Raw genomic sequence first — 144,179 nt, forward strand, 5'->3', positions numbered from 1 at the left:
ACTCTGTCAAGTCTCTCAGTCAAGCAAAATACTTCTCAGAATGGCATGCAGCCCCTTTGTTCTCTGCTCATGCACCTTCCCCATTATGTAGCTTTGAATACATAATCTGCAACTTTCTTCTTCCCCTTTCCGTTCTCAGAGCTACTCAGCAAACATGTGCTGTTAGGCACTGCAGACAGGATTCAAGGGGCCTTACTCTTCCTGCTGTGCACAGTCCGGCAGGCACAGCAGACACAGTGAACTTGGTGCTTTTATCAGTGTGGTAAACCTGTGATCGAGGTGCTTAACAAATGCAACAATCCGTTCTTCCCTAGATGCAAAGGTGGTGTTGGGAAAGACCCAGCCAAGTGGACTGGAAGCATGGGTAAGATGTGAGCAGTTTGAGAGAGGTTATTCTAGAAAGCAGAGGCACATTTACATAAAAATGCAGAGGATGTTTACAGAAAGGTGTGTGTACAGTGTCCTGGGGGAATGGTATCCCTCAACACTGACTTCATCTAATTGTTTTACTTTAGCTCACAAACCTTCTTTTAGAATGCATTTATTTATTACAACTCCTATTTAACACCTACTATAAGTGTTAGACTATGGGGAGCTACGTATATCCCATATATCGGAACTTTACAATTCTATTTTTTCCCCAATCCTTATAAACAGTCTGTTTATTACCTCCCATGTCATAGGCAAAGTTAGCAGCTCCAACCTTTAATGCCTATTAGAGTCACCAACAGAGCTTTTTAAGATACCCATACCCAGAGACCTCTTTGGACAAATGAAAGCGCATATTTCGGTGATTCTCATTGAGAGCCTCTGGTATAGGTGATCTAAGGGGGTCTGGTCTTATGTGTTATTTATAAGCAGGGCCCCTGAAAAGAATTAGCCACACAGACCCTTCTACTGCCTCAGGGCTATAAGTATGCAACAGATTAGCCTCCCTCAATCTCTTGAAGTCCTAGTGCTTCTATCTTTACTGAATACAATTCTTGGAATACCTTTCTTTGGGCCTCCATGGACTTCAGAATGAAGTTAAAATTCTTAACAGAGTATACAAGACCCTTCATTAATTGCTCATGAGATGCATGTTCAGTCTCATCTTCTGCCACGCACACATGCACACATGCACGCACACACGTATGTGCACACTCACGCACACGCACACAGAGACACACACACATCCCTTTTTGCCCAGTAATATGACACACTTGACATTCTCAGAATATGTCAAGATCCCTCACAACTTCCAGCTTTGAACATATTTTTCCTTCTTATCCCAGGGTTATTCCCTCTTCCGCTTCATACCTGTGCAAGACTAACATTCTTTTAGACTTCATAAGCAAGTGTTCTTTAACCATGCCCGCTTCACCAGGATGGATTAATTAGTCCTTTCTTCTCTCTACCCTCCATGCAGAGATCTGTTGCAGTACTTTTTTCACTATATTATAATTGCTAACTTTTCATTAGTCTTCTTACTAGAAGGCAAGCTCCTGCTGAGTAGGCAGGAGGTCATGTTTACTTCTGAAATCCTTAATGTGTATGCTTGGCACAAAAAAGAGGCTCAAGTGTGTATTGGGAAAAAAGAATTATATGACTTCATTGAGACATGTTTCTCTTCCAAAATATTTCAAAATTTCTGCATTCTCACTGAATGGTTTTTAAAGTCTTGGCGCATTGGAGAACCAAATTTGTGTAGCATATTTTAGCAAATGCTAGACATATGCATAACTTTCTGTGTATAAAACTCCTTAATTTAGGATTATGTTATTTGAAAGTTATTTGACACTTAAAAAAGACTGAAGGGGTCCTTGGGTGGCTCCATCATTTATGTGTCCAACTTCAGCTTAGGTCATAATCTCATGGTCCGTGAGTTTGAGCCCCCTGTCGGGCTCTGTGCTAACAGCTCAGCCTGCTTTGGATTCTGTGTCTCCCTCTTTCTCAAAATAAATAAAATATATTTAAAAAAAAAAACCCTGAAAATGCAGACTCAGGAAATGCTAAAGAGTGTTGTGATTTCTTCTTTATATTAATAGCAATTACCAGAATATCTTTTCTTTATTTGGAGCAAAATTGCAAGATAAGAAGTAAAGACCTTTTCTTTGCACTTAATTCACTGTTTCTATTTCAGGCTTAATAGGATAAAGGAAATGTGAAAAATAAATTTATTTAACTTGGATAAGCATTGACAGATTAGTAAGAAAGAACCTGTCCTATGAAGATCCCTTTCCTTCAGGTTTTCCCCCATTAAAAGGGCAAAAGAACATTGAAATTGCATAAATAATGATAATTAATATTTAATGAGTGATTGACCAAATGCCAGATGTAAACCTACCGTGACCAAACACAAGGAAATATCTTTTGATGGTTTCACAGCCAATGTCTTTTGGGAATCATTTTTGAAATAGGCTGTTAAAATACTCCTTGTTTTCGTAATTAGGCATTTAACCTCTGCTGCTATATTTAGGCGAAGAATAAGAATCTTTGGACTTGTATCAATGAACCAAAAATTGTGTCTCATGAAAATACAACATCGTGTGCTTCAAAACTGCTGGAAGCACAAAATAATTTAAATCCCACTATGCCACTTTGACTACTATAGAGAAATATTCCTGTAGTAGAATGACACTTTTTAATACACATCATTTCCTTTCTTACTATTTTATCAGCATCAGTTGCTACTTGCTTTCCTATTACCAGACTGATACTGCCAAGATGTTACAACTAAAATGTTCATTCTTAAGTGTTGCAAACCTTAATTATTCTGCTTCACACTCCCTCTCTTATCCTAAATTGTTTTTTTAGGTCTCTCCACACTAAGGTTTTCTCCATCCCTCTCCAACATCTTTATTTTACTTACTACATATTCCTAATTAGGCACTGTTGCATGTTGTGTTGTCCGGAAGCTGACTTTAAGATGAAAAATTCCATTTAGAAAGTTGATTAGAGAGTGGTCTTTGGAAAAACAACTATGGAAAAGAAAGGAGGAAAGCAGGGTTGAGGACAGGGAGGGATTGAACAGTAATATGATCAAAGCAAAGACTTCAGTTGAGACCGCTGGTCCCTCAGGGAGCACCAGGACTGAGGTGGCCTGTTAAAATCTCCTGCGTGTAAGTGAGTGGTTAGGCCTTTATATGTCCACTCAAACCAGTTATTAGTTCTGAGCTGCCCCTACACTGGCAGCCTCACCCTGGCCAAGGAGATTCTCTATGCCTGAGCCAATTCCAGGACCCACAGAGACAATGACCAGTGGCTATGGAAGAAGTCCTTCTTGAAGGAGAATCTTGGTGGCACATCATAGTGCCCACTGCAAGATCAAACTGGCTCAACTGTGCCTTTTGCCAAAGATAACTCAACCAAAGCTTCCTAAAGGAAGTTAAAGACTTTTTCTGACCAACAACTTTAGATAATACAGTGATGTACAACACGAGAGGCCTCCTTTAGAAAACAATTAGAGGGACTGAATTAAGAAAACAAAACAGAGAAAATGTTGTGGAATGAGAAGAACTGAGTGGGGTAGTTTATGTATAGTCATTCCCTGGAATACAGTGCCAGTGAAAGCCACAAGTAGCATGATAGCCAGAAGAATCTTAAAGAATATGGTTGTCAGCATCTATTTGGAAATGGTTGGTGTTGCTGCAGTGTAAATCTTCCTCCACTCCACCACTCCCACCAAAGTCTTTAATTAAGTTTACTTCAAGCATGGATCCTGAATGAATGATGGAATTTTAGTGAATATTAACATATAATCTTCAGATTCACAAATGGGTTGACATAGCATGTGTATAAATAAAATGCTGGAACTAGAACTGACCATTTAAATATAAACTCTTGAGAATTTTCTTAAATTGTAATAAATATTTTCAAATAAGTATTTCATAAATCTTAGAGGGGTGCCTGAGTGGCTCAGTTCGTTGAGCGGCTGACTTTGGCTCAAGTCATGATCTTGCTGTCCATGAGTTCGAGCCCCGTGTCGGGCTCTGTGCTGACAGCTCAGAGCCTGGAGCCTGTTTCAGATTCTGTGTCACCCTCTCTCTCTACCCCTCTCCCACTCATGCTCTCTCTCTCCCTCTCCCTCCCTCTCTCTCCCTCTCTCTCTCTCTCTCTCTCTCTCAAAAATAACCATTAACAAATTTTTTTAACTCTTAGAAAATTTTATATGTGCATAAAATGGGGTTCAAGTTTATCTTAATAGGTTTGAAGGGGTGATGGTATACCAGGTAATAAATGCATTACACTTATGAAAACATATCTAGTACATTTAACATAGTAAGTGAAATACTGATAATTCAGAATTTAGCAAAGAAACGGCTTTTGAATTCATCTAACTCTGAAATAGTGAAGACACACTAAATATATTAGTAAAGGACATTTTTATTAATTGTATGTTCAAGCCACACTTAGCCTGGAAGATGCTTTTCCCCACACAAGTTAGTACTGATAAAACCCCTACTGCAGCTACAGTAGAAGGTATTTTGTGGGAGAAATATGTACCCAGTACTTGTCAATTGTGTCTACACACCTCACAGACCCTTGCTGCCAGAATCCCTCTTCTTACATAGATGTTAGGATTAACAATTTATTTAAGAAATAGAGCAATAAAAATCAGATTAGTAAAATCTGTTTGAGAAAGAAAGTCATAGCAGGTTTGAGATTGAACCTAGAACAATTGGAGGGAGAAAAAAAATGAAAGAAAATAAATTTGCCATTTATCAAGTACTTATTCTGCACCAGACTCTGAGCAAGATGTCTCCAATCCTCAAGTGACTCTGAATGGTGAAGACCCATTTTGTACTGAGGGGTCCAAGGATTGGAGGGGTCATGTTACTTGTCCAAAGCCACAGAAATAAGATTTAAACTCAGGTTGGTCTGGCCAAAGATCCATGTTTTTCTCAATTGCTAAGTGGTTTTGGAATTTTCTTATCCATTCTGATGAAAGCAAACGACCAGTCTGACATTTTTCAGCAGAATCCTGTGTAGAATATAATTATCATGAATTCAAGGAACAAAAGCATCCTTACAGAACCGTCAATTGGGCTAAGGTGTCGTCAGGACTAAGTAAGAAGGTATTGGTGATTACCAAGAATTTAAATTGTAATTATACCTGCATAGTACTCAAATTTGTTATAAAACACTTATTCTGTTTAGTAAACTATAATCATCAATGAATGTCAACATTAGTTGACCTTAAGAGAGGTGTCTGAATTCATGGGCCAAACATATCTGTAGTCATAAAACTGGTGTACCATGGTGTGACCAGGCAAGGTGTGTTCTTTACCTAGTCTGAGTTGAATCTGTCTATGCTTAGTTCTGCTATACCTTAAATTCACAGAGGTCAGAAATACCTTATTTTGAAGGCATCTATTAATAGCTATAATAGAGTTAAAGTAACTTTATGTGAATAGCTAGTCACACTACATTTATGGAATTGTTGTGACTTCATTGTGGACACGTTTTGTTTAAACTGGTTTATAAACAATGAATCCATGTAGTGTATAAATATAGGGTTCTATTTAAATTCTAAGGAATTAATGGTGGAGTTTCTGGAATTAGAAGATACCTCTTCAATTCTCATAACATTATTTTTCTAAAGAGGCAGATTAAATAGCTATTTGACACTCCTCATGCAAACTTCTTTTGACTCTAACATATTAATCACAACCCCCACATTAGTACAACTCTACAATACTTTTCTACCCTCTCTTCAAAGAACTATTCAGTCATTTTTTTTTTCTGTGTGCCTGGACTTTCTGTCTTTGTGACTTTATCTTGTTCGTTCTGCACTCAAAAATGAGGTGAACAAGTGTAACACTAGAATAGCTTCCTCCCACAAAGCCAGCTTTAGTGTCTTCACCAAAAGAAGATATTACCATACAGTTTAATGAGAACAGATATTTACCAATCAAATCAGGGCTGTCCCCTGTAGGTTCTAGTTCACAAAAGCTTGAATCTCCAATTACCCAGTGTCTGGTCTCAAATATGTTTTCCTTCTAGGCAGGTTTTCAGTAACAGATCCCGTGCCCACAAGACTCTCCCTTGGGCAGAAGCAAGCACAAAGACACCATTGTCTTCTTCTTGAACGGGATTCAAGGCAACAGTCCCAGTTTCTTTGCTTGTGGGTTCTCCAAGCTGTTCAGTGTGACAGGAGGAAGCAGAGTGTGTCTGCGGTCTTCCCACCTGCCACACCACTCCAAGTCAAATGGGAACAAACCTTTGGGTGTCCACGTCATGCGTTTGAAGTCCAGCCCACAAGTCTTAACAGGACCCTTAAAGAAATAATCTTTCTTTTGGTTATGTTTATGATTTGCTTAGCACTATTTCTTCATAAGTACATCATAAAGACACATTATTCTGTCTCAGAGGAAGGACATATTTAAGAAATATCAATAAATACAAATTAATATGTTTTCCACAGGTTAGGAGAAAAAATAAATAATTTTTTACTTTATGTATTACATACGTAAAAGTTCTACATAACATGCCATTCTTTAAGAACCAAAACATATTGACTTTTCTTCCACAAGTGCACGGAAATGTGTAATGATGGGATGAAACCCCAAGCTTCACACAGGGAAGGCAGGTGTTCTATCAATGAACTACAGACTTTAGGAATTATTGCTTTGTTTGTATGCAACTTGGGTTTCCTTGCTTATTTCTGTTAAGTTAGACTTTATATCCTCTATCCTTCCAACTTAATTTGACAAAATTTGCCAAATGCTATGTTTTCCCCTCTGTTATTTTCTGCATTTCTGTTTGCCGTGCATTTAATTTACCTTGTTCATCATGCTGTATGATCTATTTAACTTCTCTTTCTAATTCTGAGGCCAACCCATAATCTGTTTCTCTCTGGTGTGTCTATTTTTTATAATCTTTCAACCCTTATTTCTAGTTTTTAAAGATTTTAACCTGTGCTTAGTCACCTTCCCTCTTTATTTCCCTCTTTTTTCATTCTTGCTTTTGGGTTTACATTCCTAGACTGTGATCCCGCTGGGCTACCGCCTGTTACAAAACAGCACAGGAATCTCCCGGGAATAGCCTGTCAAAATTGTCTACTTGGTGATCGTTTACAATGCTTGGCAGGTGGTGTGTGACTGATCACTGCTTGAGCAGAAATGTATTAAACTGATATGTGGCCACATTAGAGTCACCTAAACAACCAATTCTAGATGATAAAGTAGCCATGGAGCAGAAAAATAAAATTCTACGAACGAAAAGCAACATTACCAACAAAATCAAATAAAATAATGGTAAAATGCCAAAAATGGGCCAAAATATCCATGTTTCTATTGTTCTGAGCCTTACATTTTCTTATGCCATGAAATAATTCTGTACACATATGTGAAACAGCATATAGTATGGATATAGCTGTGTAAACTGTGATTTTTCAAAACATTTTCCAATTCACATCTTTGTGTTTGTTCCCTGTTTTTTTTTTTCTCAACATTCACTATAACTGACCTAGATACTCTACATGGAAAGCAGTTAGTAGAAAGGAAAACATATGGCATTATGGAAACGAAGGGGGAAGTGATAAAAACTACTAGGAATATTACCTGGGCCTCTAATGAATCCTGACATTCCATTTAAAGAAAGCAGGTCCCCACAGTATAATGATATGGTGTTCTACATTTGGGTCTTAATAAAGCCAGAAACTATTCTTTTATATACAGTGAATGCAGAGGAGTAAGGAGTTCAATTTTGGAAAAATAGCAAAGCAACTATGTGGAAAAGAAAATTCATTTTTGAGTAATTTCTTCCCCTATAAAACTAGTAATTGTATTTAATCACAGGAATGTTTGATTTAAAGACAGCCAGATGGAAAAATAACAGGTGTTGGTGAGGATATGGAGAAATTGGAACCCTCACACTTTGCTGGGGGGAATGTAAAATGGTGCAGCCACTGTGATAAACAGTTTGGTGGTTCCTCCAAAAATTAAAAATAGAAATACCATATGACCAAGCAATCCCATTTTAGATGTATACCCTGGAAAATTGGAAAGAGTATTCAATAAAATATTTGTATATGAATGTTCAGAGTGGTACTGTTTACAGTAACCCAAAGTGGAAACAGTCCAAATATTTCAACCAATGAACGGACAAACACATTGTGGTATACACATTCAGTGGTACATTTTTAGTAATAAAAAGGAATGAAGTATTGATACACGCTACAGCAAGGATGAGCCCCAAAACATTATAGTGAATGAAATAAGTCAGTTGCAAAAACTCACATATTACATGATCTCACTTATATGAAATATCCAGAATAGATAAATCCACAGAGACAGAAAACAAATTAGTGAATGCCAGGGGCTGAGGCAAGAGGGTACCAGAGAATGATGGCTTAGTGGGTACGGGTTTTCTTCTGGGATGATGAAAATATTTTGGAATTGGATACAGATAGGGATTACACAACATTGTGAATCTGGTAATAAATCCAACTGAATTATTCACTTTAAAGTATGTTTGCTGAATGTCACCTTAATTTAAAAAAAGAGAACCGAGTAAGTCTTTTTCTTCAGAACCAAGAGAAAGGTAAAAATTTTCCTAACAAAGTGTGGAAATATGTATTTTCACAAAATTTTAATAATCTTATATTTAAATGAATGCAATGATAGTTTTGTATTTTTTCTTGAGATTTTTCTCATCATTTATTTATTTAACAAATATTCATAGGGTCCTTAGTATGTTCTAGTTAATTTTAGTATTACTTGATTCCTCCTTCTAGGGAAATTTTCTTTTTTTAAAAGCAATGTTTTATTAGCTTTGTGAATAAAAAGAAATAATCACATGCCAGTTAAAATCAATTATCATGTTGTCCTAGACTTTAAGAATTGTCAATGAATATTTTACCTTGAAAAGGAATAAATTTGAGACTGGAATCCAGACGAACCTGTCTTCCTCCCTTCCTTTCATTTTTGCTTTCTTACTTCCTTTTTGTTTTAAAATGACTAAATTAGGGGCGCCTGGGTGGCTCAGTCGGTTAAGGGTCTGACTTCTGCTCAGGTCACCATCTCATGGTTCCTGGGTCTGAGCCCCGTGTGGGGCACTGTGCTGACAGCTTGGAGCCTGGAGCCTGGAGCCTGCTTTGGATTTTGGGTTTCCCTCTCTCTGCTCCTCTCCTGCTAACACTAGGTCTGTCTCTCTCTCTCTTTCAAAAATAAATAAACATTAAAAAACATGAAAAAATATAGTTACTAAATTAGACATATAAAAACAGTTTTTAAATTATAGCTATAGAGATTTAAAATATTATGTTTATTGATATGTTATGTAGTGTTTGAATGTAGCCATGTGGTATATTTTCAAGACATTTCATCTTTTCTATCATTAGAAGACCAATGATTTCCTAATTTACTGTAGAGCAGAATCCTGTTTTTTAAATTTAATACCATGTAGAAGCTGAATGTAAAAACCAGTTAAAAATGGAGCTGATCTTTTTGAACCTGCCTCTGCTTTGCTCTTCTGCGAGTGGCCTCTGACCTTGGAACACAGTTTGAAAACCACTACTTCAACCAGTTCAATACATTTAATGACATTTCTTCTTCCCCTATTTCTATATAATTTGTTGGGCCTCTTACTACAAGAAAGGAATAAATTGCTCATTTTCAGTGATACATGGACTCAGGGACTCCTCCAGAATACATTTAGTAAATTACTCCTAGTGAAGTAAATTGTACTTTAGTGGCCTGGAAGAGATCATGAAATTTAGAAGAAAACAAATATCTATGTCTCATTCAATTCATTCTATTAGGTTCCGGTCATTCTGGACAGTTTGGGTCTTTTAAGTTGTTTTGTTGTTTGTTTGTTTGTTTGTTTGTTTGTTTCCCATTAGGACAGGTCAAGGATCACAGTCTCAGTCTCTCTCTGGTTTTTCACTGTTAACCTCACAGATCATCTGCCCACTGTATCTTCGTCTAAACACATATGACTTCATGGGGTGCCTGGGTGGCGCAGTCAGTTAAGCGTCCGACTTCAACCAGGTCACGATCTCGCGGTCCGTGAGTTCGAGCCCCGCGTCAGGCTCTGGGCTGATGGCTCAGAGCCTGGAGCCTGTTTCCGATTCTGTGTCTCCCTCTCTCTCTGCCCCTCCCCCGTTCATGCTCTGTCTCTCTCTGTCCCAAAAATAAATAAACGTTGAAAAAAAAATTAATAAACACATATGACTTCAAAACTCATTCTTGGGAAATGACCAGACATAGTTAATTGCAGCAGGAAAAGACAGGGACTGTATTCATTGATCTAATTGCAGCCACCAGGAAGATTTAATTTTAGCAAGATTCATCTCTGTATGGGCTGGAGGAAGACAAAAAGTAAAGTTATCATAGCTGCTTACATTATAACATATTAAGGTATTCTACCAAGATAGCTATGTACTAATTAGCAATTCAGAAACTGACCAATGTTTACTCCTACAGAGTCCCAAGACATCTATCTTCCACAAGTATCAGAGACTGTTACTCTTTCCAAACTGTTTCTCTTTCCAAAACTTAGTAGAGGCCAGGATATTACAAATGACATTCTTTGCTGCCCACCTGTTCTATGGTATAACCATAAATCCAATTAGTCAATATAGAACATGTAATTTGGGAAAGATCTAAGTCCCTCTGCCTTCCAATCTCTTCTCCCTCACCCCCCACCCCCAGCAGCATACTGCTTCGACTAATAATTCTGGAAAGCTTGCATCCACATCATCCTTTGTGCTTCACATCCCCCGCTTCTGCTGCCCAGCTTTTTCTTGCCAACATTCATAGTCGTAATCTATTATCTTTTTGTTGTAGTCTTTTGGCAAAATGACAATCCTAGATCCACCTAACTCCACCTTTCTTCTCCCACACAGGAGATACTGAATTCTCACAATTGTATACATTGGTATGATAGCAAATTCACCGTGTCAAATCTTGATGGAACAGGCTCCCAATGCTGACTGTTGGTCACTCTATGGTCCATTCTTTAGATGCTTATTAACTCTTTATTATACGTCAGGAGTCATTCTATGCTGTGTAGGTATAAAGATAACAAGAGAGGAGTTTCTTCTCTCATGACACATTACAATTCAGGAGACAGATTATAATCAAGTAACCGATATAAAAGATAATTTTAGTTACTGTGGAGTAAAATAAATGGAGTCACCAGGATGATATGATAGAGATATAGGAAGAGTGTCACTTTTAGGTCAACGCTAGGAATGGCATCCTTCTTAGAGAAGGTGACATTTGAGTTGAGCCAACAAGACACAGAACACAAGAAGGCATCTCTATAGCAAATAACCAGATTTGCAATCGAACAAAGGCTTTCAAGCCAGGGAAGTAAAGCCAATGAGCTCAGAGCAGAGTATATAACAGCAAGAGTACAGCAAGCAGGACTTGTAACCCATGACAATAATATTATTGTGAGTATAAAGGAAGGTCCTTTAAAGGTTTTCAGTATGTTTTTCACTATTAGAAAAAGGGGTTACAAATAAACAAAATCTAGAATGAAGCCTGTGATGTTGAATTAGGTTAGTACCAGTAGCAACTAATTAAAAATACAAACCTACAAATAGATAGATGCATAAATAAATGGCAGTGTAGATGTGTGAGTAAGGGTTTAGTGTACATGCAAAAATTTCCCAACTCCAACACTGAAAGGAGAGGATTGAAGCAATCACTAGCTCAGTTGCCCAAGAGAACATCTAGTGTCCAGACATTGGTTTTTGAATGCATTCTCCAATAAGAGAAATAGAGAAACTGTCATTTCAGGGCTGTAGCAGAAAAAAATGCAGGAGGAGTTTAAAGCATTGTGTGGGACCAGAATGTACAAACATAGTAAAAGAAGAAAAAAAAATATGGAGATCAGATGAAAGGGATACCAGATCCAGCCTGAAAGAGTTCCTTGTGGTCATATCTGGATCTATTTGGGAAGCAATATTAATAACCATAGTACTGGATTTTAATCCATAAGGATCAGGACTGTATTTATCAGTACAAAGCAATCTAGCTTTGATGATTTTTTAGTCTGGCATGTGTTCAATGCTGATTTTCACTCCAGAACACTTTTGTGAAGACTTGAATGATACACATTTTATTTACATGGGTTATACATATCTGGCTGAGATCTTGTTACATCTTAACCCCACCTCTGTCCTTTTACGCCGATGACTCTTTGCCTTGGTTGGCCACCCTCTTGGGGAAGGTTCCTTCAAGATGACTCTGGCTCAGTGAAAATATTTATCCTCAGCCCTCACCAAAATTTGCATGCCTGTAGATGTAGTTTTGTTTTTGTTTTCTAATAGAGCCACCTCAACTTATACTGAGGTCAGAGAAGCTAGCCATCCATAATAGTATCTCATCTTTATACTTTCCAGATGTTAATGGCATTGACTAAATACCTCCTAAAAACTCTGGATGACACAAGTTAAACTTGCTGAGTAGTCCTCTTGAGTACTTACTCTATAGGCTCATGGTAAAAGACCAATAACCTTATCTTCTCTTCCTTTGGGAGAAGGAAGAAGGGAGTGGGGGGGGGATGTGAAAGTACTTTATTAGCTTTTCTCAAAGAAACTCTCTCTCCTGTTCATTCAACTTCAAACCTTTAGAACTCAAAGGGACGATGGTGTATGGGAAGATATACTCAATCAAGAATGAGGAAAGATATTTTAGTCACGTAGGGTAACAAAGAATTATGTCTCTTGCACTGTTTCCAAGAGGCTGGAGAAAGTGATCCATTAAAATGAAGCACTAAACCTTGAAAGAGGAAAACAGAACAATTTCAATTTGGAAAGACATGAAGGGAATCTCCACTATGAGAGTAAAAAGAGTTCCTGGCTAATAACTGACATCAGGCTGACAAGGCTATGAAAGTAGATTGGAGTAAAAAAAATGGAATTGATGAAATGATTCATGGATATGATCATTTAGGAGAATGATTTAGACAATTGGCAAAGGGTTTAGGACTGAATTAGTGATGAGTATAGAGAAAACTCAGCAAACAAAGATGATTATTAACTACAGAGAAAACTCATCTGTGACTAGCATTTGCAAAATAATCATAACGTACACATAAAGTGTTAATTAAATAATTGAGCTATGTTGGGAGGCTTGGTGGTGGGATGGATGTGTGTCTGTGGGGCTTAGGAGAAGAAAGTAAATGCTCATCTTCCACAGCAGCAAATAATCAAATGATTCCTAAACCTGAAATATCCAGAAGTAGGAATACAAACATGTTCTTGGGAGCCATGAAGTTAAGGACCACAGTCATCACTTAGAAGAGAATTTTTTTTTTTTTTTTTTTTTTTTTTTGTGACGGAGAAAGGGAATCAATTACAGCCAGTGCTGCTAGGGGGTGTGAAGTTAAAGAGAGGACAGAAATGCATCCCTTGTACTTGGCGGTAGGGAGGATATTAGTGACCTTAGAAAAATAGTTTTGTCAGAATGGTGGAGACAGCAGCCAGAGCTGAGCAGCTTGAAGAGTGAGAAGGAGGTGAAGAATTAGACAACAATGGAAAACAGAGAAAGAGTGAGTTCCTAAGAAGTATTTGTTGAGTGAATTGGGTATCCAAACAAACCAGCAGGTATCTCAGTAAAGGTGAAATGTTGAGCAGGCCACAGAATGAATGGTAGGGTAGGAAATGACAATCAGGAGGGGCCCATATCATAAGGATCTAGCGTGTCAGTATCACAAACTGGCCATTAGGTCAGTTCCAGACTAACAAGAAATGACTGGTTTTATTTTTCAAATAAAAAGCATTCGTGTAAAGCTAACAAAATTCAAAGCCAATCTCTCTACCCCTCAGAGTCACAGACGTCAAGGAAGCTCTTAACTCCTAGTTGTACTTTAGAATTTTAACTAGCAAAAGTAAGTTGCTCTGAATGCCTACTGACTTTCACATCTTCAGTTTGTTTTTTTGGTTTTTTTTTCAACGTTTATTTATTTTTGGGACAGAGAGAGACAGAGTATGAATGGGGGAGGGGCAGAGAGAGAGGGAGACACAGAATCAGAAACAGGCTCCAGGCTCCGAGCCATCAGCCCAGAGCCTGACGCGGGGCTCGAGCTCCCGGACCGCGAGATCGTGACCTGGCTGAAGTCGGACGCTTAACCGACTGCGCCACCCAGGCGCCCCTTCAGTTTGTTTTTGTCAGTCATACAATTTTAAAGGATCCTGTCTTCATAGAAGGATCCTGTATTTCTTATGACTGCTGTAAACAAATGAATCACAAACTTGGTGGCTTTAAACACAGAAATTTATTTTCTCACAGTTCTGGAGATCAGAGGTCTATAATCAATATCATTAGTCAAAATAAGGTGTCAGTAGCAGGGCCATACTCCCTCCAGAGGCACCAAAGAAGGATCTGTTCCTTACCTCTTCTATTTCTTGTCACTCTGGTATTCCTTGGGTATGGCTGCCTCACTCCACAGTCACCTTGCCTTTTCCTCTTTTTTCAAATGTCTTTCTTCTCTCTCTTATAAAGAATGGTGGCTGCATGTAGGGCCCACGAGATAATCCAGGATCATCCCCACATCTCAGGATCCTTACCTTCCGTATTAGATAAATGTTACAGGTTCCAGGAATTATGTTTGAGGGAGAAGGGCATTATTTGGCCTACTCAAGTCCTCAGAGATCACCTAATGTAACATTTCTGATGAAGGAAAAAGATGCAGAGTTGAAACAATCTATTCAGGCCCATACTTCGTAACAAAACAGGGCTGAAGCCAGATGCCAGCCTCTTTGCTGCAGAAACCTCACATTAAATTAGAAGCTGGTGACGTGTTGTCCCGTTTTCTGAAACTTTTCTTGGACAGTCAAATGATACACGGAGACTGGGGATGAAAAATTTAAAAAGAAATCATAAATTGTGTGGTTCCATTTCAATGATAGCCTTAAAAACCATTTTTAACAGTTATATAGATGAAACTTCTCACTTATAGTACCAATTCATAATTTAAAGTGTTTTGTTAAATTAAGAGCTTAGTGTCTTCAATTAATGTTTATGAACTGGGATTTGTGGACAATTTTCCTGAGGGTTCCGGAAAATTTTCTTCTAAAGAAACAGTCTTTGGAAGCAGGGTGTAGATCCGTGTTTTAATGTATTAGTCATTCAGATAATTAAATATTATTTCCCCTCAATTACCTGGAGAAATAGAATTAAGCATCGTGTGGCCAAAATCTTCCCTTAGTGAGGGAGCCTGGAGAGTTAGCAGGTTTTTCATGCTTCCCAAAGCATTTTTACAGCCAGATCAGGACACTTTTCCATTTTATTTGTTTACACTCCACACATCAGATTTAAATGTGATGATGTAGATGATTAAATCCTACCACTTGAGGGTATTGGTATGGTACAATTACTGTTGTCAGTCATCATTGCAAATGTTTCCAAGTTTCACATCAGTCCTATTAGGTGAGAAACCATAAAATAAGAAAAAAAAATTCAGATTGAAGTTGAATGTTCCAGTCACTCAAAGCTGTCATAGGGAAGGATGAGAAGATAAAATTGGCATATCTTGAAAATAATTGGGTCGGGCTTAATGCTATTTGAAACTGTCATATGTATCTCTTGAGGAAGCTTTTCCAAATAGTAGCATGTTCAGCCCTACCACGCCACATTTGAAAGATGAGCTTTGACAAATACCATGTTCTGATTCCTGTTTCTTGATTTTATACTCAGGAAAATTCTTAATTTCATTCCTTACCAATACTTGCTATATTTGATCATTTTATTTTTAGCAATCCAGTGGTGTGTGCACTTATCTCGTTGCTCCTTCTTCTGCTTCTCTTTGCATTTCCTGATGTTGTACCTCCTCTTAAATGTTCTCTGTGCATTTGAATATCTTTATTTTGTCAAGCTCCTGTGGAAGACTTATGTCCATTTCTCTTTTAAGCTGTTTTTTCCTTGTTGATTTATAAGAGTTCTTTGTATGTTCCAAATATAAGTCCTTAATTGGATATAGGTATTGAAAATGATCTGCCATTCTGTAGGTTGCATTTTAGTTTCTTAATGTCACTTTTGTATGTGGACCAATCGTTAATTTTTAGTGTCAGATGAAATACCTTTTTTTTTTCTATTTTGATAGGACGTACACAACCTTCTTTAATGCTTGATATTAACCATGTGATCAACCAGCTTGAATGCATTTATTTTTATTTTTTTTTCAACGTTTTTTAATTTATTTTTGGGACAGAGAGAGACAGAGCATGAACGGGGGAGGGACAGAGAGAGAGGGAGACACAGAATCGGAAACAAGCTCCAGGCCCTGAGCCATCAGCCCAGAGCCCGATGCGGGGCTCGAACTCACGGACCGCGAGATGGTGACCTGGCTGAAGTCGGACGCTTAACCGACTGCGCCACCCAGGCGCCCCTAGTGCATTTAAATAGCTATTTTGAAACACCTGGTTTATGGAATAACCTCAGCCTTAAAATAATGAATCTTTAGGTGCAGAACCCAATTAGGTTTCATTCCCAATTTTTTAAATGGGTATTATGTGTTAGTGTAGCCTAATAGAGAAGAGAGTGGATTTTGGCATCAGAAATGGTTCATATCCTCCCTCTAACATTCAGCACATAGTAGATAATCTAAACTTTATGAGTGTCTCAGTAACTTCTTTTCTAAAATAGGGATGACAGTGTCTACATGGTAGACTCATTTTTAGTTTTAAATGTTACATATAAGATATCTTAATATGATGCTATTTAGTTATTTATTTACTTTTTGTTTGAGAGAGCGAGTATGTGACGGGGAGATGGGCAGAGAGAGAGAATCTTAAGCAGGCTTCATGCTCAGCATGGAGTCCAATGTGGGGCTTAATCCCATGACCCTGGGACCATGACCTGAGCGAAAATCAAGAGTCATACACTTAACTGACTAGCCACTTAGGTGCCCAAATATGATGATATTCTAAGATGCCACTTTTGTAAGCATTTTAAAAAATTAAAGTACCAAAATATCTTCAACCTAAACAATAGTAGGATCCAGTAAAGTTTCTTACCGTCACTAAATATATGAATCAAAATGTCCCTGTAGCTGTGGAATAAATAAATAAAAGTGTCATTCAAGTGATGGATGGATGCTCACAATTTTACCTTACAAATGACACTCAGGCACTTAATCAATTTTTAAATTGCTTTTTGAGAGATGAAAAATAAACTCATATATCATAAACATAACAATGTCAATTGAAACTGCACTTCAGAATGATGGTCTTAAAAGGAGAATATGACTTAGATTCAACAATTCCAAAGCCACCTTAATTCAGCAATTAAATCCCACAGGTCTTAATGGTATGTTTAAAACAAATAGGAAAACGTTTAGCAATATGAGCAGTAAGGTGCTGTATATAATGCATGAGTAAAGAATCAGGCTTATTTGAGGCCGTAACATATGCTATATAGGAATGTGTGGACCCGTGATCAAGTATGTCAAATATAATAGACAGGTCCAACAATGTAGAAGTTGACAGCATGCTGTTATCAGCATACCTGAACAAATGATTGGTACAATACTCCAAGAGAGGCAGCCATCATGCTGTGGAAAGATCAAAACACAGATAGAAATTTCTCATTAAGGTTGTTAGGTTGGAGGCAATTGTATAAGTGTGTTGTCAGCACTTTTTAAAATGCTCTTGGCTGGAGAAGGCAAATCGCTTGGTGGCAAAGTAGAATTAAACTTCCCCTACAAGCTATCTATGAGAAATGATCTCTGCATTCTATTATTATTTTTTTAATTCACAGTTAGTGTTTTTCACTATAGACAAATACTTATAAAAATTTGCTTGCTGACATAAATAAGTCATATAGAATTTAATATCTCCTCCTAGTGAATTCATCCAATTTGAACACTTAAAGGTATAGGTGATATGGCATAGATACAATGCTACCAATTTATGTTAACATAAATTAATATTATATGTTAATATATGATATATATTACATGTTAATTTATGTGTCATTGCATATATTGTATATACTTAATACATGTATATATGTGATTATATATGATATTACATATAATTATTTTATAATTACATATTATATATGTATTTGCTTGCTAGGGCTGTCGTAACAAAATTCCTTAGCCTAAGTGGCTTAAACAACAGAAATTTATTTTGTCTGGAAGCAAGAAATCCCAGATCAAGATGTTAGCAGGTTTAATTTCTTCTGAGGCCTCTCTCTTTGGTTTAGAGATGGCCATACTTTCACTGTGCCTTTACATGGTCTTTCTTCTAAGAGTGCACCCTTCTAATTATAAGGACATAGGTCAAAGGATTAGGTCCACTCCAAAGACTAATTTTTAACTTAGTTACTCTTTTTTTTTTTTTATTTTTTTGAGAGAGAGAGAGAGAGATCCCAATTTTGATCCCACAATCCTGGGATCATGACCCGAGCTGAAGTCAAGAGTTGGATGTTCAACCGACTGAGCAACCCAGGCGTCCGTTCACTTAGTAACCTATTAAATACAGTCACATTCTGAGGTACTGGCAGTTAGGATTTTAACATATGAATTTTGGGTGCGGTGCACAGTTCAGCCCATAGCAGTATATTTTATATGAATTATGTGTACAATCTTATGATTCATAGAGTTTGATCATAGTGGCTAAATTTTACTATTAAGTTCAGTGTGTCATGTTCATTTATAGAAATACTCTAAATGATGTGAAATGGTTCTAGACTCATTTTAGATCTCAGCTGCCACACAAGTGGGGAAAGATGTCTATAGTCTTATCTCAAACAATCCTTGAGTGACACTTCCAGGGAAATTGGAAGTGTTGAGGGGTGGACATTGGCAATCTCAGTGTCAAGAGCCTGATAACCCTGATAATTCCTGTTCTGAGTTTCCTCCCACATGACATTTGAATTGTTCCTTGGAATACAGCATTGCCTTCTGATGTGACACTCTGAAAGAAGCATTGAGGAACAATAGCAAGACCATGGAAATTATCTTCTATGTGACTCTATGTGTCAGACCTAAACTCACTTGTGAAAATAATAGGAAATCTATTTTACCTTAATATTGAAAACAATATGTGTGCCTTAAAATAGAATGGACTTCTCATTATATAATAACCCCCACTGTCCAATAAAGTATTCAGAGGCAGGCTATCCCTAGACCGCCTTCCATGAAATACTCTTCTCTTTTAATTTCTACTGTTAGTGTAACTGGGTTATTCGCATGTTATCTAAATTCTGTATGTAATTACTGATTTGTCTCCACCCACAGAAAAGAAACCCATGGATATGTACAAAGCTGCATAACCTTTTAATATCTGAAGGCATTCAGGGTTTTTGGAAGGGCAAAGACTGAAATACAATAGGATAGTTATATTATTGTCCTTAATTTAATAACTTATTATTTATTTTTTAAGTTATTTATTCATTTTGAGAAAGAGAGAGAACACGAGCAGGGAGGGGACAGAGAGAGAGGGAGAGGGAGAATTCCAAGCAGACTCCGCACTGTCAGCACAGAGCCTGACGCGGGGCTTGAACTCACAAACCGTTAGAGACCAAGAACCAAGAGTCAGACACTTAACCAGCTGAGCCACCCAGGCACCCCTAATAATTTATTATAAAATTATTGTTTGAAATAATTGATTATTAAGTTTATTATTAATTTATTACTATTATTAGTTTAATAATTTAAAAATCAACACGAGAACTTCTTTTTAGTGACTTCTTTTTGCATGAAGAAGTTATGTTCTCTTCAATATAAAAGCCACTGTACACTGAGGCATTCTTTTTTTTCCTCAAAGAATTAAGTGTGCAGTCCATTGTGTGGCTTAAGAGCTATGATAAAAGAACTATTTTATTACTATAAAATGCAAATGGATTTTTTTGGAATAATTTCAAAAATGTTGACCGCCCCTGATTGTGTATCTACTCTCTGCATTGTCTCCTAATTCATGACAGATCAAATGACTAGACCAAATTGAGTGAAGAAATTTTTATTCTCAATGATTTAGAAAAGCCATTGTGTGGGGGAGCTGCTCTCCGAGAGAGAAGCAGGTGTAAGATATAAGAAGATGGGGGATGAGGGTTGAGAAGTGTGATTGGATTATATCCCCAAGGGTATTGTGTTCCCTGCGCAGGATCATGAAGTCAGGGGTTAGGTTTCACGTGGGGGTGGGGGGAGCCGGTACTAGGAGGAAGGGAAATGGATTTGAATCTGTTTGTGACAGATTGATACTTCTACACCTGAAGAGTAACTTTGTCCCTTTTTTCATACTGGATGTTCAGTTGAAATTTGTTCCCAATATTTTGTTATAGGCAAGTGAATACATATCATATCATAAAACGATAAAAAAATGTTACCATTGTGGTTTTTCTTAAAGTCAGGTATTTTTATATAATAAAAATAGTTTGAATCTATAATCATGTTGTAGTTAATGCCAGTGTTATTATTTTCAACTCCAAATGGAACAAAATATTTACTGTATACAACAGCATAAAGATAAGTGGGATTCTGAATTTTAGAAAATAATTTCCTATTACATTATTGTAATGTCTTGTCTGTGCTCTCATTTTAAATATCCAGCTTTTTCCTCCCAGACTGACTGTTTTACTAGAGATTAATGACACATATACATTTCAGAACTAGATGGGAAATCCAGACAACAAAATCGTTTTCTCTTGGTGTTTGTTTTCTCTTTCAGTATTTCAGTTTTTTTAGATGTACATGTATATATGTATTTATATATATGTGACCAAAAAAACCCCATAATATCTGTTTTACTATGTTGTCACTTTTCACCTTGTTGCTTTTCTTTCTCTCTGCCAAATCAGTAATCTGACAGCGCAACTGAGTCAGTCTTAACCTAGTTAATTTTAACCCCATTTTGGTCTACCTAACTGCATTCATTATCAGTGGGTGCAGGGTTGTTTTCATATGCTTATTCCTTCATCAAAGCTCCTTGACTCAGAATACATTTTTATAGTGGCCAATTACTATGATTTGTTTTTTATCTATACAGATACTTCTGACACCTAATGTGTGGGTTTTTCACACCAAGCAATTCTGTATTCTTTGAACACCAACTGGGACTCCTGCAACTTAATTCAATTCTGACACTAACTAATCAGGGTTAGTGTAGAGCGGCAGGGTAAGGGCTCAGTCCCACAAAACTGCCTTCCCACCTTTAGATGTCAATCACAAGTGATAGGTCCCCAGAATACCCACATTTCTATCCAACGGGGCTACAAACTGGGGGATCCCATGGCTTCCTCCTCAGGCTTGATAACTTGCGATAGTGGTTCACAGTACTCAGGAGAAAAACACCACTTGCTATTATCAGGTTATTATAAAGGATAGAGATGAATAGCCAGATTTTGAGTTATATAGGGTAAGGACTGGAATGGTCCCAAATGCAGGAGCTTCTGTTTCCATAAAGTTTGGGGTACACCATATTCCCACACGTAGATGTATTCATTACCCCCAGAAGCTCTTTGAACCACCTTTGTTTAAGTCTTTAATGGAGGTTTCCATTATCTAGACATGATTGATTTAATCACTGGCCTTTAATGATGAACTCAATCCTCAGCCCCTCTTCCTTCCTGGAGGTCCAGCAGGTGGAGCTGAAAGTTTCAACCCTTTAATCACATGGTTGGTGCCTCTGGCAACCAGCCCTCATCTTGAAGCTTTGTACAGTTCCAGCCACCAGTCATCTAATTAATATAAACTAGGCGTGGTTGAAATGGGTTGATGAATAACAAAAGACAATCCTCTCAACCGTATCACTCAAGAAATTACAAGGGTTTTAGGAACTCTGTGCCAGGAACCTGAGATAAAGACCAAATATATATTTCTTATTATATTTCCCACGTCACATGTGGATTTAACCACTCTGTGAAATACCTAATCAGAACATTTCTGACCTTCTGCTTGAGTGACACATAACTAAGTCAAGCAAGCAGGAATCCAAGTGGATTAAGTTTGAAATCTGTGATTTACCTGTGTCATAGGGGAGGAACTTCATCAGCTAAAAGAAAGCTTTAGAAGGGCAACAGAGAGAGATGGAAATCATGAGCGGGAAATTCATTTTAGTATCTGAATGTTTCTGTTTTATATTGGCTCACTCTCAAGAGATCCTTTTTTTATTTAAAAAAAAATTTTAAATGTTTATTTTTGAGAAAGCGGCATAGAGAAAGAGAGAGAGAGAGAGCGAGAGAGCATGAGTAGGGGAGGGACAGAGAGGGAAACACAGAATCCGAAGCAGACCCCAGGCTCTGAGCTCATGACCTGAGCTGAAGTCAGACACCCAACTGACTGAGCCACCCAGGCACCCCAGAGATTCTTTATAAAATATTTCCTATAACTTTGTTCTTATATTTGCTTCAGGCAAGATTTGGAGAATCTCAAAATATGTGTTTCAGGTAAAATCTTATTTTTTTATTTTTATTTATTTTGAGAAAGGGAGATACAAAGCAAGCAGGGGAGGGGCAGAGAGAGGGAGGCAGAGAATCCCAGGCAGGCTGCACAGTGTCAGCACAGAGCCCAATGTGGGGCTTGAATTCACAAACCTGACCTGAGCCAAAATCAGGAGACTGATGGTTAACCGACTCAGCAACCCAGGCACCCTCAGGTGAAATCCTTTTGAAATTAGGAATTGATAATTTGTTAGGGAATAAATTGAAGTGGATAGCTCTGAGCAACAGTATACTGACACACAAGTTTGTACCACATTTTCTTAACTTCGAGGTTGTCAAATACTTGTTCCCATTATTATTATTATTATTATTATTATTATTATTATTATTTATATTAGAGAGAGAGAGAGAGAGAGCATGAGCTGGGGAGAGGGGAAGAGGGAGAGAGAGAGAATCCCAAGCAGGTTCCATGTTCAGTGCAGAGCCTGACAGGGCGCTTGATTCCAGGACCTTGGGGTCATGACTCGAGCCAAAATCAAGAGTCTGATGTTCAACCGACTGAGCCACCCAGGCACCCCGCCGTCATTTTTTACATGAGGAATTCTAGAAACACTACTAGTGAGTACTCAAAGAGTACTTAGTATGTGCCAACCAGTATTCTAAATGTTGCATATGATTTAATTTAATCTCTGCACCAACCCTAAGAGTTAGATATTATCATTATTATTTATTTTACATACAATTAAATGAGGCTCAGAGAGAGCAAGTTACTAACTAAAGGTCACACAACAAATAAGTGGCAGAGCCAGGTTTTGAGCTAAAGAATCTTGTGGCAATTATGCAATCTGCCTCTTAAATAATACCTTTTAGTTAATCTTTCTTTTTCACGTCTTTTCTAGTGTCCTAGAGTGGGGGATGAATATTTGTATCGAACATTCAAAAATTCTTATCTTAGTTCAATCAAGAAAGTGCAGTGAACCATTTTACCAATACTGAACTAAACAACTTTAAAAAATTTATTTTTAATGTTTATTTATTTTTGAGAGACAGAGACAAAGAGAAAGAGCACGTGCACACTTGATTGGGGCAGGGGCAGGAAGAGAGGGAGACAGAACCCAAAGCAGGCTCCAGGCTCTAAGCTATCAGCCCAACTTGGGCTCCAACTCACCAACCAGATCATGACCTGAGCCAAAGTCAGACACTTAACCGACTGAGCCACCCAGGCACCCCATGAACTAAAGCAACTTTTAACAATATAAAATTATTTCCTTAATTTTCATGCAACATTGATGCATTAGAACAGCTTGTGAAGTTCCATTGCTTTAACTTCCTGTTCTATGTGATCTGTTATTTTTACATTTCTGATTCATATAACACCTAAAAGAATCTATGAAAACTATGATGAAACTGATTTTTTTAAAAAAAATCAACAATCAAGCTACAGGTAGATTTTAAAATTTTTCTTATGTGAACAATTTTATCTTGGCAATGATTTTTTCATAGCCTTTTGTAGCTAACTTTTTTTAAACATCTCTGCAAAGTTAAAACGTGTTACTAAACATAAAGACAAATGAAGAATTAATGTAATTAATATAGCACCTGAAATTCAACAAGTAATTTTCTGTTGCATTTTCTTCTTCATATATCTTCATTCCCTGTATCTTTTCCCTAAACATGGATGTGTTACGTTAGGCTATTTCATTTCAGAATTGTAACTGGGGCACAAGGGTGCAAGAACATGTCGCCCTGGGGTGTGGGGGCAGACAGATCAGGTTCAGCCACTCACTACTGACAAAGCTGAAGGTAGACAGGAGTGGTGGAAAAACAAGAAAGGGATTTAACTCAGTGAGGCCAAAATGGGAAGATAGCAGACCAGCATCTCAAACACTGTCTCCCAAGTGCTGAAAATACTTCCAGGTTTATATTAAGAAAACATGGGACAATGATTGGTGGGTATGTGCCGGTGGGCTGTGGAGATCAAATCGATCACTGTCTTTGGGTCAATCACACGGGGGGCGGGGGTTGGTTGAAGTCAGGGCTGTCCTCGTTGCTTGAAGGGGTAGTTTCGCTTCCCATCACAGGGTGCTTTGCCTGCTGGGTCTTTTGCCTGAGTTAAAAGATAAGCTGGAAAGAAGAACTTAATCAGTTAGAAAGTACAGACTGAGGTGGAAATGGAGATAGTTAAAACCCGCTTTCAGATGTATGTAATCCAGTGTGTGTGAATATCTTATCTATTTTTTTCCCTTCAGTTTCTCAGCCTGTCACATGATGCTTGTGCAAGTTTTTTCTGGTGACCTGGTGTCTTTTGCCCTATTCATTTTCATGAGCTTTCTTACTTTACTAATTCTGTTCATTTTGTTGGCTTTTCTTTTTCTCTGTGAAAAGACTCCAACAGTAAAGCAGTTATTGAGACCTGGCTAATCGTCTCTTCTTTTCTGTGCATTCCCCTTCCCCTTCACAATCTTCTTTCTAGGGTGACAATGCTAGCCACTCACATATTTGCCAACCGCCAGTCACTGCTTAATGCTTTACATGCATTGTCATCCACATAGGAATCTTAATAATAAGTAGAAACTATTTTTTTATGTCTATTTACAGATAAAGAAAATGAGGCACAGGAAAGTTAAAGTCAAATGGCCTGACTGAAGTTGGAACTCAGTCAATCCTTGCCCATCAGATCTCCCATCCTTTATAGATGGCCTCTCACACAAAATATGTGTGACCTTTGGGTCTGTCCAGCTGACAACTGATTTAATGCAGGCAGGCTGGTCTGAGTATCCAGAGGAGGGGTCCCACAGGACCAGCCAAGAGGGTCCTTGGCTTTGCACAGTATGGAAATCAAACATGAGCAGAGAGGAAGTGAGAGAAGAGTTTACTAAGGACATAAGAGTACGGGTACAGACAGTGTCTGGGAGACTCAGAAAAGAAAGAAGAGCACACATATGGCTTAGTTGGTTAGGCGTCCCACTTCTGCTCAGGTCGTGATCTCATGGTTCCTGGGTTCAAGCCTTGCATCAAGCTCTGTGCTGATAGCTCAGAGCCGGAAGCCTGCTTGGGATTCTGTGTCTGCCTCTCTCTTTGCCCCTTCTCCACTTGTGTTCTGTCTCTGTCGCTCAGAAATGAATAAACATTATTTTTTTTTTAAGAAAAAAGTAAAAAAGAAGAGTGAGCCGCATTCATCTTTGCTTGGAGTCTGGGGTTTTTATTGAGGATGGTGGTCTGGTGCACCTGTCTTCTCAGGCATCCAGGATCAAATACAAGTGTTTAGATGTTCTCCATAAGTCACTCATGCCCTGTAGCCAGGGGTTCTGATGAGTCACCCAACTTGGAAAACATTCATGCTGCCCTGTCACTCCTTAGATGTTATCTGTTGTTCTGGAGACTCCAAAGAGAACATTAAATCTTTCACCTTTACAACAAGGACATACATTATCTATTGTGTAGCTATAGATATACATATCTATTGCATAAGGATTGTATAAGGCAGGGCTGTAGGATCTAGCAAGAATAGAAGCAGGGAAAGGGGCAAAAATAAGTTTTTCATGGAGTCTTTTTAGTTTCCTTGTCTCATTTTCCAGCCTTGTTAATAAAGGAACACCTGATTATCTTGACATCTAAATCTGTGATTACTTCTGGTCAGAATATTTGATATAAGGTAAAAAAAATAATGAAATAAAAACTTTTAGCAACATGCAAATAGTCAAACTGTAGTTTTTAAATGATTCGTATAGTCTTCTTTTTGGATTTGGTCCAATTCCATAGATTTAATTTGATTGTTATGCTGAACAGACAGAAGGTCGTGGGAACTGCAGTTATAGAAGAAAGATTGTTTTTATACATATTTGATATGACTTTTAATATTTCACACACCTGTATATATAAATTATGCAATTATTTATGGCATCCTTCTGCTGAAGGAATTTTAGTTACTTTCTTAGGCAACATGATACATTTGTGCACAAGGAAAACATATGTCCTATGAATGCTTCACTCATATATTTATTTTTCAAGTCAGGCATTCCGTAAACAGATACTAAATAAATAAATGCCTGTTCTATGTTGGCCATGGGGCTGGACGTTGTGAATGTTGCAAATATCAAGAAAAACCAATGTTAAAGTCTTGTGAAATAGCTTTAAAATATATAACAAATAAGTAGGTATTTCTGCTTCTGGGATTCTTTTTCTTCCTTTTTTTTTTTTTTTTTTTTTTTTTTTTTACATTTCTGCCGTAGCTCTTCTTGAATATAAATACTAACTGCCAGTGTTTGTAACGAAAAGCAATATGTATAGGGTTTCAGAAATCTTCTCTTTTTAAAAATTTCCGTCATTTGCAAAGTAGGTTTGATTATTTAGAGAGGTCTATAAATTATCCTTTATTCAAAATGTCTATAATTTTAATCATGTTATTTTAATTGCAATAGGTTGTAAATTTGCAATAAAATAACAAGAAGGGAGGCTGTAACAGATGTTCTGTCAGCACATGTGATTTCGTCTGAGACAATCAAGCATTCATCATGCTTAATCTTCATCAATTGAAATGTACTGATTTTCAATAATGTGAGTTCTGTATACTCAAAAGGCTTCTGATACTTAGGAACAAATTTCTTGACGGGGACATATTTTTATATAATGGCTAATTTACCCTAAGGATTTCTTCAGCTGCTATTATAAATAATTTTATTTAGTGATGAATTATTTTCATATTACTTGATTATAAAGGTAGCTATTGTTCTTTATAGTCTTTTTTTTTTTTTTGGTCATTCCATGTTTCTTTGCACATGGCAACTATTTCACCTGCATAAGTAAAATATCATCTATGCTTAAACTGGATGCAATTTGTAAATAATGATGTTAAATTATTTCTTGGAGATATACTGCTCTGATGGCAGTTTAATTTATTTAGATAGCTGGAGAATCCTAAGAGTGGTACATTAGCAGTAATACTTTCATAAAGAAAATACAATTAAGGCCCGCTTCAGTACTATGCACAATGAAATAAATTTCATTGAAAACATAGTACTTCCTAGGCAGTGTTTTGAATTATTGTTGGACCTTAGAAAATACAGGGTAAAAATAAAAGCGGGAAAATGAACATCACGATTTTATAATCCGTACATTCTTTACACTGTGCTTTACAGGAAAGTGTGTAAGAAATGGAGAGTGGGAAGGAGAAAGGAAGAGGGAGGGAGCAGAAGAGAGACACAAAGAGAAAGAGGAATAGGAGATAAGCAGAGAAAATACAGGCAGTTAGAAACAAGAAGAAAAAGGAGAAAGGAAAAGAGGAGGAAGAGGTGGAGTTGGGGGAGGACAAGGGGAGAAGGTGAAAGAGAGGAAGGGAGTCACAAAAGGAGAAGCAGAATCATGAAAGTTAAAGACTAAAGCTTTTCCTTTCAGGGGCAAGGCCAGACATTCTCTGCAGACGTTCAGAGGCTCACGTAGAGAAGCAAGCTGTTGGGTAATGGGAAGGTGATCTCCTGCCTTGAGGCTTGCTTTCATAGAAAAGGAGTGGAGGTGGGGGGAGAAATGAATAAAAGTTCCGGCCAAGGGGACCTGGGGAGAGGCAATTAGGTCTTGGCTAGTTCTCAGGTACTGCAAATGCCATTTGTCTGCACCTGGAAGCGTCTTGGTTGCTAGGGAAATGACAGTAGTTTGAGAGGCTCCCAGGGAAACCTGCGGAGTCGCTGAGAAACACAGGGAGTGACTCTGGAGGTCAATGTAAGATTTAAAGTGGGCAGTAAAGGAACAGAGTTACTCTCATATCTTTGCCTTTTCCAACCAAACGCCTGGAAAACAAAACAGTGTAACTTCCAGAAAGTCTTTCCATTCATTCTGAAAAATTGTCACTTTAATCTTGCCTGGTGTTCTGTCTCAGGAAGGGAAGATCAGAAGAATGAGCCTCTGATATCTGTTTGGAGATTTTATAGAAACCTCCTCTTCCAAACTCCACCTCCACACTTATTTATTTTTATGTTTGTTTACCAGTATTCTCTCCTTTTCCAAAAGAGATGCAGGTGAAATCAATGAAATGGTACTCTTGGTGGAATTCTCTTATCTTTCGTAATGTGTTTTGGAGAGAGAAATACATATTATTACAATCATTTTCTGATCAACTTTTATACAGAACATACTTTATATTAAAGGCAATCTGAATTCAGTACAGATTCATTTTAAAGCCACTACTCTAAGAAATTTTCTAAAAACTTCATAGCATTTTCTTCACTTTTGGAGCTCGAAAAAAACATAAAAAGTGTAAGTTTGCTAACTTCTTACATTTATTCAGCAGCAATACCTGGGTAGAAACTTAGCGATTCCATTACTGGAGCTTAAGGTCTATTTATTTAAAAATGTGCCCACTTTCCCCATCCATGCCTTTTATTTTAATGTACAGAGCTACCTCATAGGACTTCAAGAAGTATGAAGAACAACACACTGATAATCATGTTATTAGGAAACAATTTTGGGATTCTATTGAAAGATATGTGGGGTGTTAAGTTTTTCTCTTGTTAGATGATTTGTCTGACAATTTGCCAAATTTTAAGAAATAGGGGAATAAAAATAAGAGCACATTAACCACAAAGAATTTTTGGAGATAGTTATCCATGTTCCTTTCCTTCCTAGTTTTTGAGGCTAGTGTTAGAGTTACTCAGCAAATAGCATACCACAAAGTCCAAAGGGCAATGTATGTCTTAAAATTTTTTCAAGACAAATTCACAGGTTTTCAGGTAGCGGCTGGGGTGAGTAGAGACAGTAATAATTTCCCTATCATAAATATTCTCTGCTAGTTTTTTATATCATGTAGGCTAGAGAGAAGTTGATGAAGTGTTAGCAGTGTCTTACAACTCCACTGTTTTTCACTCTTCTTCCTTGTCTCATCCTGTGTCTGGCCATACTCTCTCTCTCACCATTGACCAATTTAGCTCTTGTTTTTTTTTTTTTTCTTCTTTTCCTTTTTCCTGCCTTCCTCCTCTCATTGACATCCACCACCTCCCACTCTTCTTCCTCTTCCTCCTCCTTATTTCTGATTTGCTCTTTTTCTACTTCTTCCTCAAGTTTCTGCTATTTTCTGACAGTTAGCCACCAGAAGCAATAGGGAAAGAAAATATACAGGCATTTTCTCCCTGAAGTTTGTGTTACTTTTGATTTTGTAATTGTAGGGGGAAATGATGTTATAACTTTTAAATGGTAGTGATATAAGGGAGATTATAACTTGGGGTTTTGTATACTTCAAAAAGAGAATGGCAAACCAAATTCTGCCTAATTCTTGAGAGCGATCACTTCCCTGAGGTGGTAACTGGCCCTATGGAAAATGGTTTTCCCACAAGGTCACTTGCCAAGATAATTTTTGCACTGATGTGAAGATGTATCTTGTTGGCAAAACTGCATGGATATATTAAGGTATATCTAGTGCATGCAGAAGCTATTTGTTACAGCCCAGAATGGGAGCATTTTAAGAAAATCTGATGCTTCTCATAGACCTAAAACCTCTCCCTAACAAAGATAAGAACATTATCTAAGCATAGATACCACATTTAAATTTTCTAGATACCAAAAGTAAAGGGGCGCATTGGTGGCTTTGTTTGTTGAGTGTCCGACTCTTGATTTCCTCTCAGATCATGATCCCAGGGTTGTGGGATCAACCCCAGGTAGGGCTCCCTGCACTGAGCATGGAGCCTGCTTTGGATTCTCTCTCTCTCTCTCTCTCTCTCTCTCTCTCTCTCTCTCTCTCTCTCTTTCCCTCTGCCTCCACCACTCTCTTTCCCTCTGCCTCCACCATCACTTGCATACTCTTTCTTTCTAAAACAAAAAAAAATTTGAATAGTTTTGGAATTAATGATTATAAATTCAAGTCTGTCTCCATTTGTCTGAATAAAATGAATTCTCCTAGAAAATTTTCTAAATTTCTAAAATTTGATTAATTTAACACATTTAATTCTTTTCACACTCCCAGCACATTCTATGCATTTAATAATCTCAATGACCCACCACTAGCTGCCATGCCAAGAACATTATTAATAAGCAACTGGTACCTGGCCTCATGGGATTCTCAGATGCTGTATAAGCAGCCTAGTCTATTTTTCAAAATAGACTACAGAACCAGTTTTCAGATACCAATATTACTCATGATATCTATAATGTATTACTTAAATTTAAAAGGCTAGGTTTTTTTGTTATGATACTGATGAATGCCTTTAAGGTATATAGATGTTGTTTTCTCAAACATGTTCTACTTTGAGTATACAGCATGGGAAGAGAGAAGCCAAAATGTTAAAGAAACTCAGTGATGGTCTTTGGTTATTGCTTCCATTCATTGCAGGGGGTAGAGTTCATAGTTTGCTGTTAATGTAGAGAGAGCTGTGCGAATGACTAAAACCTACTGATGACCTCTCAGTGTGCTGACCATTTAAAGGAAATAGAATTAGAGCTTATGAAATAGAATCCTGATTCAAAAGATTTAATGACAAGATTCAGAAAGGGCAATGAAAGTCACATTAAAAAGACATGCACTCTCTGGAGTGTCTTTTAAATTTCATCTACAGAATAATTTCCACTATTTAGCTGCCTCCTCAGCAGGATTAAAGAGATCTAAATATGTTCGTTAAATAGCAAATCTGCAGTGATGGGATAGGGAGTAAGGGATAGTAGGGAATTGAAGGACGATTTGAGATGATGGGAGGCATCTCTGTGGGATATTCTTTGTTAACAGCAAGATAACTCTGTGAAAAATCATGAAAATCAGTGTATGTGAATATATCTAAGACATCAAGATTAAAAAAGACATGTTCTTGGGGCGCCTGGGTGGCTCAATAGGTTAAGCGTCCAACTCTTGCTTTCGGCTCAGGTCATAATCTCACGGTTCATGAGATAGAACCCCACACTTGGCTCCATGCTGACAGTGTGGAGACTGCTTGGGATTCTGTCTCTCCCTCTCTGTGCCCTCCACTGATTTCTCTCTCTCTCTCACTCTCAAAATAAATGAAGAAACATTTTAAAAAGTACATGTCCTTGACATGTATGTGATGTATAAGTAGCCACTATCTTTGTCAAAGTTTGATATTTTTCTTATTTATTATCCATCTAGCAAGCTTAAATCATTTTTGAAAATGGCTAGGTAATAAAAATAAATGAATTCTTTCTACACATGTTTTCTAACAAATTACTGTCATCCTAATCCACAGACTTCATTGTAGATAAAGAAATAGACATGTGGTCCTCTTTACGCAAACTATGCACAATCAAATGCTTTAGTGGTAATGATGGTGACAGCAAAGATACACGAGGGGAGTAAATTACAAAAAAATAAAATAAAAGTTTAGAACTATCTGTAATCGTATCCTGGTAAGAAGAATCTAGTGAGTCATTTTGTTAATTAGTGGCTGCAGTAAGGAAACTAGAATAGTATTTATAAGAACACCCACCCTTTGCATTGTGTCATGTAGTATTTTCACTCTTAACTTGAATGAATTTGATATAGTATTTATTTTAATCTGACAAATAGGAAATTCAAGTAAGTGTATGAATCCAAATCTTTGGATTTAGATTCAAATACAATGAAAAGACACTGAAAGAAAAAACAAACAAACCACTAACTCGTAGGTTGTATCAGGTAACACTTTTACTGTGCTCTTCAGTGGGCTTGCTCTAAGTTTCTATTTGGATCTAATAGGAAAAATCACCTTACAACCAGGATCTGCTATAGATGGATATGTTTTCAATCATGAAAGTAAGATTTTAAAATATTCTAAATACTACATTCAACACTTGGTAACCGGAAAATGTTTTGACTAAAGCCTTTGACAATTCACGAAGCAATCCATAAAAAAAAAGAAAAGAAAAGAAAAGAAAAGAAAAGAAAAGAAAAGAAGAGAAGAGAAAAAGTAACAAAAACTCTAAAATTTGGACTTTTTCCGGAGTTTGGGATTGTTTAGTTAGGATGTCAGGCCAGAGAAATGAATGCTACTTTGTTGTTGTTTTCTCTAAACACAAACGCGGTATAGCTCATTGAAAATTCTCACTGAGCTGTGGTAAAAGCTCTCAAGGGAAGGGATTTTAGAACCCTCCTCAGCTTGTTGATGAAACCCTGGGTTTGAAACCACTGGGGCAGCAAACATGTCTGCCTCCGACGGGGGAGATCAACGCCACACTCTAACACGGGCATGTTGATCATTCCTGCTTTAATGTGTCCTGCACGTGCCTTGCAAGGATAGAGGGTAGAAAGACGAACAGGTTTGAATAATATGGAAAATTTTGTTACATTAAAGATCGCCTTTAATGAAGACAAAGAATATTATTCAACTTGCTTCTAATATGAAAAAGTTGGCACTAAAAGCAATGTTTGTTTGTTTTTTTAAAGGTACCAAGTTGTCTGTACATTTTCTTTAGACTTGGATGAAAAGTATGTGATAAAAAACTTCAGTTTTATAAATATATATATTATAATTTATATGTTAGATAAAGATATATATTTATATTAGATAGATATTAGATAAATGAAAATTTTAACTTTTTTATTATATAACTGAATGTATATATAATGTAAATATATACTATAAATAATATATTTACATATAATGTAACTGAACTTCTACAAATACAAATTCATTTGATTCAGTGAATTTAAATTTTGAAACAGATGAATAATAACAAAAAAAATCCCCTCTAAGAAGATTAAATAGGCTAGTCAACCAAAAATCAACATGGCTTATTTTAATAAATTAAGCTTGTCACTTCTTAATGCTCAAATCTTATTAGTTCATTCTTCTAAAATAAGAGTTTTGACTTATGAAAGAGAATAAAGAAGAGTAATTTAGGCACACTTAGCTTTGAATCTGAACTTTCTCAGTTCTTGAGTGATCCAAAGGAGGTAATGGAAGCTTGGTCAGAGATGCAGAAAAAGAGGGGATGGTTATTAAAGACACATTTCCCATTGTCACAGAGCTGCTCATGATTTTGTTGGTAGTAAATGCCAGCATGACTCTGGATAATGTATTTCATATGTAGCATCCGTCTGTACTGATTTATTTGATATTTATTTTTATATTATTTAAAAATATCTATCCTGCCTTCATGAAGTAGGTATTTATTAAATAATTGGTGAATGAATGCATAGGACGTTGTCATGAGTAACTAGGGTCGTATTGTACTTCAGGAGCTTGCTGGGCAGGAAGGTCTGGTGACAGAGAAGGGCTCTGCAATTCAATGTACAAAATAATAGCCATGCAAGTTGCTGTCTCCATGGGAGAAATCAAGAAAACCCCAGTGCTGTATTTTTTATCCATGAGTAAGTTTGGTCATAACAATAACATAACATAACATAACATAACATAACATAACATAACATAACATAACATACTAAATTAATTGTCTTACATTATACTGGCTGGATTAAAAAAAAATAGCCAAACAAGATTACAGCAACTTAAAAGTCACTACAATGCCTCTTTGTCATTTATGTATTTCTAAAATATGTCTAAAAACAAAGGATTATATTAATAATTACAATTCCAAACACCAAAGCATCATTTGATGCTAAATATTCTTAATTATCTAATTACAAACTTAATTAACCAGGGGCGCCTGGGTGGCGGAGTCGGTTAAGCGTCCGACTTCAGCCAGGTCACGATCTCGCGGTCCGTGAGTTCGAGCCCCGCGTCGGGCTATGGGCTGATGGCTCAGAGCCTGGAGCCTGTTTCCGATTCTGTGTCTCCCTCTCTCTCTGCCCCTCCCCCGTTCATGCTCTGTCTCTCTCTGTCCCAAAAATAAAATAAAACGTTGAAAAAAAAAATTAAAAAAAAAAAAAAAAGAAAACAAAATTAACCAAATTGTGCATGGCAATGAAAAATATTGTCAAATGATTTACTTCCGTCTGTTTTGCTAATATTAAAGTATGTTGAGATCATTAGAATCTATGTTGAAAGTGTCTAAGACAAAAATTGTATTTAATCTATGAGTATTTGAAAAAATAAAATGAAAAACAGTTTAGATTGTGATGCAATTTTAAGCAGGCACTAAAGAAACTATCAAAACATAAATATTTTTGAAAATGACCCATTTACACATAACAGAATTGTGAGTCACCAAGCCTCCACTTGTCAGTATCTAGCTCATACTCTTCCCTGACAGCCCGAGTCTATTACTGAGTGAGGCAAGGTTGTGAACCCCCAGCCATTTCAGCTCAACATGAGATTCTGATGGGCAATACTAAAGTTAATGATACTGGATTGTGTATTTGAAAGTGGCTATGAGGGTAATTCTTAAGTGTTCTCATCACTAGGAAAAACTATTAGGTGAAGTGATGAATTTTTTTAAATGTTTATTTCTGAGAGGGAAAGAGAGACAGAGTGCGAGTGGGCGAAGGGCAGAGAGAGAGGGAGACACAGAATCCCAAGGAAGCAGTCTCCAGGCTCTAAGCTGTCAGCGCAGATACCGATGTAGGGCTTGAACTAAGGAATCGTGAGATCAAGACCTGAACTAAAGTGGGACGCTTAACCAACTGATCCACCCAGGCATCCCTGTGAAATGATGAATGTTAAGTAAACTCATTGTTGTAATCCTTTTGCAATATGTACATATGCCAATTCATCATATAGTATACCTAAAACTAATATGGTATTATATGTCAATTATATCTCATTAAAAAAAACAAACAACTCACTTTATACTTTCCTGCAGAGTTGGCCAAGTTTTATCAGGTTGCAGTTTGAAATCTTCTCCTACATTATTATTAGGAGTTTCATACATGTTGTTGCGTATTCATTCCTTTTAATTGCTTGGCAGTCTACTGTATGGATATACAAGCGTGTGCTTAACCATTCATCTGTTGCTAGACATGTGGGCGGTACCTTGTTTTTGGCTATCACAAATAAAGCTCCCATGAACATTCATGTACAAGTCTTTGTATGGACATACGTTTTCAAGTTTTGGCCAATTTGAATTCTTCTCAAGTTTCTGCTATAAGAAAACATCATTTTCACTTTCAAGATTGGCAATATTTTAAAAATTGTGAATTTTGATGAGGGTGAAGAGGAGCTAAAGAATGCTTTTTTACATGAGCAAAAGGGGACTATGGATCAGCACAAATCTTTTCAAGGGCAATTTGATAGTACTTATCAAAATAAGAAAAATATGCTTGTCCTTTATTACAGAAATTTCCCATAGTTTGCTGTAGTTACCCTCTGTGAGCCTCAGTTTCTTAGCAGTAGAAAGAGGATGATAATACTTAATATGTATGTCATAGGTCTAATATGTATATATCATAGGATTCTAGTGAGCAATAAGCAAATTAATTCCTGAAGAATGTTTGCCAAGCCAGACTTTTTTTCATTATTATTTTTACTATTTACTTATAGGAACGTATTCTTCAGAAATACTTTATTAAACATGAAAAAAATGTATATTTAACGGTGTCCACTGCATTAACGGTGTTATAATAAAATACTCTAAACAAGCTAAAGAGGTCATCACGTAAATTGTGGTACATATATGGGAGGCAATAAAGACGAAGGGTGACTCTCCACTCTGGAGAAGACCCGGCCTGGTTCTAAATCCCGCCTCAGTCCTTGCTGGTTGTGGAGCTTGGTCCATCCTATAATCTCCCCGTGTCTGTTTCCTCAACTGTAAACATGATAATAATAATACCCACTTTACAAGAGTTTTTGTGAGGAATCAAGGAGACATTCCATGTAAGTTCCTTAGAAGAGAATCAGGACAGAGTGAACATCACATAAATCGTAGTATTACTCTGGAATCTTATGTCCCCTTTAAAAGAAGATGAGCAGGCCTGATTGCACTGCCTTGGAAGGATACTCATCAGAGGAAACTTTTATTTTTTCCGTGTAGATATTGTATCATGGAGGCAGGTAAAAGAACCACTTATACATGCTTAGACATAGATGTAAATGTTCCACTATTTGTCAATTACTACTTTAACCTCTAAATTACAGAGAATGGTAGTTAAGCATATTTCAAGCTTCAAATACAACTTTCTTAAGTTTGATTACAAATGAAAATTTTAATATATAAAACTGATCAACCCAATAATGAAGAGTAAAAATCAAAGTTAAAAAAACAACAACAAAAAAACACTTCTCAGTCTTTCAGTAATTTATTTGAATTTTGAACTTAGGAAATGTATGTTATATATTTATATACATAGGGAATAACAAAAGGTAAGTATTTTATTGTAGAGACTACTGTGACTGACAAAATCGAATGACTGCCATTTAATCATATTACATTACATTAAAACTACTTAACTGGAGAAGACAAAAATCATTATGTCAACAAATGCACTTTGTTTTCTGTGTCACTAAATCTCTTTACGAGCAAAACTTCGTATACAGGTTATCCGAGAGATAGTGAAATAATTTTATGACATAAACAAACTTACAGGCTTACTCAGATTAAAAGAAAAGTTGATTTTCATTTGATGTAGAAAGCCAAAAACAGAGCAGATGTGCATGCAAAGATAAAGGAAAACTCTGGCTGCTTCTCAGTGAAGGTGATAGTCTGTCTTTCATACTAATTTATGTACGATATAACAAGTAACCACTAAATGTAGTAGCAGGGGGAAATTTGGCTGGAATTGTTCCTTTTACAAGTCGCAACCACACTTCCTGCCCATAATTTAATTCTAATAAGGCATCCCCAGTTAAAACCCTATCACAGCGTATTTCACTATTAATATTTTCAGATTCAAATGCAAGCTTGTCTCTTCCATCAACCACTAAAAATCCAGAGATATGGGCACTAAATGACTCGATGGTATACTTAAACACATACACCCCAAGATATGGAATTCTGAATTTTCCAGTTCTTGGAGTATACGAAGCTCCATAATTGACATCCAAATTATTAAATAAGATAGGACCAGGTGTAGTCATTCCATATGTGTGAGATGCAAAAAATGCCACCATCGGTGCATATCTGTAAGATCCTTTGGAAAAATCTGTTAGAGGAAAAAAAGTGGAGTCAATTTTCATGTTTTTTTTAAATATTGTCTTTCCCCATTTCTTTATCATTTTATCTCAGTTATAAAAAGGGCTACCAGAAGGAAAAAGGTCATTCATCAGATTTAACAAGGGCATAGGCAGATATGCCTGCCTCTTGGCTGGCTTATCTCAAATCATTTGCCCTCTGTGAGCCTCAGTTTCTCCATTCAGATCCGGATAGAATGATAATAACGCTTAATACATCCCTCATAGAAATGCCTCAAAGATTAATTTGCGTGTTGCTTTGATCTCTCCAGAGATAAAGGAATTCAAAGCACTCTATGGTTATTATGTTATGCCAGCATGTTTTAAAGCCCCTAGTAGGAATTGAAGCTGACATGATGTAGAAACAATTTTTCCAGCACCTTGTCAAACAGTTTCTAGAGGCTAAAACGGAAGCCAGACGAAGTCATATGCACTATAGAGAAGTAGACAAAAGCACTTTTCTATGTAATTAATGCCAAATGTACTTACAAAGGCTGAGATTTAAAAATAGACTAAAACATTTACTCTTTGGCATGCAGCATATTATTGAAGAAAGCCTGAGTTAAAATATGTTTTTGCCATCATTAAAGAAAATATATTTTAAATGTTGCACATATTTTCTTGTATAAAAATCAGAAATGGTACACTCTTAATTTGTAACAACCAATACTTATGAAGGTAAATGGACAAAAAAGGCATTTGGTTCTACTTAGTACATCTGAGCATATTCTAAGTCTCACCCAGTCACAATGGCACTATTAGCTTAACCTTCATAGAAGACATGCTGCTGATTACTTATTAAAACTTCATTTAAATGACCATATCTGATATGAATCAAAGGTATATTTCTTTATCAACTTGTTTGAGAAGAAAGTTTATATCAATCAGGTATGTACATCTATGTTTTCTTTTAAGATGTACAAGAAAAAAAAAAAGACTGCCTCTATTATATCAAAATTGAAAATTTCAACAAGGGTACATCAATATGGATTTACCTGACAGACATTTCCGCTTGTAAATCATGTATGTCATTCGGTAAATTTCAGAAGTAAAAGGAATTAATCCTCACAAGAGTCCAGATTAATCATTTGCGAATATTTTCAAACAATGTTTTTATGACATTGAGCGAGTCCAAGCCTGCGTGCGCTTTCCTACCTGGAGCCAGAGCATTTTCGTCCACCAGCTTGACGGTGCAGTTATCACCCGTGAACGGATGTCGGCAGGCGCAGATAGAGCTAGTCCTTCCGTTTATACATGTGCCTCCGTTCTGGCATGGGGACCTACTGCAGTCTGAATACCCCTCTGTTCCTGAAAAAGAAAGAATCGAGATAAGAGAGGCTGAAAGTGACCTATTTTCTTGTTGATCTTAAATTATAGTTTGCAGCTGAATGGGAAAAACATTGAAGCAGAAATGAGAAAAATGGGTTCCCAGGCCCAGGTTGGCCGCCAGTATAGTCCCAGGACTTCATGAAACCTCTTAACTCTCTGAGCGCCTTTTACTGCTTCTTCGAAGTGAGGATCATTCTGTGATATTCAAAGTGGGGACAATCCATTGCGTGAAAATGTTAAGATTTTGCTTAACTGTAGAACAGAATAGGCTATCTGGACACAGACTTATATATATTGGAACTGATAAAGGTAGTATTTCAAATCATTGGAGAAGAAAAAACGTGGGTACATACATGGTGCTAATATAAATTAAATATTCGTAAAAACGTACTTTCCACATACAAAAACACTAAATGTAAAATAAAATAAAATAAAATAAAAAAACAAAAACATGAACCCAAACAATCCATACAATGATATTACAATCAAGTGAAAAGAATATCTTTGTAGAGCCGTAACATTTTGGAGAACTCAAAGCAAAACAAAACAAAGATCCAGAAGCCATAAGAGAAAATCCTGACCTTTGACCACCCAATAACAAAACACATTTGCAGTGAAAGTCATCATCATCAGGTTCAAAGATGAGTGACAGATTAAGAGAAAATTTTTTTGACAAACACAAAGAATGAACGAACGATATCCATAAGATATGAAAAGCTCTGATCAATCCAAAGGATTGTGGGAAAAAAAGTGAAAAATGGACAAGTGATATGAACTGGCCAAATACTGAACAAAACCCACAAAAGTTCATTAACATTTTTAAAGCCTATTCAACTTCACTAATTAAGGAATAGTAAATTTTCACCACCATTTTTATATCAGGTTGCAACATTTAAAAAGACAGAAAATATTCAGTTATGGAAAAAATGGGAATTCTCATACAATGTTGGTTAGACCTTAAATTGTTAGAACATTTGAGTGAACAATTTAACCATATTTATCAGAATTAAAAAGGCTCATGTGCTCAAAGCCAGAAATTTCTCCTGAAAGAATATAAAATCCAGAGACATTTGCCTATGTATACAAAGAGAATTGTTAAAAAAATGTTCACTAATTTGCATTAGTGAAAAACTATAAGACACCTAAATGACCATTTCATTGTAAAATAAATTATAGGTATCTTTTCCCTAAGGAATATTAGACAGCAGTTAAAGAATGAGATAGATTTCTGACCCATTTGATTTACCGAAGGCAGAAAGTTCCAGTTCACTCATTAGATATAGAATAATTTCAATTATTTAGAAAATCTCAAATTATAAATATGGTTATAAAGGTAATTCATAATTATGTAAACACAGAGAAAAGGTTAGGGAACACATTACTGGCCACAGTTACCGCTATGGCGCCACCTTGTGACAAAAGTGTAAACAGCTTACAATTTACTCATTTCTAATACTGATTGTTGATTTTTAAATTTAGGGTTATTTGCTTTCTTTAACCTTTTTCTCAAGAAGTGAGATCTGTAAATATCTTATATACATTATAATTCATATTTAAGTAATTCAAATTCACATATAATGTGACCAAACTACATGCCTGTATTATTAGAATTTTTTTGCAAAGAAAATATATATTACACATTTAGAAATTGGTTTAAATTATTTTGATATATTTTCTTCAATATTCCATAAACTGCTTTGCTCATTATGGAAAATACTACATGTACGTATTATCTTTTAAAAAATGTCTCGAACTGGCCTACATTTTTTTAAATATCATTTCTCAACCAAGTGAATAGGTTATTAAACCCTTCCATTTACTGTTACCTATCTTTCTAAAACCTCGCTCATTGCTTCCTAGCTTTAAAAACTTCAATGATTCTCCATTACCTATAGAAATGTGAATTCTTTATGTCAAAGCACTGGCTTCATCTGTTTTCATGTTCTCCGAATCTAGCCCAGTGATCGACTCACAGGGTAGTGTTCAATTACAGTGTTTTATTAGGAATGAATCAACTGTGCAGTGGCGCTGAGGGGACACTGAATTATTTATGCAATCTGATCAGCTCTATAAGTCTTATTTTCCCAGATCGGAAAATGCTATTCTCACCTGTAGACTCTGCCCCCATGCGTGAATCAGGGATCAAACCTATTCGAGGCAGGAGAACTTCAGAAATTCTAGAAATGTACTTTTTTGTATTCCTATTGGCACTACTGTGATTCTATAAAACCAGGGCCTTTGCTTTCTATTTAATGTGTAGGATGTGCTTTTCATTCTTCTCCTCCCTCCCATTCCATTACCTCTAGGAATAGGGTATTTCCTTGTTCTCTCTGAGTTGTTTCAGAGGATGGCATTTTATTCTTTATTCTGATTCCTTTGCAGGCTCATTCATCTGGAGGAGGGGTTCACTTGAGTTTGATTGCTCCTATTGCTGTAGTAGCTGGAACTTGCTGAGAATACACATGGTTTGCCTTCTGGGGCATCTCATGTTCCTACTGAATACCTGTCCAGGGAGCCTCACACACTGGTCTGCACCTGCTTCTGCCACTTGTGTTTTAAGTCCTTTTCTCTGCCTTCTTTGATGTTTTAGACAACTCTGGTCTCCAAATCCCTGTTTAAACAATCCACACCATGATACATAAAATTATGCCCATGTCTTCCAGAACTGGATATATTGGGAATTGACTCTAATTAGAGCAGACTCCAGTAACAGTTGCCCGTTATGACCTCATACTGAAATGAAATGACCTTATAATTTTGTTAATATTACATAAGTATTAAGTGTTCATTTTCAATTTTTGCAACTGCATTACATTGTGTCATAACAGGTCTATGTTCTGATGTCACCGAAATTATCTAAAATCTCATGTTTATTTAATTCATTTTAGTATGGATTTGTAATTATTACCAATAATTACATTCATCTTATTAGACTTGATTTACCATCTGTCCATAGAAACTGTTCTTTAATTCTGTATACAATGTTTTAAATTAACATCCCAGCTTCATCATTTTCAAACTTATGTTTTATCTAAATTCATCTAAGTCACTGATGAAAATACTTAATGGATCAGTGTCAAGCACAGAGTTTTATAACAGACAACTAAAGACTGATTGACATTGATTTATAAATTGAAACTATTTATGGTTATACAATCAGTTAAAATCTACTTTTGTACATCATCCGACTCACATTTCTACCTTATTACTAAAATACTTAAAAAGTGGTTAGGCATTTTATAAGTTCTTGCATACGCTTGTGCTCAAAAGGCAATTTTTTCTTGAATTAACAACAAAAATCAGACCCCCTAGGGGCGCCTGGGTGGCGCAGTCGGTTAAGCGTCCGACTTCAGCCAGGTCACGATCTTGCGGTCCGTGAGTTCGAGCCCCGCGTCAGGTTCTGGGCTGATGGCTCAGAGCCTGGAGCCTGTTTCCGATGCTGTGTCTCCCTCTCTCTCTGCCCCTCCCCCATTCATGCTCTGTCTCTCTCTGTCCCAAAAATAAATAAAAACATTGAAAAAAAAATTAAAAAAAAAAATCAGACCCCCTAAAAGCATCATTTTCTTTTTGAAATCTTCTCTCATCCCTGTCAATAGGATTAATTACATTAATTCTCTTATTGTCAGATGCTCAGAAGTTCTCGTGTTGAATTTATCAAACTTCAGTGTAATTGCTCACGTATTCTCCTGACTCTCGATTAGATTGTGAGCTTTTGTGAAGTCAGGGCTTGGATCCTCTATTAAACTTTGTGTCACTACTGACCAGCATGGTGCCTGAAATAGCAAGTGCTAAAATGTCTTTTTAAAGTGAAATAAAGAAGCACAGGGTGTTGTATGGAATTCTTGAATCATTTATATCACACATCTGAAACTAATAGCACTGTATGTTAACCACCTGGAGTGAAATTAAAAACTAAAAATAATAAAATAAAGTTGAATAAACAGATTAATGAAAGATTGAATAGATGACCACATTCTTAACCCAACACTCTATCCTTTCTTCACATTTTCAAAGACCAGGTAGAGTTTGATGCTATGATGTCATTGGCATGTTTTTCTAGAGACACGGAATCATCTCAAGCAAGCTTTCCACAGCTTCTCTCCTACCTTGGGCTTCAGTAACCTCTTAAACTCTTTATAGGCCATTTATTTTCTTTGGTGGAGGTCAGTATGATTAGTTGAACAGTTCTGCCAACTCAACATTCTACTATCTTGGGTAAGTAGCATAACTAATCTTTCAATATTCATTTCCCTGCTCTGAACATGACAAAAATTCCTTTGCCATTGACTTGGAATGTTTCATAAGCTTCAATTTGTTCTGGTCTTTGCTTTCAGGCTCCTAATATGTACTCAAGTTACACTTTCTTATTAATCCTACTTCTACATTTCATAAATGTTCACGTAAAACTTGAATTGACTGGAGAACTCCTTACATTTTCAAAGCACTCTGCCTTTGCTAATATTTGTCGTTCTGTATTATAATTACTTGTGGAATCTATGAGGTCCATGAGAAGAGGGAGTGTGTTGAATTTACCACTCTGTCCCCTCAATCTTTCTCAGGGGTCATTCAACACTTACTCAATAGATAGTTAATGAAAAAAATGAAGTGGCGGGGGCACCGGGTGGCTCAGTTGGTTAAGTGTCCGACTCTTGGTTTCAGCTCACGTTGTGCTATCATGGGTTTGTGGGTTTGAGCCCTGCATCAAGCTCTGCGCTGGCAGCACGGAGCCTGCTTGGGATTCTCTCTCTCTCCCTCTCTATGCCCCTCCCCCACTTGTGCTCTCTCTGTCACTCTCAAAATAAATAAAATTAAGAATAAATCTAAAATAAATAAATAAAATGAAGTGGCCTGTTATATGGATGTCTTCTTCATTTTTATTTTTATTTATAGTACATATAATGTTATATATAATACATTTTATCTAATATATTTTACTGTCATTTTATTTAGTATTTACCTAATTCATTTTGCATTTTTATTCCTTAGTTCTGCTTTAGCATCAAGATCTATTTCTTTCTTTCTTTCTTTCTTTCTTTCTTTCTTTCTTTCTTTCTTTCTTTCTTTTTCTTTCTTTCTTCTTTCTTTCTTTCTCCCTCCTTAAACAATAACATTGCAGAGGGAAGATAACCCTGATCTCTGCTTGGGGCAGAATGGAGTTTCCAAAGAGGAGTGAGAAAACTTGACATTGCCTCTGGGCCAGTTTTGTCATATACAGAGAAGAGTATGATGTACAAATCTACCGCACTACTTAGGTCAAGGTAACATTCCCATACAACATTAGGACTTTATTTTTCCTTCCAATTCCAATGCTCTCTAAAATGATTCCACCCTCATACTTATGGATGCATTAACTTTCAGCATTAGTCTGTGTCCGCATTTATCAAAATTGTTCCTTTCAAATAAGGTTTATCCTTCCATTGCTCTAAAAGTGCTTCATATGCTCCTTGCCAACAACTTAGAGAAGTGTATTTATTTGCTTATATTAAGTTTCCAAACCCATTGTTCTAATTACTCATATTCTATCCATTGGTGGATAGATGGATGGAAATACTGTTTCTGACCATCTTTACTACTTTTCCTTCAAGTCATCAGTTTTTATTTTTGTTCTTCTTTTTAACTCACATCTGTTGTTCTTGATACTTTTTCTGGGATCTTTTCTCTCAGCCTTTCAAATACAGCTTTAAAACTCATTTAATCCTATCAGCAATCCTTCGCAAATGTATTCGCTCTGTCCCAGAAGATTTACTCTAACCTTGTCATTAAATTATCATTCACTTATCTTTAAAAAAACAAAAAACATTTATTTACTTTTTAAGAGACAAGGACAGAGCAAGAGTGGGTGAGGGACAGAGAGAGAGGGAGTCACAGATTCTGAAGCAGGCTCCAGGCTCTGAGATGTCAGCACAGAGCCCGACACAGGGCTCGAACTCACAAACCACAAGATCATGACCTGAGCCAAAGTCAGACACTTAACCGACTGAGCCACCCAGGAGCCCCTCTCATTCATTTATCTTAAGACATGACCTAGGAAGTTAAATGTTTCTATTTGATATCATCAACTGTTTTCACCTTTTCTTAAAAGTCATAGCATTTAATCAAAAACAGTATTTAAAAAACGACAAACACATTAAAATGTGTTCAACACTATTAGTCATTAGGAAGATGCAAAATAAAATCACAATTAGATACAACTACACACCTACTGAATGGTAAAATAAACAATATTGATGATACCAAGGGTTGGCAAGGTTGTGGAGAAATTCTTGTACATTACTAGTGGAAATGGCAAGTGGTTCGCCATTACTTATAAAAGTAAAACTATGCTTATTTTACAAGCAAGCTATGCTTTTGCTATGTATTTATTCAAAAGAAATGAAAACTTGTGTGCACACAGGAACCTATGCATGAATGTTTATAGCAGCTTTATTCATAATCACCTCACACTGGAAATAACCAAAATATCTTTCAACTGGGAAATGGATGAACAAACTGTGGTTCATCCATGCAGTGGAACGCTACTGGGAAATAAAAAGGCATGCATTCAACAACACAGATGAATCTCAAACCTAGTGTACTAAGTGGAAGAAGGAAGACTCAAAAGCCTACGTATATGCGTTTCATTTATGAAATATTCTGGAAAAGATAAAACTGTGAGGAAAGACAACAGACCACTTGTTGCCAGTGACTGGGAGTTGAGGTAGAGTCTGACTACAAAGGTACATAAGGAAATTTGGAGGGGGTGATGGGTGATGGACAGGTTCTCTGTCTTGATTGTTGTGGTGATCATATGACTGCATTTGTCAAAACTCACAGACTGTGCATCCTTCCACATCCCTATGCTTTCTTTTTGTTTGTTTTCATTTTCTTTTTTCTTAAAGATTGAGTTCTGTGATACATATACTTTCCTGATTATTATCACTCCTTCTCTTTTTTTCCTTCATTGATCTCTCTCTCTTTCTCACTTTCATCAAACATAGGATATCTCCATGTTTTTGTCTTCTTTTCTTTTTCTTTAGCTTTCTAATTTACTTCTGTGTCCTTGAACATCACCTCTGTGCAAGTAATTTCCAACTTTTACTTGCAAACCAGTTTTTGATTTGAGGCTTACATTACTAATTAACTTATGAACTTTTGATAGAAATAGATTTGTTTTAAGTTTATTTATTTATTTTGAGAGAGAGAGAGAGAGAGAGAGGCAGGGAGCAGCAGAGTGAAAGGGAGAGAGAGAATCCCAAGTAGGCTCCACACTGTCAGCACAGAGCCTGATGCCAGGCTCCAACTCACAAGCCATGAGACATGAGACCATGACCTGAGCTGAAATCAAGAGTCAGCCACTTAACTGATTGAGCCACCCAGGCGCCACTGCAGAAATAATTGATTTTTAAACTAATGTATCACAGACTAAACTTCCCTTCCTGTATATATCTGTGCTTCCTCTAATGTTCCTATTTCCATTAGTGGAAATCTTTATGGGATTGATGCTTTATTCAAACTTTGCTGTTATTCTTCGTTCTAAGTCTTTGTATTTTCAATTAGATAATTTCTACTAAATATATATTCACATTTAACTGATACTCCCAGCTTCCATTTTATTCCTGTCTTCATCTATTCATGCCAGAGCTGTTATAATGATTTTCTAACTGGTCTGTCTAAAGAACTCAAACTTAATAATGCACATACATGATTAGCCATATTCCTGCTTAAAAACCTTCAGGGTGCCTGGGTGGCTCAGTCTGTTAAGCATCCCACTTCAGCTCAGGTCATGAGCTCAGGTCCTGATCTCATGGTTCCTGAGTTCAAGCCCTGTGTCAGGCTCTGTGCTGAGGGTTCAAAGCCTGGAGGCTGCTTTGGATTCTGTGTCTCCCTCTCTCTCTGCTCCTCCCCAGCTTGTGCTGTATCTCTTTACGTCTCTCAAAAATAAATAAATGTTAAAAAAAATCTTTGTTACCAAGAGAATGAATCTGAACATAGTATACTCAACACAGGATGTAAATGGTTGATTAATGAATGTTCAGCTCAAATCTCCCTCTTACATGAGATTTGCCCAAACACCCAGTTCTTAATAAGAAATAAAACCCTTATAATAATGAAAACATATAGCATTCATTTAGTGCTTAGTACATACATTGGTATATTTATTTCATATTCAAAACAGTTTTATAACTATGTAGTGTTCATCAGCATATGAAAAATTTTTTAAATAATAAAAATACATAAAACATAACAACAACCAAATGTCACATTGCTCTCTAGGCACATCCTCTATGATCAACTTTTGTTAAAACAAAACTACAAAGTCTCTGAGCCAGAGTCTTGCTTTCTTTATCTTTATATTCCCAGTTTCTTGCCGACTTCACTATTTTTCTATCAGTCGAAGCCTATCCTATCATCTTATTTAATAATGTTGTGATCTGCTCCCAGCATATCCTGGTGCATCCTGCAGTACACTGATTCCCTTACCTTTCTCTGCTTTTCCTTTTATGCATTGCATTTATTACCTTTAACATATAATGCAATTTATATTTTTATTAATTGTTTTTTCCTCTATCACTGCTAGAGTGTAAACTTCAGGAAGATAGCTTTTAAAAAAAAAAGTTATGATGTGTCCAAAATACCTAGAACAGTACCTGATTCCATTTAGCACTCAGTTATATTTGTCGAATTGAGCAGTTAGGAACTGTTACTATTTTCAAATAACTAATAATTCTAAGATAGTTATTTGACCCTAAGAGAAAAACTGCTTAAATTAGTTTGAGCACAACACTTTGGGGTAATATAACACTGAATTATAAAAATTATCTGATACTTTTACTGCACCTTTAATCTAGGAAGCTATTTTTAAAGATCTAGAGGTAGATATGCAATTTGAGATTTTTAAGAAAATTTCTTAGATTACAATAAAGTCACTGATTTTAGGCGATATTTGGAAAGTAGAGTTGATGCCATCTCATTAGTACCCAGATAACTATTTGGGTTACTTGAGGACTTTTCATAACTTCCAGTAATACGGCAGTCTTGCAGAATACAGTCAGATGCTAACATCCACCTGAGGTATGCTTGTCCTACTACTTCTTGCTCTCTTCTCACTATTCTCTCCTCACTTCTCTTTCTCCATCACCCTTGGAGGATGTTGTTCCCCTGACTCTGCTCTATTTCCCATCTCTCTGTAGAATGCATACCTTCCCCTGGCTTATCTCACCCACACCCAGAGTTTCAAAACACTGTCTTTATGCTGATGCCTCTCAAATCTAAATATCCATACATATTTTAAAATTTAACACTTGCTTATGATTATAAAGTCTAGAAAAGAATTCTTAAAGGAGCATTGATTAACCATAAAAATGGCTTCCTTTTTTGGTAAAAGGTAGATGTATATTTTGGTTCCTCTATCATTCTGGCACAATGCCATGCAATAGCTTTCTTTCACTGGTTTCTTTGAGTCTCCACACACTGTGTAATGATATTATGGGTAATTTTTTGGAGTTGAAGAGTCTTGAGTTTATTGATCAATAATGTCGGGGTGCCTGAGTGGCTCAGTTGGTTGAGTGTCCAACTTCGGCTCAGGTCATGATCTCACGGCCAGTGAGTTCGAGCCCCGCCTTGGGCTCTGTGCTGACAGCTCAGAGCCTGGAGCCTGTTTCAGATTCTGCATCTCCCTTTCTCTCTGACCCTCCCCTGTTCATACTCTGTCTCTCTCTCTCTGTCTCAAAAATAAATAAACGTTAAAAAAATAAAAATAAATAAATCGATCAATAATGATATCAGTAAAGGTGACATGTCATATTTTCCCCCCAAAGAATAGTATTCAACATAAACATATTTGAATAATTCAAAGTAATCTTATAATAAAATACTTATTACTTCTTTTCAGGGTCACTTTTAAGCTATGTATAGTGAAATTGACAATTAAATGTTTCTCAAACTTCATGTGCAGTTAAAATTTGGTACAGCTATTATGTTTATGCTTCAATTTTTTGTCAAGATGTAACTATAATGTCTGCTCAGACAGTAGTTCACAATATGTGATTTAATAATCCCTACACTTTCCTTCTCGTGTTTGATAACTCATGTATGAAATCATACTATCATGCGCAATTTTCAATTTATAGTGTTTTTGATGCCAATACAAAGACATCTATTCATTGTATTTAGTTATGGACCAGTTAAATTTTGTTTTAATGTTTACTTATTTTTTACAGAGAGAGAGAGACAGAGCATGAGCAGGGGGGGGGAGAGAGAGAGGGAGACCCAGAATCCGAAGCAGGCTACAGGCTCTGAGCTGTCAGCACAGAGCCCGACTTGGGGCTCGAACTCAGGAACCACGAGATCATGACCTGAGCCGAAGTCAGACGCTCAACCGACTGAGCCACCCAAAAGCCCCTAGTTATGGACCAGTTAATAATCAAATCTGTTTTCAACTCTTGGGTGCCAAAGAATAGTCTATTGTAGAAATAGCTCCTGTGATTCAGGAGAAAGAACCTAAGCATGTTCGGTGTCTGTGTAAATGGGGACTTGGTATTCTGTCCCCTTTCCTTTTTTGTGTCAGACCATGTGTTACAAATTTTGGTTCAGATGTGAGTATCAAACACATGGGTTTCTGCCTGCTCACCTCAGATACCATGGATACTTTACTACAAGACAAGGTACAGGAAGGGCCTGTCAGTTTTGTCAGCATCCTCTCCTCAATCGTCATCCTTCCATCAGAAGGAGAATCACATGGAAACCTGGGGAGTCTTTTCTTCTCCCAGGAACCATGAACGAAAATAGTACATTTAATATTCTCTCCAACACTGGTATGTTTTATTGACACAAACTGGGGAGACTATCCGCAGCAGACAGGCTTGCTAATCAATTCTGACATAATGAATATCTTTATGATCATGAACAGAAAAGAATTAATGGAGCAGGCCTGAGACTGCTAGCTTTAGAGAGGCCTGCTTGCAAGGTTTTGTCCTTAGCCCACATCTGGGCACTTGGCTTCTTGCCGTTTCCTAATTGGTAAGCGTCATTCACCGTGCCCTGACTTTTTGTACAAATAATGTGGGTCTTCTGAACATCTGTTTTCTTTCTGAGAGTCTGCAGTTGTAGATGCTAGGCAGAGGGTGCCTACATGGCCAGTCCTGTTATAGATGGAATGTTTGTGTTGGCTAAGAATTCATACATTGAAATCCTGACCCCCACCCCCCAGTCTGATAGTATTGGTAGGTAGGGACTCTGACGGGGGGGGTGAGTAGGTCATGAGGGTGAAGTCCTCATGAATGGGATTAATGCCTTTTTTTAAAACAGACCCCAGAGAGCTCTGTCACTCCTTCCCTTTCTGCCAAGGGAGAATATAAGACATGTACAGTCTGCAACCTGCAAGAGGGTTCTCTCCAGAACCCAACCATGATGCACCGATGTGAGACTTCCAGCTTCCAGAACTGTGAGGAATAAATTTCTATTGTTTATAAGCCACCTAATCTATCGTACTTTGTTACAGCAGCCTGAATTGACTAAGACAAGCCCCAATAAAACCCTTGAGTGCTGACCATCTGAAGGACTTCTCTGGTAAGAAATATTGCACATACATTACTGCATTTGTGTGTGTGTGTGTGGGTGGGGGGGCAAGGGGGACTAGAGAAAGAACACACACAAGCGTGCTCCTTTATAGGAGAGAGTGAGCATAAGAAAGCTGGTACAAGATTTCTCCAGATTCTGCCTGCATCATTTGCCCACTCTGATTCTATCAGGTATCTTCTCACTATAATAAACCTTAGCTCTGTGCATAACTATATGCTGAGTTCCATGAGTGCTTCGGGCAGATCACCAAACTTGTGTGTGGTTTTGGAGACCTTATAAAATATATCATGAATTCTAAATTCAAGCACTTGTCCTTCAAAATTTAATTAGCTTACAGTTAACTATTTTGTACAGAAGTCAACATATTAGTTATCTTTTTTTTTTTTTTTTTTTTTTTTTTTGAGAGAGAGAAAGAGAGTACAATCCAGGGAGAGGGGCAGAGGGAGAGAGATGGAGAATTTTAGGCAGGCTCCACACTTAGAATGGAGCCTGACACAGGGCTCAATCCCAGGATCCTGGGATCATGATGTAAGCTGAAATAAAGAGTCAGATACTCAACCAACTGAGTCACCTAGGTGCCCCAACTTATTCGTTATCTTGAGGTATATTTGAAAATGTTAATTTTTTTATAATATGGAAAAACACATGAAGAGTAGAAATTACCTTGGAAAAGACCATTATTAAACTTTTTGCAAGTATTTTTCAGCAATTATTAACACAGATACATTTTTTTACACTTAAGCCTTTACATTTTGTATCCTATTCTTTTTGAGTTATCATTATATGATAGGCATTAACTCAGTTATAAACATATGTTGAAGTTATTTTAATGTTTATTTATTTATTTTGAGAGAGAGAGAGAGAGCAAGCAAGGAAGGGATAGAGAGAGACGGAAAGAAAGAATCCCAAGCAGGCTCCATGCTGTCACTGTAGAACCCAATGTGGGCTCCAACCTCCTAACTATGAGAGTGAGAACATGACCTGTGTCATAATCAAGAGTCGGAAGCTCAACCGACTGGGCCACCCAGGCACCCCCATATGTTGAATTTAAAATACAATGACTTATAGGGGCGCCTGGGTGGCGCAGTCGGTTAAGCGTCCGACTTCAGCCAGGTCACGATCTCGCGGTCCATGAGTTCAAGCCCCGCGTCGGGCTCTGGGCTGATGGCTCAGAGCCTGGAGCCTGTTTCCAACTCTGTGTCTCCCTCTCTCTCTGCCCCTCCCCTGTTCATGCTCTGTCTCTCTCTGTCCCAAAAAAATAAATAAACGTTGAAAAAAAAATTTTTAAATACAATGACTTATAAAGATAGGGAATGATGGAATACCATGAGTCTGTAAATTATGTTGATATATGTAAATGATTATATGTCAAGTGTTAATTGAAAATATTAGAGAAAAACCATAAACATCAGGTATGGCTAAAAAAATTGTGTCATATGGATGTAACTAATTTAATGAAGTATTGTATACAAGTTAGTTCCATGATCCTCAAAACAAACTTTTGAGGTAGGTATATTATTCTATATTTTATAATAAGAAAGCAAGTTTTAGAAAAATAAATGACATGTTAGAAACAAATACATTGCCAGACAGGACCTGAATCTTGGTTTCCTGATTCCAAAATCAGTGCTCCATAGTCATCATAACTGTCTCAATGCACAGTCACAAAAATTAGATATGGTTTTAAAGTGGTATAAAACAGTTAAATATCCAGGCTCCTATTTTTCTCTTCTAAATCACTTATATCCTCAGCAATAATTTTACGAAGTGTATTTAGTACACCAGCAAGTCTTATGTAGAATGTAATCTTTCTTAAGAGGAGTGGTTAAAAGGGCAATTATGAATAAAAGAAGTTTATGATGAGAGTTAAGTATATTTGGTAAGCACTGGGAAAGGGTCACAAAAAAAAGTCAGTGGTTTTACGAGGAGGGCGTGCGCGTCCTCAGTGATGTTGCTGCTGACGTGTTGCAGCAGAATTCAGCTCCTCCTAGAAGGCAAGAAGCCAAACCCTCTCTGCAGGGACAAGTCTGCCAATTGCTGTACAAACAAATCTTCAAAGATGAAATAAAACCCTCTTGGTGTCTATGGGAATATTGTTTAGACACAATCAAATATTTAGTGATTCAACTGGAACAGCTTATCAGCACCGGCCTAGGAGGAATCATGATTAACGTAGCTGAATATGGGGATGGCTCACAAGGAACTGATAGGGATGAGGACTCTGAATTTTTCCCTTCTATTGCATCAGTCAGAAAAAGATCTTGTGAACCATCGATGGTGACTTTCAGTGACAACTGCCCACTGGCCATATCACAGAAAATCCAAACTGGAAAGTAGCACCTTTAATTCCTGGTAAGTGCAAGAATGAATGGCAATATTTGGATCTTCAAGAAAGGAAACTCTCTGTGAGTATCAATCCTGGTCATCTGGAATATTCAGGTATGGCCAGACACTGAGATAGATTTGATGCATTGAACAGAAGCAGAAGGAAGACAAAGGCGGGTGAACGTTACTACACAATCTCTGGGCATAGTGGTTGAGGACTGAGCCCTGAGTCCAAGAGACCAGGGGCCAGGCTCCATCACTAACTAGTTGCACGAACCTAAGCAGAATAGGTCGGTTCATCTCTCTGAGGGTTAGTTTACTTATCGTCAACAATAACAACAATGACAGCTATTTCATAAGTATTGTTAAATGGGCTAATATATAGTATAATTTTTATAGCGCCTGTGATATACTGAGTGTTAATAAGTAGTATTCAATATTATATTATTATAATATTACTATTATTAGGCTTCAAAGGAAGTTATCAGTATGAAAATTAAGATTACATTTTTAAATGACATTTATACGGTTTTTTCATTCTACTAACTGAACTTACTATTCTGCAAATACTGACTATAATCTGAATAATATTATTGTGACATTCATAAGATGATAAATTATCTTCTGATGTTGGTTAGGTAGGGGAACACTCTGGCTACATGGTATTTATAATAGAATAACAAAGGTCAAAGGACACACAGCCATATTTAGCCAGTGTGCCAGTCTGTCCCACCCCTAGTATGAAACAGGTTATGAAAAGGAGTAGTTAATTGCAATTGGTTTATTCTTATAGGAGAACTTAGCCTGAGTCCACTGGTTTTATCACCATGCGTAGACTTCACCTGCTCAGCCGTTCAGTGAATGCCATTGGTTTTATGGCCCAAAGAAGCCAGCTTAATGAGCTTGCATATCTACACATCCACTAAAAGGATCCTACGCGTTATGCTGCTGGTCCTACATAAAGTGAATATCTATCTACTCAGTTCACGAAATTAGGCCAATATATCTTTATTGCCCTGACATTGTTATTGGCTATCTTTACTGAAATAAAATAAATAACTTTTAATTAATTATTAATTTTGGTAGATAAGCCTATAAATTTTTTTATTTCCAGTAAATAAAAGAACAGGAAGCAACTTTATCAAGGCATCATTGGAAAAAAGAGGATCAGAACTAAGTTAATTATTAGCCCATTAAGCCCAATACTGAGTCAGCTGCTATATAAATATCTAAATATAATTTTCCTAAACTCCTAACATGCATTCTTTATACTATAAAAGTTTATAAGTTCTTAAGTTCTATTAAACATTTTACCTCAACTAATTTTGAAGCTATTAAAATTTTATACTTACTATACGGATCCAGGTATTTTTTGGTTTAAGAAAAAAAAATGATATGGTTTGCCTGCTGTGTGATCACATGTACTATAGAGCTTAACTGAAACCCATTTGCAATGTTCACAGGAAGACAGAAGATGGAAATAAAATGCAAAAAAGAACAACTGATTATTTTTTTAAAATAATTATTATAGGGGCGCCTGGGTGGCTCAGTCGGTTGGGCGTCCAACTTCGGCTCAGTTCATGATGTCATGGTCTGTGGGTTCGAGCCCCGCATCGGGTTTTGTGCTAACGGCTCAGAGCCTGGAGCCTGCTTCAGATTCTGTGTCTCCCTCTCTCTCTGACCCTCCCCTGTTCATTCTCTGTCTCTGTCTCAAAAATAAATAAACATTAAAAAAAATTTAAAATAATTATTATAAGAATATCTTGTAATGAAATACTACTACTTCTGCCTTGGAAACATGTAAGTCTGAATCGTTTATTCTATGATTGCACATGACCAGGTTAGTCTGCCTGGGTCAGACTAATTGGAAGGAAGTCATAAGTAAAATACAATAATTTAGGTAGTCAAGAAACAATTCGACTTTGTATTATTCTGTGATATTTAATATTATCAAAACATCCAGAGATTAAATATGAAGTCATATGATATTAGAATAATGATAACTCATAATTAGAAAGCTATAAAATAAAAAAATTCATCCAACTGGGCGTATAATTTAACAGCAGACTCATGTGAGAGGCACACTGGCATTTCTTTTAGTGAGAATCAGTAGCTATTCTTTTCACTGTGGAAAGATTATTTAATATTATTTATGTGCCAAACATATTCATAAAACACTTCTCTCAGAGAGACTATTAAGTAGTTTATATGCACTGCATTGAATTCTGCCTTCTTCCCAAATTTATGCTTCTCTTTGGGTGTTTACAACTTTTATTAATGATATTGCTACCCTCTCATTTCCCAAATTCAAAACCTCAGAATATTCTAGGTTTCTCCCTCCCCAAGTGCCACGCATCCAGGCCGTGAACAGCTCACCTTTTTCACAATAATGCATTATGCAAATATTTCTACCAGTGAGCTCAACAAAACACCTAATGCAATCCCATCACTTAAAAAGAAGAAACAGAGACCCAGACAGGTGAACTTGGGTAAGGTTACAGAGAAACTTACTGAGACCACTAGGACTCGAGTCATGATTTGTTGCTGCCTTGGATCATCAATTTTTCCACTCTTCTGCTGTCTACTAATTTTATTTTTGCAACATGTCTCACATCTGTGCCCTCTGTTTCCACCACCTCTTTCTTAGATCTGGCTCTTATTGTTCTAACACTGTCCTAACTGGCATCTCTAGTTTCATGCTTTGGAGACATGTTGTATACTACTGCTACCTTCATGCTTCTGAGATACAGTTCTTACCACACCCAACCCACTGCTCCAGATTTTCAAAGACCACTTTTTACAAAATCGTGTCTAAATGCCTTAGTGTTGTGATCTGAATGTGTCTACCCAAAATTTATATGTTGACATTCTCAATCCCAAAGTTGATGGTACTAGAAGGTGGAGACTTTGGGAGGTGGAGCTCTCATGAACAGGATTAGCATTCTTTTTTTTTTTTTTTTTTTTTAATTTTTTAATGTTTATCTTTAGTTTTGAGACAGAGAGAGACAGAGCATGAGCGGGGGGGAGAGGCAGAGAGAGAGAGAGACACAGAATCAGAAGGAGGCTCCAGGCTCTGAGCTGTCAGCACAGAGCCTGACGCGGGGCTCAAACTGACAAGCGGTGAGATCATGACCTGAGCTGAAATCGGATGCACAACCAACTGAACCACCCAGACACCCCTAGAATTCTTTTAAAAGAGACTGCAGAGAGATCTCTCATAACTTTCACCATGTAAGAACACAGCAAGAAATCCCCAGCTGTGAGTCAGGAAGAGGGCCCTCATCAGAATATGATCAGGCTGACACCCTGATCTTGGCCTTCCAGCCTCCGAAACTGTGAGAAATACATTTCTTGTTATTTGAAAGCTACCCAGTCTGTGGTATTTTGTTATAGCAGCCTAAATGAACTAAGATGCTTAGCTTAGCATTCATGGCTTTCTGTGATCTACCCAACTGAATTCCTGCTCACTTATGCAGTCATTCAATCAGACAGTCATTGAACAGATATTTACTGAGTTGCTATTGCATACCAGACATTTTGTCAGATGATGCCAAAATGAATAAGACTTAGTATGGTCACATTCATCCAGGAGCTCATTATCTAATAGGTTTCTTAATTACATATGCAAGTAAAAATGTCCTACAGGGGAAAATTTGATTGTGTTATAGAGGTCTTGTCAGAAAAGAAGTTAAGAGGGGCGCCTGGGTGGCTCAGTCGGTTGAGCGTCCGACTTCAGCTCAGGTCACGATCTCACAGTCCGTGAGTTCGAGCCCCGCATCGGACTCTGGGCTGTTGGCTCAGAGCCTGGAGCCTGCTTCCGATTCTGTGTCTCCCTCTCTCTCTGCCTCTCCCCCATTCATGCTCTGTCTCTCTCTGTCTCAAAAATAAATAAACGTTAAAAAAAATTTAAAAAGAAAAGAAGTTAAGAGGGGACCTGGATGGCTCAGTCAGTTAAGCGTCTGACTTCAGCTCAGGTCATGATATCATGGTTCGTGAATTCAAGCCCCATGTTGGGCTCGGTGCTGACAGCTCAGAACCTGGACCCTGCTTCAAATTCTGTTTCTCCCTCTCTCTCTGCTCCTCCCATGCTAGTGCTCTGTCTCTCTCTCTCTCTCTCTCTCTCTCAAAAATAAATAAACATTAACGGGGCGCCTGGGTGGCTCAGTCGGTTAAGCGTCCGACTTCAGCTCAGGTCACAATCTCGCGGTCCGTGAGTTCGAGCCCCGCGTCGGGCTCTGGGCTTATGGCTCAGAGCCTGGAGCCTGTTTCAGATTCTGTGTCTCCCTCTCTCTGCCCCTCCTCCATTCATGCTCTGTCTCTCTCTGTCTCAAAAATAAATAAACGTTAAAAAAAAAATTAAAAAAAAAAAATAAATAAACATTAACAAAAAGAAAAGAAAAAAAAAGTTAAGAAACATGTAGACAAATATCTGCATTATAAGCACTTGTTTTGTTTTGATGCTTAATTTACATCGGATGGAATCTCATTCAAATGGTACATCAGTGATCTTTGAATTACTTAACTATTTACCCAAGTTCAAGAAAGAGCCTTTTATATTTTATGGACTTGATAAACCACACAGATCTACTAAGTACCCTTTAAATTGAAAGAAATTAAAACTTATTTTTTCAGCAATAGCTTACCAGGAACTAGAACGTTGTCTGTGTTTCTTTGGGTCCGGCCTATCAGGACAGTGGTAAGATTCCCTGTTGGTTTTTTAAGTGAATTGGGTTTCTTCGGCAATAGTTTTATTTGCTTCTGAGACTTGACAATATTTGCAAGACTACCAGACAATGTTTGATTCACATACCAAGTTAAATTGGATATGGCAAGTCGAGTTTTGATTTCAATTACTGATTCCACAAAGTCCGTCAGACCTTTCTGAAGAAGTTGAATATCTGGCAGGGAACCTTCTATCCACTTAGGTATGGTAGCATTCAGTTCTGATATACTTGTAGAAGCATTATGACACATCATTAAAACTTCATGCAGAGTTTTGTTAAGTAAAGAGAAATTAATTGAAAGGTGAATGGATTTTGCTTCCAGTGCCTTAAATCTGGAACTTAGTACCTGCAGTTGAATAGCTTGGTCTCTCTCATTTGTAGCCATATTGCCTTTTTTTAGTGAAACATAATAAGGTATGAGTGTCTTGGTCACTTTAGACTCAATTCCTTGCAACCTAGTTTCAAAATTTTGGGAAATCTTTGTGGCTGAGAGTATTTTCTCCTCTAAATGACTCATATTTTGCTGGTATTTTATCACTTGGGAAGTGGTTTCATTGAACATTTGATAAATCTTTTGAAAGTTGGACTGACTTAGTTTCTCATCTTTATTACTATCTGCAAGGACCTTGGCAACTTGCAAAACAAAGCTGTATCTCTGACTGTCATTGACCAACATCTGAATAGAATCATTCAAATGTTGGAATTGAGGAATAAATGTCAAAATAGTTTCCATATTTTGGGTGCATTTGTGATGGATCTCAGGATCATACTTTATGGTACTTAAAGTCTCTTTTAGCATGTAGTTATCTTGAATGAAATCAATGGCATTGTTTATAATAGTCATTGTCTTATTTAGGCCATCTTCCATTTCCAGGGCATATTCATTGATACGTCTGTCTAAGGCATCACTACGGCTCTGCACTTCATTCCTAAGTAAGTTGTGTTTTTTTGAAAGTTCTTTGATAAGAATATTTAGGGTGTTGACAGCAATAATCAGATTTTCCACTTTTTTCCTTGTAGCTACTGCTTCTTTTGGTTGCTCATATGTCATTGTCTCTCTAAATGGTGCTCCCCGCTCAAGCAAAGGTTGAAGGATCTCCATATCGTAAGTCAAATCATTTAGCTGCTCATTCATTTTATCCACCTTATTGTCCATGGGAAAGAGAACCTCAGCCAATGTTTGGTTTAAAACTTGTAAATTCTCTTCTGTGTCCTTAATTTGAAATTTAAAATCATTTCTGCATTTGGATAACATGTCTTCACATTCACTTCTGACAGATTCTTTCTCCATCTCCAAAGCCATAGTGAGATTGTTAATCTTGCTGTCGTGGATGTGCAAATCATCAAACATTTGCAGCATCATCAAACCCTGCTTCTTCATATTCTCATGTAGAGCAGACATGTACTCAGTGACATTATTGCTAAGTGATTCAGCAGCTGGAACACCCTTCTGATCTGATACTTGTTCAGTTGATAAAAGCTGCTCGTGTACTTCCCTCATTTTAGAAAGAGTCTTGTTGAGGGATTCGTAATACAGAACACTCCTTGAGTGTTCCTGTTCTAAAGCACCTTCTAAGTGAATTTGCTTTGCTTCTAATTCTTTAATAGGCTTTTCACATGTAAAAGTCATTTCTTGTCTTATATTCACAATGTGATTCTTTAGATCTAGTATATCAGTTAAAGTGGGCCTATTTTCTTGCATTAAAACAGACTTTTGCTGGACTGCTATTGAAACCACGGATTCATTAACTTGCCGAATTATTTGTCTGGTGTTTTCAAGGTCCTCTGATAGGCTGGATACAGTCTTGAAGAGCTGTGCCACAGTCTCTTGCATTTCATTTTGAAAAACTTTAAATTGTTCTCTTACTATATTCTTTACCAGATCACTAATGCTTTTGGATTTTAGACCTAGAGAAAGAAATATAAAAAAAAAAAACAAAACAATAAATGATACATGATTTTAATTATATAAACTTTAGATATCTCTAAACAGATATAAAGTTTGGGACTAAACCCTAATAACATGTAAAACATGTAACAATAAAAGTACTTTGCTACATTTACTTATGAAATTTTAAAAGTTACTATCGTTCATAGGAGATCAATTTCTTAATTGGTAAAACTGAAGGAAGAAATCAACTGTGGTGTAGAACACACCAGAACCATAAGCAAAAGATATGAAGAAACTGCCACTGATTTCAATTAATAGGCCCTTGTACCTTACTATTCTAACTCCAGGCTTAGTCTGGTATGAAAATAAATGGCTTTGGGCTTTCTGCCTCAGTAAATAATACCTGGTGTTATCTCATGACTATGTTATTAGGTTTCTAGTAATTAGGTTTCAGAGCTTGTGTTTTGAGCTCATAAAAACTAATAAATTGACTTCAGAGAAGAAATTTAATGACATTTCCAAATGAGGAACAATATCAAGTAACAGTCACAAGATTCAACGATAGCTTATAACAACAATATAATAATGAGGGGTTTGGGGATCACAAAACAAAATCACATGAAAATAGGAATTCAAGATATACCTCAATTGTCATAATATGACATTAATTCTTAACAAAAATAAGAGTAAACTCGCTACTACTAAAACACATATTAGTATATCCAGTATTAGAAAGCATGGACTTATCCTATATTAGAATTATGGGCATCTCAAAGTGGTCTTAAAAAAAAAAAAAAAGGAAAAGGAAAAGGGTCCTGAAGTACTCAGAACTCAGAACTATTCAGAATAGGAAATGAGTATTTAAAAATGTAAAAAACCAACCAACCAAACCTGTTACATACAAAAACAGGGAAATGGGAAAAAATAAAACATATGCTTGTGGTTTACTTATGGTACATAGCTACAAAGCACATATAAATGGAAGGTATCTCCACTCAGATTCACAATGTAGCAATGACTGTAATGTAAAATATCGGCAACATACTCCAAAGCATTTTGAACAGGAAGTGTACATAATTGTGAAATGTTATGGCTATCATAAAGCCTATTTAAGAAGGATAATTATAGAATAAAAATATATAGTCTCTACATGTCTCTATTTTGTCAGCATGTTTTAAAAAGTATTTGAGATGCATAAGAGACTTATATAAAAAGTATGTGAAAGATCAATTATAGCAAATAGCAAATAGCAAATAGCAAATGTGTTGCTTAAGCATCTTGATATTAATCTGGCAAAAAGATAAAGCTGTAAATGTTGTTTACATTAATGAATATCTCCCTGGAAATCCTATACCCTAAAGGTCAATATTGCTAACTGATCTTTAGGGAATTGTATTTCCGGGGGGGGGGGGGGGGGGAAGAACAGAAAGTTATTTTACATTTCTAAACATAGCAGAAACTGAAATACATTTAAGAGACCAGAAAATATAAGTCATTGAAAATCGGTTTGTATGTAATTGAAAAATAAGTATTTTTATTTTCTAAATTTTACTTAGCATTTAACCAGTTGCCTACATATACAAAAAATCTACATTGAGGATATTCTATATGCTACACAGAAAATAAAATTTGGAAACTTAGATTTCTCACACTAAAAATAGAATATATTAGCTTCATTGAGTGTAAGGTACTACTCAATAGCAAAGTTTTTTTTAATTGTGCTTCCCACAATATCACTTAGTCATTTCCTGTTAGTTAAAATTGCCTTAAGTTTTCATGATGGTTTGATGAAATACAATAAAATATTTAAGGTTAGGGATCAGACATTCTTGGAATTTATAACCTTATCATTTGGCTTTAAAATATTTTTCAAGATTGAAAAGGTAAAATAAAACTGAAGTGTAAGTGAATTAATTAATTGTGGGCAGTAAAAACAGCTGTTTAAATTCAGTCAACAAAAACTATGTGATCTGAAAGTCAGGATAAGAAGAGTGAGAGGTAAAAACACTAAACAGGTAAAGTTTAGTTCAGAATCTTGATGGAGGTAACTAGGAAAAAAAAGTGAATGATGAAAATGTAAATTGGGAGGTGCTTTAGCTATTATGTCTTAAATCTTTAATGGAAAAATACATTGGATTAAGGTCAAAATCAGAGCAGTGTCTGAAAAGAAATCAAACAGACTATTAGCTTAAAAACAGATTATTGTTTCTGGAAAAGGAGCTTTAATATATCAAGAATTTGTTGCTAAAAATCATCTGTGTAAGAACTGATTTTGTGAAATATGTCAAAGTGATTTATGTCAGATTCTGTTTCATGTGACTCATGTGCTTCTACCTCTTAAAAGAGGACATTGTGTTTGGTGACTTAACAGATAGATATGATATCAGACACCTTGGTTGCTCCTCTGTGGTTGTGAATATATAGCCCATTCATAACATTCAGGTACCTCTTAAGGAACTGGGGCATTTGATGTTGAACATGTTTCTCACCTTGGATGTGGAGTAAGCAAGAGAAGAGGATGTGGTTTTGTTAGGCAAGTGCAGTTCCTTGGGGCGGGTTTAGTTTCTGTTGCCTGAATGACCATTCAATAACAACTAGCTCTCTGGTTTTCATAATCAATTGTGCTTAGTACACAACTAATGTCTCCTATTGAGGGGAGATTTTTTTTCCCTTTTATTATTATTTTTTTTAATTTTTATTTATTTTTATTTTTTTCAATATATGAAATTTATTGTCAAATTGGTTTCCATACAACACCCAGTGCTCATCCCAAAAGGTGCCCTCCTCACTACCCATCACCCACACTCCCCTCCCTCCCACCCCCCATCAACCTTCAGTTTGTTCTCAGTCTTTAAGAGTCTCTTATGCTTTGGCTCTCTCCCACTCTAACCTCTTTTTTTTTTTTCCTTCCCCTCCCCCATGGGTTTCTGTTAAGTTTCTCAGGATCCACATAAGAGTGAAAACATATGGTATCTGTCTTTCTCTGTATGGCTTATTTCACTTGGCATCACACTCTCCAGTTCCATCCACGTTGCTGCAAAGGGCCATATTTCATTCTTTCTCATTGCCACGTAGTACTCCATTGTGTATATAAACCACAATTTCTTTATCCATTCATCAGTTGATGGACATTTAGGCTCTTTCCATAAATTGGCTATTGTTGAGAGTGCTGCTATAAACATTGGGGTACAAGTGCCCCTATGCATCAGTACTCCTGTATCCCTTGAGCAAATTCCTGGCAGTGCTATTGCTGGGTCATAGGGTAGGTCTATTTTTAATTTTTTTGAGGAACCTCCACACTGTTTTCCAGAGTGGCTGCACCAATTTGCATTCCCACCAACAGTGCAAGAGGGTTCCCGTTTCTCCACATCCTCTCCAGCATCTATAGTCTCCTGATTTGTTCATTTTGGCCACTCTGACTGGCGTGAGGTGATATCTGAGTGTGGTTTTGATTTGTATTTCCCTGATGAGGAGCGACGCTGAGCATCTTTTCATGTGCCTGTTGGCCATCTGTATGTCTTCTTTAGAGAAGTGTCTATTCATGCTTTCTGCCCATTTCTTCACTGGGTTATTTGTTTTTCGGATGTGGAGTTTGGTGAGCTCTTTATAGATTTTGGATAATAGTCCTTTGTCCAATATGTCATTTGCAAATATCTTTTCCCATTCCATTGGTTGCCTTTTAGTTTTGTTCATTGTTTCCCTTGCTGTGCAGAAGCTTTTTATCTTCATAAGGTCCCAGTAGTTCATTTTTGCTTTTAATTCCCTTGCCTTTGGGGATGTGTCAAGTAAGAAATTGCTACGACTGAGGTCAGAGAGGTCTTTTCCTGCTTTCTCCTCTAGGGTTTTGATTGTTTCCTGTCTCACATTCAGGTTCTTTATCCATTTTGAGTTTATTTTTGTGAATGGTGTGAGAGAGTGGTCTAGTTTCAATCTTCTGCATGTTGCTGTCCAGTTCTCCCAGCACCATTTGTTAAAGAGGCTGTCTTTTTTCCATTGGATGTTCTTTCCTGCTTTGTCAAAGATTAGTTGGCCATACATTTGTGGGTCTAGTTCTGGGGTTTCTATTCTATTCCATTGGTCTATGTGTCTGTTTTTGTGCCAATATCATGCTGCCTTGATGATTACAGCTTTGTAGTAGAGGCTAAAGTCTGGGATTGTGATGCCTTCTGCTTTGGTCTTCTTCTTCAAAATTCCTTTTGCTATTCGGGGCCTTTTGTGGTTCCATATGAATTTTAGGATTGCTTGTTCTAGTTTCGAGAAGAATGCTGGTGCGATTTTGATTGCGATTGCATTGACTGTGTAGATAGCTTTGGGTAGTATTGACATTTTGACAATATTTATTCTTCCAATCCATGAGCATGGAATGTTTTTCCATTTCTTCATATCTTCTTCAATTTCCTTCATAAGCTTTCTATAGTTAGATTTATTCCTAGGTATTTTATGCTTCTTGGTGCAATTGTGAATGGGATCAGTTTCTTTATTTGTCTTTCTGTTGCTTCATTGTTAGTGTATAAGAATGCAACTGATTTCTGTACATTGATTTTGTATCCTGCAACTTTGCTGAATTCATGTATCAGTTCTAGCAGACTTTTGGTGGAGTCTATCAGGTTTTCCATGTATAGTATCATGTCATCTGCAAAAAGTGAAAGCTTGACTTCATCTTTGTCAATTTTGATGCCTTTGATTTCCTTTTGTTGTCTGATTGCTGATGCTAGCACTTCCAACACTATGTTAAACAACAGTGGTGAGAGTGGACATCGCTGTCGTGTTCCTGATCTCAGGGAAAAAGCTCTCAGTTTTTCCTCATTGAGGATGATGTTAGCTGTGGGCTTTTCACAATTGGCTTTTATGATCTTTAAGTATGTTCCTTCTATCCTGACTTTCTCAAGGGTTTTTATTAAGAAAGGTTGCTGAATTTTGTCAAATGCCTTTTCTGCATTGATTGACAGGATCATATGGTTCTTATCTTTCTTTTATTAATGTGATGTATCACGTTGATTGATTTGTGAATGTTGAACCAGCCCTGCATCCCAGGAATGAATCCCACTTGATCATGGTGAATAATTCTTTTTATATGTTGTTGAATTCGATTTGGTAGTATCTTATTGAGAATTTTTGCATCCATATTCATCAGGGATATTGGCCTGTAGTTCTCTTTTTTTACTGGGTCTCTGTCTGGTTTAGGAATCAAAGTAATACTGGCTTCATAGAATGAGTCTGGAAGTTTTCCTTCCCTTTCTATTTCTTGGAATAGCTTGAGAAGGATAGGTACTATCTCTGCTTTAAATGTCTGGTAGAACTCCCCTGGGAAGCCATCTGGTCCTGGACTCTTATTTGTTGGGAGATTTTTGACAACTGATTCAATTTCTTCACTGGTTATGGGTCTGTTCAAGCTTTTTATTTCCTCCTGATTGAGTTTTGGAAGCATGTGGGTGTTTAGGATTTGTCCATTTCTTCCAGGTTGTCCAGTTTGTTGGCATATAATTTTTCATAGTATTTCCTGATAATTGCTTGTATCTCTGGGGGATTGGTTGTAATAATTCCATTTTCATTCATGATTTTATCTATTTGGGTCATCTCCCTTTTCTTTTTGAGAAGCCTGGCTAGAGGTTTATCAATTTTTTTTTATTTTTTCAAAAAAACAACTCTTGGTTTTGTTGATCTGCTCTACAGTTTTTTTAGATTCTATATTGTTTATTTCTGCTCTGATCCTTATTATTTCTCTTCTTCCGCTGGGGTTGGGGTGTCTTTGCTGTTCTGCTTCTATTTCCTTTCGGTGTGCTGTTAGATTTTGTAGTTGGGATTTTTCTTGTTTCTTGGGATAGGCCTGGATTGCAATGTAGTTTCCTCTCAGGACTGCCTTTGCTGCATCCCAAAGCATTTGGATTGTTGTATTTTCATTTTCGTTTGTTTCCATATTTGAGGGGAGAATTTTGCTGTTTATGTTGTTATGAGTGTATGATTTTTTCCATGTCATTGCCAGAAATTTTGTTAGTAGTTTCACAAAGAGCTGTTGACAGGCCTAATTCTTTAATTCTCTTTGGTTATGATAACCAAATTTTGTTAAACAAATTTCATTATGGTGGTTATAGTCAATTGTATACTGTTTCTATTTGTTTTCTTTCACATTTTATCACTTCAGGGAAAGTATATTCCTCTCTCATGCTTGCTATTGGTTTAAGTTTAGCCAACGAGGACATGCCAGAAATGTAGGGCGGGGTCTTTCTTTCAGGGGCTTGATAGCACTAATTGTTTATATAATTAAAAAAAAATCATGGTTGCTGCTATACTGGTAAATGTTACAGAAACCTCCACCTTATCTCTTTTGCCTGCAAACCACATGTGAAAAATAAAGAAAAACTAACATGTGATATGGGATTGGACAGTGAGGATGTTTTTATGTATAAAATAAAGTGAAAGGGACCAGTAATCTTGAAGTTTGGAAACATACAATAAACCCAGAGAAGTGAGACATTCCAGTGATCAAATTACTTAAACCCCTTTGCCTAATTAATTCCTCCTGATCCATAGCTTATTTGTTGAGATAGTTTCTTTTTGTAGAAGCCTTCACTGGTGCCCTTAGACTCGATTTGTTGAAACTATCAGATGGTCCCATAGTGCCCTATGCATAAACTACCATAGCAATTATTCACTATCTATAGATTCCTGTGGTAGGCAGAATAATGCTGTTTCACTCAAAATGTCCACACCTGAACTTATGAATATGTTACCTCACCTGGCAAAAGGGCCTTGGGAGATATGATTAAGGTTTAAGACCTTGAGGTGAGAATATTCTGGATTATCCAGGTGTGTTCAGTGAAATCACTGAGCCCTTCAAAGGGGAAAAGGAAGGTAGAAGAGTGGGTTTGACACATGCCATGAGGACTCAACAGTCTTGCTGGCTTTTGAAGACAGAGGAAGAAGGCCGAGAGCCAAGAAATGTAATGGGGTCTAAAAGCTGGAAACAAGCTTCAGTTTATAGCTATCAAGAAAACAGGACCTCGGTCCTACAACTGTAAGAAAATGAATTTTGGCAACTGGAATTAACAGGATTTGGATTATCCTGTAAAGCCTCCAGAAAGGAACACAGCATGCTGTTTTAAGAGCACAAAACTTGGGCAAAACTAATTCACATTTATAAAGAAATTATTATTTCCATCATCTGAGATGTTTTAGGATATATTTTATTGATTATACTCCATAAGCTAGATAATTTCTAGGATAATTATGTACTTTTGATTTATCTTCAATATCTTCATCAATATTATTGAGACAACCATATATCTAGTTCCTTGATAATCATTTCTTAGCCTCATCTTTGTCTTGAACCGGAAACCATGATGGAAGTAAATTAAGTACAGTTCATTTTACAAGTTAAGATGTAACCAGTACATAATGAAAATAAATTAGATAAAATATTCAGTAAAAGATTTGACTATACAGCAACAAAAAATTTAGATGTTTCAAATTATTTCAGAGATTGATTTACAAATACCCTATTCCAAAATCATAAGCCTTAGAGACTTTACACACCCAATCTTAAGAAAAAATTCCAAAGCGATATGAGAAAAGATAAATGAGTCATTTACCTTTTGTCTTAACTCAATGAATAATGTATTTGACTTTACTTGTACCTTTTAGAAAAGATTGAAATTCTCTGCCTTTATCTTCATTGATTTTCCCTTCTAGGGAGGAGTATGTGTTTCTTACATCACTAACAGCCAAAGAAATATTGTCAATCTTCTTTTGCAGAAGGGTCAGTTTCATTGCCTGCTGGTTCATCTGCTCAGTCATCTTTTGTGTCACTGCTGCATGGAGAAGAAAGGAATATTGGAAGAATTTAAAAAATGAATATATATATATATATATACATAATATCATTCAAATATTATGATAGGTTTAAAATATTTCAAATAAATCATGTTCGTATTATATATTTGAAAACATAGACTACTATATATGCACTTAGCAAATGGCAGCCTGAACTTTACACTAAGGGTAAAAATTTATAATATATAAATATAAAATACATATAAATGTACACATTTATAATATATTTCTAAAATATTCTAACTTTGCTCAGAGTTTTCAGTCTTCTTTGTTTTGTTTTTAAACCTCAAAGAGTTAGTTATTGTTACATTCTTAAGAGGTGACAAAACTGAGGTACAGAAAACCAAAGTAACTTGCTAAAGGTTGCAGAGCTAATACCTTATCTTCTGTTTATTTATTAATTTTTATATTAGAGAGAGAGAGAGAGAGGTACGAGCCAGGGAGAGGGGCAGAGGGAGAGAGAGAATCTTAAACTCACGCGCTTCATGGAGCCTGACTCTGGGCTCAATCCCAAGACCCTGGGATCCCGAGCTGAGCCGAAATCAAGAATTGGACGATTAACTGACTGAGCCACCTGGGTGCCCCTCATCTTCTGCTTCCAAATCCAGTGTTACAGAATTAAATATGTGTAGCTATATACACATATGTATGTAGTCATATCTATAGTCTAAGGATTTTATACTTTACTGAGCTTTTCTTTCATGAGTGCTAAAGATTCAGATTTACTTTGAATCATTTAACATAACTATGATAGTTTCCATACTTCTACACATGCACTTCACTAGTTCAAGGAGGATTTTATAGTATTTTATGAAGATACTGAATTCCAATCCCCTTTAAAAAAGTACGGTTTCTATGATATATTCATCTTTATTCCTAAAAAGATCCCCTTAGGTCTCTTTATTCCTAAAGAGATCCCCTTAAGTCACATTTCTCAAGTTGAGTGCCCCAGTTTGTATGACTAGATCTATGGAAAACACATAGAGGTTTTCAGCAGTAACCAACCTCCTATTTCTAAGAAATAAAGTTAGTCCTAAAAGAAATGGTAAGGGGAGCCAGTTGAGCGTCAGACTTTGGCTCAGGTCATGAACTCTTAGTTCGTGAGTTCAAACCCCGTGTCAGGCTCTGTGCTGACAGCTCAGACCCTGGAGCCTCCTGTGGATTCTGTGTCTCCTTCTCTCTCTGTTCGTCCCCTGCTCGCACTCTGTCTCTGTCTCTGTCTCTCTCTCAAAAATAAGTAAAGATTAAAAAAAATTAAGAAATAAAAATAAAAGAAATGGTAAAATACTTATTAGAAAGATGAGAAAATATGGGGCTTCCCAACATTGGATCAACATGAGATTCTCAATTAGGCACAATGATTTTTCCGAGTCAGTGATCAATATCTTTGGTGATCCCTTCTCAATCAAAGGAAGGGAGGCTTCTTATTTCCTTCAAATGCTCACATCATTCCTTCCACATCAAGATACTTCCATGATTGCACTCTTTGGAGGACAAAAGTTTGACCTTACTTTGGAAACTTGTGATTTCCTTACAACCTCGTATAACAGCATTTTTAATCGCCTTCTGTGTTTGCACACAGAGCTTTGAAATTATATGTGGTCCCTTCAGTCTGGGAACCTACAGCTCATCCATGGTTTCTCCCAACGTGGGGCACCAATAGAAAAGGATTGAGAGGTATGTTAATGTGTCACCATCAGACATTTGACAGCCAAGGGATTTCCTGTTTCAAAGTTGTTATAAATAGTGTTGACAATAATTGGGTTAGAGATGTTAGTAATTACAATCTGTGACCTGGGTCACCACAGTCTCTCTGCTGCTCCTGCTTGGCTGTCTCTTTGCCAACAGCTGTGTGACTCTCAGCCTGGTTGCTGTGTATCAAGTGCTGCTCTTCCTGGGCTGGACAGACACAAAAAGAAGAGAGAGAGTTAAGCTTTGGGACTGCCTCATTTTTTCCAACCCCGAGCAGCGCCCCGTGGCTGCCATTCATTTTCCCGTGTACTGGAGCATGATGGTCTGCGAGGATTGCAGAGTGAGCTGCTCACCCCCATCCGGGGCGGGGGGAGGGCAACGTGCGTCCACTTTGTGCTGGAAGCGCAGGGCTCTAAATCTGTTTGGCAAAAATAAAAGTATTCAGGTCTCCTTTTAGGCACAAATGGATGGTACTTTGTGGCAGCTGTGCGAACCGGGGGACGTAACGTGCCTGCATGATTGAGGGACTTGAAAATCAGCTGTGTGAAAAGCCACAGTGGCTGTATAAATGGACTGCCACAAAGCAGCTTGTTTAACAGTGCAGTTTCCAACTGGTGTCTCTTTGGAAGTAAGGGGGAGCTACAGGTTCCTTAATGAAAGAATATCTGTTTAAATAAATGGGCCATTCCCAGATTTTTAGGAAATACAGAGACTCAGCATATAGGGAATACAAGTAAAAGTAACTATTACATGACATGTCTCGAGGGGATCGACCTGTAAAATCAGTGAAATTTCAGAAAAATAGAAATGCTTATAAAATAAATCTACTCTGTTAAAGCATTGATTCCTCTTTCCCACGAATCAATATTTTTGATGGAAATATAGTTTTTCACTGAAGAAAATTTAGAGCGAAAATTTACTAGAAATATTGAACACATCAAGTAATGTAGATCTGTAATTTGCAGATCTTTAACCGCAGATTGCTTTTACTTTTAATGAACGAATGTATTCATTGAAGTCTGCATTATCAGACATGAGAAAACAAGGGTTTGGTATCTGTGCTTCTAACTACGTGAAATTATGTACCACTGAAACCGCGCCTCTGGCACATGTTAATTATGCTCCTAAGGCATATGTGGCTGTGACAATAATACTAAAGGATCTCTACTCCATAGTAAGGATAATATATTTGTCATTAATGTGAGTTAGTCTCTGTTGTTTGACTGAATTTTCCATTGTCTTTCTTCAGGACATCAAGCTAAACTAACAAATTTCCATTCGTGTTCAAGGTTTTTGTTTTGATATTGTTTCTTTTTTTTCTCTCCACTGTATTATAGACAGTCCTGTATAATTGATGATTTATTTGGAAGAAAACAATCTGCAGCTTGGGGAGATTATACTTATTTCCAGGCTGTAGTAAGTGGCAACAAGTTCTAATTTTGTGTTAGGTCCTAGCAATAAGGTTCTTAAAGCCTAAATTCAACTGAATTCATACAAATATATCTATTGAATAACTGCATAGATTTTTTATCAATTTTCCTCCTTAGATGATGTAAGAAAGCATTTTTCTGGCAGCTAGAATCTAAGTCTACCCATGAGAGTAACTAGAAAGTGAAGTGATGGTTCTCAAACCAGGGTCACTAGATCAGCAGTATCAGCACCCCCTGGAACCTTTTTTTTTCCCACCTGCAAAGTTTTGAAAGTAACAATTTTTGGCCCCATCCCAGACCTACTAATTTTTAGAAAGTCTGGAGTGGGGCAATAATGTGTGTTTTAACAAGCACGGCTGCTGTCTCCAATGCACACTGAAGTTTGAGAACCACTGAAGAAAGCATTGAGACATATCTTCCTTAGCAACTGCCCACCTCACAGTCTTCCCGATTTCTCTTAGCAATGGAAGATGGTTCAGGATACAGATGTGCAAGTATTTATAGCAAAAGGAGCATGTGGCTTCAACAGGAGGAACAAATGCTCTTTTCATTTTCTTACTGCTTACCTTTTCGATCAAATCACTCACAAGAAAAGAAAACAAGACAAAACAATCCTAGGAAAACAAAAAGAGCTGGTACATTTAAAGGTATTTCCATAATATGATAGGCAGAGGATAGTTTGTTATGAAGTAATGAAAAACAGAAGCTCCTGTAAATTCTGAAACACTAAAAGTGTCCATGTGCTTTCCATTCCCTCACCTGAAGATTCTGATTCAGTAGATCTGTTCTGGGGAATTGAGCATGTGTGTATATATATGTGTTTATATATGTATAAATATATATGTGTTATATATATGTGTGTCATATATATATATGTGTGTGTGTGTGTGTAAAATTTTAAACTCTATAAGTGATTTATAAGTACTGATTTATAACAAAATTTCTAATTCTAATATCTCCTTGTTATAAGGCAGAAAATTCCAGATATTTTCATATTAAAATTGTAATCCAGAAATTTATCTTCAGAGATTTTTAATCACACCTGCCTATTGATAACAAAAACGTGTGGGGCGCCTGGAGGGCGCAGTCGGTTAAGCGTCCGACTTCAGCCAGGTCACGATCTCGCGGTCCGGGAGTTCGAGCCCCGCGTCGGGCTCTGGGCTGATGGCTCAGAGCCTGGAGCCAGTTTCCGATTCTGTGTCTCCCTCTCTCTCTGCCCCTCCCCCATTCATGCTCTGTCTCTCTCTGTCCCAAAAATAAATAAAAAACGTTGAAAAAAAAATTAAAAAAATAATAAAAAATAAAAAAAATAAAAAATAAAAAAAAAGATAACAAAAACGTGTCAAATACCTGATTTATTAAAACTCCAATACATGACAACATTGAGTCTCCTTTTATTCCATAGAGAAGTGGACCTTTATAAGGAGGAAGTAATTTGGATAAAAATAACTGAACAATTTATGGTAAATTATTAAAAACACTAGATAAGAGACAAAAGTTTAAATTTTAGAAGTACTTCTTATGAGTGTGATTTTTTTTTAAAAAGAAAATCATAGAAATTTTATCAATAATGAAATTATTCCTGCATTATCTAATGATATAGTGCAAATCTGGAATGCCTTTTTATATGTAAAATATCAAAGTAAAAAATGTCAAATTGATATAAAAAATTAATTAATATAAAACAATTTTTCTGGAATGAAAATCAACTTGATTTTGTTTTCAATAAAAATTAGTGGATTTTACTTGCTGTATAAATGTTTGATTCAAATAATGCTCTAAACTCGTGTCATTTAAAATTAATATTAAAATTACTTAATTTATTTTTCATAATGACATTCAATTTCTGTTCAATTTCAGTTATAATCAAGAGAAAAATATTAAAGAACCTTATGAAATTAGTCTCATAAGTTTTTGAAATGAAAAGTTTCAAGTAAAGCAAAATTTTTGAAATAAAACATTCCAAAATACTTTATCAAATAGTGTTATTAAAAAAATCAGTAAAAGAAAATGTTTAAAAGATAAAATTAGAATTTTAACCTTACATAATTGAAATGGCGGAACATTTGAGAAAAGAAAATATTATAGAACATACCTAAAATAATTCTGATATAGGCATATCATTAAGAATCAGTTTTATGTTTAGCATTTGGGAAATGAGCCTTTTTAAAAAAATGGAAATGACATTCTAATAGAGATGTCAATTATTTTTTTAACTCTATAGGGGAAAAAAATATTCACCTTGCTAAACTGGAGATAATTTGAAAACTTAAAGACATTTTAGATATGAAAAAGTACATATACTATTTGAAACAAAAATTAAGAGATGAATTACATGAAAAACATCAATTTTTCTAATTATACAAAATTACATTTACACAACAAAACTCAAAAATATAATAAACGTTTACATTCCTGGATTTATGGTGCCACGAATTTGGCCAAATAATGTTTGCAAAACTCTATGAATTACATAGGACATCCTTACAGGAATTTTCATGATTTAGTTAGTAACAAATATACCGAATATTTTAAAATGCACTTAGTTTTTAGGGGCTGGAAAGATTTGAATGCAATCATTCTTAATTCAGTAAACACTAATAGATAATTCAGCAGGATGGCACTATCATTTATGTTAATAGAAATTATCAACTTGCTGAGACCTGATATCACCCATTGACTCTGAATCTGATGGAGAATTCTTTTTTTTTTTTTAACATGTATTTATTATTGAGAGACAGAGACAGACAGAGCGTGACCATGGGAGGGGCAGAGAGACAGGGAGACACAGAATCCGAAGCAGGCTCCAGGCTCTGAGCTGTCAGCACAGAGCCTGACACGGGGCTCCAACTCACAAACCGTCAGATCATGACCTGAGCCTGAGTTGGACGCTTTACCGACTGAGCCACCCAGGTGCCCCTGATGGAGAATTCTTTAAAGGAGGTTGAGGCAGGACTCTGTTTTTTTAATTTTTTTTTTCAACGTTTATTTATTTTTGGGACAGAGAGAGACAGAGCATGAACGGGGGAGGGGCAGAGAGAGAGGGAGACACAGAATCGGAAACAGGCTCCAGGCTCTGAGCCATCAGCCCAGAGCCCGACGCGGGGCTCGAACTCCCGGACCGCGAGATCGTGACCTGGCTGAAGTCGGACGCTTAACCGACTGCGCCACCAAGGCGCCCCAGGACTCTGTTTTAAATCATCTACCTGATAGACACATCATTTAGCTGGTGTCATCCATGTCAAAAAAAGGAACACACCAGTAAGTTGTAGAAATTAATACATTATTTAGAAATTACTAGAATAATGAGATGAATGGTTTGTGTTATGGTTTCCATTATTTGGTATGCTTCATAATATACGTTATATTTATAAATATAGATTTATAAGTATTCTCTTAAATTATTAAATATAATTATTAAATAATTATGTAAACAATCACAATATTTATACTTATGAAATACATTTATACATGAAAATATGTGCATTAACTTAAAAGTAATACATTTTTAACCATTGATTTGCATATTGATTTATATTTTAATTGACGTTATTAAATGAGTTATCTGTTTGAATATGGCCCTGCACCTTCATCCATCCTCAGAAACAAGAGACAGATTGGTTTGGTGCTCATGATCCTGGAGTGGGGTCACTGCAATAAAAATCACAAAGGCATTTGATAAACAGTTAATTTCTAGGGGTTCAAAATCTTTGCTAAAGGTTAATTATAAATAGTAAAGTGTTATTTTAAATTGTTTTATTACATTCTAATGAAGTCAGCTTTATCTCCATGGGTATTACATGTGACATATTTAATGTGGAGATTATAGCATTACTTCACCCAGTATGCTTCCTCATTTGAGAAGGATTGGTAAATTAGAAAATCACACACACACACACACACACACACACACACACACTTCTACAGGAGGAAGTAGAGGGCATTTTAAGTCTTCTAGGGTCATATCTGACTGGAGTTTCTTCATTAAATCATAGTTCTCTCTGTGCCGCCTGGTCCAGGCAAGATCCTAAATGTGCAAGAAATAAAAACAATTCTGGATAAAAGATAAAGGGAGAAAGAATAGAAAGGAGGTAAATGAAAAGCACTCATGTCTGATTTTCTATTGTCTTTAGGGTCAAAAGTATTTCAGATAAACATCATTCATGCAATCTGGAAAAATGCTATTAATTCCATTGTAAGGAAATAGAAAGTGACAACTAGAGAAAGTCAGCAGATTAGAAATAAAAACTAAAGATTCAAGAAAAAAAAAACCTCCAGAATCAGTGACAAATAGAAGAGAAAGCAAATAAAACTGTCAGAGAGAGAGAGGGAGAAAAAAAAATAAAGCTATTGAAAGGGACAGAGAATAATACACAGAAGTATCAAGTGAAAGTCTTTAGTTCTCTTGCATACTGATCTTTGGTAATTCACCCCCCATTATATGAAAACATATGTGAAATAAGAAAAATTAAACGTTCTCCATATATTTGAGAAGTTTTAAGAAGGCTGATTTGAAAGAATATGTAATTGGAAAAATACTTTAAATATTAAATGACAAAAACTAATGTGATTGTGTGTGTGCATATGCATGTGAAACTTTCCATTTGCTTTCAGCTATAATTATTTTTAAATTAATTGCTTAAGAGGAACTAGGTGAGGAAATTGTACTCATAAAAGAAACAACTATTAACCATTGCACAAAGATCCTTGAGATCTGATTGTCATGTGAACCTCTTTTCTCTGGAGTTCATTGGATAGGGTCCCTGCCAAGACTGTTAAAAACTTGAAATGCCTGTTTAACAAATTCAGTGCTTTATGTTATCTTTTCCTAGCTCTGTTTGTTGACTGGAGTTCAATGCCTGCATTCATCCCAGTTGATTTCATAGGATTTAGCCCAGGGAGAACGCTGATAGGGTCTCTCCCAAGTGGAGTCAGTTACTTTCCTGTGATTGATGCTCTTTTATTTTTCCATGTAGCAATCTTTCTGTCTTCCCAAATGTATTCCCTACCACAAGGACTGCTATGAATTCTAGGTTTCCCAGGCAATCTTATCTTATCTTGCACTTCAGCACAGACCTTTGCTTTGTTCTATAGGGTGGATTTCTAAGTCTCTTTTTCTTGGTCCTTTCTGAGAGATAGGTGCTAGAACAGAAGGACATTTATTTAAGTCAAACAACTTTTAAAGAGCTTTATCACTTCAGATTAAAAAAAAAAAGCAATATGGGGGCATCTGGGTGGCTCAGTAAGTTAAGCTTCTGACTTCGGTTCAGATCATGATCTCACATTTTGTGGGTTCGAGCCCTACATTGGGCTCTGTGCTGACAGCTCAGAGCCTGGAGCATGCTTTGGATTCTGTGTATCCCTCTCTCTCTGCCCCTCCCCCTCTTGTGCTCTCTCTTGCTGTCTCTCAAAAATAAATAAACATTTAAAAATAAATAAATTAATGAAAATTCAATATATTTAAGAAATCAGATTCCTTTTTTCCCCTTCCCTTCCCTTTCCTTCCCTTTCCATTCTCCTCTGATTCCCCCACTCCTCTTCCTCCTTCTATTAGACAGGTGTTATCTATATTTTGTTTTTCTTCCAGACCTTTGAGGCTTATGGAGGAAGTCATTAATGGCAATTCAGTAACGAGGAAGCTTGCTCTTAGTACCAGAAAGCTTCCTATGTGACAAGACCAGTTTCTGGCTGATCCTGTGACATCAGGTGAATGCTTATTTGGTGATATTCAATACATATATAAACATTTACTGACATTTGGTAGTTAAATCAAAGAAAGCAATTGGTGCAACAAAGACTTAAGGTACATGGTGACTTTTGACTAAATGTATCATAATTGAGCAAGATGCTTATAATGTTCTTTCTTAAAGGGGAAAGCATTAATCCCCACTGGGATGAATTAGATATGCAAGTATATAAGGAAATATAGGGACTTTATAGGTATTTATATTAATTGAAGTAATATCTTAAAATAGTTTTACTGGAGAAGTCCCATATTTAAAATGCTGGTTATAATAGTTTATAAAATTTATTGAACTATCTCACAACATTTATAAAATGAAATATTTTTATATATTCATAACAAATGGCAGAGGTCAATTTATTTCAATAACTGCATAATTGTATTTTTCAGCATTTGTAATATCTGTGGTACGTATTATAAAACATAATTTTATAAAATACCTTTTTCCTACATAAAGGATCTGACTAGAGCTGACTGGATTTTTTCTTAAACACATTTACAAAGAAGCTTTTCTTTCCTCCTCTCTAATCTAACATTATTTGAACTTAAATTCCCGTCTTTTGTGTCATTAGAGCAAGCCACAATTTCCTTGTTCTACTTCAGAACATTTTAGAGACATCTACTGGAAAAGCACATTATTGCAAATTTTATATAAATGGTTTAAAAAGTATATTGTTGCTGACATTCTGAAAAAATGTGTTGGACCCATCACAAAACTAGGTCCCTTTCTGAAGACAAACTCTTTGATCCTCAAAAAAGTATAGCAAATGTAAAATACATCAAAACTATTGCCTTGCTCTTTGACTTAATGCATCTACCTTTTTCCCCTAAAAATTTCTATTCATTTACACTTTTAAAAAATTGTTTTCCTCTTGATAGTATGACTAATATTATTAATAATCTAATCTAGAACTTTTTTTTACCAGATTTTTGATTATCGAAATTGTAGCAAAATGAGCATGCATAGAGGCTTAGTCATATTATAGGCAGCATATTGTAGAATAAGACAACGGGAAGAATTGCCTCATTGATTTTGAATCACGGCATCCCTTTCTTTTTTTCAAACATTTTTAATGTGGGGCGCCTGGGTGGCTCAGTCGGTTGAGTGTCCAGCTTCAGCTCAGGTCATGATCTCGCACTCTGTGGGTTCGGGCCCCGCGTTGGGCTCTGTGCTGGCAGCTGGGAGCCTGGAGCCTGCTTCGAATTCTGGGTCTCCCTCTCTCTCTGCCCCTCCCCTACTCATGCTCTGTCTCTGTCTCTGTCTGTCTCTCTCTCTCTGTCAAAAATAAATACACATTAAAACAATTAAAAAAAATTTTTAATGTGTGTTTATTTTTTGAGAGAGAGGGAGGGATTGAACCCACCTATGGCAAGATCATGACCTGAGCTGAAGTCAGATGCTTAACTGACTGAGCCACCCAGGCACTCCACAATACCCCTTTCTAACAGGTTGGAAGTGAAGCTATAAAGGGGTAGGAGGAGAAAGAAAAAGAGAAAAAGGTATAGAAGTGGAGGAGGAGAAATAAAAGAGAGTAAAGTTGCTAGCTGTTCCATTTTATTCCTGACTGATGGATCTTCCCTATATATTTAAAAATATCTCCCTACTGCAATCTAAATGAAAAAGAAATTGTTGTTTTTGTATTATGAAGTTTATTTTATTTGTGGGGATGAAACTTTTGGGGAAGTAGGGATTTGTAAAATTTACGTATTTTCTATGGATATAATAATCTGATGTGAAGGACTAGCACTGAAGTAATTATCACAGTAGCTACATGGGAAGGTTATTCTAAACCCTTGCAGGCTCTGAAGACATTTAAAGAATGGATGAGCCACACTGATTATTCTTGCCATATTTGGGGCTGCTTGTTAAATGAGATAGCGTGGAGAGTGTTGTCAAAGGAAACCTGACAATTTTTTCTTCCGTATAAGAATAAGACTATTGGCACATACATAAAGTGTGATGAGGGAGAGTTGGAATGTAGTGGCGGAGAAATCAGAAGGGAAAAATGTGTTTAAAAAAAAAAAAGGAAACAAAGAAAAGAAGACAGGAAGGAAGGAAGAAACCCAGGATAGATGAGATAATGAAGATTGATTCAAGGGACAAAGGGACACAGTAGTTCTTGATACTATCAGTGCATCAACTGCACTAATAAAAAATTGAACTGCTTTTATATACTGCAATATAAGTGAAGAGAAGGATGGTCAGAGTATCATAGGGAGCAAGAGTAGGGGTTTTTGGAATCACAGTCATATTGAATTGATTGTATGACATGACACAATGGGCATATCCGCCATCGGAAAATTATTCCTATCATAGATTTCAGTAGAAAGATGACCTTTCCACAACAGCTTAATCAGCAAGCAGATGCTTGAACTATGAGTAGTTCTAATTATAGTATTGTAACAGAAGGTCATAGTCAGGTCTGTTCTGGGACATTTTTGTTAATGAGGATTCAAGATAACAATTTGTAAGTCTAGTATTAAAAATATCCACAGGTGGCTTCCAGTTAGAACATGAGATGTCATTAAACAATCAAAGCAACAACAGTTCTTATCAGCTGCAGCCCATGACATTCTTTGACATAAAGACTTTGCTTTCTGTCACATATCGACATTCAGTCCCCTATGTGCAATAGGGTGTGTAATGACATTCTAAATTTCTAGAAAGGTATAATGTGAACTAACCCTTGAATCTCTAAGAAATAATAATGGAATTGATATTCCTAAGATACCCTTCTTCATAGAAGAAGAGAAATGTAAAAACTACTGTTAGACTTTAGAAATATAATTCTAAATATTGTTCAGAACTTTTAACCATCTGCCATTTATAGATTAAAAACAAATATGTTTTACCATATTTGTGCACCTCGCAGAAATCAGGGATCATTTGAAAGCAGCATGATATTTGGACTTCTTTAGAATATGCCAAGTTGCCTCGTTTTTAAATACGTTTTGTATAGATGATATTTTATTTAAAAGTTTATTTTACTTGATTATAAATGAAGTACATATTCATATTATACCCTGAAAATGTATTAAATTTTTATATCGTCTCTGAAATTCAGGCCAGACCCAGAACAAATAGCCTTATAGTCAAATTCGCCTACAGATTCTCACCGGGTGGGCTGGAAAAACCATACATAATATCCCTAGCAAAACTGCAAGTTTCCTAGAGCTTTTTGTATTACAACTTCCTTTTTTCAAAATGTGAATCATAATGGTTTCTCCACACTTACATTAATTTTTAATCACAGTCTCTTATGCTACTGATTGAATTCCTCACCACTGCTAATGGTCTTTCTCGTAATATTTATTCATTTAAAATACATATGCTGATGCCGTATCTTATTTTTCAAGGCTTTTGGCTGTTTTAAAGCCAAAAGCAAAATAATAGCCACATGGATGTTAGGCCACGGCAGGTTACCATGTGTTTGATTAGCCTTGCCACCAGAAAATCCTTAAAATTAAAGTTGATAAAATGGCTCTATGAGGATTTAAGGGGAAAAAACCCACAATTATTCATGCCTATTTGTATATTCTTTAAAACTGAATTTCATTCATAGACATTATTTCAAATAATTGAACGAGAACAAAACTAGAAATTAGTTTTATTATCACATAGGGTCACTTCTAATGATTATTTAAAAGTATAAAATTAGGATTTCTGATATTTAAATAAGGCATGTCTCCACAGCCTACAGTTAAGAAAAAGTGAATAATCAGATCTCCACTTACTCATGCCATAAAACTACCATAACAATATAAGAATATATAAGATATCTCGTTAAGAGATTTAGGGTGCTAAACTCAGTACTAAGGAAGCTCTAGAGAGATAACAGTTTTAATGATTTGGTTACATGTTAATTAACTTTGGTTCAAAAGGGAAAATACAACTCTTCACTGGAATCAGTTGCTTATTCTTCAGAAGTTTTATGCTTCTAATTGTTATTATAAAATAACTATTAGAATATACCTTTTAGCTGACATTTTGCTCCACTGAATCCAGGACAGCACTTCCATTCCAATGAAGTAACGATTTTATGTTGCATCCTGTAGACGGGATTTGGGATCTTCTGAGATCTGTAGAGGAGAGGAAGTATTTGTCTCTCATTAAATTATCAGTTGGGATTGTTAAAGTATTGGAGACATTGCCCCAAATATAATAAGCATTCAATAAATGGTATCTGTTATTGTTAATACTATAATCCTCATCATCAATATTATTGTTAAACTTAGATTTGTTTAAATACATTCTAAAAAGTATTAAGACTTCTGCTGTTGGGGATTTTAAGTTTATACCTATCGTTACATCTTCTACACATAGTAGAACATTTCCCTTGATAATTCTTTTAACTAAAGCAATGTTAAAACTTATTTAAATTTTTTTTAACGTTTATTTATTTTTGAGAGAGAGACAAACAGAGTGTGAGCAGGGGAGGGGCAAAGAGACAAGGAGACAGAATCCCAAGCAGGCTCCAGGCTCTGAGCTGTCAGCACGGAGCCCGATGCGAGGCTCCAACCCACAACCCTGCAAGATCGTGACCTGAAACAGTCAGAAGCTCAACTGACTGAACCACCCAGGTGTTCCTAAAACTTATTTTAAGGAGTGCCTGGGTGGCTCAGTACGTTAAACGCGGGACTCCTGGTTTTGGCTCAGGTCATGATCTCATGGTTTCATGCGTTTGAGTCCCTCATCCAGCTCTACGCTGGCAGCACGGAGCCTGCTTGGGATTCTCTGTCTCCCTTTCTCTCTACCCCTCCCCCACTCGCACTGTCTCTGTCTCTCTCAAAAATAAAATAAACTTAAAAAAAATTATTTTAATTCTAATTTTTAAACAGCTTATGAGGATAATTTATTTTATTTCAATATTTATTATTCCTTATATCATTATAGTTAAAAGGACTTGTTTTTTCTCAGATCAACATCAAACAACTTAAACCGTGTATCAATTATCTAACTGAAATTATAGTAACCACTATGATTTTTAACCTGCACTTTCTCTTTTCTCAAGTTTTAAAAGCTTAATTTTTATTATTTCTCTCATATGGTATTTATCTCAGAGAGAGAGATGGGGTAAAGAGAAGGAGAGAAAGAGACGGGGAGAGACAGGGAACATGAGAAAATATTTTGGAAAAGAAACTGCGCAAGGGAAATCAAGAAGTTATAACATTTTAACACGGCAATCAATAGAAATGGTGAATGGTCCTGAACTGTAGGCGCTATATATGTAAATGTCAATCATAAATACAATTTTGTCATATTTATTCTTACCACACGATTTTAATATTTAGCTAATACTTATCAAGCAGGTCTATAAAATGGGTATATATTATCTTGTTTAAGTTTATTCTATTTGGAAAATATTATTATTCTGATGTGCTGATGAGGAGCCTGAGGAAGAGAGAGATGAAAAAACTTGCTCAAAGTCTTGTATCTAAAAGTGATCCAGGTGGGATATTACTCCATGCTGCATGGGTTAGCCTCCACTGTTATTATCTAGAGTTTGTCCCATGCAGCTTTGTGGAGACAATGGTCAATTTCATGGGTAAACCCTGATCATGTGGAAGCAAATGTATTGTAAACCGACTGGGCTTTAGGAAACTTGCTGTGATGTGAAGGGTAATTCACTATGTGTGAGGCTGTTCCTCAATTTTAAAATGAGCTGTAAGATTCTTTCCATCTCAAAAAAATAGGCTAATCATTTGTCTGTGTTTATTCCAGTGAATTGTATTCAGTAAATAAAACTCTGTCCAGTGAACTATCTCCAGTCCAATAGCTAAATCCAAATAGAAAGGACAGCTGTTTGGAAAAGGACTCTTGAGAGTTTATTAGGATGAATCCACACAGTTGGTTGCATTATTATAGGAGTAAATGTCCCTGCTTTAGCAAACTGGATCCCTGGTATATGTGGCTCAGGCATAATAAAAGAAAAGTAACAAACATTATATATATATACTGAAATAGTGAATGAATGGAGAGACTCATTCAAAGGTAAAGAAAGATAAGAGATGAGAATAAAGATATGCATTTCTGGTTTGTTTAAAGAGAGAGAGAGAAAAAAAAACTCACCTTGAACTCAGAAGGGCAGTATAATAGGGGTTACTGTGGTAATATTTTCATTACTGAAGAATTAACAATGCATTCTTTGTTTCTCATGTCGGCAAGGAAATTGCCACAAAGGGAATAAACTGAAAGCAGAACTGGAGCTCAGCTCTCCTAAATCCCTAAGATGTGCTTTGCTCTCTGGACCATGAACCTTAGCTATTCCTCTGGGGAGTAAGAAACACCTTGATTTTACAATCCTTACTGTGCACTGTTCCAGATTGCCAATGTGTCAGATTCATTGCCTGAGTTATTTGTATGACAATTTGCATAACATGAGCCATCATGGCCTGAATAATAATTTTAGTTTTTATTTCAGGGTCTTCTGCAACACTCTCAGATAAGCTACTGTGACTGTACGAATTCAGAGCACTTATCAATTACTCAGCCCCACATTTGAGGACAATTTTTTAATGTCCTAAATAGATTTTTTAAAAAATGAAAATTAAATAACATGAATCATTAAAATACACATGTAAAGAAAGGCCCTCCTTAGCCGTTTTATTGTGCATAATCTCAATTAGTGGCTTGCCAAATTACAGACTTCTCTCTGACCTGGTAGGAAAGGGAAATTATCAATAAAATTTTAGAACTGTATATGAATTTGATAAGAATTAAAAGACAGGATTATTGGTCAGGTTATAGAATAAAAATAATAGTAATAGTAAAAATGGAAATAAGCATGAGAATTAACATTTATTGAAGACTCTGTCAGTAGGCTAAGGTTATTATTGCATTGTCTCGCATATTCTAAAAACTCCCAATGAGGCATGTATTATTAGTATCTGCATTTTAACTTACCCAAGATCATGCATCTCATTTAATGTAATGACCCTACTCTGACCTTATTATACGTATGTACCTGGGATGATTAGCTTTCTCTACATATTCCAGGACATACATGAATACAGCACAAGCAGTGGCTATTTTCAAACAATATCACATACCTCTGAGGACAGGATCTCCCGGTTGAGCCACAAGGCCCTCTCCCATTTGGAAGATAAGTGACTTGGTTGTCTAGTATCACTGTGGGTGATAATCTGGTATGTACATAAGCACACCAATTCCTAAGGAAGAGAGAATTTTTGTTAGAAAAAAATCATTGTCAAAAAGAATTCTTTTCCTTAAAATTATTTTCACAGACCTCTGTCTACGGCTGCAAGTATTATGGAGTAGATACTTTGTACATATGAAAAGTAAAGAAACACTACGAGATCAAAGTAAATTGAGAATAAATAAGACTTAAAACCAGAATCTGTATGTTCAGTTGTAAGCTGTCAAAGTAGAAGATTGCCCTTATGTCAAATATCAATATATTTTTTAATGTTTATTTATTTTTGAGACAGGAGAGACAGAGCATGAGCAGGGGAGAGGCAGAGAGAGACTGAGAGGGAGACACAGAATCAGAAGAAGTTTCCAGGCTCTGAGCTGTTAGTACAGAGCCTGATGCGGGGCTCGAACTCACAAGCTGTGAGATCATGACCTGGGCTGAAGTCGGATGCTCAGCCAACTGAGCCATCCAGGCACCCCTGTCAAATATCAATATTAGTACTTAGATTGGAGACTCAAAACTAGGCCCATTACTTCTGGTGAACAATGTGCAGTAAGACAAAAGCAAAAAAATACATGCTGTAATAATCAAAAAGAGGAAAAAAAACCTGTTACTAGGAGAAGATGATATGATTGTGAATAAAGAGAATATGAGTCTAGATGCAAATGATTATAAGAGTTCAGCTATGTAGTTAAAATTCATATAAATTTTTTATAACTAATAAAAAGTATGGCCACATAGTTAAGATCAGTTACAGACAGTTCAATGTACCAAAAAAAAATTTAAAAAGATACTATTTACAACAGAAAAATACCATTATTTTTATTAAATCCAACAAAAGAAGTGTAAGACTTAATATATATAACTTTTAAGCTTTATTGAAAAGCCTGAAAGAAAATCCAATAAATACTATTAATGGATGGGAAGAGTCAATTTAAATACATCGATTCTCCTCAAGTTAATCTACAGATTTAGTGCACTTTTAAATCAAACCTTAATTTGATACAAGTTTAATAAGCTTATTCTATTGTTTATGTAATAAACTAAAAATGTGAATTTTAGAAATTTCTAGCTCTGGCCATAACAGAGCATCAGATGTACTTTCCCTTGGTAAAAAAAAAAAATCTATAAAGCTGGACAAGCTATATAAAGCAATAATTTTTAGAAGTTGAACAACAGACAACTCAGTGATATTATTTTTTGAGAAAAGGGGACAACATGATGTGAATTCCATACCTACTCTAATTTTCTGCCTGCAAACAATTTTCAAACTGGATCACAAAGGGGTGGGCCCCAAAGACAGAGAAAGCACTGGGTGAATGAAACAGAGATCTGAGTTTGGAGCTGCTGAGATGGTTAGAATATGTGGATAAAGTGAATAAAATGAAGATGAATGACAGAGATGCCATTTTTTTTGTGTTTTGTTTTGTTTTTCTCTTTATTTTTATTTATTTTTTTTAATATGAAATTTATTGTCACATTGGTTTCCATACAATATCCAGTGCTCATCCCAACAGGTGCCTTCCTCAATGACCATCACCCACCCTCCCATCCTTCCCACCCCCCATCAACCCTCAGTTTATTCTCAGTTTTTAAGTCTCTTATGGTTTGGCTCTCTCCCTAACTTTTTTTTTTCTTTCCCTTCCCCTCCCTCATGGTCTTCAGTTGAGTTTCTCAGGATCCACATATAAGTGAAAACATATGGTATCTGTCTTTCTCTGCCTGACTTATTTCACTTAGCATAGCACTCTCCAGTTCCGTCCACGTTGCTACAAATGGCCAGATTTCATTCTTTCTCATTGCCAAGTAGCATTCCATTGTACATATAAAACACATCTTTTTTATCCATTTGCAGTTGATGGACATTTAGGCTCTTTCCATAATTCGGCTATTGTTGAAAGTGCTGCTATAAACATTGGGGTACAAGTGCCCCTATGCATCAGCACTCTTGTATCCCTTGAGCAAATTCCTGGCAGTGCTATTGCTGGGTCATAGGGTAGATCTGTTTTTGATTTTCTGACGAACCTCCACACTGTTTTCCACAGTGGCTGCCCCAGTCTGCATTCCCACCAACAGTGCAAAAGGGTTCCCGTTTCTCCTATCCTCTCCAGCGTCTATAGTCTCACGATTTGTTCATTTTAGCCACTCTGGCGTGAGGTGATATCTCAGTGTGGTTTTGATTTGTATTTCCCTGATGAGGAGTGATGTTGAGCATCTTTTCATGTGCCTGTTGGCCATCTGGATGTCTTCTTTACAGAAGTGTCTATTCATGTTTTCTGCCCATTTCTTCACTGGATTGTTTGTTTTCCGGGTGTGGAATTGGTGAGTTCTTTATAGATTTTGGATACTAGCCCTTTGTCTGATATGTCATTTGCAAATATCTTTTCCCATTCCGTTGGTTGCCATTTAGTTTTGTTGATTGTTTCCTTTGCAGTGCAGAAGATTTTTATCTTCATGAGGTCCCAGTAGTTCATTTTTGCTTTTAATTCCCTTGCCGTTGGAGATGTGTCAAGTAAGAAATTGCTACGACTGAGGTCAGAGTGGTCTTTTCCTGCTTTCTCCTCTAGGGTTTTGATGATTTCCTGTCTCACATTCAGGTCCTTTATCTATTTTGAGTTTATTTTTGTGAATGGTGTAAGAAAGTGGTCTAGTTTCATCCTTCTTCATGTTGCTGTCCAGTTCTCCCAGCACCATTTGTTAAAGAGACTGTCTTGGGGCGCCTGGGTGGCGCAGTCGATTAAGCGTCCGACTTCGGCCAGGTCACGATCTCGCGGTCCGTGAGTTCGAGCCCCGCGTCGGGCTCTGGGCTGACGGCTCGGAGCCTGGAGCATGTTTCTGATTCTGTGTCTCCCTCTCTCTCTGCCCCTCCCCCGTTCATGCTCTGTCTCTTTCTGTCCCAAAAATAAATAAACGTTGAAAAAAAAAATTTAAAGAGACTGTCTTTTTTCCATTGGATATTCTTTCCTGCTTTGTCAAAGATTGGTTGGCCATACTTTTTTGGGTCCAGTTCTGGAGTCTCTATTCTATTCCATTGTTCTATGTGTCTGTTTTTGTGCCAATACCATGCTGTCTTAATGATTTGTAGTAGAGGCTAAAGTCTGGGATTGTGATGCCTTCCACTTTGGTCTTCTTCAATATTACTTTGGCTATTTGAGGTCTTTTGTGGTTCCATACAAATTTTAGGATTGCTTGTTCTAGCTTCGAGAAGAAAGCTGGTGCAATTTTGGTTGGTATTGCATTGAATGTGTAGATTGCTTTGGGTAGTATTGACATTTTAACAATATTTATTCTTCCAATCCATGAGCATGGAATGTTTTCCCATTTCTTTGTATCTTCTTCAATTTCCTTCATAAGCTTTCTATAGTTTTCAGCATACATATCTTTTACATCTTTGGTTAGGTTTATTCCTAGGTATTTTATGCCTCTTGGTGCAATTGTGAATGGGATCAGTTTCTTTACTTGTCTTTCTGTTGCTTCATTATTAGTGTATAAGAATGAGACTGATTTCTGTACATTAATTTTGTATCCTGCGACTTGGCTGAACTCATGTATCAGCTCTAGCAGACATCTGGTGGAGTCTATCGGGTTTTCCAGGTATAGTATCATGTCATCTTCAAAAAGTGAAAGGTTGGCTTCATCTTTGTCAATTTTGATGCCTTTGCTTTCCTTTTGTTGTCTGGTTGCTGATGCTAGCACTTCCAACACTATGTTAAGCAACAGCATTGAGAATGGACATCCCTGTTGTATTCCTGATCTCAGGAGGAAAGCTCTCAGTTTTTTCTCATTGAGGATGATATTAGCTGTGGGCTCTTCAGAAATGATTTTTATGATGGTTAAGTATGTTCCTTCTATCCCGACTTTCTCAAGGGTTTTTATTAAGAAAGAATGCTGAATTTTGTCAGATGCTTTTGCTGCATCGATTGGCAGGATCATATGGTTCTTTAATTTTCTTTTATTAATGTGATGTATCACATTGATTAATTTGCGAATGTTGAACCAGCCCTGCATCCCAGGAATGAATCCCACTTTATCATGGTGAATAATTCTTTTTATATGCTGTTGAATTTGATTTGGTAGTATATTATTGAGAATTTTTGCATCCATATTCATCAGGGATATTGGCCTGTAGTTCTCTTTTTCTACTGGGTCTCTGGTTTAGGAATCAAAGTAATACTGGCTTCATAGAATAAGTCTGAAAGTTTTCCTTCCCTTTCTAATTTTTAGAACAGCTTGAGAAAGATAGGTATTAACTCTGCTTTAAATATCTGGTAGAATTCCCCTGGGAAGCCATCTGGGCCAGGACTCTTATTTGTTGGGAGTTTTTTGATAACTGATTCAATTTCTTTGCTGTTTATGGGTCTGTTCAAACTTCCTATTTCTTCCTGTTTGGGTTTTGGAAGTGTGTGGATGTTTAGGAATTTGTCCATTCCTTCCACGTTGTCCAGTTTGTTGGCATATAATCTTTCATAGTATTCCCTGATATTTGCCTGTATTTCTGAGGAATTGGTTGTAACAATTCCATTTTCGTTCATGATTTTATCTATTCCGGTCTTCACTCTTCTCTTTTTGAGAAGCCTGGCTAGAGGTTTATCAATTTTGTTTATTTTTTCAAAAAACCAACTCTTGGTTTTGTTGATCTGCTCTACAGTTTTTTTAGATTCTATATTGTTTATTTCTGCTCTGATATTTATTATTTTTCTTCTTCTGCTGGGCTTAGGCTATCTTTGCTGTTCTGCTTCTAGTTCCTTTAGGTGTGCTGTTAGATTTTGTATTTGGGATTTTTCTTGTTTCTTGAGATAGGCCTGGATTGCAATGTATTTTCCTCTCAGGACTGCCTTCACTGCCTCCCAAAGCATTTGGATTGTTGTATTTTCATTTGCATTTGTTTCATATATTTTTAAATTTCTTCTCTAATTGCCTGGTTGACCCATTCATTCTTTAATAGGGTGTTCTTTAACCTCCTTTGAAGGTTTCCAGACTTTTTCCTGGGGCTGATTTCAAGTTTCATAGCATTGTGGTCTGAATGTGCATGGTATGATCTCAATTATTTTATACTTATGAAGGGCCGTTTTGTTACCCAGTATGTGATCTATCTTGGAGAATGTTCCATGTGCACTCGAGAAGAAAGTACATTCTGTTACTTTGGGATGCAGAGTTCTAAATATATCTGTCAAGTCCATCTGATCCAATGTATCATTCAGGGCCCTTGTTTATTTATTCTGTGTCTAGATGATCTATCCATTGTTGTAAGTGGGGTATTAAAGTCCCCTGCAAATTATCACATTCTTATCAATAAGGTTACTTATGTTTGTGATTGTTTTATGTATTTGGGGCTCACATATTTGACACATAGACATTTATAATTGTTAGCTCTTCCTGATGTATAGACCCTATAATTATTATATAATGCCCTTCTTCATCTCTTGTTACAGCCTTTAATTTAAAGTCTAGTTTGCTATAACTATGGCTACTCCAGCTTTCTTTTGACTTCCAGTCGCATGATAGATAGTTCTCCATCCCCTCACTTTCAATCTGAAGGTGTCCTCAGGTCTAAAATGAGTCTCTTGTAGACACCAAATAGACGGGTCTTGTTTTTTTATCCATTCTGATACCCTATGTCTTGGTTGGAGCATTTAGTCCATTGACATTCAATGCGATTATAGAAAGATATGGGTTTAGAGTCATTGTGATGTCTGTAGGTTTCATGCTTGTAGTGATGTCTCTGGTACTTTGTGGTCCTTTCAACATGTCACTCACAGAATCTTCCTTAGGATCTCTTGTAGGGCTGGTTTAGTGGTGATGAATTCCTTCAGTTTTTGTTTGTTTGAGAAGACCTTTATCTCTCCTTCTATTCTGAATGACAGACTTGCTGGATAAAGGATTCTCAGCTGCATATTTTTTTCTGTTCATCACATTGAGGAAATCTGCCATTCCTTTCTGGCCTGCCAAGTTTCAGTAGATAGGTCTGCCACTAGTCTGTGGGTCTCCCTTTATAAGTTAGAGTGTGTTTGTTCCTAGCTGCTTTCAGAATTTTCTCCTTATCCTTGTATTTTGCCAGTTTCACTATGATATGTCATACAGAAGATTGATTTAAGTTACGTCTGAAGGGAGTTCTCTGTGCCTCTTGGATTTCAATACCTGTTTCCTTCCCCAGATCAGGGAAGTTCTCAGCTGTGATTTGTTGAAGTACACCTTCAGCCCCTTTCTATGTCTTTTCTTCTGAAATTCCTATGATACAGATATCATTCTGTTTGATTGCATCAGTTAGTTCTGTGGATTTAGTTCTCTTAATACTCCTGGGTTTTTTTTATCTTTTTCTTAGCTTCCTCTTTTTCTATAATTGTATCTTCTAATTCACCTATTCTCTCCTCTGCCTCTTCAAACTGTCTATGGCCACCTCCATTTTATTTTTCACCTCATTTATAGCATTTTTTAGCTCCTCATGACTAGTTCTTAGTCCCTTGATCTCTGTAGCAATAGATTCTCTGCTGTCCTCTATGCTTTTTCAAGCCCAGCAATTAATTTTATGACTATTATTGTAAATTCTTGTTCCGTTATATTGTAAATCATTTTTGATCAATTTGTTAGCTGTTGCTACTTCCTGGAGATTCTTTTGAGGAGAAATCTTCCGTTTCATCATTTTGGGTAGTCTCTGAGGTGGCTCCAAACTGTAGGACACTTCCTCTGTGCTGTGCAGAGTAACTTGTGTTGGTGAGTGGGGCCACAACCAGACCCGATGTCTGCCTCCAGCCCACCGCTGGGGCCACAGTCAGACTGGTGTGTACCTTATCTTCCCCTCTCCCAGGGGCAGGACTCACTGTGGAGTGGTGTGGTCCTTGTCTGGGCTACTTACACACTGCCAGGCTTGTGGTGCTTCTTCAATGGGATCTGGCGTATTAGCTGGGGTGGATCTGCAAGGTGCACAGGGGCAAGAGGGGCAGACTCAGCTCGCTTTGCTGTCGGTGTCCCCTGCAGGAGGGGCCCTGCAGCATCAGGATGGAGGCAGGCCAGTCGGAGGGATGGATCCACAGAAGTACAGCATTGGGCGTTTGCACAGTATAAGCAAGTTCGGTGAGGGGAACTGGTTCCCTTTGGAGTTTCGGCGCCTCTCTGCCCTTCCTACCCTCTTCTGTGGGCCTCTTGTCTACGCTTGGCTCCAGAGAGTCCTCTGCTAGACTTCTGGCAGGTTTCTGGGTTATTTAGGCAGATGTGGGTGGAATCTAAACAATCAGCAGGAGGAGGTGAACCCAGCGTCCTGCTATGCCACCATCTTCCCCTCTTCTCCCAGAGATGCCATTTTAAAAGTCAACATAGGGTTTCTCTTAAATCTTGGCTTGAATACCACGTAGTGCTTGCAAAGCATAGTTTTTTTCAAGGCCACCAGTGAACTATTAGAAAGCTTCATGAGCTGAACAGAGATTCCAGATTTCACCCAGTTGTGGAGAATTCTGACCAGCCAAAGAGAATAGTTCTCATTAAACATCTGAGCATTTGTCTGAACCTAACAAAGACTGCATCCAGGAGAGTAAGGATAATCTAGGCACACTCTCACAAAGCCTTGAAAAAAATCCTTGATATAAATAACTCCATGTCAGAACAGAGGTCAATGCTCTTTAATGGAAGACAACAAAATCTGTTCATAACATATCAGCCCAGCATAAAAAAATGAACAACAACAAAAACTAGGCATCTAGGACCAATACGTGAGTAAAAATCCAATGAACAAAGACAATAAAACAGAGATGACATAGATGTTGAATTAGCAACCAATGACTAAAATAGCTATTTAAACCTATTCGAGATTGTAAAAGACAAAATGACCATAGTGAATAAATCATTGCAAATCTCAAAAAACCCATTAAATAGAACAAAAATACACAAGACATGAATAAAAATGAACTAGATTGGGTTTAACAGACATTGGGACCCTAGACATTAACATCAATGTACTTGGAGGCAGAACACAGGAAACCATCCAAACTGAAGTACAGAGGGAAAAATATTAAAACATAAATGAACAGAAACTCAAGTGGTCTAAAATATGTGTGGTTAGATTTCTTATGCAAATCCACTGACTATCCTAAATATAGAGAATGACTAAATTCAACAGAAGCAGTTAAATAGTGTGTCAAATAAACACTGGCTGCACGATGGTTGAGGATTGTGTGTATGAGGCAGGAAAAAAGTACCATCATCTATACATACTCCGGGCTTTGGAAAAAAAAATGGTAGATAGATAATAGATAGGTAGTAGATACATACCTAGATAATAGATGATAGATATAGATATCGCTTATGAGGATAAATCACAGCGTTGCCTGCAGAGATCTTTTAAATTTCTAAATAGTAAAACAATCTCATGACTAAAAGAGTTGAGCAGGCAAAAAGCAGACCAGCAGATTGCTCATGGCCCAGAAATCTTTGATCCAGTATAAACTGAAAGAACTATCCACAGCAAAAGAGCCCCTGGTGTGACTCATAATTAGGTTTATGCTACTGATGAAATAAGCTTATTAAGGGATGTTAAAAATGTAAATTGAAACTTTAAAACAAAATTATTGGAAAACATAAGTTTAAAACTAGAAAATTAAGCAAGATAAAATAGTGACAGGCAGTATAAAGGCAAAAGTAATGATCCCAGACAAACATTTTGCTTAAATCTAGAAGTCCTTTTTACCTTTCCAGACTGATTATGGTGGATGGAGAGCAGTTACTTTGAAGTGTTTAGCTTTCCATGGGGTCGTAACCCTACAAATAGAATACTGCATTTGGGATTCTCTTTAAGGGTAATAACACTGTTTCTTTTGTGCGGCAACATGTACTGAAAAAAGCTTGTATTGATTCTTTGGGTTTTCTTTTTTTTTTTTCTTTTTAATTTTTTTTTAAAGTTTATTCATTTTTGAGAGACAGAGAGAGACAGAGCATGAGTGGGGAAGGGGCAGAGAGAGAAGGAGACACAGAATCCAAAACAGGCTCCAGGCTCTGAGCTGTCAGCACAGAGCCCAACGCAGGGCTTGAACTCACAAACTGCGAGATCATAACCTGAGCCGAAGTCGGACACTCAACAGACTGAGCCACCCAGGTGCCCCAATTCTTTGGATTTTCCAAGTTAATAGGTAAAGGTTTCTTCTAGGGAAAAGCAGGCAGCTTTGGTTATTTATGAACACCAGCCTAGCTTGCAGACCACACAGACTAGAAGGTAGAGAAAGGATTCTAGTTTGACTTACACAACTTGAAATCTTGTGGGTAAAGAATTAAGAGAAACATTCTAAATAAACAATTTATTGTACTTCTGATTGGAATTTTTTAGAAACATAGTCTTTCAAGGAGCCAGTAAACAGATAAAATTAAAAAAACTTTTTTTCATTGACTCGTGATTTGCCATTTGAAGCATATCCTGACCAAACCATGACTCAATCATATCCATTCTTATCCTGAACCAAGAGTGGACTGAAGCAAAAAAGGATTTATTTAAATAATGACCACAAAGAATGTTTTCTTTAATAAATAAAAGACAACAATCTACCAGTTAACATTGTCCATTTATACTACTCTTTAAAACTCAGGTTAATAAATTGCTTTCCATCCTATTCATAAAAGGTTGAATGCTTAAACTTGTATACTGATAATCTGTGGCTTGAGTTGACACAATAGCATGAAAATAATAGGTCCTGAGGATATTCACGAGACATCAATAAAGCCCCCACCATAAAGTTGCCAATGGTATGTAATTTTTTCTGAGAAGTTGGAGATTTATGTGTGGGGAGACTTTCTGAACGGAGGGGCCTTTATGATTTTGTTTTCTGTCATCTCCTTATTGAGATGAATTTAGGAATTCAAAGAAGAACAAGAGGAAAATGAAACCAAGCAAGACAGACATGGCTACCTCTGAAAATTAAAACATTCTCAAAGAAAGAGGATTGTTTTGTAATTCTCATATCAGCTTCCCACACCTCACCTAACATCCACCTATGCCCCCTTGACTTGAGAATCATTCTTTACCTTGTGACTAAAGATGGCTAAGAATTACATATGATAAAAATATATACATGTATGAATGAACTCATAAATGCTTCAGGGAAAGGGCTAAGTTGCCCATGGGATTTAATTTATAGATAAAAATATTAACTAATCTTCACAAGAGAATAATTCATTCTGCCACTGATTTACCTTATGAAGAACATGTTTGTTTTAATTATAGGATGTTGATTGTATGGAAATACATCCCAACAAAAACCTACCTGAACTGAGTGTGACCATTACTAACAGCAAAATTATGAATTTATGTACATCATTGAACAACACTAAACCCCTCAAATACATAACAATTAAATCCCCACCAAATTCAGTGATAAGTGAGATAGACATATTCTAAATATATCAAAAGTAGTCACGTGTTTTTAATGGCAAGTATTTGCTACTTTTGTAAATCCAACCTGCTCATTTCTCCACTCAATAACATATGTGGTCAACTCCTTCTCTTTCTATCTCTTTCTGTCATATAAATTAGTAAAAATGAATTTATTTTAAAGGCAAGAATATATCCTAACAAGCCTAAAATTTTTGGTGTCAATAATTAGGGAGGGAAATATCAAATAAAGCCTTATTTAGTTCAATAGTCTAATTACTAAGTTCCAGAGGATAAATATGTGTTTCTAAGTTTGTAAGAAGAAGACAGATTTCAGATAAGACCACTAGTCAGGGAAAATGTTCTCCCTAGCGCACTCTCCTAATTTAAGAACATCGTTAAAATATCATGAATAACAATAGCCAAAAGGTAGAAACAATCAAAGGGCCTACAGACAGATGAATGGAAAAACAAAATGTAGTATATATGTATCTATCTATCATCTGTCTATCTACAATGGAATATTATTCAGCCTTAAAAAGGAAGGGGATTCTGTCACATGCTACAATATGAATGGATGAAAAGGGAAGAGAAGGGAAAGAAAGCATTTCTCTCAGCTTCACAGCCATCATAAACACATGCTTTTCCCACCTCTGTAAGTCAGATTTGGATGGTCATTTCTGACGATGAAGGGTGACCTCCTGAACAGATTTTCATTCTCTTTTACTCCACAAATGCAGGCAAAGGAAGAGAATATTGAATTTCCTTTTTTTTTTTTTAAGTTTATGTACTATTTTTAGAGAGGGGGGGTGGGCAGAGAGAGAGAGGGCAGAGTCCCAAGCAGACTCTTCGTGCTGTCAGTATGGAGCCAGATGCTGGGCTCGACCCCACAAACAGCAGGATCATGACCTGACCAAATTCCAGAGTCAGACGCTTAATTGACTAAGCCACCCAGGTGTCCTGAAAGAGATTGCATTTCTGTGTCCAGAGTTTTGTTTCTGTGTTTTCCCTGAAGGAAGTGGAAGGGGAAGAGCAGGGGCTGGGATACCTACATAATGAAACAAAATAATAAAGAAAAATTTTTCCTGAATAGAGAGGCATGTTATGTAATTGCTGACTTATGCTGAAGCCAGACTGCCTCCTTATACATTTTGACTCTACAACTATTAGCCATTACCTTGTTCATGAAATGTGGCTTCTTCATATATACAATAAGTATAATAATATTACCTATCTTACAAGATGGTTGTGAGACCAAATGAATTAACCCTTGCTGCTGCTGCTGATTAAATGAGTCAGAGAGTTAGTAGGATTTTTTTATGAAGGGAATAGATATCTGTATATCTATTTATATATTTATATATCTTCCAATTTTGCCTTGTATAGAGATACATGGCTCCTTTTTCACTTCTTTAATGACCTGATAAATTTATCTTAGTCACAATTATATATATATGTATATGTATATATATATGTATATGTATATATCTGTATATATAATTACGTATGTATACCGGGTCAAAATAATTTCCAGAAAGCCATTACAGAACATTGTCATCATCATTTATATCCATTTCATATGATGAAGCTTAGCTCTTAGATTATGTATCTATATATACTGATATCTATTAGTAGATTATATATCTATATATACTGATATATAGATATATATATAGATATATATCTGTTCAAAATGTTTCTACAGTCTTAAAAATTATAACATAAATACTTCCCAAATGTTATTAAGTCTTTATTTTTTTTAATCGAACTATAACAAGAACACCATTATGAGATTATTAATATGAGAGGCTAGAATTTACATGAGAACACCAGTCATCAATGAGAAAGTTCTCCAAAGGAAATGTACACAATATGAAAGAAGAAATAATAGAAATTGAAGGTAAATATTTAGATTTAGTAAAAAGATTCTTTATATGTAAAACACACACGAATAAATCATTAAACTTTTGTATTTAGTTTTGGCTATTAGTCCAAAGGTAAGTTCATCTAGATACTAATCTCCTTAAGAAAATAACTTATGTTCAAACAAACAAAATTTATGTTTGTGATTCATTTTATTTTAGTGGAAGTACCTTTATATAGTCCATCTTTTTCAAAATTCTACATAATATTTAAACTTGGATAGAAGTATTAGTTTTATTAAAATATCATGTAAAACAAATTTTGAAAGGCAATCATACAAAGCTCAGATCATGGGGAATTTCTGATATTCTGATACTTTAATTTTCTGGTTAATTTAGGTTTTAAAAAGAAACTTTTCTTTTTAAAAAAAAATTTTTTTAACGTTTATTTATTTTTGAGACAGAGAGAGACAGCGCATGAACGGGGGAGGGCCAGAGAGAGAGGGAGACACAGAATCCGAAGCAGGCTCCAGGCTCGGAGCCGTCAGCACAGAGCCCAATGCGGGGCTTGAACTCACGGACCGTGAGATCATGACCTGAGCCGAAGTCGGCCGCCCAACCGACTGAGCCACCCAGGCGCCCCAAAAGAAACTTTTCTTTATATGCCAATGTTTGCAATTAGAGCCTTTTGTCAGGCATCATCAGTTTGCCTTCCACAGTGGACACATTACGATAAATATAATTGAGTTTTTGATGATAGATTATGGTACAGGGTCTCGGAGTCACGAATTATTGTATATATACAATATTTTCAGTGTAAAATTGTAGGAGAATGAACTGAATATGTCCCCATTCCAGGGACTGTATATGGAGTTTGCTCTTTGATCCAACCTACTTTTTAACTTTGAAAGCTAATGATAGTAAATTTTTAAGAGATGCATTGAATTAGAAATGTACAACATATATACATATATAAGTAACAATTCTTAAAAGTACTTAAATATAACCTTTTTTCATAAATTTGTTTTATTTTATCTCATTTTATTTTATTTTTTGTTTCTTTTCCCCACACTGCGACTTCAGGCCATTCAGGGACATTGTCAGCTGTTTCTATTCCAGTAGGTGTCAGGCTCTCCCAGTGTGCACACCAGAAGGCCTCAGAAAAGGCAGGCAAACAGAAGCTATGATGCTTTATTCCATACTTAATCCAGTTGCTTTTGTAAAAGGACTCTTGTAGCATTTCCTCTTAAATAATGTTTAAAATAATATTTTCATACTGAAAAAACTAAAATGTGTGAAAATACAAAAATTTCTCATTTAATCACCTAGACTATATAAGCAGTTGTTAAATTCCAGCATGTATAATTCGATATGTATTTATATATTCAGTAGTAATTTAGTGAGGAAAATATCAAAGAAATGATAAAAAGGAGATGATTAATTAGAAAAAATTAAGACAAAGAATATATTGAGTATCAGTTTTCACTGGCAGTAATCTAGGAGATGCATTAATTTCCCAAGGAACTTTAAAAAATATTCTTTAACATATGGTGTGTTTCTCTTGAGAATTTTACAGCTTGTGAGAATAATTTCCTTTGGATGCTGTTAGGTTGGATAATAAGTTTGCAAAATTCACAAGACATAGATTGAATGTTTGTGTCTCCCTCAAATTTATATGTTGAAATCCAAATGCCCAATATGATAATATTGGGACTGGGGCCGTTGGGCGATGACAGTGTCCTCTTGATGGGATTATTGCCCTTATTAAAGAGGCCCAAAATCGAAATCTGGAAACCCAGAAAAGGGCTCTCACTTGCTCGTGCTGGCAACCTGATCTCAGACGCCCAGTTTTCAGAACTATGAGAAGTAAATTTCTGTTGTTTATAAACCACCCAGTCTGTGTTATTTTGGTATAGCAGTCTCAATGAACTGAGTCAACATACAAATTTAATTGATCAGACTTTTCATATCCAGAACCTACTCGTAATTCAAAGAAATAAGCAGAAAGATGCATATTATGATAGAATTAATTTAATGGTTAGTTTTTGTAATTTTAAACATCACTTTTTAAAGTGTGGTGTTTAAAATTTTTATTTACAAGTGGTCTAGAGAAAGATTTGTAGAACTTACCATTTTAGACATTATATTAGAAATCATAATTCATTTAAAGTAAGCTACCTATTTGTACATCGAGCAAATTACATAGCTTATATAAAAAGAATAAAGTTCTAAAAGACACGTCATTAAACTCAGCAAATAAAATGTTCCTCTTGTTCAGTATTCAACTTTTTTTTCCTGTATGCCACCTTTCATTAACATTTTACCATATTTATGACCATTATGTATACAAAATAAGATAAAATAACAAACAAAAAATGTAGAAAACTCTCTGACTAGCCCTGGTTTCTGCTTTATTCTCTCCTCCCTTTCAATAAAACAAACAAAAACACCCAAAAGCAAACAAACAAAAACAAAAAAACTCTCCTCAGTCAAGTGTCCATATTTCTATATTTTCCAGATTTATATCTCTAGTCTTAATCTCTGCCCTTCACTCAAAATCCATTCAATCATTAGCTATTGCACAGAGTTTTGTTGAGCTCTCTTTCTAGGTGCCTGGCACTGTTGTGGGCAGTAAATACAATAGTAAATAAGAAAAGCAAAGTTTTCTATTTTCATGGGATGCATGTTCTTTTATGAAAAGATAGAGGATACATAACTGCCTACAGAAATTCACCAAGTCATTTCAGGTAAATGCCATGAAAAAAAATAAGGGTGAAAAAATAAGGATGGTAAATTTATACCAGATAATCAGAGTTCTCATTGAGGAGGGACATTAAAGATGAAGTTGCAGGAGGAAAAAAAATCTTTCTATACTGAAAGGAGAGCATTCTAGCACAAGCAAACAGGAAGTTTCCTTGAGATGCAAATTGACTTGAGAAGTTCAGTACCCACACAGAAGGCCAACGTGACTGGAAGAAATGATGTTGAATGAACTTGGAGTGTGCTGAAAGATGAGATCATAGAGATAGGGGGAGTATCAAGCAAGACCTTGTGGGCCATGGTGAGGATTTAGGAGTTTATTCTAAACGGAATGGAAAGCTACTGAGTAATCTTCAGCATGTGAGCAAAATGCTAAATATCACAGATTTTAAGACAGTATCTCTGAAATCAAGAATATATTTTAAAGTCATGGGGCACCTGGGTGGCTCAGTCAGTTGAGCATCCAGCTCTTGCTTTCAGCTCAGGTCATGATCCCAGGGTCATGGGATTAAGCCACTCATCAGGCTCTACACTGAGCATATGGGGCCTACTTAAGATTCTCTCTCTCCCTCTCTTTCCTTCTGCCCACTCTCTAAAATAAAAAAAACAATAAAATAATAAAATAAAATAAAAGCAATGGTATCATTCAGTCACTATTGTAAGACAGTGGTTTTTGCCATTGCCTTGGAAATACCTTAACCAATTTCACTTACATTTTCATTTTCAGTATGCAAAAAAAAAAAATATATATATATATATAGGACATATATATGTTACATATATATATATATGACATATATATGACATATATATATATGATAAATAAACCTAAACATTCTAAGAAATAATGTCATACTATTCTTTCTTATTACTATGTAAAATAATGTGTCAAAAAGATGAAGTCTTACATCAAATGAAAGGCATTAACCCAATTTAAAAGTTTAAACACCTTAAATATACACAATGACATGTCAAATTTATTTATTTATTTATTTATTTATTTTAACGTTTTATTTATTTTTGAGACAGAGAGAGACAGAGCATGAACAGGGAAGGGGCAGAGAGAGAGGGAGACACAGAATCGGAAGCAGGCTCCAGGCTCTGAGCCATCAGCCTAGAGCCCGACGCAGGGCTCGAACTCACGGACCGCGAGATCGTGACCTGAGCTGAAGTCGGACGCTTAACCGACTGAGCCACCCAGGCGCCACCCCCCCTTTTTTTAACATTTTATTTAGTCAAATTTATTTTTTAAAAAGTTACAGGACCCTCACTTGTGTGGGACATGGATTACAGGAGGTGAGAGAGGTAACATGTGGACAAGGTAGCAGTCTGGGGGTAGATAATGGTTGCTAGCAAAGGATGGTGTAGTAAAGGTAGAGAGGGATTTAGATATACTGGAGGGAGTACTAGGAAGACTTTGTGATAGGTTAGATAAAAGCTAGGAGGGAAAGAAAGATGTCAAGGAGGTATCAAGGGTTTCTAGTTATGGAACAAAGCATTTACTGAGATGGTGAAGATTCATGCACGTGTGTGCAGGAGCTGGAATTGTGGGAGATGGTAAGTAGGCAATCGATGTCTATCAATACCTCATTTCAATTTCACCTAATATCCTCCTTTCAGGGATGGCTTACTGGCCTTCAGAGTAGTCCATTCACTCTGTTACATATTCTCAAAGGCTTCATTTAGAATGTTTATCACCATTTGGATTCTCCATCAGCATTTGTGATTCACTGTTTTACCTCCCCATGTCCTTTCCACTGAACTGGAGACTCCGTGGGGGCAGAACAGGTGGGAGGTTTCGTTCACTATTTTACCCTCAGCACAAGCACACTGCTGAGTACAGTTTACGTTCTCAGCAAATATTTGCTCAATGCACAAATATGTTAATTCTAATTTCTTCTTTTTATCCTGCCTATTTCAAAGTGCTTGGTCACTGACCAACAACCACTCTGCCAGATAGGAAACCACAGCTTTGGTGTACCCAGGAGTTTCTACAGCACTAGGACAAGAGGAAGTACAAAATGAGACAAAAATATGCCATAAAAATCCTGTAGAAAGAGGTGGTATTCCTTTTACTTAGAATCACTATAAAATTGCAAGAGCAGTAAGGAAAAAACAAACAAACAAACAAACAAACAAAAAACCCAAACACAATAACAACAAAAACCTAAAATGAATCAGCCAGATTTCATCATAGAGAAATAAGAATATGTCTTTGGGAAAGATTCTTCTTTATATTCACATATTAATCTATAAATTTTACATTCAGTTTTAAATATTTATTGTGTACCTATTATAAGTCAGAGACTTTGCCAGCACTCAAAATACATCTCTGTAAGAAAGGAGATTGCAAAGTTCACTCTAATTGTAATATACTATTATAAGTGCAGTGATAGAAGAATTCAAGGAGAGCTCTCTCAAAGTTAGAAGGGCCACCTACCAGCCTGAGAGGGCTTCCTGAGAAGCCCTGAGAGGGCTATTACTATTGGGGGTAAAGGAAATAGATGGTGAGAAAAGAAGAAGATGTTATCCAAAGGGACAATCAGGGAACAAAGACAGGTTTAGGAAACAGCATATTGTGGACCCAAGAGCTACAAATTTTACTGGCCAGGAAGTCACAGAAGATGAGGCTGGGGAGGTAGGCAGAAGCCAGATCAAGGATGGCATTATATGACCAACTGAGTAAGGATCTGGGCTTTATTCTGGAAGCAAAGGATAGCCTCTAAATGCTCATAGGCATGGATATAAACTGGTCACTCTCATTTACCCACTTAGGAGAACAGACTGCACTGGCTGAAGAAGTATCATGTAGGGGTAGATGGCCATGTCGCTGCAGCCACCCAACCAGGGTTTGAATCTTTGCCCTAAGATTTACTTTTAGGTGACCTTGGTTAAATTTTTTAACTTCTCTGGAAAGAAAAAAATAACAGAATCTTCTTCATGGAGTTATGGTAGTGATTCAATGATAGGATATATATATGTGTGTGTGTGTGTGTGTGTGTGTGTATTCACTCAGAGCAGTACAGTAGGAACAAATGTCATAAAGTGTTTGCTATTATTATTTGCTGATCAAATGAAAATATGGAAGACATTATCAAGGCTTCTTTGCATCAGCATTGTGTCCATAAGGGATGGAACTGTTTTCTTTACTCTACTACCATTATCAATTACATAACATAAGGAGTAAGAAGGTTTGACCTTGATGGAAAGGATTAGCAAAAGAAAGCCTCAGGCTTTCTAGGACCCTGAGCTGTAGAATCTCGAAGTACAGTGGATACTTTTCTCTAGGAATAATTTAAGATAATTTTCACTGGAAAATCCATGGGATGAAGTTCTGTTCTGTTCACATCCCAACTGTATTGTTCTTTTTTCTTTCATGTCATGGGTGTAGTTCTGAGCACCACCAACATACCCTTGAGTTGAATTAACAATAACAACTAACAGTCACTGGAGTTACACTGTTAGTGAATAACTCCAGTAAAAGCCCCTTTATAAGTGACTTTGATCACTTCAATTAAAACAAAATTGCTGCATTTTTTTTGTTCATCTTTTCTCCATTACATAAAGTAATGCTTGATTTACCTTATCTAATTGGAATGTGATTGAATTTTATCTTGACCATGAAAACGTTTTCTGACAGTGAGACAGTGGACTTTATAGTTAGGGAGAAGAAAAAAAAAGAAAATGTTTCTTACTTTCCTCTAGTTGTTTCAAAGCTTGATTTTTGATTGTTGGTTTTCTGGCTTCCACTGCTGTCACCTCTGCTGAGGTACGTTTCCCGTGGGGATCGATTTCCCACACCGCCTGCAACCGAGTCGGGAGAGATTGCCTGTTGGTTCGACTTTCTGGCAAAGCTCTGAAGAAATTTCAGTGTAGAGTTGGAAAGGACCACTGACTCTGCTCTTGGACTGAACTTGAGGCTAGGTTTGGTTGGGAGAGCAAGCGTCTGTAACTTCAGCACCCCTTCTGTCTTCCCTGTGGGTGTGAGAGTTTGGTTTCTTACACCCTTAGGAGGTGTGCCTGTCTCTGAGGGAGGCACTGTTGATTTTAGAAGACTATCTTCAGAGGTTCTTGTCTCAGGAATTGTGGCTATCTCAGCAGACGTGATCTGAGGGATTGGCAGCACTTTATTTAGAGGAATTGTAGCAGAGGCCATATTCTCCTGGGAGCTTGCATCCTCTGATGGAGTCCAAGTATACGTGGTGTTGGTAAGACCAAAGCCCCCAATCCATAAACTCGAAAGCAGGACAAATAGCCCTGCTCCCTTCATCTCAGTAGTCTGAAGGAAGAAAGCTCAGGTGAAATTAGGAGACACAGTCCTTCTAGTCTTTTCAACAGCCGCTCCACACTGAATCCACTTTCAGAGCTTTGCCAATTTGAGATATGTAGAGGAAATAGGTTTCTGTGTTTTGTAGTGGACTCAGGAAGTTTGATTTCCTGTTTCTGTAGATTTTGTGTGATCCGTGATCTCTGTAGGATGTGTCTATGGAGGTGGTGAAGGGTGTCTGACGAAGCTAAGGGTAAATGGGAAAACACAGGCAATTATTATCAGGAAAACCCATGAGAAAAACATGAAGTAAATTTCCTTTCCTAGGTCCACTTATGTTTCGTCTGTTGCTGATACTGAAGAGGAATTTTACAATGATCATGGGCAGCATGGAATTTTGTTTGGATAGGCTGAATCAAGGAACTTAACATTTTGTTCTACTACACAAGGACATTGAGAAAAAAAATTGTGACACTTCTTTTCCACTGTGCCCCATCCAGAGAATCACATTTTGTTCAAGTGCTTATATCCATGCATATACACAAACACAAACTCACTAACAGGGTCTCTGCCCTTTTACACATCAGAGGCTGAATTATGAAAAAAATAATATAAATACCCCTATTCTTATAAATATGCTTCAGCCAAAGCATTACTTGAAGTCACTCTTGAGGATAAGTAATAACAAAAAAGAAAAGTATAAATTATTGAATTACACAGATATACAAGGAACTCACTTTAAACTTTGCTCTCAAAACTTCTACCAGAACCAGTTACTGGAATGAATAATCAAAATTTTGGATAACAATGGATGAAGAAACAGTGAAGTCACACAAAAATAAATTAAAATGGGATCATATATAATGTTTTTTTTTTACTTTGACTGTGGTGCAAAAATATATTTGCTTCAGGTAATAGAGAATTAAATTGGTCTAATTTAGTGTGGCTGTTTTCCTAGTAGAAATGCTTCATGGGATTTATGATTTCATTACTACAGTAAATCTCTGATTCTCAGGCTTCAGTTAAGCTCTCTCATCTGTAAAAAGTTCCACAGCAGACCCATTGGACATATAAATAATATAACAGTTCATCCATTCATTCATTCTTTCAGTAATTACCCAAACCTTCAGTCAGCTTCACAGCAAGGTGCCCTCTTAGGTGCTGAGATTATAAAGCAAGAATATTCTTGGCTCTCTATTTGCTTATGGTTTATTCTATTATCTGAAGGCCAGATATATGTGTAATTAATCTTTCTGCCAATTTTTGTGCCAGGCATTATGTTCTTGCTGAATATTCAGCCATAGAATTATTTTTCTTTCACAATTGGATAACCAGAAACCTTGTGCCTGTTGGGTTATGTAGTATTGTAGATGCACACTACTGTCCCAAATCCTGGATACAGAACACCAGGATTTGAAAGAAGGTCTAATTTTGCTCTGAACTACTACCTACTTGGCCTTAATACTTTTTTTCCCCTTAATTTTTGTCACTCACTTCTGCAAGTATATTAACATATTAGACATATATAATATGAGATTATTTAAACTAAGACACATAGTAAGTAATCAGTATCAACTCTAACTTTGCTATGAAGTACAAAGCATCTGTTTCTTAGATATACCACAGAATAATCCCACAAGCCTTGCATTAGTAAAAGAGAAAATAGGTGCAGCACAGACAATCCAGACAGCAATTCATCACTAAACAGAGCAATGAAACTGCATAATTTTCACAAAACAAACATGGTTTTGAGTACTAAAAAAAAGACATTACAGCATCTTTATCTGTAAAATATACAAACTACCTGGGGCTTAGAGCAGACTAGTAATTCTGAAAAGCCCAAGTAAAATTTTTCTTATAGTGTAAAATTTTAAATCCATTTTCTTAGATTTAGTAAAAGTAGATGAACAGACTTTCCTGAAAGTATAAGAAACAACCAGAATAATGGCACACATAGATTAGTTTCTTTCTATGATTTGTGAAAAACATCTTGATCCTGTTCAGGACAAGTGAACTTTAGTGGTAAAGGGTCACTCACTGGATCTATAACTGGTAACAAATAGCTCTCAAATGGTAATAAAAACTGAACTGAGCTAAGCAATTCATTTTGCTCTTGTAAGGTATTGACCAATAACGACTTTTGGTTACCCCCATCCTAGCTTACAAATGACCTTGTGATCAAAAAGCTAAAGGTTCTGTATCTCATTATCAGTTCACCAAGGCATCTTTTGATGTAACCCCCCAGAGAATCCCAAGCTCATTTGAAGGTTTTAGATGTATGGATCATCCCTTAATTGGAGACATAAAATATCTGTACTCCAGAAACTGTCAGAGGCCTAACCTCAAATTTTGCTTTCTAAGACTTGTTAATACTTATCAAATAACAATTAAGAAAAATAATATTCCTGTGATTGCTGCCTAAAGGCTACTCCATCCATTCTTCTAGTTACTTGAAATACTATCTGTGGATTAAACTATACCATCAGAGTTTTATATACATATATCCCATCATTGTGCTACACCCTTCATTGCCCACTAGATTGTTTATATTATGGTTTACCCTATTACCATTTATTCACTTTAAGTAGTTTTATAAGAAAGAAACTAAGAAACTCATCATATTATGTGCTATCAGGAGGTTTTTATGTCATTTTTCATTGTATCATAAACATAGGATTGAATTACATATCTCAAAATGAGTTCTCTCTAGGTAATGAGATAATGGATTCATTGTATTTTTCCCTTATAATATGCATGAATCAATTTTCTAATCACTAGAAAAAAAAGATTAATAAGTTGAAATAAACATATGAGTTAAAAGAGAATCTTAGATTAAGGATTTCATTGTTTATAGATGGTGCTATCTATTATTTAAAGCCACATTTATGACTGTGAAAGTATTATCTGTGTAGAATAACTTCCACTAGATTAGTAGGATTTCTTAGCACCTTCTTTATTTCCTCTTAACACGAGAAATTCTTATTTTTAAAAATAGTTTAAAACATTTAAAATAATATTTCATTATCACCCTCCTCCATAAATTGTCACTGTCAAAAAATAATTACAGAAAACAAAGTTCTAAGCATTTTTCAATTTTATGTTGCTTGAAAGTATTGGAAAACTGTTGAATGTATATATAGACAAAGGGAATTATAACCATACAGTAATAGGGCTAGGGGAAGGAGAAAAATAGATTTATGTGAGATTTTGATAAAGCAAACAGTTAAATTTGGCATATTATTTAATTCTCCCAGGTAAGTATTCTACCCTCATTTTGCTGATAAAAAATTAAGTTCAAAGAAGTTAAATAATTTCAAGGGGTAACACTCTGTTAATTGACAGAACAGATATTTATATCTTATTCTGATTCTTTCCACCATCTAATAATACACTCCCAAAAAGAATTAATAACTTCTAAATTCACAGAAATTTAAAGAAAAGAATTGTCATATTGTCTTAAATTCATTTTTTTCAGTGGTTTTTAACTTCCTTACTTGTTGCTTTATCTCACAGCTAAAACATACGTTGAGGCACACTAATAATTTAATGATTTCTATTAGTTTGAATTTATGGAATTAGAGGGGAAGATTTGTATTTTATAAGTTTGCTTTTAGTGTAATCTTTTCTGATTTTTTTTTCTCTTTGGTTGGGTGCCTTCTTCAATTTCTATACAATATTGTAAGGGATGACAGTGTCTTATTTTTGACAGCCCAATAATAATTTTCTTTCATTTGTTAAATGGAACCTCCAGGACAGCAGAAGACTGCTATATCCTCAGCATCCAGAACAGTGTTTGGTGGGCATTCAATAAATATTTGTTGAATAAACAAATGAGTGGTTGAAACTGTGAATGTAGTGAGTATATTCCAACTCATAGCCATACACACACACACACACACACACACACAATCTAAATAAACATAATATACTTACTGAATACAGCTTCAGAAGTCTCCTAGAATATCCATCCCTTCAACCAGATTGTCTCTTGTAAATCTTTCCTAAATAAATTTTAGGAAGCCCACTGTTTTAAACTCACCTGTTTTCAAAATACATTTTAGATAGTTTATTTTGAAGCCATAATCAAAGCAAAGACTAACAGCTATGTAATAAGGATCACTAAGCAGTAGGATTGCCAAAGAAAAAACCAAGGTATCAAACAAATTAAAATTAAGAACAAAATTTAGGTCTTAGTGGGCTGGTAGGAAAGAGAATATGGAAGTATAGTGAATTATGTAATTCTTAATATTAAGTGAGAGAAGCATATTAGTTTCTCAGGAAACAAAAATACAACATAGCTTGTCTTAATGTTAAATTTTTAATTTTAAAATTAAGAACATTAAGAATACATTGATAAGGCAAGACAAAATATCCCTTATTAGTGAATGTATATTGATAGTTTGTAAAATCATCCTAGTGTGTAATTTATATTTCCCATTTAAATAAAACAGTACACTTTAAATGAAGAGATAATTTTAAAATTCTTTAAGACCAATTTCTTTTGAAAATTTTGGAAATAATAATATGTCACTTCCCAATTTATGTCTGGCTATTGAGTGACTTCTCCAGGAAATATGGAATACATACAATTTTCCCTTATTCCTCCCGCCAAGTACATATTAAAATCCAGGACACTGTAAAACAAATATAAGAAGACTCTGAAAGGTGGAGAAAAAAAGGCAGACTGGCTAGGAGGACCCAAGGAAGAACACAGGATTGAGTTCTATGGAGTTTCTTTTTTTCTCATCTTCCAGTGCTGGAGAATTTAGCAAACCAGAAACACCAATGGCACAAACAATAAAAGTTGTGAGAAAGGCCAAAAAGAACTAAAAAATGGTCAGCTTAGAAAGACAGGAATCTATTTAGACAAAAACTTCACTATTCCCACCAACCACTACAGAAAAAAAATGTGATACTATCCCCACACTTGCCAGCAAAGGCTGAATGGAGAGCCTTAGACTTCCACCCTCACAAAGTTGTAGCAAGGTGTCAGCCCCCATTCTCCCCCTGGGTGTCAGAAAAGGCCAATAGGGAAGCCAGAAATTTCATCATCAAGAGAGCTCCACTCACTGTGATAACCGTCCAAAGGCTGGGGAAAGGGCAAGAGAACTTAAAGACATAATGGCTTTGAGTCATGCCAGGTCTTCACTGAGTACACTTCAATGGTCCCCCGAAGGCTGGAGATAAGGAAAAGTTTGAAGAAATTGGTGTAGAAATTCACAGATAGGTCTGGAAAAATAAGAGAACTCACCAGAAATTTTTAAGAAATGATTTCTTACTGTGATTTTGGAGGTCTTCCCTAGTGTTTTAATCTTCCTCTTCACCCCACTGATGAGGGAGAATTCCCACCCTAGGGTTATGGAGATACTGAACATGTGATACTTGCCACTGGATGAATGAGACTGGCAGCGGTTCATACATATATTCACACTGGGGAGGACGACATCTCATACCACACTGGTCCCACAGAGGTAGCATGTAGGAACAGAGTGAACAACCAGGGGCTACATGAAGCAGGCTTTGTAATAACGAGAGGGTGGGCTGCCTCCTGTTTCCCATGGGAGGATGCAATTGGCTTGTTTAAATAATTCTACGGGCTGCCAGGGAATCGAAACCCATGACTTAGAGACAAGGAGGAACTGAGCCTGGTCCCTTTGATAAGGAGGACTGTTTGACTAAGGGACCTTATCCACCAGAGCAGAGTGTGGAAGGCAACTTGTGGTTAGGCCATCTAAGCCTCCTGGGTTTCACATGTCAAGGCAGCACATAATATTGCACTTTAATGTTAGATCTTATGCTGCACAAAGTTCTGAGAGCCTTTTTCTGTGTGGTAAAGGATAAGAGCTCTCTGGAGTTTTGCCTGTACTCAGAAAACTTAGTTGGAAGGAAAATCCTGATCATGCTGTTGAAATATTTTAAGACTGTGTTGACTTAAAACTAATAAAAGATGAAACAATGTTAGTGTAGATAAGACCCAGCTCAACTACAAATCGGTGTGACTCAGCCCCCACACTCAAGTTCTGACAGGAGTAAGGGTATGCCCTCTCTGAGGCAAAGTTTATCTACTATAGCTCTTTTACACAGAATGCTTCTAAAAAATTATGAGACAAATGAAGGAATAAGAAAATGTGACCATCATCAAGAAAGAAAACATCAGGGGAGCCTGGGTGATTCAGACATTTAAGCGTTGGCTCTTGATTTCAGCTCAGGTCAGGATCTCACGGTTTGTGCGATTCAGCCCCTCCTCGGGCTCTATGCTGAGACCATGGAGTCACTTAGGATTCTCTCTCTCTCTCTCTCTCTCCCTCCCCCCTCCCCTGCTAATGCTCTCTCAGTCACTCTTTCAAAATAAATAAATAAGCATTAAAAAAAAAAAGCAAAACAGCAACAGTAAAAGATTCAGGAAAGTCTGAGATATTAGGTATATTAGAAAGACAATTTAACATAACTATGACAGAATACAGTAGAGAATGTGGGCAACCCATCTGACCACAAAAAAGCTTTCAGCAGAGAAAAAAGCTATTAAAAAATTAAATAGAAATGCTAGATATAAAAAGTATGATATCAGAAATAAAGAACTCATTTGATAAGCTTAATAGCACAGTGGAAATATCAAAGAAAACAAAACAATCAGCTAATTTGAAGTCAAGTAAAAAAAAATCAAATGGAAACAAGAAAAACGTAAGTGTGTAGAGAACAGGAAGGAATAGTGTCTAAGGTCTGTGGGACATCTTCATACAGTAGACATACATATAATCTGAGTAAATAAAGATGAAAATAAAGGAGAAATATTAGGACCAAAGAGAAAATTTTAAAGATAATAGACAAAAATTTTCCAAAATTGATAAATGACATCAATCCAAACACTCAAGAAGTTCAGAAAACTCCAAGAAGGAAATTATGCCTGGGCATATTGCAGTAAAATCCTGAAACACCAAAGTAAAAAGAAAATATTGAAAGCATTCAACAATTAAAAAAAAAAAACAATTGTATTACAAAAAGGTTAGAACAATTAATGTTGACTTTTCATTGCAGTTAATGCAAGATGACAATAAAATGACTTTAAAAAAAAATTTTTTTTTTCAACGTTTATTTATTTTTGGGACAGAGAGAGACAAAGCATGAAGGGGGGAGGGGCAGAGAGAGAGGGAGACACAGAATCAGAAACAGGCTCCAGGCTCTGAGCCATCAGCCCTGAGCCTGACGCGGGGCTCGAACTCCCGGACCGCGAGATCGTGACCTGGCTGAAGTCGGACGCTTACCGACTGCGCCACCCAGGCGCCCCTAAAATGACTTTTTTAAAGTATTCAAAAGAAAAACTGACCTGTTAATTTAGAATTATACACCTAGTAAAAATATCTTTCATAGTAAAGGGGAAATAAAGACATCTCCCTTAGGCAAAACCTGAAAGAATTTGTCTCCAGAAGACCTGCATGCCAATCCACTGACAATTTAAATGAAATGGATGTATTCTTTTTTAAAAAATTACTAAAAGTGATAGAAAGAGACATAGAAAGAAATCTAAAAAGCCCCATTCATAATGAAAACTTTTCAACAAAGAAAACTCCAGGCCCAAATGGCTTTCCTTGAAAATTGTATCAAAAATCTAAGGAAGAAATATCACAAGTCTTCATGAACTTTGATAAAAAAAAAAAAAGAAGAGAAAATAATATATCACAGCTCAATTTATGAGGCCAGAAAAACATGAATATCAAATATTACAAAACCAAATATTTCAAGAAAAATAAAACCACAGACCACTATCCTTCACAGAAATGAAAACAAATACTCTAACTAAACAGCACTATGTAAAAGCTAATATATCATAACCACAAGGGGATTATTCTAAGAATTCAAGGTTGGTTTACATTTGGAAATCAAGCAATGTAATTCTAAAAACAAAAGAAAATAAATTGTTTAAAAAGTATGTGTATGTTTCTAAATAGGTACAGCAAAAGCACTAGAAACAATTAAATACTGGTTTATATTAAAATCCCTGTGAACACTAGAAATACAAAAGCATCCACAAAAAAAATGTACTGATAATATGTTTATTAATCATGGAAGATTAAATGCTTGTCCCTAATATAAAGAGCAATCAAAAATGTTTGCTCTTACAACTTCTGCTCACTATTGTGTTTGAAGTCTTAACCATTGCAACCAGGTAAACAAAAGAAACAACAAGCAGAGTGATTGGAAAGGAAAAAGTAAAATGCCATTATATAGAGATGGTGTAACTATGCACATAGAAACTCTATGTAATCTTCAAAACCAAGAAAACAACAATAATAACAACCTACTAATTAGGCAAGTTCACAATATAACGAATCTAAAAGAGTCAATTTTTAAAAAGAATTAAATCAAATTGTTCACACTGATTTTAAGATTTGATCTACAGTAGTCAGAAGAGTATAATAATGGTGTTCCAAATGTAAGAGAAAGAGAGTTTTCTCTAAAAATAGAACACTCAAAGAAAAGAGTGAGTCCAGAAATCAACCCACACAGATTCTGAACAAAAGTACTGTCAATTCAATGGTAATAATAAAAAAATCTTATTAACAAAAGATGCTGGAGCAAATAAATATGTAATTTTTAAAAGTAACCTTCACCTCTAATGCACTCTAAACTTAAAATTAATTTAAGATGGATCATAGGCTAAATACTAAATAAAAACTAAACCATAACCTTCAAGTAGCAAACATAGAATAGCTTTATGATCTTAAAAAAGATTTCTTTGATGGGACACAGAAAGCATGCACCATGATAAAAGGTGCATTGAATCCCTTCAAAATTAAGAACTTCAGCTGATCAAAGGACACAATTAAGAAAATGAATAGCAAGTCCTACATTGGAGAAAAATTAGGAATTTAGATACTTATCCATCCAGAATATAAAATGAATTCCTATAAATCAATAATAAAAAGACAAATGATCCAATTAATAAATAAGCAAAAGCCCTTTGCAAAGACACATAACAAAGGAAGATATACAAATGGCCAACATACACATAAAAAGGTATCCAGCATATTCATTTATCAGAGCAAAGCAAAGTAATTAAAACCATAATTAGATAACATTTCTAGGCCATTAGAAGAACTAAAAACAAAATAAAACAAAACACCTCACAGCACTAAGTGCTGGAAGGGAGTAAGGCAATCAAAGCTCTCATGTATTTCCAATAGAAATGTAAGACGGGGGCACCTGGATGGCTCAGTCTATTAAGCATCCAACTTCAGCTTAGGTCATGATCTTGCAGTCCGTGAGTTCGAGCCCCACATTGGGCTCTGTGCTGACAGCTCAGAGACTGGAACCTGCTTCAGTTTCTGTGCTCCCTCTCTCTCTGCCCCTCCCTAACTCACATTCAGTCTGTCTCTCAAAAATGAATAAACATTAAGAAAAAAAAATAAGAAATGTAAAATGGTACCACCACTTTAGAGAACTGCGTGGCAATTATAAAGTTGAAAGTACATACATCTCACCCTTGACAAAAGAATTTTACATGGACATATTTACCCAAGAGAAATAAAACATGTCCACGGGGGAGCCTGGGTGGCTCAGGTTAAGTGTCCAACTACGGCTTGGGTCATGATCTCATGGTACGTGAGTTCAAGCCCCACAACAGGCTCTGTGCTGACAGCTCAGAGCCTGGAGCCTGCTTCAGATTCTGTGTCTCCCTCTCTCTGCCCCTCTTCTACTCATGGTCTCTCTCTCACTCTCTCAAAAGTGAATAAACATAAAAAAAAAAAAAAAGTCCACAAAAAGACTTGTACAAGAGGATTTAGAAAAGCCTTATTCATAGTAGTAGCCCCAAACTGGAAAAAACCCAAATGTCCATTAAGAGAAGAAGATATAAATGAAGAGTGAAATGTCCATACAATAAAATACAATTCTGCAATAAAAAGAATAAAATGTGGATATATGTAAGAACATGAATGAATATCAAAACCAATATGTTGAATAAAAGATATGAAACAGAAGAGAATTTCTGTGCTACAGTTCTCTATGCATATGAAGTCCAAGAACTGGAAATGCTAATTTATGGTGATAGAAATCAGAAAGTAGTTTCTTCTGGGAGTAGGAGGATTTTTTTTAATGTTTATTTATTTTGGAGGGGAGAGGAAGAGGCAAAGAAAGAGATAGACACAGAATCTGAAGCAGGCTCCAGGCTCAGAGCTGACAGCACAGAGCCTGACACGGGGTTGAAATTCATGAACGAGATCATGACCTGAGCCGAAGTCCGGTGCTTAACTGACTGAGCCACGCAGATGCCCCATGGGAGTAGGAGGCTTTATCACAATGGACATGAAAGATAGTTCTGGGATAATGGAAATAATTTACATTTTGCTTTGGGTTGTGGGTATTGAGTATATGCAATTGTCAAAATCATTGAATTGAACACTTAAGAGCTGAGCATTTTATTGTATATAATTTACACATTAATTTTTTAAGTGTGAGAAAAAGAATTTAATAAGCTTGAAATCAAGAATGTTTGCCCCTTTCTAGCAGTGAGCTGATCTTTCTTAAATCAAGTATACAATTTTCCTTTTCCAAATACAACAAATCTAATTCTTTTTTTTTTTATTTTATTTTTTTATTTTTTTTTCAACGTTTATTTATTTGTGGGACAGAGAGAGACAGAGCATGAACGGGGGAGGGGGAGAGAAAGAGGGAGACACAGAATCGGAAACAGGTTCCAGGCTCTGAGCCATCAGCCCAGAGCCCGACGCGGGGCTCGAACTCACGGACCGCGAGATCGTGACCTGGCTGAAGTCGGAAGCTTAACCGACTGCGCCACCCAGGCGCCCCAACAAATCTAATTCTTCCATTCATCTGTAGAGCAGAGATGATCACCAAGGGCAGAAAGTCAACTTAAACCGGCTTGATATTTACCAAAAATTTAATATGCCTGGAACATGATAGGGAGGAAAAGAATACAGTGGGACACTAAGAAAACTTCGCTGTTAGAATCAGGACTAAAATTAGGTTTTCTAAAACCAAGTCAGTAGTCTTTCTGTACTTAACTCTGTCTTTATAATATATTCTCTTTAAACTACCTAAACCCAGTTCAATTTAAAGCTTAGAAGATTTGTTCTAATTTTATTGATGGGGGAAAATGTTAAACTACTGTTTCAACAGCAAATATATTTACATATATATACACACACATATGCAATTACATACATCTATATATCTGTATATCTATATCTATATCTATATCTATATCTATATCTATCTCTCTATTTACACTTAAGCCAAAATATTGGTAAAAATGGTTCAATATCAAGAATATGATATCAAGTTTAAAAGCAATTCAACAATTGTTATTTTTTTTTTACCATGACAAAAACACACTTAAGGTAGGAAAATGAAAAGCCAATAATATTTCCCTAATTTATAGAACTAAAGAAGTATGGTCCTTCCACTAAATGTCATCGTAACATTTAGATGTCCTCAAAATATGAAAGTGATCTTTTGATGAGGATTACTTTTCTTAAGCAGCAGGAAAATGGTTAATATAACACCCAAATTTAAATAAACATAGCTTAAATTTAGAGATATATCAGCTGCTGGCAAACTCTCATTAGTAATAAATTTAGGAAATGGCCAGATGTCATAAACAAGTGCAATAAGCAGAACAAAAATAGCTCACCAGGCACTTCGCTTTCACCTGAAGTATTCTCAGTAACTGTGATGTGTAACTTATTATACCCCATTCCTTCATTAGTTGTATCATTACTGTTCACTTCTCACAAGCCAAATTATAAATCAAAAGGTAGCCTTGTGGAAGTGGATTCAGTATATAATTTGTAACAATACATCAATAGATTGAAGAAGATGTACAGTATTAAGTATGTAGCCATACGAGTCAATGCTAGGTACACCATTACTAGAGTTGTAGTAACAGTACTGATTACAATGACATCTTACCTTCACCCTGGGCAACTCTAAGGAACACAAAACACCTTTCATTACTATTCCTTTCTCAGGCCTTCATTTAAAAAAAAAAAAAGGAAGAAAAGACATATGATCTATCGTGTATTATCATTCACACAAAATGAGAACACTTGCTTTTATAGTCAGAAGAACTCATTTTAGCAACATAAGTATACTCAACATTCATTCTCAAATTTTGGAGATTTTGTATGTCATGACTAGAAACAGCCACATTCCCTTGGAGTCCTTTAATACCTTAGAACAAGCAGTTCCTGAATTTAAGAAATGTGTTATAAATGTGTTGGCTTCAAATTTACAGGTGATATTTTAATTTGTATTTTAAACATTTAAGTATGTATTTAAGTATGCATTTGCCAGATTAGAATTTAAAGTCAATTTAAATTTAACAACACACCAATAAAATTAAGAAATTACCTTCATCGGCAGTTATAGTTTGGTGCTTCTCTTACTGTATGCAAATCTGTGTATCACTGGTGAAATTAGAGAAGCAGAAAGGGAAAATATCTGCTCAAAACATTCTGATGAATATGGGCAAAGAAATTCTCCAGATTTTCATGGAAAAAGCCAAGAAATAAACTTCCCTTTAATTTTATCAGTGCTTTTGCCTCCAAATCCCAATAGATAATAATCTCTATTCTGAGTACGTCTACCCTAATAAACATAAAGTTTTTCTCATATTTCCATTGAGTACTTTCTTCTGAATTCTTTAACTATGCCTTTTAGAACCATAGGCAGTACACTGTAGAAAGAGGGAAGCATGGCAAATGGCTTCAGGCTTGAACCTGACATCTTTTTTTCTCATCCCTGCTCTGTCATGTACCACTGGTATGGTTTTAGATCCGTCTCTTGATCTTGCCAAGCTTCAGTTATCACCTCTGTGTTCTTCCTCCAATGATTACATGGCTCAGCGCATATGAGACCATTTTATACAAGGTAAAGTAACACATTGGTAAGAGCTGGAATCTTTTTATCTCAAGAAACCAGAGCTATACTTTGCCAATCCATGCTTAATTTCCATTAAGTTTCCTCTCCCCTTGCCTGGGCAAGAGCCTGGGCAAGACCCACCTACCCTTGAATGTCTTTAATCCTTATTGTTACTCTAAGCACTAGAAAGCCTTCTGTGTGCCCACCCTGTTTTATAAACTCTCACTGGACAGATAATAACGGTTTCTGGATTTTCCCTTCTGAGGCCAAAAGAAGGACAGATTAGCACTGATTTGCCTTCTCCTGACAATTATAATACTTGCTAGCTCACTATGCACTGATTCTGTGCTAAGCATTGCATTAAGTGGCACGTTAGCAATATTAATCTTATTTAATTTCTCTAACAACCTGTGACAATATGACTCACAATCCTCATTTTACCAGGAAATCGAGTGATTGTCAAAGGTAGAGTTGCTGATGGGGCTCCTGATGGGGCGCTGACTTCGGCTCAGGTTGTGATCTCAGTTCCTGAGTTTGAACCTCATGTCAAGCTCTGTGCTGACAGCTCAGAGCCTAGAGCCTACTTTGAAATCTGTGTGTCCCTCTCTCTCTCTCTCTCTCTCTCTCTCAGCCCCTCCCCCACTCATGCTCTGTCTCTCAAAACTAAAATAAAACATTAAAAAAAAAAACGTATAGCTGCTGAAAAGTGGCAGACTGCCATTTGAATCCAGGTCCTTTGCATCTACTGCTTAAACTAAACAAACCCTCTCCCCCAGGTTAACCTGATCTCACGTATTCATTTAGATTCTTAATTTTTGTTAACAATAGAAGTCAACTTCTCTTACATTAGGAAACTGGTGGAAACAGCAAACATAGACCCTGGTTTCAAAAGAGAGCAGCCGTATTTGCAAACGCCCTGATTGTCTTCCCCTGTGGCTTCTACCCCAGAACAATTGGAACATGTGTAAAATTCAAGGAGCAACATGCTGTGTCCAAAGAAGTAACAGTTTCACAAAGCAAATGCTGTTGATTTAGTAGATGATTCAGTCAATCCACTGGAAGAATAGGTGAACAACTGACTGGGCCACGAGCAAAAACTAATAACCTTGCAACAGTTTTCAGTGTAATGCTTTTCTTAAGGCTATTTTCATAAATATTGTTAAATTCTGCCAGAAGATTTTCTCTACCCACATTCCCACTGGATTATGATGTGTCATACATGTTAAAGGAAGTAAGTGCTTTAAAATTCTTTTTCATTGTATGTTACACAAAGTGCTAACACTACTAATACTCAAAAGAGACCTGTAATCTCATTAGAAGCAACAATAGCAAACTTCCGTGTCTTAATTTTATTTTCTTTCAAGTAGCATGTTGATTAGAAAAAAAAAAAAATCATTGGTCGCTCTTACCTTAATATCCTTTTCACGTGGGTATATACTAAATGCTGATACGTGGAAACTTCTGCTGGCCTCTCTTCGGGCTGTCTCGGAATATTCACTTATTTTCAGAAGCAGAGAAACAGGAGCTTAAGAGGGGCAGGGGGAAAAGCACCCTTACAATGGCCTTGCCATTATTCTCTCTGTGAATGCCTAGCAATAGAAGCCCAGAGACCAAGAAACTAAGATGCCTGAGGGCACTGACCCCAGCACGCCTTGTGTCTTTTCAGTGTGGCATTTGATCCTAGAGTCTTACTAAAAAGTGTTATCCAAGCTGAAGGTTTAGTCACCATTGTGATTAGCATACTCCAAATAATGCAAGGCTAAGAGACTTTTCTCAAAATTCTTGAGGGCAACATATTTTCATAATTAGCAATATTTAAGCCTGCATGAAAGCAGGCATGATATGGAAATCATAGTTATTAAGATTTAGACTTTTAATTCAATCCCATTTAGAAACAAGAAAAATAAAATGGAAACTAGGGTAAACCGCTCTAGCTTTTTTGATTAACACCCTTATTGCAGCCCTGGGCTGCATTCCTGAGAGTATTTCATAGTCACACCTCACTGATAAATCTAATGCTAGAGCATTCTATAGTTTCTTGTACAGATCCTGTAAGTGGGTGGAAAATGAGTTCTTAAGAGTCTGCATCTTAGACAGAATTTTTCTAAGACATAGAGAAATTTCAGTCAGCTGAATCCCTTTACTCAGCTTCTGTTTCAGCCTTTGTCACCTTTCTTTTGTTGAGTAAGCAGATCTTCCTCTGTGAGCTGGGGCCAGGGCCTGTGCTTAGTCGTCTTTTAAATTCTTCCGGACCAGTCTTGCACAGGATAGGTGATCCTTAAATATATAGTGTCTGCCTTGTAGTTAAAGTAGTGGAAACTTTGACATACGTTTGAGTTCTTCCTCACATATAATGTACTCCCTTAGAGATTTTTCTTTCCAATTAGCTGAAACTCCCCAACTAAGCACAATGTTCATTTTTGAAAAACAGTCTCCAGATTTTAGCACATTCAAATACCTCTGTGTGAAACATTTTGGGAAGTTTAGATGCATATGGGTGGAAGTTTGATTGTAACTACATTTCAGTGAGTTTTTAGTGTCTGCTTTTGAGGGACAAAATATATATATATATATATATATATATACACACACACATACACACACACACATATATATATATACATATGTGTATATATACACATATATATATATATATATATATATATATACATATATATCCATTCAGAAAAAAAGGAACAAAGTAGGTTTTTTGTTTGTTTGTTTTGAGGCCAGTATTCCATTAGCTACCTAGCTTTTAGGAACTAGGTAGAACCATAACATAATATCATTAATCTCTCACATGAAGTAATTCATTTTTTTAATGTTTATTTTTGAGAGAGAGAGAGAGAGAGAGAGGCAGAGAGAGAGGGAGACACAGAATCTGAAGAGACTCCAGGGTCTGAGCTGTCAGCACAGGGCCTGATGCAGGTCTTGAACTCAAGAATCGCGAGATCATGACCTGAGCGGAGTCGGACCCTTAACTGACTGAGCCACCCAGGTGCCCCTCACATGAAGTAATTCAAAATTCGATCATAGAACTCTATAAAAATACAAAGTCGTGAAGAGCGTGGCATTCAGCCCTCCTCTGTGCTTCACTACACTGCCCTATTTAGAGTCTAGGTAGAAAACTCCCGAATTGCTTTGTAAATACATTATCCCATCACAAATAGGATGAATTAAATAGTCATAGGTGAATAAAAATATGTTTGCTCTGACACTAATGTCTGACTTAAACATTACATTGTAAAATTAAAAATTATGCCTGGATGCCCATAATTCCCCATAAAATTGAAAAAGATGAAAAGGTTTTTGAAACAATAATTGTTTGTTTTTTATGAGAAAATATAAAATGATTTTCATAGAAATATATAAACAGAACTATGTGAATTCAATAGAAAATATTGTGTGACCATTGGGCATGACAACATTGAGATTCTACTATTCAAATTATTCTAGTAAAGTTAGTATCTTACTCAAATTTTTTAAAAATATGAAAACTCAATATTTTTACATAATTTAGTATACAGCACATGTTATTCTATGTAGTATTATGTATGTACTATATCATATCTGTATACATGTATCCATACGTAATCTACATATAGCATATAGCATATATAAATGCATATAGCATATAGCATATAGAATATATAAATAATTTAGTTTGTGTGTATATACACACACACACACACACACACAGAGGGAGAGCATATGTGTGTATATATATCTCAAATAACTCTAATACAAAGTAAAGAAATAAGCATTTTAAAGAGCCAAAAGAAAATAAATACGGGAGTCATTCAGAGGTCACTTTTCATCCATTCATTCTCATAAATGTATGTGCATGTGTGTATATGTATGGAAAGAGAGACAGAATCTCTGTGTGGAAAAGTAACTTCGTGAGTCAAATTTTCTTTCTTTGTATCTCATCACTGTATCTCTAGAACGTGACACATTTATGTGTTTATTAAATACTTGTTGAAAGCAGTTTTCAAAACTAACGTCAAGTTTTCTGAAACTTTCTCAATTCCCAAATATCACTTTTTCTACAGCAGCCAGAGGTAATTTATGTAAAATGTTAATCAGATTATGTACACTCCTGTGCGTATTAAATTCTTGTCTTCCCCATTATGTCTAAAACACACCCCAGATTCTCAGATGCTAATGATCTTACCACTTCAATCTCATCTGACATCACTCTCTTCTCTGCTTACGATGTCCCTGTCACGTTGATGTTCCTTCAGTTCTCAAACTTGTCACTTTGTCATTGAACATTGAGGCCCCTTGCCTACAAATCTGTCTTCCCAGTCTTCCCAAGGCTGCTTTTTTCTCATGATTAATTCTCAAATTATATAGTTCCCTCGTCCCTATAAGTATCTCCTTCAAATATGTATTTTATAATTAGTTGTTCATTTACTGTTCATTTCCTTCCTACTATATATCACAATTAGCTGTTATTTCATTTATTTATTTGTTCTCTTTTAAAAAAAAGTTAAATGTTTATTCATTTCTGAGAGACAGACAGAGCATGAGCAGGGGAAGGGCAGAGAGAGAGGGAAACACAGAATCCGAAACAAGCTGCAGTCTCTGAGTTATCATCACAGAGCCCAACCTGGGGCTCAAATTCACAAATCGTGAGATCATGAGCCAAAGTCAGACACTTAACTGAATAAGCCAACCAGGTGCTCCTTGCTTATTTATTAGTTTTTAAGCATTGTCCCCCAGATGAGTCACTAAATTCCATGATGGCAAAGGAACATGTTAATCACATTCAGTTATTTTATCTCATTGCTTAGCACAATATCTAACATACAGTAGGTTCTTAAGAATTGAAATTGAGAGGCACCTGCGTGGCTCAGTCAGTTGAGCATAGGATTCTTGATTTTGGGCTCAGGTAATGATCCCAGGGTCATGGGATTGAGCCCCGTGTCAGGCTCTGTGCTGAGCATGGAGCCTGCTTGGGATTCTCTCCGTTTGCCCCTCCCTCCTGCTTGTGCTTTCTCTCTGTCAAAAAAAGAAAAAAAAATTAAAATTGAGTGAATTAAAAGTAACTTCTGAATACCCATGACTCTTTATTTGTATTTCTCTTTAAACAATTCTTTCTACTTGTGTTAGAGCTATCTGGAATATAATTGGAATATAAAGTGCTCACGTGTCCAGGGCAAGACATGCTTTTTATTTCCTTTTTTTATTATCCATAGCACAGATATGCCGTCTTCTGAGGTAGATACTGTGATATGCTACTCAGTTTCCTCTCCAGGAATAGAGAATTCATTCCCCCAACTGCTGGAAGACAGCCCACAACCATCAGCTTTCTTTGAGAATTATCTCAGCCTTGCTCAGTGCCATACCTCCTTCCGACAGTTGCCTGCAAAAAACAATCAGAGTTGAAATATGAAGACTCAGCTTCCTCAGTCTGACTAGGGATGATTCTAAATGGGATTGACTTAAGTCTTCGCTGGGACTGAAAAGCATCTCACCTTGTCTCTCAATGCACAACTATTCCCTCAACCTTATGTAAGTGTTGATCTCAGGAACACTCTCTAATAAACTTCCTTGGAAGTAATCTCCATCTCATAATCTGTTTTCCAGACAACTTGACCTGCATTATCTGCAAATATTTATTTCCCCCTTTTCCACAGTAATAGAGACCCCTTTTTTTGGCTGAATTAAGGTCACATGTCCTAGTATTCCCTGCAGTCAGTTGTGGCCATGTGACTAAGTTTAGTGGGTTATAGCAGAAATTGTGTGTCCACCTGCCAGAATGTGTCCTTAAAAATTGCATTTGCATCTTTCTTTGCCCCTTCCTCCTTCTTACTGGATGGAATATCTGGAGTTACCTTAAATCCTGAGAATAACTTGGAATAAAAATCCATGCAGGGCATAGCATTAGCATGGAGGAGTCTGGGTCCTGAACATTGTGATCTATCACTCCAGTGCTGGACTGACCATGTCCAGACTTCCTGAATAGAGAGAAAAGTAAACTTCTATCTAGTTTAAGCCATGCTTAATGGGGATTTCCAGTGATTGGCGTCCAACCCAAATACTAACTGAGTACATGACACAGAGCTTCAAACATTGTTTTGAAAGTTGAATCAATAGGGGTGCATGGGTGGTTCTGTCAGTTACGCAGTTAATTCTTGATTTCAGCTTAGGTCGTGATATCGCAGTTCATGAGTTTGAGCCCCGCATTGGGCTCTGTGCTCACAGCGTGGAGACTGCTTGAGATTCTTTCCTCTCCCTTTCTCTCTCTCTGTCCCTCCCCCACTTATACTACCGCTCTCTGTCTCTCTCTCTTTCTCAAAAATAAATAAACGTTAAATATATACAAAGAAAGTTGAATTAATAAATGAATAATTATAGAAAAGTTAATATTTTAGGCAAATTTTCACTGTGAATGTGAATAAGATATAATGGGAGAACAGACGAAGGCAAAGATACCTTAACAATGGGACTCATTCCTTGAATGGCACCTTAACAATTTATATTTGAAGGCAGAAAAAAAAGTAATATAAAATGTTATGCTCTAGTTAAATCACCTTGAATAAGACTATAAAAAATCTATTCTCTATAGTGCCCCAATTTCCCTCTTTGCTTGAATCTTTACTACAAACATGAATTTATGTCTTCTAAGATGTATTTGGTAAGGCCTAAAAAAAGAGGGTATTTTAGACAATCCTCTAAGAGCAATACTATTAAAATTATTCAATTTCAAAGGGAATAAATCATGCTAAAAATGTTGACATTCTCTCTGCACTTGGTGAAAAACAATTGGCTCCTAAGAAACTAGTGTGCTAGTAAAATATAACAAATTTAACTTTTCATCTGACGATAGAAGAAAAAGAGAATTTGATACTACAAAATGATCTTATTTATATTAGAATTTCATTGTGATAAAATACATTATACAGGGGAGAAAATAGTCCCGGGTGTTGACTCTGGAGCTGGAATTCAGTCAAATCTGAGTTCAATTCTTGACTCCAGCATTTATTTGCCATATGATCTTGGTGAACTTTTTCAGGTACCTATATTTCAATTTCCTTATCTCTTAAGTGGGACATACCTACTAATGCTTTCTTCACATATCGAGGCTATAATAGGTTAACTTGGATCTTCAATTTTTCCTAATTCTTGAGATCATACTACTTATTAAAAAAAATAATAATGACATTGACATAACCCATCTTTTCAACTTTGTGTCCCCAAACTCTCTCAATGGAAAAACTCATGATACCTTACATTTAAAGCATATCTGTGGAAGTGAAAAAACAATTCCACCTATGGGAAGTTGATGTCATGATATTCAATGTTAGTCAGAGATCAATCTACATCATGAAAATTTTACATGGTGGCTTGAACGTGTCAGAATTCTCAAATCCCCTCTTCCTCATACTTGAGTGACACAGGAAAGTTTGCCATCAGTTAGCATACAACTTTTGGAAAAGGAGAAGAGGGTTAATTAAAGTTGTCTCCTTCATTCAGTTCAGATTCAATAATGTACACCAGAAGATGACACAAAATCATATTTTTCTGGTATTTGATAAATGGGGTCATCAGCATCAAATCATTTTCTACATTCTCTACACCAAGTAGTTTGCTATTGAAGAGTATTTAATGAAGGAAGGCGAAACTCAACACATACACGAAAAAAAGGAGAGAGAGAGAGAGAGAGAGAGAGAGAGAGAGATGTTATCATTGATTTTGAACCAAAAAGGGAGAGAAACTTTTAATTTTTATAAAAATGTATCTACAAGCTTGAGGAAAATATATGAAGGGAAAATTGGAGGCTTTTAAGATTCCTGCTAAGTGTTCATATGACCTAAATCAAATGCTACTTTGTAAATGCATTGCAATAATGTTGGAACTAAAACCTAACACTCCTAATTGTAATATATAAAATAAATGCTTATTTGAAAGGACACTGGGCCTCCACTTATCCCCACTGGGGCCATTTTCATGTTCTATGATTTAATCACCTGTGCTGCTATTTTAATTTTCTTTTCTGTAGTGATTTCATGTAAAGTTAAAATGTATCTAAGCTATATGTATGTAAGCCAAGTCCTTTATGACTAACAACAAATAATAAAACAACAGATCTATGATTTAGGTAATAGTATAATAAATTAGTTGTATTAGTAGTAATAATGATATTAATGCATTATTTTTGAGCATCTTCATTTAAAGTCACATATAGTATAGAATTCAAGATGCTTGTAATTATAATCAACATCTTAGTTCTCTAATTTAATACTAAAATATTTTAATAATAAGATGATTCAAGGTGAGACTACATGGACAGTAAAATTGCCATTAGTTTTTAGGAAGCGTCATTGTGTTTGGATATTGGTGCAAACCATTTGCAAAAAGACGTTTTGAAAAATCAGGGAAATTTGGTTATGGACTGAGTGTTAGATGAACAGGAATAATCTGATATAGTTGCATGTGATAATGGTTTTATTGTTACATAAACATATGGCTCTGTTTTTAGAAATGCAGACTAAAGTATTTGGGTGAAACGGGTAGATCTGGAATTGCTTTAAAATATTTCAGCGAAGGAGAAAAGGAATACAAAACACAATTTTATCAAAATATTTTTTTGAGTATAGGGTATGTGGGAGTTTATATTATTATTTTCTCTTTTTCAAATACATTTTTTAAAGGAAGACTGCAAAAGCAATGAAAAATTGATGGCTTGGAAATGCATTAAAGAAAAGAAATATCTTGATAATTTTTGTAAATGCTATCTATTTTGCTTACTTATATTATTGCTCTTGCAGAAAATGACTTAAACCGTGAATCCCTCCATAGGGTTTTGTGTCATGTGTCACCCTAGACCACTTGATTACCTTTATAGAATGGCATATGTGACCACACAGCTATACGCCAATCACATCTGACCATGACTCTACCCTTGCTTACTGTGAGCAGCACGCTGGTCTCTTTGGATGGTTTTTTTTTTTTTTTTTTTTAATTTTTTTTTTCAACGTTTATTTATTTTTGGGACAGAGAGAGACAGAGCATGAACGGGGGAGGGGCAGAGAGAGGGGGAGACACAGAATCGGAAACAGGCTCCAGGCTCCGAGCCATCAGCCCAGAGCCTGACGCGGGGCTCGAACTCCCGGACCGCGAGATGGTGACCTGGCTGAAGTCGGACGCTTAACCGACTACGCCACCCAGGCGCCCCTCTTTGGATGGTTTTACCACAAGGCCTTTGCACAAGCTGTTTCTTTGGTCAGGAACATACTTCTCCAGATATCCACATGCTTGCCCCCTCATTCCTTTAGGTCTTTTCTTAATTGTCTCATTGAAGCTTTTCCTGATTATTTTATGTATTCACTTATTTTTAAAATTGAGGTGTCATTGACAAATAAATTTAAGGTATTTAAAGTGCATGACATGATGATTTGATAGACGTATACACTGTGGACAGATTCCCTCCATCCAGTTAATTAACACTTCTATCACCTCACATATTTACCTTTTCGTTTTCGTGAGAGATTTAAGTTCCATTCTTTAGCAGTTTCAATTATGCAATACAGTGTTATTTATAGTCACATTACCCATTAGATCTGATTATTTTCTTTAAAACAGTAACACCCACCTGCCCAATCCCAATATTCTGTATCTGCTTTATTTTTCTTATATAGCACTTATTATTATATCATATACTCTATAATACACTTATAATTTTGTGTGTTGTCTGCTCCTTCTCCACAGCACTGTAAACACCATGAAGGCAGAATTTTGTTCCTGGTGTAGTCACTATAGTATTTCAAGTACTTGTTAAATAAGTTAATGGGGCAGATTTTGAAGAGAGAAGAGTAGAGATACAGCAATTGTTACATTTTCATATCTGGTTACTAGGCAAGGATTTTGGCATGGGAGAGGGTATTGAAGGCAGAAGAGAGGTGTTGCAAATGTGGTTCATCTCAAAAGGGCCAAGAAGCACAGAAACATTCTCCTTGTTCACAAATATCTCAGACAACATTCCACACCATAAGATTCCATTTGAGTCAAAGTTATGTTTTAAAATATAAGCTCTTTGTAGAGTTAAATCTTTTATTTTTTCATACTTTATGATGAATTTCTTAGATGAGATTAAGTACAGTGACAATCAAGAAATGATGAATATTTTCATGTGACAGTGATGAATGAAGAAGTCATTTGGAACATATACCAGACAGGATGGAGCACTTTAACCACAGAGGCCTGTGGGAGACAGAGAGAACAAAGTGGAAATGAGATCCCAAGTATGTAAAATACTGGCACTTTAATCAATTTTATTTTATTATTTCTAAATCAATTTTATTTTATCTGTAAATATAACCTATAAATATACAATATATCTATAAATAGCACATATAAGATATTTATACATTATGTATGTTTTGTACAACATCATATATTAATTATGAAATAAGTATAATACCTGTAAATATCAATATATACATTTTTATAACAAAATGCTATGTTAAGAAACCGATAGCTTAAAAAACATATTTGAAATCTGAAACCAAGTCAGCAAAACTAAAAGGCAATGCACGGAATGGGACAAGATATTGGCAAATGACATATCCAATAACAGGCTAATATCCAAAATATACAAAAAACTTATAAAACTCAACACCAAAACAACCAAATAATCCAATTTAAAAATGGGCAGAAGTTAAGAATATACATTTTTCCAAAGAAGACATCCAGATGGCCAACAGACACATGAAAAGATGCTCAGCACCACTCATCATCAGGGAATGGCTAAAATCAACAACACAGGAAACAATAGATGTCGGTGAGCATGTGGAGAAAAAGAAACCCTGGTGCACTGCTGATGGGAATGCAAACTGGTGCAGTCACTCTGGAAAATAGTATGGAGTTTGCTCAAAAAATTAAAAATAGAACTACCCTATGCTCCAACAATCACACTACTGGGTATTTACCAAAGAATACAAAAACATTAATTCAAAGGGATACATGCACCCCTATATTTATAGCAGCATTATTTACAATTGCCAAGATATGGGAGCAATCCAAGTGTCCATTAATTGAAGATATGGTTTATATATGCACACAATGGAATATTACTCAGCCATGAAAAAGAAGGAAATCTTGACATTTGCAATGGCATGGGTGGAGTTAGAGAGTATAATGCAGAGTGAAATAAGTCAGAGAAATAACATGATTTCAGTCCTATGTGGAATTTAAGAAACAAAACAAATGAGCAAAGGGGAAGAAAAAGAGAGAGAGAAAGAGAAACAAATCAAGAAACAGACTAAATTATAGAGAGCAAAATGATGGCTACCAGAAGGGAAGAAGTTTGGGTGATGAGTTAAATATGTGATGGGAATTAAGGAGTGCACTTGTGATGAACACCAGGTGATATATGGAATTGTTGAATCACTATGTAGAAAAGAAGGGGGGGGTCTGAAACCAGAGTCATCATCCTATCTGTAAAGTGTTATTAAATATATTTAATAAATGTATTATCTCATACTTCACAGAAATATTCTTTCAAATACCTTTATTTCTTTATGGTTTTCATATTTTCTGAAATTTCACCTGAATACATGCTTGAATTGTCTTGCACCTAAATCTGAGACAAAATTTTCATCATATTTAATATTACATTTTCTGGTCAGGTACCCATTTCAACAAATATCAGAGCCAGAAACAGATCCTAAGTAAGAGAAGTTTAATAGGAAAGGAGTATAAAGAGGAAAGAGAGAAAGCAACAAGATAAAGAAAAACTGATAGATGAAGACGATCATACTCATTTAAAGGGTTTTCGTGTTTTGATTTTCTAAACTGGTTTTTGCACTAGTTAGCAGTAGGCTTGAGAAAGTAGTAGGACCTCAGTTGCCTTAGGTATAAACTAAAGAGGCCCAACTAATGATCTCTCAAGTTAGTGATGGTAAAATGTTTAACCACTGTTTTTGTAGGGGGTGGGGAGAAGCCTTGACATCAAGTTTCAACTTGAAATCAACTGTCATTTGTCAGTTTCTTGTATATAAACACTTCTGCCATAGCTACCAATATGAAGGTAGTGAATGCAAATTTGTTTTCGTTAACTGGTGAGCTGGCTCCATCACACCACTGTGGTTCTCTCCAAATCTAAATTATGTGACTCCAGTCCATATGAGCATGGGTGTATCCCAAGACTTGAGCAGCACCTCTACTTTCTGATTAATTGATTCCCTTAATGGTGCCTTTCCCTTTGAACTCTAAATAGATACTGAATATAACCAAAGTATTTTAGACTCATGTGTACAATAATTTTACTGCATGTATGCATCTGCTCTTTAAATCTTGTTTGGTTTACTTATCTCGGGAGTTAATTTTTTTTAATTTATTTTTTTTTTTAATTTACATCCCAGTTAGCATATAGTGCAACAATGATTTCAGGAGTAGATTCCTTAATGACCCTTACCCATTTAGCCCATCCCCCACTCCCACAACCCCTCCGGTAACCCTCAGTTTGTTCTCCATATTTAAGAGTCTCTTATGTTTTGTCCCCCTCCCTGTTTTTATATTATTTTTGCTTTCCTTCCCTTATGTTCATCTGTTTTGTATATTAAAGTCCTGATATGAACAAAGTCATATGATATTTCTCTGACTAATTTCGCTTAGCATAATACCCTCTAGTTCAATCCACGTAGTTGCAAATGGCAAGATTTCATTCTTTTTGATTGTCGGTAGTACTCCACATTGTATATATGTATCACATCTTCTTTATCCATTCATCCATCGATGGATATTTGGGCTCTTTCCATACTTTGGCTATTGTTGATAGTGCTGCTATAAACATTGGGGTGCATGTGCCCCTGTGAAACAGCATATCTGTATCCCTTGGATAAATATCTAATAGTACAATTGCTGGGTCATAGGGTAATTCTATTTTTAATTTTTTGAGGAACGTCCATACTGTTTTCCAGAGTGGCTGCACCAGCTTGCATTCCCACCAGCAGTGCAAAAGAGATCCTCTTTCTCCGCATCCTCGCCAACATCTGTGGTTGCCCAAGTTGTTAATGTTAGCCATTCTGACAGGTGTGAAGTGGTATCTCATTGTGGTTTTGATTTGTATTTCCCTGATGATGAGTGATATTGAGCATTTTTTCATGTGTCAGGTGGCCATCTGGATGTCTTCTTTGGAGAAGTGTCTATTTGTATCTTTTGCCATTTCTTCACTAGTTTATTTGTTTTTTGGGGTGTTGAGTTTGATAAGTTCTTTATAGATTTTGGATACTAACCCTTTATCTGATATGTTGTTTGCAATTTTCTCCTATTTCATCAGTTACCTTTTAGTTTTGTTGACTGTTTCCTTTGCTGTGCAAAAGTTTTTATTTTGATGAGGTCCCAACAGTTCATTTTTGAACTTGCTTTTGTTTCCCTTGCCTCCAGAGTTGCTGCGGCCAAGGTCAAAGAGATTTTTGCCTGCTTTGGGAGTTGATTTTTAAAGGTAGAATGTAGAGTATGCTTATGTATCCACAAATTTAGAAATATTCTTAAGAACTTCAGGGCATAGAGTCCAAATTATTTTAATGCCAAGAAAAAAAAGGTAAAATAAATTTATTTTCTTTCATGTTTTAATTGACACATAATCATCATACAATGAATTGCACATACTTGAGATGTATAATTTGGTAAATTTGACATATGCGTGCAGCCATGAAACCAACACTTTAATCAAGATGATAAATATATCTATCATTCCCAAAACTTTCTACATACTCCTTGCAATCCGTCTCTCCCACTCTCCCCATATTCCATCCTTATGCAAACACTGATGGTATTTCTGTCACTGTAGATGAGTTTGCATTTTCTAGAATTTCATGAATAAAATTGTATTACTATTACACTATTACACTGGTTTCTTGAGCTCGGCACAATTATTTTTTTATAGTTATCCGTGTTGTTGTATGTATCAGTAGTTCATTTGTTTTTCTTGCTGAGTAGAATTTTATTCTCTGCATATACTCCAATTCATTTATCTATTTATCTGTTAATAAACACATGGATTTTTTCAAGTTTTTTAACTACTACGAGTAAAGCTGTTATGAATATTCATAAATAAATCTTTGCATGAACATATCCTTTCATTTTTCTTGGGAAGATATCTCGTATCAAATGGCCAACTCATGTGGTAGGTTTATATTTAACTTCAAAAATTTCTTTTTAATGTTTTTATTTATTTTTGAGAGAGAGAGAGAGAGCAAGCAGGGGAGGGGCAGAGAGAGAAGGAGACACAGAATCCGAAGCAGGCTCCAGGCTCCGTGCTGTCAGCACAGAGCCTAATGTGGGGCTCGCATCCACAAACCGTGGGATCATGACCTGGCTGAAGCTGGGCGCCTAACTGACTGAGCCACCCAGGCACCCCTGTATATTTAGCTTTTTAAGAAACTATCAAATAGCTGTCAGCACAGAGCCCGATGTGGGGCTCAAACTCACGAACGCTGACATCATGACCTGAGCCAAAGTCGGACACTTAACTGACCCAGGTGCCCAATTTACCATTTAAATAATATGTTTGTCTGCTCTTGATATCAGAGTAGTGGTGGTCTCACACTATGAGTTAGAAAGTATTCACATCTCTTCAATGTTCTGGATAGATGTTTGTATAGTATAGATGTTTGTGTAGTATAGATATTATTTCTTCCTTAAATGATGGGTAAAATGCTCCAGTGAAGCCATCTGTGTCTGGGATTCCTTGTGGGAATATTTTCATCTATAATTTCATTTCAATTTCTCTAACTAATATAGAGGAATTCAGATTATCTGCTGACCTAATTTCTTCTTGAGTGGTATCTGGTTGTTGGTGTCTTTCTAAGAGTTCACTTATTTAATCTAAGTTTTGAAACTATTGGCAGGAAGTGGCTCAAAATATTTTCTTATTATCCTTCTTACAGCTATAGATTCTCTAGTATTATCTCTTCCATTACTGAAATTTATTCTTCTATTGTCTACTTCACTGATTGCACTCTAATCTTTATTACTTCCTCTCCTTTTGCTTATTCTTGGTTTTACTTGCACTTATTTTCCTAGTTTTATTTCTTTTTAATATAGGCATTTAATGCTGGAAATGTCCTTACTTTATCTGTAATTCCCAAATTTTTATATGTTATTTGTTCATTTTCATTCATTAAAGGTACTTTGAAGATCCCTTTTTGTTTCCTCTTTGACCCATGTGTTATTGAGAAGTGTATCATTTAATTTCCCAACATTTAGGGATTTTCTGGGGAAGCTTTTGGTTGTTGATTTGTAATTTAATTTTATAATATTCAGAGAACATGCTATACATGAGTTTAATTGTTTTAAAATGTATTGAGACTTGCTTTTATGGCTCAGGATATGGTCTATCTTGTTAGATGTTCAATATGCACTTGAAAATGGTGTGTGTGCAGTTGATTTTGGGTGGAGTGTTCTAAAAAGATCAACTTGGTCAAATTTATTGGTAATGTTATTTAAGTCCTTTATGTCCCTAACTGAATTTGTGTATACTTATTTTATAATTATTGAGGAAAGAGTCGTGAGGCCTATAATTATGGATTTGTCTATTATTCCTTGAAATTCTAAGATTCTAAGGCCCCAGATCTTGCCTTGTGATGTACATGCCATATTATCCTGGAGTTTTTCCTCGATGGATCTCATTTAATCAGGTGAACCTGTAAAAGGAAAAAGCGTCCAAGTAAGAGGGATTTGAAGTAGGATAGGAATTCTGTGTGAGGGAGGCTCCCTGTTCCTTGCTTTGAAGATGGTGGGGTCCAGGTACCAACATCCAGACAAGAACTGGGGACCTTAGTCTTGTGGCCACAAGAAAGTGAATTCTGCCACAATCATGTCAGCTTGGAATAGAACACTGACCTCTAGATTAGAATATAGGTCATCTGACATTGATTTCAGCCAACTGAAGCTGAGTAGAGAACACTGTGCCCAGACTCTGACCTATGGAACTGTGCGACCTAATAGGTGTTTTAAAGTCATTAAATTTGTGGTAATTTGTGATGCATCAGAAGAAAGCTAAAACAGTGCATAAACATTTAAGATTTCTATGTCCTCATAATCAGTTGAGCCCTTTATTATTATTAAATACTCTTATTTACCACTGGTAATATTCTTTGATCTGAAACCTACTTTGTCTGATGTTAATAGAACCACTCTACATTTCTTTTGATAAATGTTAGCATAGAATATCTATTACCATCCTTTACTTGTAAACTGTGTTTTCTATTTAATTTGGATCTACCAGAGGCAGCATACACTTACTGTTTAATCTGATGTTGACTGTCTTTTAATTGGGATGTTTAGACCTTTACATTACTGTGACTCATCATTATATGTGATTATTATATAGTTGGATTTAAAGTTGCCATCTTGCTATTTGTCTTCTATTCAACCCATCTGTTCCTTTGTCACCACTCCAAATCCCCTTTTTTTTGCCTCTCTGACTTCTTTTGAGTTAATCAAGTGTGTTTTATGATATACTTATGATTTTTATTTGTTGGCTTATTAGCGATAACTCTTCATATTATAATTTTAGTTTCTGTAGTGTTAATAGTACCTATCTTTAACTTATCACTGCTTCCCTTTAAGGGATGTTGTTCTACTTATACTTAAGTGTAAGAACCTTACAAAAGTATTCTTCCTATTCTGCTCTTCCAGAATTTGTGCTGTTTTGCTATATATTTTTCTTCTACATATGTTATGAACCACACAATATGCCATCATTAATTTTTGAATTAATAATTATCTTTTAAAGAGATTTAAATAATAAGACAAAGAACCTTTATATATATTCATGTGGTAACCATTTATGGTGCTCTTCGTTGCTTTGTAGAGGAATTCATTTTCATCTGGTAGCATTTTCCTTCTGCTTGAAGAACTTCCTTAAAATTTGCTATAGTGCAGGTTTTCTGCTGCTGACTTCTTTCAGTTTTCATACGCGGGACAAAGCCTTATTTCACTATTATTATTATTATTATTATTACTATTTTACAATTTAGTGATACATTCATTATTATTTTTGAAAGATACTTTGGCTGAGTGAGGAATTCTAATAGTCTTTTTCATTCAGTACTATAAAGATGTTACTCTAAAGTCTTCTCACTTACGTTGTTTATGACAAAAGAAAAAAGAAGAAAAGAAAAAGAAAAGTACTGACATCCTTATCTTTGTTCCCCTATATACAATGTATCTTTTTCTCTAGCTTCTTTTAAGAATTTTTCTTTATCACTAGTCTTAAGTGATTTGATAGTGATTTGCACTGGTGTGTTTTTTTATGTTTCAAGGGCTTGTGGCTCTTGAATCTATGGGTTTAAAGTTTTCACCAAATTAGGGGGGCAATGACCATATTTTCTTCCTCCACCTTTGAGGGTTCCAATTACACATATATCTGGCCACAGTCCGTTGATTTTTTTTTTTCAGTTGTTTTTCACTCTAGGTTTCATCATGGGTAATTTCTATTACTAGGTCTTCAAGGTGATTGATCTTCTTTTACAATGTCTTATCTGCCATTAATAATCCCATCCAGTGTATTTTCCATCTTGGATATTATTTGAGTTTTTTTTTTTTATCTCTTCTATGTCTACACTTACCATGTTTAATCTTATTTCTACCTTACTGACCATATTGAAAAGAGTTAAAAGCATTCAATGTCCTTGCCTACTAAATCTATCTTCTGTGTCATTTCAGTGTCACTTTTAATTGATTTGTTTTTCTCCTCATTATGTGTTATATTTTCCTTTACTTTGTGTGCCTGGTAAATTTCAATAGTATATCACACATTGCAAATTTTTCCTGTTGAGCAATAGATATATTTGTATTGCTTTAAATATTAAGAACTGCTCTAGGGTATGGTTAAAATACTTGGGAATAGTGTGCTCATTTCAATTCTTGCCTTTAATTTTTCTTAGGCAGAACCAGAGGAGCATTTAGTTAAGGGCTAGGTTTTCTTGACTACTGTGGCAAGATTATTGTTGGTATTCTGGCGTCTTGTGCAGTATGTTGTTTTCCACTCTGGGTACCAAAAACAGGCACTATTCTTGGCCCTGTATGATCTCCGACATTTGTCCCCTCTACATCATCTGCCTGTTCCTTTTCCTGGCTTCAGATTGTTTCTTCATACGTTTATACTCAACAGTACCCAACTAAATACTTGGGGACGGCACTCTGCAGAACTCTGAAGGTTTCTCTCTGGATAGCTCTCTTCCCAACAGTACTCTGTCATGTAAGCTCTAGCCATTTTTGCTTTCCCAGTTTCCCAATTCCATCCACTAACTTCAAAGAGAACCCACAGCTCTGTTTAGGATCCTTCCCTGTGCCATGGTCTGGGGAATTTCTGCAGGCAGTAATCTGGGACAACCACGAGGCTCACCTCAGCTGTTGCTCCTGTGTCAACAATCACTGTTGCCTGAAATCCAACGTCCAGAAAGCAATTGTTTCATATATTTTTTCTGTTTTTGTAGTTGTTTCAAGCAAGAGGATAGAGCCAATCCCCGTTACTCTATCTTGGATGGAAGCAGAAGTTTGCTAGTTCAGTTTCCTTTGGGGTTTATATCTGCTTGAGAGATATAAGAAGGAAGACTTTTTTTAAAAATTTGTTTTATTTTAGGGAGACAGACAGAAAGAGGGTGCGCAAGTGGGGGAGAGGGGCAGAGGGAGAGAGGAAATCTTAAGCAGGCTCCATACTGAGTATGGTGCTTGATCCCATGACCCTGGGATCATGACCTGAGCTGAAATCAAGTCAGGTGCTTGGGGCACCTGGGTGGTTCAGTCCATTAAGCATCTGACTTGGCTTGGGTCATGAAGGATCTCACCATTCATGAGTTTGAGCCCCATGCTGAGCTCTGTGTTGAAAGCTTGGAGCCTGGAGCCTTCTTCAAATTCTGTGTCTCCTCTTTCTGCTCCACCTCTACTCACACTCTCTCTTTCTCTCTGTCTCTCAAAAATAAATAAACATAAAAAAAGAGTCAGATGCTCAACCTACCGAGCCACCAATGTGCCTCATGGCATCATTTTTTATAGTTGCTAACTTCTAAGTAGATAGTTATATAATATTTATATTTATAAAAATCTCAAAGCTATAATGCCTGTTATACAATATAAAAGAAATGACATAAGCTCTTAAAGCCAAATTAGAAATATAGCATGAATAAAACACCATATATTTCTCTCTTTTTAATGTGTTGATAGCACAGGATAAAATGATCTTATACAATTTTTTCTTGAAACCTAGCAAAGAAATTGTAGCTTTAAAGGACATGCAATTTTATTTCAAAACAGCAGATGGCAGTATCAAATTCTAGATTCACCTTACAATTTTTTTTTCTTAAACTTTTTTTTTTTTTTCACTCATAATGCTTGGCTTACCCTCAGAAACACAATTAGCTTTAATTCAGGAAATACAGGTTTACAGGCATTAATTCCTGGAAAAAAGAAAGGTTTGCAGTATCTAGAACAAAACACTTTTTTTTTTCAGAATTAATATCTAACTGTAGTTAAAAAGCCAGTTGATCAAATTTTAGAGGCATTGACATCAAAACAAATGAAATCAAACTCCTAATCCAATTGATTACACTAACAGCCCTGGAACACTCCACTTTAAAACTAGGATAATCTTTTCTGAGCATCAGCAGAGATTCGTGAGGGAAAAGGCTGAACTAAAGTCCATGAAAACAAGGTGGCCACCAGGAAGCCCAAGGCCTGATGGTCCTCTAGATTCTAAAGGTAAACTTAAAATTAAGATATAGAATAAATTAAAACACTGCAATTTGCCAAACTGTTCTTTTCTTTCCCCTAAGAACTATAGTCCAGGGTAGAACATATGGGGAAAGAGCTGAGGAGAAGGAGGAAAGATGGAAGAATAAATAGTTTCATTCTCACAGAAGAGAGATATTCCAGTCTGGCATAGGAAGAACAGATTTATTTCCTGTGGAATTATGCCATAAACACGACTTCTTGATAGAAGGGTTTAGTCAGCGACTTTATCCGGATGACTCCCTTATTCTTATTCTGGTCCATCCTGGAGCCGCCAAGGAGGGCCAGGGGTAGAGTCGCCAACGTCAAGAGCTCATCTGTTTCTGTGTCTATGGTGTCCCACTTTCAGCAATGCCAGTGATGTATCATTCTGTTTTGCCAAGTAGTTTGCTTAGTACAACATTCTGGAAATTTAGCCTCAAATATTCTCTTGATCTATCGTTATCCCATTTCTCCTGCTTATATCTTTTTTTTTTTCAACGTTTATTTTTATTTTTGGGACAGAGAGAGACAGAGCATGAATGGGGGAGGGGCAGAGAGAGAGGGAGACACAGAATCAGAAACAGGCTCCAGGCTCTGAGCCATCAGCCCAGAGCCTGACGCAGGGCTCGAACTCCTGGACCTCGAGATCGTGACCTGGCTGAAGTCTATCGTTTTTTTTTTTTTTTTAATTTTTTTTCAACGTTTTTAATTTATTTTTGGGACAGAGAGAGACAGAGCATGAACGGGGGAGGGGCAGAGAGAGAGGGAGACACAGAATCGGAAACAGGCTCCAGGCTCCGAGCCATCAGCCCAGAGCCTGACGCGGGGCTCGAACTCACGGACTGAGAGATCGTGACCTGGCTGAAGTCGGACGCTTTACCGACTGCACCACCCAGGCGCCCCTATCTTTTTTTTTTTAAGTGTACTTTCCTCTGTTTTCTTTATCACTCAAAAGTGAATTATTTACCTTTTTCTCATCGCTTAGCAAAGTATTAATAATTTGGCTTTTTCCACATTTCCTACCTCATTCTTTTCAACTTATTATGCTTGTTAAAATAGATTTCGGATGTAACTTTTAATTCCATTTAATATAAACTTTTTTGCTGTTTCAGTGCATCTCTACATGTGTAACTTAGAGGAGACCCCTGCTGTGGTGTGTACAATCACTGTCGTCACTTCTCTACTGAATTGGTATAAATGTCTTGTTCAATTATTTCAACCGCACTACAAACTGTGCATTTGCTACACGGATTTAGTGACTTCAAGAATAAGATTTAATTGCCTCTACCTATATTCCCGGGGTTTAAAAACAAATAGCCTTAAGTAAATCACTCACTCTCCGTTCCTGGTTGTGCAGAACTCCACGGTGTTATTATCGTGAGATGCCACGACGTTTTCAAAACAACAACAACAACAAAAACAAAAACAAAAACAAAAACAAAAACATGCAAATAAACCGAGACAAAGTTCGGTGATGTCTGGAGCTCAGTAAGGGCAGGACTGATACCCCTGGCGCAGCGGTGGGAGTCCTGTTAACAGTCTGTATTCCACCAAGAGGGTAAAAGGAGGCACAGGAGTAGCAGATTCAAGTGTTCACAGTGACAAATAAGTATAGACACAAGTGAAGGAAGATTAATTTTTCTTGAAAAATACACATATATGGTGCTGTCTTTCCTATTTGCACTTTTCACGGAAATGCGGCACATTAGGGTTAGTTTCCATTGCAAAACAAAAAACAAAAAACAAAAAAAAAAAAAACCCAGAGAAATGAAAAATAACAATTGCTTAAATAAAGAAATAATTTCTCTCTTGTGGAGAAGTTCAGAGATAGCCAGGTGCTGGGATGGGACCTCTGTTCCAGAAAGTTTTCAAAGTCCAAAGCCACATCTAATCTACTACTCTGCCATCCTCAGTGTATGTCCCAAGTCCCCAGGGTCCAAGACTGCAGTAAAAGCCTTCCCCATTATATCTGTGTTTTAGAAAGTGGAATGAAGTACTACATGGAGAATAAAAGGAGGCAAAAAGCTGTGCAACAGTTGCCTTTATTTTTTTTTTGAAGTTTTTATTTTTTTATTATTGTTTTTTTTAATATATGAAATTTATTGTCAAATTGGTTTCCATACAACACCCAGTGCTCATCTCAAAAGGTGCCCTTTAAAGGAAGGTTCCAGAAACTGTCGTATGACACTTGTGCTAACGTTTAATTGACCAAAACTCAATCTCATATCCCACCAAGCTGCAAGAGATTATAGAAAAATGTGCCTTTCCTCATTCTATCTGAATGGAGATCCATTATCCCTGAATATTTCTCGACACAGAGATCTATGCAGCCAATATCAAAAAGTCAGTATGGACACAAACCTAGTCCTTTAACTTTGAGTAGAAGTACAAATGCTGTGTTGATTGTCTCTGTTTCATTTTTGGTTGTGACAATCAAATCCAAATGAATTTGATTGAAATTAAAATAAAATAAAATGCATTATATCCTGTTGTTATGGTAACTAAAATGGTTGAAATGCATGCATTATTTTCACAGCATAAATGATACATTTCTAACCATGTATTTTAAAACAAATTGCTGTGGGATTTGCCTAACAGCCAGAGTATAAAGGAGTACTTGTTTCTTAGTTGGCAAAAATCACAGTTTTGACTAATTTGACACATTTTTAGCAGTTCTGTAATCCATTTGATTTAATTAAATTGTCAACTTGTTTTCACAATGAGTAATGGAAATAAAATTTAAAGGTCTAAATAGAAGAAAATTAAACTTGAATTTCCTGATTAAACGACTTAAAATTTTTATTTGCAATTGACTAACTGAATGAATAACTAATTTCACTGGATATGAACCATCTCAAAGAGAATATGGCCACTTGCATGTCACAAAGGATTTAAAGTAAACTACAGACTGTTCTTAGAGTTGACAAAATGTTAAAGCCCGTATATTTGGAAAATCAATATTTTGCTTATGACACGTATGTGTATGAGATGTGCATATGGATAAGTGGATATAAAGTTGTAAAGATAAGGCAAATTTTAAACTTTTGACAACAGTGGTAACTTTAATGTTTCAAAAACTTTCAAATGCATTCTTTTGACAAATGTTCTATGGTTAAGTAAAATGTTAACAGAAGAGTGAAAGATATATAGGAACTCTCTGTGCTTTATAGCTCCTCTGTAAATCTCCTATTTTTTCAAAATAAAAAATGTTTTTAAAATGTTCAGTCTTGGAATGCATTAGAAATGTTAATTCAAACCTTTATCGGTGTTACAATTAATATATTAATATTACATACAGAAAAACAGACAGTGAAAAGGTTAATTTGAATATGACTGTTGTTTTAAGCCATTCACATTCAGCCTTAACAACTTTACCTTGAGTTGGTCCATATCACTTCCCAACTCAGACACATGGTAAAGTTACGGTAAACATTTAAAAGTAAACAGGGGCACTGAGATATCAAGAATTCACCATATGTCAGGAAATGATAAATTTCCACAACCTCTTAGCACCAATGCCAGGCTGTCTTAGAGAAATCATACCTCACATTCATCAACAGTGGACTCACAGCTTTGTAAGGCAAGTGTGAAAGGAAATATTTATTTCAGTGATTCTTAAAAATGTTGAAAAAATAACCTCTAATTCAGTTTTCCTCTTCACTCAAGTTTTTTTCTTACCCTTTTTTTTCACAATTAAAGCTACCACCATTTTTCTAGATGTCCAAGAGAAAAAATTAACTCAGAGATGTATGATTTTTGTTGCTGAAATACAGGTTTGTATTTATATTCAACCCCTCCTTTCCATCAAACCTTCCAGTTCAGCGTGCTTGTAATCTGGACTGCTGGGCACCTGCTCCCACATACCCTGTACCTTTTATTATTATACAATTCATTCCTAGAAGCACCATTAGCTTTTTCAAGTGCACGTCAATATCTCTGTGCCTGCCCTGATGCACTCCCTCCCAGACTCCCCTCCACACACACACATATTCAAAGATTTTAGGGCTTAATACTGAGCTCCAGCATTCATTCTATTCAGTTCAATAAATCAAAAGCACGTTTTACTACAAGCTGTGGACTAAACACTTTTATTCGCAAAGAATTAAGACCAAATGCCTGCACTCGTGAAAACAGTGGGGAGTTGGCCATCCAACATTGTATTCATTCCTATTGCCCAAATTTTTAGTCTATTTTAGGAAAAATGGACACTAAGCTCTCTAGATCTGCTCTCCACACTTCTTTCTGCACTTAAAATACCTACCCTTTCTCCATTTATTTTTTTTCCAGTTATCTATAAAGATCTATTTGAAGAATCTCTATTGCAATTTTTTTTTCTAAACCATACAGCAACAAATGATCTTCCCATTTGCTTTTAAAGAAAACTTATTGGGGCACCTGGGTGGCTCAGTCGGTTGAGCGTCCGACTTTGGCTCAGGTCATGATCTCACGGTCTGTGGGTTTGAGCCCCGCCTCGGGCTCTGTCCTGACAGCTCGGAGCCTGGAGGCTGCTTCCGATCCTGTGTCTCCCTCTCTCTGCCCCCCTGCCACTCTCATTTTCTCTCACTCTGTCTCTCAAAATTAAATAAATTAAAAAAAAAATTTTTAATAAAGAAAGAAAACTTATTTACACAATGAATATGTGCCTATTAAGCTCCAGGACACAAGACATTTAGAAAATGAAGAGATGTGATTATGTAACAATTTCAACTTCTACAAATCAAAGACTGCAGAAGCAAAGTTCAATAATAGGAAATTTTGGAATTGTTTAGACACAAAGAAAGCCTTCTGGCACATGCTTAGCACATTCTATTTAATAGTAATATAATCCTTGTCTGTGTTTTTCATCCTTTACTTGAGGAAGTAAGGATATTTTTAATTTTCTTTTTTTTATAATACTTTCCATTTTATCCCACACAGCCATATAATGAATTGTTTGTTAAATGTATCATAATCTATTTACCAAACCTAACAACAGATTAAATGTAGGCAACATGCTGAGAAACAATTCTCCATAGGTCTCTTATCTCTCTCTATGTCTTATAAGCAGGTGCACTCACTGCCTTAGTTTCAGAATGTATTTCCAGAGATATTGGTATGTGGAATGCCTTAGACTATGATGAGAGTGTCTTTCTCCAGAATAAGAGCAGATTTTATAACAGTTTTTGGAAAATAGTCATAATGTTTTATTCTAGGGAAAAGGGCAGACATGTATATTCTTCATTATAAAAGATTTGGGTGTCTCAATATAAAGGTTTTCCTCCTGTATGCAAACACCCTCATGCACAGGCAACACTGTGCTGTCCCGTGGGAATTTGGGTGTGTAGTCTGGCCCCTGCTATTACTAAGGGTAAGGAACTGTCTTTCAGCTCTGACCCAGGAATCTTGGATCTTCCATAGCATTTGTGAAACTGTGGCTGGCTAGAACTTGCTGGTTGCAAGTAGCTTAAAATTTTGGACTCTTTGTAGTTCTTAACTCAGTATTTTGAAAAATGTAGAAAATTGGAATTGGGGAGAACTGAGGCACACGTCATGGTCCTCTTCTTCAGGATAGCAAAAGCCAAGAAGGACAAAAATATCAAGTACTGACAACTCTCATCCACATCTGTTAAGAGTACAATTTGATATCACCACTTTGAAAAACCAGCAATCTCTACTAAATCTGAGTATATGAATACCTTATGATCAACAATTCCATCCCAGAATGAGGATCCCCAAAGACGCTCACTTCTCTCTGGGATGTATGAGTGTTATCTTAGCAAAAGGGACTTTAAAGATGTGATTAAGGTTAAAGACCTTGAGACTGGGTGCTTATCTTGGGTTATTCAGATGTGTGTTTGGTCTATGTCTGGAGGCTCTTTGTGTTTTCCTCCCGTGCTTTAACATTCCTTGATGTTTACACCTGGCGAACGTGAAACAGAGACCATGTGCAGTTTGCTGCTGCTGCTGTTTCTCTGGCAGAGGCAGCCCTGCACGTTGGCTCAGTCTAAGTGCCTGAGAACTTTTCCTTCGGTGCGTGGCTACAGACCTTATTTGGAAATAGGGTTTCTGTAGATGCAATCAAGTTAAGATGAAGTCATGCTGTATTAGAGCGGGCCCTAAATGCAGTAACTTGTGTCTTTGTCAAAGAAAGGACAGGAGGACTTGGATACAAAGGTGTAGACACACACAGATGTGAATACAGAAGCACAAACTGGAGTGATGTATCCATAAGCCAGGGAATGACATGGGCGCAGGAGAGAATTCCTCCCCGCAGTCTTCAAGGGGAGTGTAGCCTTGTGGACACCTTAATTTCAGACCTCTAGCCTCTGGAACCAGGAGAGGATAAATGTCCGTTGCTTTAAGCCAACCAGTTTGTGGTGCTTTGTTAAGGCGGCCCTAATAAATTGATATAAGTACCCATCTCACAGGTTTTTTGAGATAGGTTGATGACATGATTTATATGGCAGTGTCTGAAAAGAACTGTCCACTGTTTCACCTCAACATTCTTATGGGACTGAGTCTTGAGGTAAGATGTATTCCTCTAAGCTACACATCTAAATAACAGATTAATCCTCCTGAGACAGAAAAAAGGAATGAGGTGGATGGGCAGAGAAATATATTACAAAATCAGTTGACTGAAGGTTTTTATACTCCTTTAGCTTTTAGTTTTTTACTTGTTTATTTATTTTTAATGTTTATTTATTTTTGAGAGAGAAAGACAGGGTGTGAGCAGGGGAGGGGCAGAGAGAGAGTGAGACACAGAATCCAAAGCAGGCCCGAATCAGTTGTCAGCACAGAGCCCAATGCGGGGCTCAAACTCACAAACCATGAGATCACGACCTGAGCCACAGTCAGACAGTTAACTGACTGAGACACCCAGGTGCCTGCCCCATCAGCTTTTTATTTTTTATTCTTCACATATGAAAAGAAGGGACATCGATGTGGGGTTCGGTGTCTAAGTGGGCCCAAAGTATAGCAGTGGTTTTCTTTATCTAGATTTGGAAATTACTAGGAATAAGGCAAAAGAGAAGAAAGCAGAGAATAAATAAAAATATTACCTGCATTAGTACTGAAGCTAAGTTGGAAATTGCAGTTTAATTTAAGAAAGCAACAGGCCTACTAACTGAATCACAGAATTGGTAAATTTACTCCCTCATTCCTCAGTACTACAAAACTACAACCAGCCTCCTCCAGGGCCTGCACAGGTAAGATTTAGGGCAGAGCCCTAGGGTGTTCTGGGCTTCTGTCTATAGAAAATTCATTTAGAAATGTATTACACAACCCATCGGTGCACGAGGGGTATAGTGATTTATTGATAAAGTTGGAATGGAAAAGAGGTATATAACTTTTCTTATTGTACATTTAATGCAGGTGAAGTTTCTTCACAGTATCAGACATCACTCTTCTTGTTCAGATCCAGGAACTATGTCTCCATGCTTATGGTCAGAGGCATGGTTCTGGGTAAATTTCATATCTCCCACTTTGAGAAAAAGGTAGTAACATGTTATTCACAAGGCATCGGTTCTTCAGAATCCATTTGTATTGAACTGATATGGGTTGCCTTGCCTCTGCAGTTGCCTAATAGCATTTATTTAATGCCGCTTACAGAATTACTCATGATATAGCATCATGGTGGATGCACCACGCTGCCTGTGAATACCAACTTCTGAAGACTCAAGAGTTATTACTATGCTTTCTAGATGAGGATCATACAAGTCTTAGAGTATATAGGAAAATGTGAACAATTTTTTCTCCCCCTCACGTTAAATTTACTCTTGGGAATTAAAAAAAATTTTTTTTTCAACGTTTATTTATTTTTTGGGACAGAGAGAGACAGAGCATGAACGGGGGAGGGGCAGAGAGGGAGACACAGAATCGGAAACAGGCTCCAGGCTCCGAGCCATCAGCCCAGAGCCCGACGCGGGGCTCGAACTCACGGACCGCGAGATCGTGACCTGGCTGAAGTCGGACACTTAACCGACTGCGCCACCCAGGCGCCCCTACTCTTAGGAATTTTATATCATAAACCTAGAACAACTCATCTTCCACGTCTTCTCTTAAACTCTTTATGATATAATCACTGACTCTCCAGAGTGTGATCTCACCTTGCCTCTCACACATCATCACCAATGAGGAGGACAGGGGAGGGGTGGGGGGAGGGCTAGAGACAGAGAAAGCATAGAAGCCACATTTGCACAAGAATGGCCATTTCCATCTCTAGCACCATTTAAGACCAACTTCCTGGGGCGCCTGGCTGGCTCATATGGCTGAACATTGGACTCCTGGTTTCAGCTCAGGTCATGATCTCACAGTTTCATGAGATTTAGCCCCACTTCAGGCTCTGCACTGACAATGCAGATCCTGCTTGAGATTCTCCCCCTCTCTCTGCCCCTCCTCCACTTGCACTCTCTCTGTCTCTCTCAAAATAAATAAATAAACAAAAAAAACCACACACACACAACAGACCAACTTCCTAAGAACATGACTTTGGGCTTTACCATGTTGAGAAGCAAGAGAGGACATTGATCAGAAAGACTCAAAGGCAATGTAGAGCAATTAACTTGAAAGCCCTCAGAGCAGATACGTGCAGCTACCTCTGGCAGTTCGCCTGATGGCTGGTCTGGAGCTTGCAGAGCGAGTGGCACAATGGCTGTGGACAAAGGGACCTTCCAGCATTTCCGTTAGTGAGAATTAGTGAGAGTCAGTAGGTAGCCCAGAGCCCTGAACTGGTCTCATGTCTAACATGAGTGAGTGGTCACCCTACAAAGGCACATCAGCACAATTCTGACTGAATCTTTCTTACTAAAGAAATACTTCTCTAGCCAGTGGGAAGTGATTCATGACATGCTCTGACCATAAGGCCCCAGAACAAACCTATAGATTGAGCCCTGGGATTCTTCAGAGCATCTGGTTGACTGTACAAGTCTAGAGGGTTAGAGAGTGAAACCTCAAAAGGGAGAAGGAACTAGCCTGTGAGAATCCTATTCTAGGCTGGGAGTGCCCCTTCTGGAAAGCTCTGGTTACCTGGCTGATTCCAGCACTGAAGGAAGAGAGAGTTGGAGAATTTTGAGGAAGCACTCCAAAGTATGGGCAGTGTCAGGAGTAGACTTCTGTCATGAAGAAATAGGAGGAAAGCTGCTATTCCCCATGTGGTAACAGAAGAGGTTGAGCCAAGCCCAATAGTTTATCCTTCCTATTTTTACCCATTGTTTAAATGACCCCATCTTCCTAGGGCAGAGTAAGAGAGAAAGAATTCAGGAGAATCTAGGAATAATCTCTCCTTATGGAAGCCCAAGAAATGAAGGGAAACTGTTTGACCTTAACAGTAGAAATAGCTGCCTTTTCTTCAGCCATCAAAATAAAATTCAGAAAGTTCATGCATAAC

General features: G+C 36.4%; 1 protein-coding gene across 1 annotated transcript; it reads right to left on the reverse strand.

The window, feature by feature from the left end:
• Positions 1-36,407: 36,407 nt before the first annotated feature.
• On the reverse strand, positions 36,408-102,325 carry MMRN1 (multimerin 1). The gene is made up of 8 exons (XM_043572186.1): positions 101,637-102,325; positions 82,868-82,987; positions 79,791-79,897; positions 68,747-68,851; positions 66,757-66,930; positions 57,151-59,139; positions 38,450-38,602; positions 36,408-37,266 (listed from the first exon to the last, which is right to left on the reverse strand). The coding sequence occupies exons 1-8, from the start codon at positions 102,209-102,211 to the stop codon at positions 36,845-36,847; spliced, it is 3,645 nt and encodes a 1,214-aa protein (XP_043428121.1). The 5' UTR covers positions 102,212-102,325; the 3' UTR covers positions 36,408-36,844.
• Between the last annotated feature and the right edge of the window lie 41,854 nt (positions 102,326-144,179).

Source organism: Prionailurus bengalensis, chromosome B1 (genome assembly GCF_016509475.1).
Source record: "Prionailurus bengalensis isolate Pbe53 chromosome B1, Fcat_Pben_1.1_paternal_pri, whole genome shotgun sequence".
NCBI classification, from domain to species: Eukaryota; Metazoa; Chordata; class Mammalia; order Carnivora; family Felidae; genus Prionailurus; species Prionailurus bengalensis.

What these genes read in the sequence shown, in the direction of transcription:
- MMRN1 (XM_043572186.1), bottom strand. Translation starts at nt 102,211, where the DNA reads ATGAAGGGAGCAGGGCTATTTGTCCTGCTTTCGAGTTTATGGATTGGG. An exon ending in GGGAGATCCTGTCCTCAGAG is followed by an intron (nt 79,898 to 82,867) that starts GTATGTGATATT and finishes TCTCCTCTACAG; the next exon opens with ATCTCAGAAGATCCCAAATC. An exon ending in AGCAAAATGTCAGCTAAAAG is followed by an intron (nt 68,852 to 79,790) that starts GTATATTCTAAT and finishes GTGTCTGTCCAG; the next exon opens with CCCAGGAAGAGCAGCACTTG.